We start from the raw sequence: 119286 nt of genomic DNA on the forward strand, positions 1-119286 counted from the left end.
CCAATACAAGGAAGGAGGTGGAAGTGTTGGTTATGGGAGTTACCAAGTAAATGTCTTATATATAAGATAAAAGCCAAGCAAAAGAAAAGACACCCACCGGATCAACAACACACTCTAGACAAGAGTCTTTATCTTTATTTTATCTTTTCCTTTTTTTTTCTTTCAAGATGTAGTCTTTCATCTTTCCCTGTAATTTTTGCTGGAGTTGGCTTCCAGCCACCAATGCCTCATTGGCTTGTGTTTCAAGGGGCATTCATGTAGGTCTTGCTTGGAGAATAACTCTAGCAATCATGTCTTTTGACCTGTGTTTCAGAAGACAACCATCATCATCAAGTTGCAAGCTACATCAGTCTGTGGCTGGCAAAGTTGTGGAAGCTTCATCAAAACCATTTTTGGGAGGTGCTTGGAGAATAACTCTAGCAATCTTATTTTTTGGCCCGTGTTTCAAAAGATGACCATTAACATCAAGTTGCAAGCTCCATCAATCCATGGCTGGCAGAGTTGTGGAAGCTTCATCAAATCCATCTTTGGGAGATTATGTGGTTTGATTGTATAATAGTTGTAGTGTAAACACCAAGTTGTAAACCTCATCAATGTCGGATTTCACAAGTTGTATTGACTCCAATTGGATATAGACTACAAGTAAGTAATTTGATTTTCAATCTTCTTCCTTTGCTTTGTCCATCGCGATTTTCTTTTAACCAAAAGACCTTAGAGCTACTCAGGCACGGAAGGATCCCCTTTTCATCCTGGTTAGAAGTTAGAACAGGCCATTTCTGGTCTCTTAGAATAGGCCATTTCGGTCTGGCTGGAAGTTAGAACAGGTCATTTAGTCATTTAGAACAGGTTGTTTCGTCCTGGTCGGAAGTTAGAACAGGCTGGTTCATTAGTTGGAACAGGCCGTTTCATCCTGGTTGGAAGCTAAGACAGGTCGTACCAGCCTCGTTTGAACCTGCGCAAAGGTTTTGGCACGCCTACGCTATTTGCACCACGTGCATATTCCCCTGTGTGTGAGTTGTTGCGATTTTTCTTGCCAACAGTCTCCACTGAGAGGCATAGGGTCTTCATGTTTTCCTGGCGACGGGGCTCTCACGGGTACACTGGCCAACGTCTCACCATAAGAGGGCGCCATTTCACCAGAAACTTGGGACCTTGATGGAACTATTGCTTCGAAACTGGTTTATTAAAGGTGCAAGGTGAATTGTTTGAAAGAGCATTAGCTTAAAAGATTACCCGATTTCTCTACTTGCGCAACATTCTTAGGACAAGGAGAAACTTGATGGGGGAGGCTTAGAGACGATGTCGTAGCCTGATCAATGATTGCCACTTGCTAGTCTAGTGCGAGTATCCTTGAACGTATCATTCTTGAACTCTATACCCTTTGAAACCCTTCTCGTGAAGTAATGGTGTAAATTTTGGCCATTTTCGCAGGAGGAGAATTAGGAGCAGACGATGTAACATGAACATGTTAGACACAATAAAAGGAGAGGAATAAAAGGCCAAGTTAGTTACTTACCTTCAACATTCTTCGAGAGTGGTAGCTAAGACACCATGGCTTGTGGTGCCAAACTTGGTTAGTTCGAAGGACGAGACCAAAACAGCCACTGAAGGAGTCGCAGGCCGCACTTGGACCTGTGAATAATAAGCCGATCACCACGTTGCAAACTCGACGGTGAACCATGGCTCGACATGAAAGTCTTGATACCTAAAGTGAATCAGGCCTACCAGTTTGGCATAATCAACCACATGGAATTTTTCTTAATTAAAGAATACATCCCGACTGGGAAGACCGTCCACTAATGTGAGTTCTAGAAAGCTAGGGACGGCTTGACCAAGATCAAACTGACAAATGCAGAATTATGGATTGTAGGGTTCAACGCCACACATATTATTCCCCAAGCGCTCAACGGTAATTCCATAATGGAGATCGTGAGCAATCAGAAATCGAGCCCACAATGCTCGATCAAATGAAGAGTTTGAGAAGCAGAAAAGATCATTTCCAGAAAACTATCACTCAAGTAAAAAGGAGTAAACAACTCTGGGGCACGTGCAAAAGGAAAAATACGGAAAAAGAAAAAGTATTTGTCTAGAAGCTTGGAGAGCGCCTCACTTAAGAATTTATAAATGGCTATTGAGAAATAGTTAGATGAGAGGGGTGGTCCGAGCTCAGGAAAGTAAGCATGTAGCCAGACTTGTAAGAGCCAGAAGGGACCTCCCCCTAATGATAAGTCTGATCTAACCAGCTCATTACAACCTCAGTAAAGGGAGGAAAGTACAAAGGTTGCAAGATCAACAAGCTGATCTTCAGTCAGGGTATTTGTCAAACGTAAGAAAGTCTTAGTAGCCATATAAGCCCGAGTGCTAATCAAAATGAGAATGAGATGGGATAAAAATTTCATATTGAGCATGACCGTCAGGAGGGAGGCCTTTCTATCTTTTCAACAGATCAAAGTAAGAAAGAAGATGGGTTTCAGCAGGAGGAGAGGGGGTCACCGAAGGCATTGCGTAAATCGGAACGTCGAAAGAAGCAGGGGCGGAGTTCATCTCGGCCCTCGTGGCAGACGCTCGAAAAGGGTACGAAAAGCCCTCAGCCATTTGTTCAGAACAAGGAAGAAAGAGTGAAAGAAGGATGAATGCATTGGAAAAGCTCAAGAAAGGCACTAGAACAGAAGAGATAGTCTTTTACAGTAACCTGATTTTCTTATTTAGTAATGTTTTTGAGAGTTTTTTAGTTGATTCGATTCCTAGAAAATCGGGCCGCCAAAATAGGGGGAAGGTAGGCAGGTAACATTAATGCTCACATTACCCGCCTCTGCAATTGTCAACTCAAACGTCGTTCCAGATGTTTTCAAAAGAGGATATGATATCTACAAGGAGGGAAAGGATTCCGAAGACCAATCGCATAGTATAATAAAAAAAAACTTGACCAACGGTCTAGAGAAGTGTTGCAACTTCATAAGGACTTTATGAGCATTATCCTTAGAAGTTGCAAGGGGCATTATTTATACCCTAAAATTATCGACCGACCGGTAATGAAAGACCGATTAGTTTTAAGTCACAGAGGATCAGTCAGCAAGGCAAACTCCTCACGTGGAGAAGACATGGAGGGCCAAAACGGTTGTAACCATGAAGCGCCCACGACTAACACCACCTCCAAATTGGAAGCCACTTTAGGAGGACATGATACTCAGACGGTTCTACAACCGTCAAAGATGTTGCAGTTAAGGAACACCTCATGGAGGTTCCATCCTCACAAGTATAAAAGTTAGACTCACAGAAGAGGAAGAGGTGCCATCCTCACAAGTATCATGGAGGTTCCATCCTCACAAGTATCATGGAGGTTCCATCCTCACAAGTTTAAATTATCTTTTATTTTTCACTGCATTTTTCCTTTTCATAGTGTAATCTTCTTCCCAACCATCGCGATCATCTTCTCTCTATCAAGTTCTTCTTTTGATTTCCTGTATCAGTGGTATGTCCTCTGTGTATACGAACATTGAGATTAATAGAAACTCTTGATTTCTTATTTCGTCTCTATCATTTGTTCTTTGATTTTTCTTTTCTTTGCATGTTACAATTTGGTCTTTAATTCAAAGTCCTTGGAGCAATCTTTTCTCTATTCTTGATTGTTTACTTGTGATGAAGGCCCAAGCCCATCAAGTCCACAAAGCCTGGAGCTTAGTCAGAACCAAGAACCAACCCATACATGGCCGGTCCCAACCAACTCCAAAAATCTAGCCCAAGATCAATTAAAGCCTTACTAGTGGAGAATCTCTACAATGCCTCTTGAACTTCTTAGTGATTGATGATGTGGCATTCATTTTCAAATTGTATTTGGCTAAGTTCTTCTCCTCTTGAGTCTTTCCTTGAAAATAGCATCAAAGCTCCTCAAAACAAATATCAACACATTGAAACAAGAACCAAGACTTGTACTTATTGTTTGGAACAACTAATAAGAAAATGGAGAAGAAGCTCTAGAGCTTTTACAATCGAGAAAATCATAATCCAATCTATATATATATATATATATTTTTTTTGGGTCTATCCTACTCAATGGCCCACAGGCCAACTACAAGCTCAGGGGGGAAGGCTAAGACAAGTCAACAATCTACGCTGGGTGGGGGAGGGGGAAGAGGGGTGCCTTTTGACACAATATGCAATCCAGAAGAATCGATCCCTTCACCTCCTGGGGGGCATGCGCTCAACTGGCAATGCCTCCAACCAACCGAGCTAGCAACTGTTTGGTACATTTTGATTATGGGCTTGACTTAAAGGGATTTTCTTAACTAGTGATAACTTTTTAGCCCATTACATTAGGCACTTACTAGTTACCAGTTAACAAGAATAATTGCTGCTTAGTTTAGAATCTTATTTGTCATTACTGTGAGCTAAAAGTTTTTGTTTAATTAGAATTATTAGACGATCCATATCTAATACCTCACATTTAATATAAATGGAATAAAAACTCACAATAAGAAAAAGAAGGATAGATTTTGATGGAAACATATAAGATTTACAATGTCCAACAATGACTACAAGGGGAGATGGAGAGATCCAAATTTAAATCAGACTCCTCGTCCCTTAAACACCCAGAGCATTCCTTAACATTCGCCCTAGAGGATGAGAATGCTTCACTAATTTCACTTGCAGACAAAGCATTATAACTTGCTTGCATCGATGGACGTAAAGAGAGTGACAGTGAGAGGGTGCAATCACCAGCTTCTTCATCCTCAGTGACATGATCATCTCTATCACTAGATTGATACATTAGAGACTGGAAACTGTTTTCAGTGTTCTCCATTTTGTGATTCCTTGTGAATGAAAGCTGTTGTTGATCATCTAGTCTGGAAATCTACCAAGAAAAAACATAAAATCATAAATAAAAGAAGGTGAAGAGCTTTCACTAATTACACAGTTGACAGACATGGGTGCATTGTGACTTGAGAGAGAAACCTGTGGCATATGAGTCCTGTTTATGGGTTTAAAACTCGGTTCAGAATGGGCAAAATCGGCCGATACTAATTACTGATTTGGACTAAACCAATTCTACACATATGAGTCCGACTGAACTAGGCCGAGTCAAGGTGATTCCAGCCGATTCTTTCTTACATAATTGGATCTATTAAGGGGTTTTGGGACTATTCGAATCAGAATCAATACAAACCCATCTGGGTATCTGAAACTGAGTATATAAACCTTGGACTCATTCAAGACCATCAAATGTTTAAAAAGGGCGTACCCAGTTCATGAGGCTCCTGCCACTACAGGGTATCAATTCGCTCTCCTCCAGCCGTGGCTGGAGGTCGAGGATCCAGCCCAACAAAAACAAGGGGGTCTGGTCATGTCACAGGTGCCCACCTGTGCAATGACCAAACCCTGCTTGTTTTTGCTGGGCTGGATTGCGGGAGGAGAGCCAGGTCCACAGGGTATGGGATGAGGGTCATAATATACACAGCCTTACCCTTTCTTTCACCGAGAGACTATTTCTAGACTCGAACACATGACCACTTAGTCACAATGGAGCAACCTAATCATTGTACATTCAAGACCATCGATCAAGTGTACCAGACAAAAAAAATCTTCTCAAGAACTAAAACATTTGGAAGAAAATTTTCCAAAACAGAATCTCACTGTAAAACTATAAAACAAAGGGTGGAAAAATTCTTTCCCTGCTTCTTCTCTTACATAAATTACCAAATTTAAGAAGTAAATCAAATTAAAATAAGAACAGAAGTAAGATGGAAGAAGGAATATTCCAAATCTGAATCATTGGAACACAAGTAGGATGGTTGAAATCTGTTCTTTCCCACTACAGACATGTTTTTTAAGGAAAAAAAATGTTCAAACGAAGGTGCCAAAGATTCTATAATCCAAAGGTTTTATCATTTAAACAGGTTCATTACCTCTGGATAAAATGGTAAAACCCAAATCTTTCCCTGGATTATAAGAAAGATGGAGGAAAAAGAAAAAGAACCCAGTTTGGTCAGGACCAAGAAAGTCTCATTGTTCATGAGAACTTTCCGTAATGCCATCAACAAAACCAAGACAACCCACTTCCAAACAAAAAGAAAGGTAGCAGCAGGCCAAAAGATAACGAAAGTAGGGTATAAGTAAGAAGACCAAAAAGGCAAAAAAACAAAACCACAGCACAGAGAGACTCAGAGAAAGAGAGAGGGAGAGATTGTACCTTGAAGAGCTCAGATTCTTCGATTGCGTATCCGAAAGCATTGAGGTTGTAAAGGTGATGTGGTGGTATAGAGAAGGTTGAGGAAGTAGCCTCTGCCTCCTGCTGTTGCTGTTGCTGCTGCTGCCATCTGAAACTCTCCTTTATTATTCCTCCACCTTTCTCAGCCATGTTTTGCAGATAATCATGAAAATAGTACGGGGAGGTGACCCTGTCACATATTCTTTGAGAGCATTTCATGTTTTTGGTGATGGAACTCGTCCTCTCTATTCTAGCCCTGAAAGAGATTACCAAGAAGGGTTTTAAAAACAAAAAAACGAAAAAAAAAAAAAAGGAAGAAAACTGTAAAGAAAAAGTGCAATGGGAAATCCACAATCCTTTTTTGTTCTGTTTGCTTTATGCTTACCTTTTAGGAGGGAGAGGGGTATAGATGAACTGATCAGAATCTTGAGAATCCTTCATGGGATAAGAAGAAGGAAGGAAACCCACATCATTCCTCTCATCATCATCAATACTACATCCATGATCATCAAAAGAGTGTTTCCTTTGATTGTCTGTTACATATTTTGAGTCACACAGAAAAGAACATGAAAACAAATGAGTTAGGTTTCTCAGGTGAAAAGAGCAAATGGGCCTAACTTTTGACAATCTTTGGTGTGAACCAGCTAATTGAGGGTTGGGGGTTGGTGAGTTTTCAGAAGCAACAACAGCACAAGAAGGAGGTGGTTAAAAAAACAAAACATGGGTTTTTCTTTTGTTCAGTTGTAAACCATTAACAGCTTTAGTAGAAAGAAAAATAATAAATGAGGAAGGAAAGCAACTTAGGTTAACTCTTTTCCAAAAAAGACCAATAAAGTTGTTTGTTTACTAAGTTGTTTCTGAACTTGAATAAGCACTAATTGTGGAAATTGAAATAGGAAAGTGCATTAACTATAAATAAGAAAAATAATTGAAGGATGAAGAAAATAATGAGAAAAATAAGAAAACAAGAAGAAGAGCTATCAGCTATGGAGGAGAAGGGGAAAAAAATCTCTTCTTCCAAATTATGATCAGCACATACCTTGTCTGTTCAGATCATTTTTCATGCTTCTATACATCTGATACAAAGCATCAAGAGCCCAAAATCAATATTAAAAACAAAAACAAAAACAAAAACAAAAAATCATAAAATTTGGAATTTTGACAATATATACAAGAAGAAGAAGAAGAAAACTCCACCTGAAGATGGCTTTTAACGTGTGAAATTTTAAGCCCCCGGATATCCATCATCTGAAGAACCATCTTTGGGGTAGCTTCTACAGAGAAGAAACCAGATTTAAAAAATGAGAGAGAAAGAGAGAGAGAGAGAGAACAGTTAAAAAAAAGGGGAAAAAGGGAAAGAAGGAGAAGATGGGACTCATTGGTACTTACTGTCTTGTCCTCCAAGCCTTTCAATTGCATGAACAAAACATCGATGAAGATCAGGAGTCCATCTCAGACGAGGCACCTTAGATCTTACATACTGTCTCACTGCTCCATTTCTTCCACAACTCCCCATTTTCCTCTCTCCTTCTCTAATGATTTCCGCAACTAAGAACCTTCAACCACAAACCCAAAAACTTCACTTCAAAACCCAAACAATTTTAATTTCTACAGACCCTTTTACTATTTGGTTCCCACGATAGAAACCCAGAAGTTATTTTTTTAATCTATGGGTTCTTTAGCTTTTTCTTTTTTTCTTCCAACTTTTAATGAGCTGGGTCCCCTCAATTGAACCTCAAAAACTCGAAGTTTAAGCTTCTGTGTATTCCTTCTTTCTTTTAATGAGTTTCCACCATCTGGGTCCCCTTAATAAACTCCCAATACTCCTAGCTTTATAAACTTACTTGATCAGGAGCCTCTCCTACTCTTCTTTCTGTCTGGTTTTAACTGTCTTTGGTTTTAAGGCAACACTAGCAGGGATAAGGGCAAATTGTAAATATATTTGAAAAAGCAGAGAGAGAGATTATCAGATCACGAGATAAGAATGAAGCTGAAGGAGTGGGGGAGGGTCTGTAAATTCCTTGGTTGTGGCTGATCTGCTGCTCTACTGTTGTGGCCTGCAAATAAAAAAAAATTCTCATCACGAGCTTCTGATATCCACGAAATCATTACATGTATAACCTTTGACCCTTCTGCCTCTCTCTCTCTCTCTCTCTCTCTCATACACACACTGCCAACGTCGTCATGATCACAAAACAAAAGCTCATGAAAATAAAATTTCCACTTTCGAATTTTCTTTTATTAAAAAAAGAAAGATACAGCCGTCAGCCGTGAGACGTATTTTTAGAATAGAATCTCTGCTCCGCACCCCCCCTTGATTTTGTTTTAACCCCGTAACCCTACAGCCTTACCCTAAACCCCCCCTCTCTCTCTCTCTCTCTCTGTGAATAATTGAAGAATCAGTCAAGAATGAAGACCATAGAGAACTCGTATCATGGGATTCTTGTCAAAAAGTCAACGATGGAAGCAGTTGAGGACTTGAGGTTTTTAGTTGTAATGTAATCTGGTGGTATTAGGCTGTTTAGAAGGGTTTGTTTCGTAAAGAAATTCCCTTTCCATCAATCACGTCTGATTTATATATGCGTGAGAAGAGGGGCTGCAAAGTGCAAAGACGGTGCCGACTTTTTAGTTTTGGAAATTTTTAGTCATTCTCTTGTCTCTGTTTGATGTGAAATATTTTGAAATCGCTGGAAATATCCCTGAAAACCTCTCGCTGTTTCCTTGAAGCATCGAGCCATGCAGGCGTTCTGGATATGGAGAATGAAGGAAGGGTACTATCAGTAATTAATTAACTTTGACAATAAAGCCCTAATTAATGGGGGTGAGGTGAACTCGACACATGGGTGCAGTCAAAAGGACTTAACTCACAAACGAACCTTTTTTTTAAAGTGGAATGACCGGTGGGAGAATGAAAAATTCCTCCTTTCTATTCTTCAAACAGCGGAGTAAACACGCTGTTGATGTAAGAATGTAAGATGGAATCATCGATATTAGGAAAGAAATCCTCCCCAGCACGCACCTTACTGTTGGAGGCACTCAGGGTGGGTGTCCGGATGTTCCCAGTCATCGGATGCACGCTGGAGAGGATCTGGGTCGTCCATGTTAAGCTAATGAGTATGAGGGACAAAATACTGAACCATCTTAGGTATCAAAAGGACGCCTAAATGTCAAGGAAGAAAAAGAGAGACGGTTAAGGTCTTAGGTATTGCCGTATTGGTATTGGTATTCATATCGGTATAGACTCTGGTCAGATATCAATCGATATTGATACAAATCGATCATATCAGATCAAATCCGATCATTTTGCCCCTCAAAATACCAATACCTTAATATTTTTTTTTTTTTATCAATTTACCCTCTTTTGTATTGATACTACCGCTATGATATTTATATCTAATCGATATCGGGTATCAATAATACCAATACACAGTGACTTATATGTTCCTTAGTTAACTCACATAACGAACCTACCAAGTTTCCAATATATTTGTCAAAAATATCATGAAATGGTAGTACGGAAATTTCTTCTTTCTTTCCATTACTATACCTTCCATGAAGGTTCATTTTCTTTTCAAGTTGGAAGGAATTTATATCAGGGACTCCTATAATTGAATTTTTCTCCTCTCAGGTTTCTTGTCTGATCAGGTTCGTAGGTTCCTCTCATAGGAGACTAGAAATGACAACCTCACCCCTTGCCCGAACACATTATCCGGGTGGGGTGAGACAGTCATTTCCACCCTCCTTGTGAGAGGAACCTACGAACCTGATCGGGCAGGGAACCTGAGAGGAGTTAAGTGATCTACGAAATTGCATTAGACATTAAAAAAAAGAATTGTATTAAAATAAATAAAAATTTATAAGTCCAATCGATACTTCTAGTTTATTTTTGTTAGATTATGTTTCTGAAAAACAAGGTGATTGTATTTTGCCCTTAGAAGTGGGAAAATGACCATTTCACACAGCAGCTATGAAAAGGCACAAAATTTTATGAAAGTCCACATAATTCCTAAATATCATGAAAATTTTTATTAAAATCCTATGATGCTTATTTATGATTAAGTGACGCATTGTTTGATGGATACATAGAGCTTTGAAACGTTAAATATTTCGATTTGATGTAAAGGTCTAACAAGTAATTGTGTAAGGAAGAAAGTGTAAAACATGTGGACTTTGTGGTTGTAATACGCTTTAAAAAATGGGAGATTTGGCCAATCCTTTTTTTTTTGGGGTCAGCAAAGTATGCATTAATGTGAAAGATAAGTTACAAAAATGACTGAAAAACTACTAAAAATCCTTCTCAGGAGTCTGATCTGTCACCTTCGGCATTGCCATCAGCAAAAGGTCAAAACAGTAGAGTAATTGGAAAAATCCCAATGCCCTAAAAATAAAATTATGGAAATTTATAATAAGGCTTGCCTACCGCATCAGAAGAAACAGTCTGAGCAATTAAGTTAGGAGTGCCTTGCCAAGTGCATGAGATTTTTTGTTTTGCCGCTTGATTTGCTAACGCATCTGCTGCTAAGTTTGCTTCCTGGTAACAATGGGTGATTCTCCACTGAATTGAATCAAGGAAAGGAGAAATCAACCACCAAGTCTGAAGAAAACACCAGGGTAACTTGCCGGATAGGACAGCGGTGATCATTGCTACAGAATCGCTTTCAACCCAAAGCTTAGTGATGCCTAAATCCCGAGCTTCCTTAATACCTACCAAGAAGGCCGCTATCTCTGCCATGAAGTTGGTTCCCACCCCTTGATAGGAGGCAAAACATCTAATAGGTGTGCCAGAATGGATCCTAAAAATTCCTCCAGCTCCTGTGGATCTTGGATTTCCTAATGAGGAACCATCAATGTTTAATTTCCACCACCCTGGCGGTGGCTGCTTCCACCTCACCTCTATAATATTTTTTGTTGGCGCTTTGGAGATGACAACTCTCAACTTCCTAGCCAGAATCAGGTCGTGGACTGATCTAACATTGACCCCATTAATACCAGAACAGTCCGAGACCTCTCTAAAACACCAATTTACTACTTGCGTTGGGGTTCTTAGCAAATTGTCATACCTCCTCCTATTACGCTCCAACCAAATCTGCTGGCAAATAATAATAAGGAGAGGCCCTCAGGTTTTGAATAGTGGCACCACTTTAGATTTTCATTGCCACCAAGAAAAAAGAAGTTCAATAGATGGAAAGCCACACCAATTCACATTGAAGTAGTAAAGGGCTTCCTTCCAAACCTGACACGAGAAGGCGCAGTCCAGAAAAATATGGTTTCCAGATTCACAAGCCGCACCACAGAGCTCACATCTAGAAGCAAGTGCCACTGCCCTGCGACAAACTTTGTCATCTGTAGGGAGTGCACCATGCACCAGCCGCCACCCAAACACGGAGGTGTGGGGTTGTAAACTCCAATGCCAAATCACCCAACCCCACACAGGGGGAGTCGCCTTCACCCTCAATGCTTCCCAGGCCGATGCCACTGAAAAAACCCCAGATTTTGTGTGCGCCCATACTCGACAGTCCCTCTTGTTGGATGCCGAAAATATTATTGGGCTAATCCAAATAATACCTTATCAATCCAATTGTTGGAATTGCCATATCAACTTTGCACATTATGTGTCAATAAAAATAAAAACCTTTGCACATGATGAATTTAATCTCGATTCAAGATGTTTTTCTTTGAGTAGTAGCTTGATAAAACTCTCTGTGTTTATGCTAATCAACGAAAGGAACTGAGTTTCCTGTCACGTACGCTAGCGTCTCTTGTGTCTATCTCTCTCATCCCATAATAGGGGACAAATATGTCATTTCATAGGAGGGAGGAAGAAGATAGACACAAGGCAAGGCGCTAATGTATGCTAACTACGTAACCTAGCAGCATTCTTTTCTCTAATGAAAAATACATGTTTAATCTACTATCTGTATTTTTATGTGTAAACGAGATCATAGTTTTGCTCCTAGTTTTTCTTCTGTAAAAATCATATTATAGGAGAAATTTGTCCCAATAATTTTAGCTTTAGAATAAATCGACCATTGGGAGAGAGAGTGGTCATAAATCAGCTCAATCGTTGCTTGGTTGCATGGGAGGAAGTAGAGGTGTAGACACTGCATTTTGATACATTGGGAGGATCTTCTAGCAATGATGATCAAGATCCACCAGACCAGCTCTTGTAGCGACTAAATGGATAAAATGACCATTTTACCTTTAGCCGATTATCTATCCATACATTTCCAAATAGAACCAAAACTCCTAAAATAACCATATTTAGTCATTTTAAGCATTTGCTCAAAATTTTACCCAAATCCAGCATTGTTAATGAAAATGTTCATTTTGCTCCTGATGTTTTCTTGACAAAACTGTGTGAGAGAAGGACGGTCAAAAGAAATGCTCAAAAACCAAAAAAAACACACACTACTAGTCTACGTGATTCAGTCATCTTCAGAGTTCCCGGACGAACAAGGCACAGTCCATATTTTGATGTCCTCCACAAGGCAGAGCTCTGCCTTGTCCCTTCCTTTCCCCCACCCTCTAGCATACGAAATAATTTGGCTATGTACCAGGAGCACCCCAGGCACATTTAGTGCACTCTCATTTATGATAAGGAACTCGCTACTCAATCCTCAAAGGAGCACCTCTCCACCTGCAAACGTTAGGTCAACCGTTGGATTTGAATCTAATCTATTTTAAGTACTCTCCTTTGGTTTTATCATTTATAAACGATCCCAATCCAAAGGTCCACCACTCATAACAGAGAGGGAGAGAGAGAGAGAGCGATGTTTTCTTTCTAATCTTTACTACTTATATAGGGTGGGTTTTAGTAGTTAGTATCGGTATCATTATCGGTCTCTGTCGATACTGGTCCTGATCGATCAAGTTTACCCATGTTTTCTTCAAAAAACTATATGTTATCTACATTTTAAAGAATTTAAAAAACCGTTTAAACTGTCAACCTGGACAAAATTATATTGAATGATGGCCTGATAGATAGACAAACTGGTTTGAGTTAATCAATAAGCATATAACCGGTGACCCCTAAAGGCATTTAGACGATGAGATCACCTTAATTAGGTTGTTAAATGGTCTAATTTTGATGTAAACAGTTTAAATGGTTTTTTAAATTCTTTATTCAAACAACTTGTTTGTTTTTTTATTTTATTATAGATGTCATTTAACATTGAATTGAATTGGTTATTGTCATATGTTTTCTTATAAGAAATTGTAAAGTTATAATTTTGTATATATTCTTATTTTTTATTTAAATTGATTAAACTTAACATTGAATTGAATTGAATTGATTATTGTATCTATTTTCTTATAAATTATAATAATTGTAATGTTTAATTGTTTATATATTTTAATTTTTTATTCAAAATGCTTGAATGTCTTTTAATTTTTTGTAGGATTTATTTTTTACTATAGTTATTTATTTTAATCATGAATGACTTAATTTACTATATATATATTAATTGATTTTAAACGATTTACTATTGATTTAAAAGGTTCAATTAGATTTAAATTATTGAACTAAACAATTTCAAATTTAAAACAAAATCATTTATTAAACGATTTCATAATTCCGATTGAAACGATTCTATTCGATTTCAATAAACAGTTTCTATTGGATTTTGACACAATTAAACCCAACTGGTATTCCCATAGTAGTCCATATCCGCTTTTTCTTTTTCTTTTTCTTTTTAGTTGAAAGTCAAAACCCCCCACCTTATAATGATGCAGGGATTAATCCCCCCCCCCCCCCCCCCAAAACAAACAGATGGTGGACGTATACTCGTCAAAGTCAAACTAAATATTTTGGTCAAGGGATACTGCTACATATAGCTAAGCTAGGTTTTAGGGTGGTGGTGGTGTGGTGGTGGTGGTGATTTGTGATTTGCAACAGTGATGGACAGAGGCCGGCGTGTCAGTAAACAGTAAACCTTTTGCCCAACGAAGCAGTAAACCTTTTGCCCAACGAAGCAAGCAAACGCAGTTAAATTTATAGAAAGGAGATATAAGTGGTCAGTTTGTAACAGAGACACAAATGTGACAACTCCTCCCAAGTTCCTTTTGCCTCTCTTCCCCTCGTCCCCTGGATCTCGATGGCTCTTCCAATGTCTGTGTGATGCAGTTTTATCTGTGAAGACATGACATTATTACAAAGTAAACAAAGTGGGAACATCATCATATCACAAGTCACACCTCAGACCTGAGAAACATAATTGTGGGAAAATCAACAATTTCTTTGAATATTTTAGGGGTGCCGTTATCTATACTGGAGCGTAGGCTGCGCCTAGGCACATGAGGGTGGATGCAATGATCACCTTATCCCTAGTGATAGCCCATATACCAGGGTGCAATCTGCAGTGTGGCACAAAAAACATTTTCCATATATTTTATTGATGAAAAAAAAAACTGTCCGGGATCGTGTGGCTTATGTCATCATTTCCATAAGTCTATCTCTTGTCTTCTTATTTGAAAAGACATATTTGCCCCCTTATTATGAAAAAGAGAGAGATAGACACATAAGAGTACTTGTCTAAACCACACTCCAAGATAAAAACTACTTCTCTTTATTAATAATCAAAAAATTAAAGGGAGCTTTCTTTTAACTGTCATTGTTCAACAGTGACATTTTGTAACTTTGACTGCCTTCCCAGCATTGGTTGGTTTTCTTTTTTTTTTTCTCCTTTACCAAGGGACGGGAATGGGTTTCAGGAGAATATTTTAGAACATACTAAAACCCTAGGAGGGGTTTGTGAAACCTAAGATGGTGGGTGAACTATACTCTATGGGTGTAGGAAAACTTTATCAAAAAAAAAACATTGATAAATTCCTGACTGAAAAATTAGTAAGAAAAATTATTCAAATTTAATGGGGAAAAACTTGCAAATCAGGGTGTAATAGATAATAATAAAAAATAAAAAAAAAAAGTAAATAATGTTCAATATTTCAAAAAAATAGGAGATTGCTTTATAGGAAGTACACATGCATATTCATTAGAAATACCATTAAGAAACTGCAAATTTAAAACAAAAAAAATTGGTGGAGATGACAATGTCATGGAAAAAATGAGATTTATAAACATTGGGGTTTTGGGATTTTTTATTCTCAAGGTTAGGGAGAAAGTTCATACCTACAAAGAGAGAAAAAGAATGGAAATAGAGAGAAGACCCACCTATGGCTTTAAGGTGGGAAAGAAAACCTATGTTTGGCAAGTTTCAATGACAACGACAGATTTTTAGGTTATGTTATGAAGCTAGAGAAATAAAAAAAGGGAAAAATAAAACATAATAAGATAAAAATCATGATGAGTTAATGTGTCTATCATTTCTCTAATCTTTTTTAACAAAAGAAAATAAATTTTTTAATTTTCTTGTCTTCCAAATATAACCTCGAGAATAGTAATGCTAAAGAAATGCAAAACAATTCTCATTTCACTTAAGTATAAAATGAGTTGTATTTAGTGAGACATTAAGAAGATTACGAGGGCCATAAATTCTACTGATAGTAATGAAATAGGTGTCATCTTGGACCTCACATTAATTGTGTAACAACTCTATATTCTTCAAAGGACAAAGTTTACCTCCATCCATAGAGGATGGTTCACCCACTATCCTAGTTCCTAGGGTTTTATTAGTCACTTTTATTGTATTCCAAATTACCCTCAGATACCCATTTTCGCCCTCTCCCATCCCTACGTGAATGGGATCCATGGGTGGAGGGAAACTCGGTCCTTCTTCAAATGTACCACAATTAATGAAGTGGGACTAACATTTTGTTGGCATGGCATATTAAGATATTTTGAAAGCTAATAAGATATCTTGTTATTTGTAATGGTATCTTTCCAAATTCTCTTCAATTAGTACTTCATTGTCTCTATTTTTATGTATTATGGCTAAGTCCCTCCTCATATAGCACTTTGTCAAGAGTAGATAAGAAACAAAAATATAGTCATGCCACAGGATAAGCTACCAAATATCATTTTGGAATGGTAAAGACTAAAGATGACTAGTATTCCATTTTATCAAATATGATTTCTATTCTCTCATAACATATCAAACACATATCCAGAGCCACTTCAATTCAATGTAGGCTCAATGTGATACTAATTCAAATAGCATGAGGAGGATTTCTAATTTTCACTCAAAAAAACTACCATACTTATGACTGTGACAAAAATTCCTTCCAATCTTAGTCTATGTTTGGTATAAATTCTCATAATGCATTACAGGTTTAGAATGCATTTTGGAATGATAAAAATGTGTTTAGTACATGTTCTCATATTGAATTCCGAAAATGGAGCCAAGAACCTGCCTCATTGTGGAACATGTCAAAAGCCTACTTCCACAAAAATGTTGTTAAGTATACATTCTTATTTTGAATTCCTACAATGGAGCCAAGAACATGCCTCGTTGTGGAACATGCCAAAAGCCTACTTCAACAAAAATCTTATACGGTACATTTTTTCAAAATGCATTCTAGACCGACAATACATTCGAAGAATCCATACGAAATACAACCTTGATATTTTCCCTTTCTATGGGTGAATTCCTATTGTTACCAAAAAAAAAAATTTCCTATCACTATAACTCATAATGTGCTCTCGGCTTGATTTAAGCTTTCATCCCCCTTGTTTTCCATGCAAATTTTTTTTTTATGAAAAAAAGAAATTATCATTAACCAAATAGAAAAATTATGTACATCAGTTCTAATTGCCGTATTGTATTTAGCCAATTCCTAGCAAACCTTCAATCCTTCTTGACTATGTCCACAGTTTTGAAAATTAATACCAGTTCATAAATATCATACACCAAAAAAAAAATTCTTTTTCTTTTTTGGGTAAGAAAGAAAAACTATTTCAATGCCACAATAATTGGCACCCATTTCTAAACCAAGAAATCAAGCTCTCACATCCAGACTAAACATCTATTTCTTCTCATCCTTGTTCTTTGGCCTTTTTGAATTCTTGATAAAGACCCCCACCCCCTGGTTTCCATAAAAACAAAGAAAAATAAAATAAAACCTTGGCGCAAATGGTCCTTACCAAAAAAAAATATAATAATAATAACACCAATGGTCCATGCCAATTAAGTAGAGGTACTTTTTTTCATCATTTGAAAAGTCCTTCCCCTTTTTGGTTTCAGAATTCCAGTCTCCTAATTTGAAATTTTGAACCCAATTTGCTAATCCTTAAATTGTTGGACCATAATTCAAAAATATCCTCTTAATATAAAGATTCACAAAATTGAAAAATTGCCACAATATGGCAATGGACAAACAAACACAAAATGGCATCATTATAATTTTGAGAAGCTACCTCTTATAAAATTATCTAGGTTGAAATTTAACTAATAATTTAATACTTAAAAAAAAAGGATTTAAAACTCAAATCAGATTGGTCTGACTAATTAACTTGACCTGATGATTGATTGAATTTAATTTCCTAACAACTACTCTTAGTTGATTAGCTTCAAGATTGAGAAGTTCTGGGGGATTACGCATAACAAGAAGTGTCAACTAATGTAGTTGGTAAGGACTTTGGTACCTTATGACCAGGTATTGGGATTGAATTTGGGGTTCACCTTTCTGCTTCTAATCTTCCAATCACATTTAAAAAAGGAAGAAATAATGCGCACGCCATCCGGTCGTACTCAGACACAACGGTGCGTGTAATGACCGTTGCACCCTCTTAAAAATATGAAAATGATCAAAGATGTAGTGATCATTTCACGTGCTCCTGTGTCTAGAGCAAAGGTAACGTACATTGCACGATCAGGTGGTATTCAATTTCCCTTATAAAAAAAAAAAGGTTTTGGCTTCGATTGCACAAATCAACATACGTATCAATAGAAATAAATCCTTATAAAAATATTTAAGGCAAAAGGTTTTGTGCACAGCCCTGTATGGTGCATGGCCATATCTGCAACCATTGGATGGGGTTGAAGGGCTATGAATTGTACATGATCATACCCCTCCAACGATTGAAAGAATGATTGTGTACCATGCTTGGCCGTGTACAAAAACTCCCCCTAAAAGTTAAATTTTTTAATCAAGTTTTTCATCAACCATGATGAAGACTGAATCTTTCCATTCATGGGTTCTAGCACTTAGCTGGGACTCCTAAAACAATAAAAAGGGTGGTTCAGACATTCAAATCAAGAGGCATGGATCATTTTGGCATCATAACTAGTGAGATTTCACATATGGTGAAAGAAATTTTTGGTCTAAACTTTTTACTCTATCAAGTGAGTTAATCTATGTTTGTCAAATGGTACTAAAGAAAGTGAAATTGGGTGCTATTCTTTGTGCCGCAGCGCAGACTGGGTCCAGGCACATGGAAGTGTGCATAATGACCACTCTACCCCCTGCACAGACTGCCCATGTGCCTAGACATAGCTTGCACTGCAGCATAGAGAACATACCTACACCAACACTCCCATGTGATTATCTTGATCCTCCTTAAAACTATGAGGTAGAGATGTCTTTCCACATAAGGAGGAAAGAGATAGACTCATGGGAATACTTAGACCATCCTCCCAGATAGAGATTTTTTTCCCATAAGATTTATAAGGGTTTATACATGAAAAGACACCGAGAATAGGGGAAAATTAAATACATAAAAGTGGGGACATTTTGAAAACATGGATTTGTTGGGTTGTGAGGAGGTAGTGGACCGCTTTGAAGAGGAGGTGGTGGTGGTGGTGGGGAACAATACAGAGAAAAAACAGAGGAGACAGAAAAGAAACAAAACTCAAGATTGAAGGAAAGGAATGATGATGGAAATTCCTGCAGAAGGAATGATGATGAGTGACAGATAGCAATAACACAGAGAGGAGAAAAGATCGAAAAGGATGTAAAGAGTAAGCCAACACCAACAACAACAACAACAACATCCCCTGCCTTCTCTCTCTCTTTCTCTCCCTTACATCAGCTCTTTTTCTACTGTTTACATAATTATTGTGTTGCATTTAGTGCTCTGTACAACCCTTTTTATGAATTTTTCTTTTTTAAAACTCTTTCAGAGAAATAAAAAGATCACAAATGGAGCAGAGCTAGCTTCGAGGCCGCCGGCTTACTTTGGCGTGTGCAGCTGTAATTGCAGCAAATTTGCAGAAGCAGTAGCAGCAGCAGCAGCTATGGCTGACTTGAGTCTTCAAACTTTACACAACTCCTCGAGAAGTGTGTAGATCGATCCGATCCGATCCGATCTGATTGAATTCTGAAACCCTTCTCAGAGCAAGATATATAGGAACAAACAGATAAAATATGGATGAAAGAAATGTTGGGTTTTGCAGTTTCAAGAGTTCTTTAAAATATTTTCTCTTCTTCTTTGATTGATTGACAGCACTAGAGTAAAAAGAGAGAGAAATGGGTTTGGTTTTGTGATGAGAGTAGAGAGTTGAGACAGAGACTATGTGGTGAGTCATGAGTGTAACACTGTAACTGGTCCATTTTGGATTAATTGAATTGGGATTTTTGTTTTTTTTCCAATCTGGTGAAAGAAAGTAAGTGGGAATAGTTTGGATCTGGCCAAGGACCTGGGTTTTTACATTTAGTACTTGAAAAGCCAATCTAAAGGATGAGACAGCATTTCACTATTCCCATCTGGCAAAGGAGTGAAGGACCACCTTTGAGTCCTTAGCTATCCATTCTCTTTGTTTTGCCCTTTTATGGGTTATTGGATTTTGTATATGTTTGCATGTAATTTTTCAGTCTAATGATGACTCTATTGCAATATTCCATTTGTCAAAGGACCACCTGATGTCCTTTTCTCATCCATTCCCTTTGTTTTTTAAATCCCTTTTTTATTTCACCCACAGTAAAGAATATATATTCTTGAAGAATCATGGTCATAATTACAAAAAAAAATTAAACATCAGGACACAATATAGGAAAATAAATTAAGGAAGTTCATTAATACATGGAATGACCTAATCTTCCCATAATTTCAATGTATTTGGATTAGGTGAAGTAATTTAAACTTTGGGAGAGGGTTTTTCCACGCCACGTTGTGAGAGAACCTTTCATTCTACACCAATGATGGTGCTAAAAATGGTTTCATCCATATGAGACCCACACTATTAATGGAGGTCGGAAAAATAATAACAAGAGCACATGGTACATTGACTCTATGAGAAAAAAAATTTCTTCATGTTTTATTGAGGATAGAATTGTCAACATAGAATTGTCAACTCATCTATACTAAACAATATGATTAAGTTAAAGAAATCAATCATTGTTTTGCTAGTCAACTTGATTTTGGTTTAATTGGTCTCTTAATTAAGCTTATCTAAGAGATGTTTCAAACCTATATTACCTGTCTAGATCCCAGGGCCAGAACCAAGATGTTCCCATTGTTGTGACCAGTTGGGGGGAAGAGATACAAGCTTTGAGCAAAAATGGATGAACTTATCAAAATGAAACCTTAATGGTTTCCCTGATTCCATCACCCCCCCCCCCCCCCCCCAAAAAAAAAAAAAATCGAACTTCCTAATTTTAGAAGATAATGAAGATTGATATCTTTAAAATCTGAAATAACAAATCTGATCTTCACCTAATAAAAGTCATACCTACCTAACCCTAAATAAGGAAATATTCCTTATTCTTGGGGGAGACTGAGAAAGTCAGCTAAGAAATGCGTATATCCTAAATTTCTATACATTCCTCCTCTCATTGCTCATGGTCTAGAAAGCAAATTCCACTAGTCATTCTATTAGATTGCTTGAATGACTGGACTTTGATGTTTAACATGAAATAAATGGTCTACCGATCGAATGGTGACAAATTGATGTATGATGTAATCCAAGATAAAAGATTTTATTTCGAGGATCATCATTGGCTGACAATGATGGGACCAGAAAATTATGAGAGGACCACGGAAAAGTGTCAGTAGTGAACATAGTTGTTCTTCTTTCTTTCTCTCTATCTTTTGTTTTTTTGGTGCAAGCAATATTATCTAGATGAATTTTTGCTAACATTTAGTGAATTATGGTATATAAATGAGACAGCGATGCAAGTTAACATATTACATACAACTACGTAACGTAGGATTAATATTACCCTATGAAGCAAAGGAAAAAACCTTTCGAAAATGAAAAGAAAAATTGACAGAGTAAGAAGTCCCATAATACACGTATGTGCTTGTGAGAGGATGGGAGTTTCGAGGCTTTAATAGGGGTGGAGAGTTTATGACTTTTCCAACTTCATGTGAGAGGGGACATGGCCATGCATGCGTATATGAAATCTTTGGCCTAATCCTATTATCGAAAACCATGTTTCTCAATATCCAATCTCCAACTTTCCTTAATGTTATCCACAAGCTCTTTAAGGATCACCAATGCATCTACATAGAAGACATACAATACAGCCTTAGATAACTTGCCACTTAATATGGAAAATTCCTCTGCCTCTTTGCCACAAAAAAAGTCTCTCTTTTATCTTAAATTTCAGCTTCTAATGTATGTCAACATGATTTTATACATTGAAGGTTGGGAATTTCATCCTCCCATCAGTCATGGTGTATATATCTCCTGGATGCCAAAATCATCTCAACAATGTCATTTGAAAGGAAAGAAAAGGAAATCTCCTGTGACCACTTTTTCTTGTGCCCAATCTTGGTCTAAAATAAGAACTCTAAAGAAAGTTTGATATGCTTGCTCAAAAAGAGAGAGAGGACGAATGTAACAAATAAACCTTTTTCACTCTTTTGTGAAAAGGATTTAAAGGAAGGGAGAGAAAAAAAGGGAATAATCCAAGAAATATTTGAACCTTCTCAGCTGTTTCTCTTCCTTTTCTTTTGCTAATTCACTTTTTCTTTATTCATATCCAATTGGGTTTCCTTTGATTCATACATATATGGTATATATACTCCATCAGTACCTTTTCTCATTTCCTTTTGGTTAGAGAGAAAGAGAGAGAGGGAATGTATGTGTACACGACTCATATACTGTGGGTGTTGTTCTTTCATTTCTCTTTTCCTTCTTTTCTTTTCTGGTCACGAAAAAGGTTAGTGCAAAGTATGACTAGAAACTTATCTATACGGGTTGGTTGGTGGGTGGGTGTTTGAAAAATAACGTCCAGAATGACGATTTTGCATAAGAAAAACAAAGAGAAAGAGAAGAACAAGCACAAGACAAGATTTATGTCGTTCACCCCCAATAAAAAGGCTACATCCGAATCTAGATCCTCTACTTCTGCCTGACCGTACTGTCGTGTGCGCCCCAGACACAGCAAGGCGGCGAAAATACTGCCTTACCCCTGTCCTAGCGCCTTGCTCGAGCGGGATTACGGCTGTATTTTCTACCTTGCTGTGTGTAGGGCACATGGCAATATTAGGCAAGCGGAAGTAGAGGATCCGGATCCGGTTAAATCCATACCCGAGCGATAGAACGATTCCACTACTTTTATAAAATAACAACATTATATAAAAAAACCCTAACCCAGAAAGTAAAGAACTACCCCTAGACACCCACCCGATCTGGTTCAGACTTGAACCAACATATGTCAAAATACATATCAAATCAAAGATCTCAACGACCTCTACAAGGATCACCACAACACTTTAGTGACTGAGATCAGATTTCACCAATAACAGGTGAGTGGGTTCTGTTATGTACAGCTGATGTATCCATACATCAGCTCTAAAGTTGTAAGGGTAGAAGAAATTTATGGAAGACAGAGAATCACGTAATTCTTGGACTTTCCAGTTATCTAAAGCTATCCTATGCATTATAGTAAAGATTACCTAACACCTACGTGTGGGAATTTTCTTTCAATCTTCAGCCGTAATAGATTTTCAAACACTATAAATTTGAATCTCTAAAGAGGTTCTATAGTCACACACACATCTCCAAGTTGCACCTTTTGCATGGAAAATCGCCAACCACCGACCTCGCAAACCGAGAGAGAGAAGGAAAAAGATGAAAAGTATTAGTTAGTGTAGGTACCAACACATGTAATCTCCATGATTTGTTCCTTTGTGTCCTTTTCCATTTTTTAACTTTTGACCTTTGCTGCACGAGAATAATAGAGAAAATTTAACCTATATATGTATTGTCCAAATGGAATATGAGAGAGAGAGAGAGAATGAAAGAAAAGAAGTGTTTTTTTTTGTAATCCAGGTACCCACATAATCTCTATGATTTCTTCCTTTTTGTGTCTTCTTTTTTATCTTTTGACCAAACTGCATGAGAAGATGAAGAAGAAATAAGAACTTCTCATTCTGTCTCTATCATCCTCACGTTATAACATCTCCCAATGATATATCTTATTAGCTATGACTAATTGATCATAACCCAAACCCCTCTCTCTCTCTCTCTCTATCTCTCTCTCTAAGACAAAGAACATGTAGGTCTGATTACAAGAATAATTGAGAACTAAGATGTTTAATATTACATTCTATTGCATAGAAAGAGGTGTTAAAGACAATTCATTCTCTAGCATGGGGAATTAAAAGCCTAAACCTTGACTTTCCATCCTTGACTTTGGTGAGGATTAGGTTACCTTTGAAAATATATAATTCTCACATTGGTATGTGCATGCTTTGATTGATGAACTTTTCTTTTCTTCTCTTCTTTCTCTTGTTCTCTCTCCTCTCTTGCTGTGCTCATAAGGCGGCTGATGTGGGCTTGACCAAAGAATGACATCGAATAACGACACGTGGCAAAACATCATTCCTCATACACATTACCTGTCCAGTGAAAAATATGTTTCTATAGAGCTCCATATTTCAAAACTTTAGGTGGAAATTAAACCCTCACAGGATATTTGCATTTAAGAAACTTATGGGACTTAAAATTAAACTGTTGAATTCCATATGTACAATGTTATGAAGTCTGCCCCTTCACCATGACTTAAACTGCCATATCTAAATATCTGAATGCTATGAAGTTAGGGAAATTAATTCTAAGACTATTTTTAGCATTACCTAGATTCTGAATGTAGGATGAAATATATTGCCTGGACATAGACGGCAATGATATTTACGGCACCGGTCGGTCCCCTACAGCCATTGAGGATGATGACGTCTCAACTGCCGCCAAACACATGGCCTGCTGAGACTGAGGAATCAATCTCGACAGTGGATCATTTTCAAATGGGCGGCAACGAACAACAAAATTGCGTATGAGATCAGATGGTTAAGATCCTCAACAATGGCTGTAGAGGTAGCCGAATAAGGTTCACCATCCTCAACAACTTAGCAATGTAGGAATTCTTTAGAAACTCTCTTTGGTTCACATGGAATGTAGGCATGCCCTCCAAGGAAGTTTCCAATTAGGAGTAAACCAGAAGCAAATGGTCCATTGGAAGAAAAACCTATGCTGAAATGCAACAACTTGATCCATCTTATCAGAGCTTCATATAGAAATGCAACAACTTGATCCATCTTAAAAAATTACATAAGATTAAATGTATTAAAACTATTTGCATAATTTCATAGTAATAAAGAAAACATTCATTGAACAAGAAGGAAAATTCATTATTCTATTTCTAGACCTATCAATCAGTTAGTGTTTTCATTGACTTATCTCTTTAACCCATATCTTTCACTACATTTTGAACCAAAGCTTTCCATTCTCTTATCCATTCCCTTGACTTAGCATTCATGTGCCGAAGTCATATTTTAGCCGTTCATTGCTATCCGCCATTGAAACGCATATAGCAAATTGAAGACACCCAATTCAAACTATGCATATCTACAAACCCTGTCCAATCAGGAAATGCAGTTGAAGGGTGGGAGGATAATTCACTATAATCAATATCCCTCCTCGTATGTGTTCCTCATGTCTCAGTTTTTCGGCTGCCAAGTAGGAATTGCTAAGCCCATGAATGACTTGGTCCAGCTCAACAGCCCCAATGTTCCAAGACTAAGTCCAACTACCAACACCGAAAAGTTACAAAGCACATGTAACTGAAATGCAAATTTAGTGCAGCAACAAAGTAGATTTTCTGTATACCAGTCACCAAGAGTTGGCCTTTGTTAACTGTGACTAGGATATTGGCCCAATTGGCCCAGACCATTGGGCACGGCATCAAGCCCTAGTAGGAGTTTACATGAGCCTACAATGGATGGACTGTTGTGAACAGAACTTAGCCCATTTACATATGAGGATTCATTATTGAGGCCAATACTGGCCCAAGAATTAAAGAGTGGGATGAGTTTTGGTTTTTTTACTTCTAATGGAATATTGGCCCAAACCCAACCTCATTTTTTCTGTCTATTTTAGGAGCCAATTATATACATCTGCTACCTACTTTTAACGACAAAATAGAAATCATGTAAGGTTACCCCTAGCAAAAGTATACAACTTAACCAAAAACACCGACAAAACAGGAAACCATGGGTCAAATGCATTGGGGAGATCAGATAACAGAGCATATGGCAGACCTTCTCCTCAATTTCTTGAAATTTGTGTATAATTGCTATGTTAGGCATAATGTTTCCGTGCAACTTAACTACTTGGTGGATTCATATTAACAGGAGTGAATCCCCATGACCTAAAATTCAATAGATAGATCTCGCTCCTGGACAAATACCTCAGTTAAATACATAAATAAAAGATTTAGAAAAAAAAAAAAAAACCTAAACATCCTGCTGGACAAATGATGCTTGCACCCAAACTCAAAAAGGCTCAATAACCACAAAATGTCATGACCAGTAATAGAAGTTCCCTTCAATAACCACAGAATGTCAGTACCAGTAATAGAATTTCCATTCAATAACCACAGAATGTTATTACCAGCAGTAAAACTTCCATGTTATAATCTTTTATCTAATACAAAATTTCAAAACACAATAATCCCTATAGTGAGGAACTTTTATTCTCACCACCTAAAGTATGGCTTTTGTCTGCAAAACCAACAGCTGAAATCAATAAATGATGGCAACAAATACCAATCTCCTTCAATGTACACCGCCATTCCTGGATTTCCTGTTAAGAATATAAAACCAGGGCATTAAAAAATTATATAACTGATTGGATCCACAACTAGAAATCGAAGAGTCGTTTACTTTCAAAAGAGAGTCATGGCTGAAATTACAGAGACAATTACAATCATGCTTGCATGCTTACAAGCATGTGTTTTATTTTTTTGAGTATTGTAATGAAATAATGCCACTTCTCCAAGAAAATGTAGTTACAATATGGCATAAAAATCCAGTTGAAAGCCTTTACTAAAATCATTCACCTCTGATAAGAGATTAAGGCCCCCAAGACAAAGACCTTGAACCCGGAGGATGACAATATTTGCACATTAACACATGATAAGGCTGTGACCTATATGTTACAACAGTTTACTGGTGTATCAAGTAATCAGACCGAATGCGGACCAAATGGATGGGATCACTCGTCCATAATCCATATTAAAAAACACCAAGTCTGTAGACTTAATGATAATTGACAAATCCGAACTAGAGATAGATGGGTATATCCATATTAAGTTACAGATGTACAAAACCTTTTTTTTTCTTTCTGGGGATCAATACTGATAGAAGTTTTAAAGTTTAAACAGAGACCAGCTAACTAAAGTCAAATAATAAAGAAATGCCAGCCCAATAAATACAGCTCCAGCCAGCAGACACCAAGCTAGGAATGCCCCACCTTTGGTAAGAGTCAGCTTGTTGCCTGACCATGCCTACTAAAAGGATCAGCAATTCAACATCCTTGCTTCCTTAATACATCCTTATTTAAAGCATAGAAGGACAATCACCAGTTACACGTCCAACCAATGACCAGCCCAGAGTCACCTTTCCACAAAACAAAAACTGAAGGCCCAAGAAAATCATTGTCAAAAGTGCTTCAATAATGGCCAGAACTTAGTCCAAACTGAATTGGCAAAAACAGCAAGCTCCAAGAATCAAAACAGAAAATATCCAGTTTAGGCCTGGACGACCCCAGTAGTGCCTGGTCTTGGATTCATAATCAAGGGAAGTCACCACAGCATCACAAGGTGTGAAAAATAAAGTGGAAAATTAGCAAGTCCCAGATTAGGCTATTTATAGAGATGCCCCAAAGAAGTCAACCTCTGAAAGCCAATGAGCCAAAAAACAGTGGTGCTCCATAAACTCTGTCAACAGACCTTTGGACCTCCTGAAACGGCATCAAACTCCTCTCCTCCCATATAGACAATACTAGTGCACCCCCACCATATGCCTCCAGAAGGACAATCCTCAACAGAAGAGAGTGTATATGATTAACACCTCATCAGCTCAGATGTCACCTGATGCGACCCAAGAGAAAACCAAGGGGAGGGGAAAAAATGAGAGCAAAAAAGCATCACCACCGAAGGTGCAATAAAAGAACAAGGAATTGCTGAGTCCCACTAGCAAAGTACAAAACAAACACATTGACAAGGCTCCATTTTCTCCATATCCACTGTAACATTTCATCTAGGAGTGCAACTTGGGATGGAATAGCTCAAATTCACTCGAGACCTGCCTGATTTCTTTTTGGGCTTGGCCTGGGTTTTTCAGCCTGTGGGCCATGATAGAGTTTAAAAATTCCCAGCCAAAGGTTGGGGCAGGCTGAGTTAGAATTGAGGAATCAGGCTTAGCCCTGTAAATAGGCAGAGTTTAAGTGATACCATTAGAATCCTGCCTTCATTCCCTATTAATAACCAGATACATACATTTTGGGTGCTTCACTTTTCAGGTCAGGCTGGACTGAGCTTTAGCCTGGACGAGCTGGATTTGGGTTGGGATTTTCCAACCGAGCTCAGGCTGGGTTGTGCCAAGTCTCTGGACAAAATACCTCAGGCTGCGTTGGGTTTTCAAAAATCCTTGATGTAGAGGAGATATCAGAGTATTTGAGCCGTTTCGACCAGCAAAAGTCCACCCGGAGTGGACGGAGGTACTAAGCGAGATGGGTCTAATCACCTATCAAATCGAAGATCTCGAGAATCGCTTCAAGAGTTGATGTCTGCAATTTTTGGCCATCCGGGCATGTTTTGAAGGTGAAAAGCCCGCCGAAGTTTGAAATTTGAATTTTGGCACAATATTTTGAATTTTGAATTTTAAAGCACTTTTTAATTTTGAATTGTATTTGACCTATTATATAAGGTCTCTTCAAGATTTGTAAGGTTCATTTGGAAATCAATTGAAATTTGACATTTTTGTCCTAATCCCTTACCTTGTGGATTCGAGGTCGTTTGTGCTAGAACGACATCTAGCCCACCATACTTCTACTACGTCAATCCTGCCCAGCACCCCCCCCCCCCCGCGGGAGTTGCTCCTCAAATGCCACCAGTGTTAATTTTGTCAAGCATAACTTCCTAAGAAAAATGCTTTAGTCTTAGGGGTAACCACTGATTTTTCAAATGGATTTTGAGGGAATTGATGCAGTCCATCTGTCTCGGGAAATACAAAGACTTTAGAATGTTCATAATGATAACTAGGCATCATTTTGGTCCTTACCCATTCATCAGTTTTGAGTCTAAAATTTGCAGAAACTCTACAGATTTAAGGCCCTCCTGATTGACAGTCAACCGACCCAAAAAATGTGAGGTGTTTTTAGGAGATTGCAAAGCTTGGCACAAGGAGAGTGAACACTAGGATGGAAAATTAGCAGTTTATTACAAAAAGGAAAAATCCATACCACCATAATCCTTCCATGATCTACCTCTATACCCACCCACCCACCCACCCAACACCAAAGCTAGCATGAATTTGGTTAAAGGGTGAGCAGGTGCAGAACAAGTGGAACTGCATCTCACTGCAGTACCAGGTAGCATTACCACGTGGCAGGTCAGGTGGGATTCAAATTTTAGTGACACATAGGCCAACTTCCTTTATGTGCCGAGTTTGATCCCACTCTGACTCTACCAAGTGTCATAATAAAGAAAAGAAAAACGGTGAAAAAGCATGTCTTCTAATAATCAGTTAAGAAGCATCATTTAGATAAACTAAGTATATTAGAGATGAGGATGTTGAGATGGATGTGCGGCAAAACTAGGAAGGATAAAGGAATGAACATTTTAGAGCTGATTTGGGAGTTGCACTGATACATAAATAATGTAGTCCTAGCTTTGAATACTAGGAGCCAAATAACCAGGATCTGATCTGAACAGTAGTTCGGCTAGGTCAAAATAGGTGATTTTGGTCGAATTAAGGTTAGGGTTTAGTGAGGTCTAGGGTTCAATGGTACGGTTAAGGTAAATTGATGTAGGTAAGTCTTCCAGTGAAGGTCTCGTTAAGGTTTAACAAGTCTAAGGCTGCTGAAAAGAATCGTCAGCAGGTTTGGAGCCTAGGGTTAGGGTTTTGGAAAAAGGGAGAAGTAAAATTTCTAGGGTTTGGGATTTGGTTCCAACTTACTTGCTGATTTGAAGAACAACTTGAACAGATTGTTGATGTAGAATAATCCTTGAAACCAAAACTTGAATGTAGAGCTCCAAAAGAACCACCCGGGCTTCACACTGCAAGGTGTCGATTGGATCAAACACCAATCCCACCAGCGTTGATCACACACAAGACAATCTTCAGCAGTGAAGAATAAGCTGCAGAGCAGCAGCTTGAAAACTATTTTTCAAAATTCAGAAGTAAAAAAGTGCCCCCACAAAATTGACTTTATTTATAATGGCCAAAAGCCATACTCCTATTCAACCTAGGAGACAAAGAAGCGCCCTAGCCGATTCCTATTACATAGCCGACAAAACAAAAGGTCATGCGACTAATTAAAGTGGTCACATGACTACAAAATAGCTAGTAACTAGCCTAGCCGATTCTAAGAGGCGACAAATAAATTGTCACATGACTACTAAAAACTAATTCAAATAAAAAGGGGTCATGTGACCACTTAAGTAGTCACATGACTACTACATCAAAATAAAAACTATGGAGCTAAAACAGCTAATCATGTATGCAACCCTATTACCCATACTTTAGGTCCATAAAAGTGACCTATTACACTGAAAACCCATGGGATCAAAGGCCCGATATGTATATAACCCAACCCTAGACTTATTCCTAAGCAAAGAAGCCCAGTTCAGTGATAACTCTGCATTAAAACTGAGTGAATTCTAAAAATTTAATTGCTAAGGGTAATAAAAGAATTAGGGACAAGTAATGGTTACGAATCTACTTTAAAACAAGTGATGAGAATCCATCCAACAAGATGTATTAGGAATCCACCTTTGTTGAAATCAAAATAGTGTCAATATCCACCCCTTGATCATGAATCAACATAGCACCATAAGCTCAGAGTTTCAAAATCCATATTCCTCTGATCATGTGTTAAAACATGGAAGCATTGGCATATGTATAAGATTCCTAAATAAAAATCTATATGAACTAACTCCTAGTCTCGATCTTAGATAAGAAATGAACTATCCTTATCACAACTTCTATAGATTGGTAGTGATTTGAGTACAACCTCAGGACCAACTAGTTCAAAACCTTAATCTTTGTAAACGATATTATTACCCTCTACAAGGAATGCACCTGCTTTCATTTCAAACAGTATATAGCAATTGGGAATGCCCAAGGCAAACTGATGCAGAGTTGAAGGTCTACTAAAGGAAGAATAGAGGTCATCAGGCAGTCCATGATAGCTGTTTTATGTGCCCCACGGTAGGCCCTCCTATGTTCTTTAAGTCAGCTTGTTTAGGCCCATATGTGCTACTTCACTTAAAGCACATATCAGGCCCATCTGTTTAAGCCACAACTTAAGCCCATTAAGAAGCCAGCGGCCAGCCTTGTGTGGTATATTAAGAAGCTCACCTGCAACTTTCCACCCTAGCTTCTTTCTCTTCTCTTTATTCCTACTGTCTTCCATTCTGTCAGATTCCATCAAGGTTTAATCTCCTTTACTGTGGCATTATTCTAACAGTCTTCCTCTCTTATTTTGAATCTGGCTTATTACTCTACCACACCTATATTGCCATCAAAGTTCTGCAGGTTTCTAAGCACAGGTCACAAATCCTAGGATGTATATTTTTCATCTTTTCTATCTACTCCCCACTGTTTCTGACAATCGATTGCCACTGTTACATATTGTTTTGTAGGTCTGACTTCACTGTCCACTATGTTGCAAATTTCTGGCTGCAGCGAATTAAATTGATATTCTATCCAATCCAGCCCTTGTATTGATCTCTTCTTTTAACGTTACCTTCTTCCCTGTTAATATTCTATGTGCCCTTAATTTGAGGATCATCAGACCTACAGATTTGGAGTTCTGTATATTTTTCTTTAGTTTCTAAATTCTGTTATTCCTAATTTTCTATTTTCTGATATACTTCATTACAACACATCCAATCATTGGATCGGCTTATTCTTTGGAGGGATTAACTATCCTAGCAAGAGGGTTAATCAATCCAAATCTCAGTTCCATGTGACTTGACTTCCCCTATTCTGCCATATTCTCTATTGGATTATTGTGTTTCTGTCCTATAGGAAGTTTTTTCTTTTAATCTTATCTTATTTAACCGAGAACACATCAATTTGCACTGAGCCCCTGTCCACCAGTGATCCACAAGCTTCTAACCCACTCCGTTTCCAAGAATCCTTAAATCAACTCACCGACATGGTTAGGCAACTCACCAACCAAATGGATATTGTGGAGCAAAGGCCTTATGACCAAACAGCTAAATTCACCGAACCGCCTAGAGCCAATAAGGAGACATAAGTACATTCCACCGCTAATAATAGCCAAAGACGAGGACCTCAAAGAACATTCACACCACCATATTCTTTTGAGGACCACGTTTGTGCATACTTTGATGCAGGACCGCCACACCGTCGTACCGATGATTCACTAATGGAGGCTGAGATAATAAAAATAATAAAAAAAAAAAAATCTAATGGGCTCAATCAAGAGATTGAAGGCTGAGAACCTATGGTTCAAGTCCTAAGTTCCATGTTGCCTATTATCTTCTAAGTTCTTGTTTCACCACAATCAGTCTTCTCCTATGTCTGCACACCATCATTTATGCTCTTGAAGATTTTTAGTTTAGAACCTAATTGTGGAGAGTAAATCAAGAGTCCGCAAGACTGTGGTCGGTACAGAGCATCATTGCTCTGATACCACTCTGTCACGTCCCCATCCCAGACAAGGGATACAATACATTATAAGGGGTGACTAGGACGACGCGTGTCATCCTACTAAGCTGCCAGGATCACTGACACAGTGTCCCAACTCACAGTCATAACCAATATTAAAACAATATAATATCAGAGTGCGGAAAGGAAAATATTACATTCCAAAAGATCAATAGTTTTGCGGAAGCGTATAAAATCAAATAGTTACAAGATGATCAAAACCTAGATGATAAATACTGTAATTAATCCATTTTTCATTACCATCTAATAATGATCAACAAGGGTATAATAGTAAATGTTTATACATGGGCCTACGCCCTAAAATAAACAAAAGGGGAACAAGTCCCTAGAATTCTCACGGCCCGTAGGCACAATTGTCACAAGGACACCCGTTGCCATGTTCCTCTAACACAGCTTCCGGCTCCTCCGTACCTGCATCATAATCTAAAAAAATGTGTACACGAGGGGGTTAGCTCCACTGAGCCAGTGAGGGGATGGGGATGCACAAACACACAATTCACATAGTCCAATGATGCATGCATATGTTAAATAAATTTTCCACCTAACATCACAACTAAGTCAGAGGTATATGCTACTGTGACAACTCGGGAGACACTGTGGGTCACTTAACTTATCGCCACAATGAAACCTCAATTGTCACCTGCGACCTACGCCGATCGAAGCCTCCAAGACCACTCAGTGGCAGACCCCTGATAACCAATACTACCATGACTGGCCTCTCCCACCTCCACAGAATCCGGTGTACTGATTACCCAACACCTAAACCCCTGTTGGTAAGGGTCGTAGCATAAGGGTGTAAAATCCTAGCCGCAGATATACTACATGCAAGTCCTATCGTCCCGAGAGGTAATCCGGGCGCATCAACTTTTCATCTGGTTTAGTGCCCGGTTACCAGCACGGCACGGCGCATACAGTTCAACATGACATTCAACATAATTACTTCATAAATGTATATAGTATCCGGGGTTCCGGCACCAACACCCACCGGCACCGAGACCCATCAAAGTAAAGCATCTCTAATCAACATCATAACAATCATATATAAAAGTATGCAATATGCGCAAGCATGCTTAATAATTTATAATGATAACATAATATACAATGCAATAATAATATCAAGCCCAAACAACCAAACCCACTCACATATAAGTTATGTTCCGATGTTATGAGTTGTCGCCGCAATTAAGTAACACGTCGCTAAACGAAAACTTTAAACCTAAATAAAGAGTGAAAATAGGGTTAATTAAATAAAGGGACGGATCCCCACAAGGTCTCCCATAATCACTTTAAGTACAAGGTTTCAGAAGTAGAGTGGTTGCAGGAGTGGTTTCATGCCCAATTTCTGCAACCACATGTAAATCCTAGGAAACCAGGGGCTCAGGACAGTCTCAGTCCAGTGCGGTTGCAGGAGTGGTTTCTCAGGAAATGAAACCGCACATAAATCCTAGCTTTCCAGGGGCCTTCTCAGGGAGGTAATCTCAGGGTGGTTTCTTGCAGGCATGGTATAAAATCTCGCGATATCTCGGCGATATATCGCCATATTTCGTAAATCTCGACATGTCCGAGATACGAAACACTTCCGAAACCAAAAAATACAATATCTCGTCGATATATCGTGAGATATCGACGATATATCGTGGATCTCACGATATATCGCGAGATATTGAAAAAGTGACAAATAGTGTCACACTAAAGGCCCCTTTTATACCATATTTCACAGCTCTTGGTCGATATTTCGACCGAGAGCTGCTGAAAATCTATTTTTCTCTCTTCTTCCTCAATTTTTGCTTTTCTTCCTCCCTTCCAAGCCTCATCCAAGCATTGTTGAAGCTCCTTGTCACCGGGAAGACGTCGGAAGGTCATCTAAGCTCATCATCCAAGCCTATTTTCATTATTTAAGGTAAATTCTATTTCTCTAAAACTATTTTTTTTTTAAATACTTTGTACAAATGTTGTTGGATGTTGATGATATTAATATATGTTAGACACCGGAGGCCGATCTACAGCCTCACGGTGTCAAAAAAATTTTCCCATATGTATTTTTTTTATTTTTTTTCTGGTTTTAAAAATTCATTTTCCTACAACTAAAATAGGAAATAATTAGGAGTAATATGACTTAGATGGTAATGAATTAAATATATGTTAGCCACCAATGGCCGATCTACGGCTTCACAGTGTCGGATTTATTTTTCTGCTCTTAAATAATTCTTTTAATTTTCGAAAATTAAGAAAAATATATAAAAAATTAAGAAAACAGAAATAAATAAGGAAAAATATGAGTTTTAAGTTTAAAAAATAATGAAAAAATATAAAAGTTATTTCTATATGTTTTGAGATGCATTACATGTATATTATGTTTACTAATTTTTGGTTTTGTTGTGTTAGGTCAATACTTATATTAACATTATATATAAAAAATTGGTTTTAATTATGTGAAAAATATAAGGGTTAGGGGAAAAATATTAAATAACTATACAAGTGTATTAGTAATCTAAAAGTGTCAATTGAAGTGCATCTACATTAAGTTTTTTAATTATTTGTGTTACTTACATTGCAGTAAACAAGTATCATTATGGCGGATCGTGATAGACAACGTGCGAAGGGCAAGCAAAAGGTGGGGGAAAGTACTCAACAAAGGGGGCGGAGGGAACAAAGAGAACAGAGGGAACAAGAGAGACCAGCCAGCCAGCATAGGGGTGACATTGCATGGTTACATGGTACTCCTATTGATGGGGATAAGAGAAAATCTATATGTAACTATTGTCACATGCAATTTATGGGAGGTGGGTCCAGTAGACTTAAACAACATCTGACTGGAGGATCTAAAGATGTTGTAGGTTGTCATATGGTCCCTACTGAAGTAACCAGGGAGATTGGTGATAGTTTGAGGGGAAGAAAGAAGAGGAAGGCTGACAAGCAAAAGATAAGAAAACAACTTGAGGATACAGTGAGGAGTTCGATGGGAGGAGGAAGACAATACAATGATGATGATGATGATGATGATGATGATGATGACATTGCAGTACCTGATGACATACAAACAGTAGAGGAGGCTAGGGATTTTAGGCGGACTGTTTCAAGGAGTAGAGTAAGCTTTCAAGATGATCAGCAGAGACAAAGAGTAGGGGGGTAGTGGAGGAGCTGACAGTTCTGGAGGTCCTAAAACTTTGAATCATTTTAAAAGATCACAAAGTGTGAGGGCAGCCCCAACACCTCTACCAAGATCAGATACCACCATCAACATCTCGATCCTAAATTGCATAAGAAGAAAGGAAGCAATCAACCCGTAATCAAAGGAGCATGGAAGGGGATGAAGGGATTGGTTAAAGAATCAATAGCTAAGTGGATGCTATACCATACCATCCCAAAGAACATCGCACAAGGCCCCCATTATGATACCATGATAGATACCATTGCAGGTGGCCCGAATTCAAGGGCCCCACCCCATATGAGGTAATGAATGTTTATCTACCTCAACAAAAGAGTGAGATTGATGAGTACATTAGTGAGATGAGGAATATGTGGGAGACATATGGGGTGACTATAATGGCGGATGGATGGACTGGGCCTACAAGAAAGTCCATCATCAATTTCATGGTTTATTGTGATGGGAGGACAGTGTTCCTCAAACTGTGGATGCATCCAAAGAGATAAAGGATGCAAAATATATTTCTGATTGTTAAAGGAAGTAGTGGAAAAAGATGTGGGTATTGAGAATGTTGTCCAGTTGTAACAGACAATGGAAGTAACTTCAAGTGGCGGTGAGAAGATGATGAACAATAGTAAGTACTGGCTCTTCCGGACTCCTTATGCAGCCCATTGCATTGACTTAATGCTAAAAGATATGGGAAAGTTAAAGTTGGTGAAGACTGTGGTTGAAAGTGCAAGACAAGTCACCAACTTTGTATACAACCACTCCTATGCACTCAATCTATTGAGGGAAAATGTGGGGGTGACTTGGTTAGGCCTGGCATCACAAGATTTGTCACCAACTACATTGCCCTCAAAAGCATTGAGATAAAGAAGGCCGGGCTGAGAAGCATGTTTGCTTCTGAGGAGTGGTTTGAATGGAAGGGTTCCAAGACTGCAAATGGGAGGGAAGCACAAGCAACGATGTCATCTGAGGACTTCTGGACCAAACTAAGCAAAGTGGTGAAAGTTTTAGAGCCAGTAGTTAAAGTTCTACATGTTGCTGACTCCGCTCTGAAGGGCCCAACCATGCCAGTCCTATATGCTGCAATATACTTGATGAAAGATAGTGTCTATAGTGTGGCTCCTCGCAATAGCAAACACTTCTTAGATATCATAAATGCTCGCTGGGAGAATCAACTTATGCATCCACTGCATAAGGCTGGTGAGTAAATTTGTTTTATGTTTACTAATTCATAGTATTATTATTTACTAATTACCTATGCATTTGACAATACCTCTATTCTATATGTCATATTTCAGCATACTACTTGAACCCTAAGTATCAATATAACAATAGGCTTGGGTTGGAAACTCAACTTATTGATGCTGTGAAACAAGTAGTGAAGAAGTTGGAGCCAGATGGTACACTACAAGCAATTTGCAACAATGAGGTGAGTTCATTTGGAAACTCAACTTATTGATGCTTTCAAATAAGTAGTGAAGAAGTACTTATTAATTTTCCACATGGGTGTAGATCAAGGTATTTAGGGATGCATTGGGAAGTTTTGGAACTGAGGCTGCGATACAAGGTAGAGCACATGGTGATGCTGGTAATTCTTTTAAGTTTTAAATTACATATGTATTGAAATTTGAAAGTTGAAAGTTGAAACAACATTTGACACGTCTTTTTTGTTGTAAACTTGTAATGCAGCTGAATGGTGGGTGTTGTATGGGGAATCGGCTGAAAACTTAAGAAGAATAGCAATTAAAGTCCTTGCCCAAACATGTTCTGCATCTGGTTGTGAGAGGAACTGGAGTACTTTGCACTCATCCACTCCAAGAGGCGCAACAGATTGGGGTCTCAACGTTTATCTGACATGGTGTATGTGCACTACAACTTGAGGCTGAAACTGCAACACATACGCATGGGACATGAGGGACAGAGGGGCACCATTGATCTAGCTAACATCTTTCAAGTTGACTCGGACGATGAGGACCCTATTGTGGATTGAGTGAGGGATAGAGGTGAGCCAGTGTTGGATGAGGAGGGAGGTAGGCCCGACCCCATGATAGCTTCCGAGATTGGTGCCGATGTGGACGAGTATATGGCGACGAGGGTCGATACATACAAGGGAAGCCTCACCCATACCATTCACCTTGGTGGCAATGTTGCCGATGATGAAGACTGGCCTAAGTCCTCAAATGATGATGATGGTGATGATGGTGATGCTGGTGGTGGTGATGGTGATGCTGGTGGTGGTAATGCTGGTGGTGGTGATGTTGGTGGTGGTGATGCTAGTGAAGAATTTGACGACATGCGAGAGCGTTATGTGGTAGGCCAGGAGGCCCAGGATACGGCACCTGTAGAGCCACTCCGATTCACTGGAGAGACACAGTTTGATCATGCCACACAAGATACGGACCACGGAGCACGTGCCCCCGCACCCCCACCCTCGAGAGGCCCCCTACATACATACAACAGGAAGCGTAGGGGTCGACAAACACAGTTGCAACCTGATCACATGGACATTGATAACCTATCTAGCTCTATTGGTGGTTTGAGTATGGGTAATAGGGAGGGAGGACCGACTGGACATTGGCGTGCCCCATCTTTTGACGCACATACCACTCCATTGGCATCGGATTATGGTGCATCACAACCTTACGGTGGATATGGATATGGATCATCATCATATGGGTAGTTTAGTGGGGTAGGGGACTATGACTACCAGTCCCAGTCCCAGGGACATATTGGATCATCTTTTGTAGATAACATCTTTGCATACCCTAGCGGACCTAGCTACCAACCTCACCAGCCATACATGCAGCTAATGCCATCGCCTCTTGCGCCAACGCCAACATCATATCACAGTGGATCATCTTCTTCACGGACTGGATCGATTGGTAACCCTAGTTTATATCCTAGGATAGGTTACCTACAGTATGTTGATGATTCCATTTACGTGACACTTGTGGATGACTACACTCGTTTCTTCTCCGATTCTATACCGTGGTCCACATATGTCCTTCAAACAGAGAGCAATGGACGTCGACTCCAGCGAGGCATGAGTGGGATTGATCCAGGGAAGCACAGCAACTACTATTAGCAGGTTAGCACTTGTAATTTGTAACTTAAGTTGTGATTTCATTAATCTATGTGTATTTAACTATTTATACATTAGGGTCGGCGACAGTATGTCAATCAAGGGTGCAAGCCCAAAACACCAATTTGAATTCACATTTTTACAATTTTATGGTTTAAATGTGTTTATTAAGCTTAAATAAGGTTGTCCATGAAGTTTCAGGCCTAGATATGGCCAAATACCCCCCGAGATGGACCCCCGAAATATTGCAGAAAAAATGCAATATTTCGGTCATATTTCGCAATATCTCGGATATTTCGGATATCTCGGTAGGCCCGAGATACCGATATATCGCGAGATATAATACTATGCTTGCAGGTCTGAAACCACACATAAAACCACATACCTGCAGAACCGAAAATTGAAAGGTTTCTCACCAGGGATTCCTTTCCCAAGGGGTTTAAAGGTAGGGAGGCTTCAAGAAAGCTTCCTCCTAGGTCCATTAGGGTTCTAAGACCTCATTAGGTCCATGTAATCCCAAGGATTTAAGAGGGAAAACAAAGAGAACCTAATTTAGGACATAATAGGGTAGAAACCCTAAATCTCTCAAATGGAAAGAGATTGCTTAGGCTTAGAGCTTGTAATGGAGTGAAATAACTCCACCATAGTCTAGGTTTAAAGGTTTCATCGATTCCTTGGGTTCCAAGAGAACCCTAGGTCAAGTCTCTCCCATTTTTCCAAACCTTAAAACCCAAAAATAGAAGAAGTAAAGTGGGATTTAATGGCTTACCTACCCCAAGGTAGAAGAGCTCCACGTTGAGGGCTCCAAGAAGTGGTCTTCAAGCCTCCAACCAAGATTCTCCACCCTTCTTCCTCCTTTTCTCCTTCCTTCTTTCTTCTTTCCTTCTTTCCTTCTTTCTTCTTTCTCCTTTCTCTCCTCTGTCTCTCCTCCACGATTTAGGTTAGATGGGAGAAGTAATGAAAATGAATGCTTCTCCCCACCCTTTGTCTTATTTATAGAAAATGGGTCATGGGTCCTTTAAGTTAAATTGGTCAATAGCTAAATGGATCGACTCATTGGTTTTAATTAGAAAAGAACCCACTAAGGATGGGTCCAATTGGTTGGGCAAGAAATAGAATAAAACCCATTTTTTGATCCCACATGTCAAATGGGTCAAATAGGTTGAATGGGTCGATCCAAGTTAAATGGGTCTCCCAAGTTAAATGGGTACTCTAAGTTAAATGGGTCAAGAGGGCTTAATGGGTTGACCCATTAGTTCTACTTGGGTTAGAGAAAGGAATACCCAACCTTGGGTCAAATAGAGTTAGATGGACCCTTAGGTTAAATTGCCACTTAAGCCCAATGGGCCTCTTAAGCTAATGGGCCTGCCCACTAGTTATAATTAGGAAAGAACCTAATTAAAAGATGAGCCCACATGATATGGGTATAATTGCTCTTCACACGTTTCCCCAGGGCAAGTGGGACCCACAAATACAATATTCCCAACTCAACTAAAATAGCTCGGGCTGTCCAAACCTTAGCCTGCACTTCGAGGGCATCGAGGGAAAGGGTAAATAACTAAAATTAAGGGCTAGCACTTACTATTTCCTTATCATGGTTTGTCCCCCATGACCCCGAATAGTTTCCACCAGGCAAACTTGTACTGTGGTCAATAATTTTGTAGCTGGGTTTGACCACCAGTGAGAACAGCTCACCAGCATACGTGGCAGTGATAACTACACGTCACGGGGAAGAAATAATAATTAATTATACTCCCGGGGTGCGGGTATAACACAATTGGCTAGATTAGACACCCTTAATTGCATCACTCATATAAAATGTACTTGGAGTTAGGAGAACAAAGACAAGCGTGATCCAGAGGTATTCTATGATTGGCTTTCATGTTTAGATGACTACTTTGATTGTAATGAATTGACAGAGCAAAAGAAAATGAAGCTTGCATGGACCAAGTTAGTAGGACCGGCCCGAGAATAGTGGAATCATTATGAGAGGAGATTACAAAAACAGGGAAAAACCCCTAGCACTTGGCGAGATGAAAGACGAATTGAAGGCCAAGTATCTTCCATCAACCTTCAAAGCACAACTGCATGATCAACTCAACTCTCACTACGACAAGGAACCCCATCAACAGCAGACTACATGCAACACTTGGATACACTTGTCTCACGTACCGGACTTAATGAAGAAGATGCCCAGCTGTCGCATTTTAAATTGGGACTGAGACAAGAGATCCAAAGGAAGATGAGCGTGACAGACATCTACGACCTTCAGGACTGCTTCCAGAAGGCCTTATGTGCAGAAAACAATTAAGGACTTCTATGAGGCGATTTGGTCCTCAAGTCAAGGAGAACAAGAAAAGCACTACAGTTAGTAAACTCACGGGTCGACCTGCCCCCACCCATACACCCTCTCATATTGACAATAGGGGTAAAGCCCCAATGGCAAGTGGTAACAAGATTCAATGCTTTCATTGTCAGGAGTATGGACATGTAGCCGAGTTTTGCCCTCTGAGTCAAAAGTTTAATGTTGTGCTAGAAGGGATTGATAATGATGATGAGGGTGAGGTGATGGTTCCTATTCAACTGGATGATGATGAATTACCGGTTGGTTTTGATAAGGTTGTAGAGGATAAGGACACGTATGGCATTCATGTGGTTAGCCGTATTCTGATATTGGAGACCTAGGGAGAGAATTCGCATCAACACTTCATTTTCTATACATGTATGCATACTGGAGACTTTCCCAGTCAGGCAATCGTTGATAGTGGCAGTTGAATAAATGTGGTTTTAAAATCCTTTACCAACAAGCTACGTCCAAAGAAGCACCATAGTTGTCTAGGCGACGCCTAGGCATCTAGGCGCCTTCTTGGTGTCGCCTTGACTTTGGACCCTATCCAACATCTTGGTTTGCATAGGCGCCATGACAATTATGAGAAGCACCCCCGCCGTATCGAGTTTCTTTGTTGAAAGGAAATACGATGGAGGTAAATCAGCGGTGTCAATAACCCTTGAAGATTGGCCATTATGATGAAACAATATGGTGTGATGTTATTCCCATGAAGCTAACTGATGTACTTTTGGGACAGCCCTGGGTGTATGACAATGACGTGTTGGAAGGTGGCAAGAAGAACCAATGTGTTTTCAAATTCAACAGCAAGCTTATCACATTAGATCCTCTAAATATTTCAGCGAGTGAGGACCTGCCATGATACAGGACTAGTTTTGGCACTTGTCACTAGGGAAGTGATTCCTCCACAAGAGGTTAAAATTCCCAAGCCAATTCAAGACCCGATATCAGATTTCTCTGTCCTAGTGCCCGAGGAGCTACCCGATGAACTACGAGTGATGTGCGACATCCAACATGCCATCGATTTGATGCCCAGATCTGTACTCCCGAATCTACCAGCTAACCTGATGAGGCTACAGAACATACAGAATTGAAATGGCAAGTCGATGACTTGTTGAATAAAGGGTTTATAAAAAAGAGTATGAGTTCATGTGCAGTTCCAGCCCTCCTTAGTCCTTACACCAACGAAGGACGGGATGTGGCATATGGTGTGACAGCAGGCCATAAACAAGATTACCGTCAAGTACCGCTGCCTTATTCCCAAACTTGATAAAATGCTAAACATGCTGGCCAGTGTAAACATTTTTTCCAAAATAGAACGTAAGAGTAGGTATCATCAGATATGTATCCGCCTGGGCGACAAGTGGAAGACTGCTTTCAAAACCAAAAATGGTCTGATGAATGGAAAGTTATGCCATTTGGCCTCATCAACGCACCCAGCACATTTATGTGTATGGTAAAACAAGTATTATGCCCCTTCAATGGTAAATTTTTAATTGCTTACTTTGACGACATTTTGATATACAGCCAAAGGAAGGAGGACCATTTAGACCATTTGAGGCACATGATGCACATACTTCAAGTAAAGTTATATATCAACATGCAGAAATGCTCTTTTATGCTCGCCCAAGGTTATATTCCTTGGATTTAGTACATTAATAAGCTCCTCCAAAAATCAAACAGATCTGCTGTAATCACATGTAACAGATATAGAAGCTTACAATTAACAGAATTTGGCAACTAACAAAAACTGGCATAACTTCAAATCAACAGGTCTGATAATAACCAAATTAAAGACACACAAAACACTAACAGGGAGGAACAATATACTAAAAGAAGTGTTCAAGCCAATGGCTGGATTGTCAAGAATAGGGAGTTAGTTCCCCGCAGCCAGAATAGAAAGTTAACAGAAACAGTACCAAAAACCTAAAAAGCAATGGTTGTCAGTGAGCACTCGATGAACAGAACAGCAAGGAATGATATAGAGAAGATCAATAATACACTGAAGTCATGGACTAGCAAGGGAACCAACAGATCAGTAAAAGAAACTGATCTGTCAGAATAAAAAACCTGCAGGAATTGTTACTGCAATAGAAGTGATAAACATGTCACAAAACCAAAGAATAAAGAGAGAAATTCAAAGAGCCAGTCATGATTTACCTTACTGGAAACTGATTGACAGAATAGCAAAGGAAGAGAAGAATAAGAGAAAAAGAAAGTAAAGAAAGAGGGATATGATCCGGCTTCACCACCAAACTCTTCAAGGACTCACCACTTTGGTGGCTGCTGCACCACCATGGGAGCAAAGTTTCACAAGGGAAGGCACCTTTTTTTTTCTTGTCAAAATCGTGTGGGCCATCTCTTCCTTTCTCTTTTATTTATGACAGCCCAAAGGTATTACGGAAGGAAAATAAAAGAGAAAATACTACTTAGCTTTCTTAATGGGCTAAGTAAATTATTACATAAATGGACTAACTACTTCTACTTGATATCCAAGCAACTAACTCATCAACAACTGGGACCAATAGAATCTTAAACAACACAAACATTACAAGGCTAGCGAATTCTTATGGGCTTAAATTGGTGACTTAAATAAGTGTGCCTGTCATGGGCTTAAGTGATCTAAAATGACTTGGCACATATGGGCCCAAAACAGGTTGAGAAAAAAAGACTTGAGAGGCCCATGATGGGCTGTCCGATGGCCCTTATGCTTCATTGTGTAGACCTTCAATTCTGCATCAATCACTTGAGCCCATATCAGGCCAATCTGTTCAAGTCATAAGTTAAACCCATTAAGAAGCCAATGGCCACCCTTGTGTGGGATCCGAATCCTCTACTTCCGTCATGAGAACTTCCATCCTACTTCCCTGTATTCTTAGCATGCCACGTGGCCTGACGCAAATCCTATGATTAATAAAAGCCAAATTCAAATTTTTTTGAATTTCACACATGTCTTGATTAAACCACTTTAAATCCCACCCAAACCGGTTTGTCCTGACTCGAACCCAACCCAACCCAACCCACTTCATAACCAAACTAGGGTTTTTAGCAATCAAACAAAAAATCAATGATTCGTTCTTCTCTTCTTCTTCCCTAAAACGAAAAGTAGAGCATGAGAAGCCCTAAAACGCCAGCAAGAGAAGCCCTAAAACGACAGCGGTTGCCTCACTTCCTGCAAGAGAAGCCCTAAGACTTCCAATGACAAATCGAGAATGGGGGTTTCAAGATCTGGGTCCATTAGGAAATTGCAGAGAAATTCTTCCAGACGAACCACGAAGTTTGTTGTTCGATCGTTTCGAATGAGGTTGAGCACAATTTACGAAGCATCAGTGGACGATTAATTCTAGGATTTTAATGGATAGGATCAAAATCGAGAAAATCGACATATATATTTTTAGCATGGGTCCTTTTTTCTTTGTCTATAACCCTCGTCTCTGTGGACTTATGGATCGAATCCCGAATCGAATCTAAAAGTAGAGGATCAATCGGTTCAGGAGAGTGTTTTGCTAATTTCTCCCCCAAATATGAGGATGGATTCATGGAAGAACGCCTTTTAATCTCTTAAAAGGATTAATGATCTTTCTGTTTCAAGTCAGACCCCTTTTGTAAATAATCATCAGCTAAGATCTTGAATAGAAGAAACATTTCATTTTGTACATTTTCATTTATCATCTTTTATGAAAGTTGGAATTGGAAGTTACAATTCATTTGTTCATTATCACCTCTCAGTGTTGGAATGGAGAAATCGCAACAAAAACAAAACTTGTGATATTCCTCCATTTTATCACAAACCAGCGAGCAGCTAAGGAACAAGTGAAGGCCTCTTCCTTGTCTCGTACTCCTCAGAATTTGGTTCCAAAAGCAGTGTGGAAGCTCATTTGGATGGATAGTGACGGAAGTGAGGCAACCACGGTCGTTTTAGGGCTTCTCTTGCAGGAGTTTTAGGGCTTCTCATGCATAGTTGTCAAGGCATCGCCTAGGCGGCGCTTAGGCGCCCTGGCAGTATTTTAAGGGCTAGGCAGTGCTACGCTTTCCATGAATCATGGAAGGCGGTCGCTCTAACCATATAGGCGTTGCCAAGGCGGTCAAAGCGACGCCTTGGTGCTCCATATGGTCAAGTCAACCGCCATTACTGATTCATGGTTATTTTATTTTTATTTTTTAATGTTCTTTTTTTTATTCTTTTTTCTTGCTTTTTATTGGTTTGTGTATAAAGAAGAGAAGAATGAGCCAAAATGGTTTGGGGATTTTTTGTTTGATTTGTAAAACCCCAGTTTGGTTATAAAGTGAGTTCGGTTCGAGTCAGGACAAACCGGTTTGAGTGGAGTTTAAAGTGGTTTAATCAAGACATGTGTAAAATTCAAAAAAAAATTTGAATTTGACTTTTATTAACAGTAGGATTTGCATCAGGCCACATGGTGCGTTAAGAAAACAGGGACGTAGGATGGAAGTTCTCATGACGGAAGTAGAGGATTCGGATTCCCCCTTGTGTGGTATATTTTGTTTGAAGATTCTGTGGTGAGGCTAGTTAGTTGTTGGAGGACTAGTAGTTATTTCTAATTATATAATCAAGCTACTTATCCCACTAAGACTTATGCTAAGTAGTTATTTCTCTTTTATTTTTCTTGTACTGACTTGTTGACATTATAAATAAAAGATTAGGGGATAAGGCTCCCATAATTTTGGCTCAAGAAATGTCTTCTACTTCGAAGAAACAGCTCCTATCATGAAATAGCAACAAGCAAGGTGGTGACTCCTTAAAGAGGTTGGTGGTGAAGTCTAGCTAGGTCCTGGTGGTGAAGCTAAATCATATTTTCCCTCCCTACCTTCTTTCTCTTCTTCTCTTTATTCTTACTCTCTTCCATTCTGTCAGATTTTCCAGCAAGGTATAGTCCTCTCTACCGTGGCATTGTTCTAAACTTGAGCATCATTCCCATCTTGGGAATATGTATCTTGGGCAGCCTTCCAAATCTTCGCAGCATAATCCAATAACAAGTATCCCCATGCAATAATGGGATGCATAGAGTTGATAAAAAAAGACATTCCAAATCACGGGAGCAGTCATTTGTCATTAAATTAATAAGAGATACCCCGGTATCTCTATTTAGTCATTCGAAGGTCTCTTTTATTAGTTTGAATAGCAAAGAATAGCAGAAAGGAATATATTTTGTACTGTATGTCTCGTTTATCTCTACGAGGTACCAGACGAAAGAAAACGATCTTAGAAGGGATATAATGAAATTCCTTGATTGGTTCTTGTTCTTTCCAAAGGAACGATCTATTTTATTTTACTGAGGGAGCCCACAAACAATTAGAAAAAATTCTAAACTCTAAAAAAGAGTGAGAATTGTCAGAACCCCATTTTTTCTGTGTTGGACCAGTAGTAGGAGGCTTCTTAGTTTCGCCTGTAAGGCACCCTGCTACTCATGGGAATTAATGGAGAAATAGCAAGAGCGAGACCACATCAAATATTTGCTCCCATACAATTTAATGGAGCTAACAAGGAATAAAGGAAAATCAACATGACTTCCACAGCTTGTGCCTTCAGTTCCAGTATATGCGGGGGTGAGATCAGATATGTTGGTAATGCAGGGTTCTACACAGATAAAGAGAAGGAAAAAAAAATTATAGCATACTGCACTGAGAAGAAAAAAGTATCGTGAATCCCTTTAGGCCATAAGTGTTCAAGGGCCAAGAGCAAACGGAGGAACAAGGCCCTCCGTGGTGGGAAAGACTACCACCGAGGACGGTAGATTGAGATGGGAGGCTAGAGAAAGAGAAAGGCGGAGGAAGGTTGCACTAAAGGGGAATGGTTGCAGCAGCGGTAGCTAAGGATTGGATCCCAAGGTGGATCCTCGCTCTAATACCATGATGGTTGATAGAATAACTGGCTAGTCAGTATAACAGCCCAGTCTTCTTTATTTATAATGAAATGAAACCCTAAGATGAGTACAAGTACAGAAATATCCGTATGGGCATAACTACCCTTATACAGTTATACCCATATTACAACAGATCCAAAACTCAATGAAGCATAATGTCAGAACCATTAATAAACCTAAAAAGATCTTAACTACGAGAAACCACTAATGTAATTAAAATAGTTCAAATGATCATGATTCATGAGACTAGGTGTACCATCTACCGTGTTGTAGAAATTGGAAAAGACAATGACAATGATGAGGTCCATCTTTGACATTGGGGTAACCGAAATTAGATGATTGTAGAATAAAAACAAAGGAAGCAAAGTGAAAGATAATAAAAGAAACAAGATTAAAAGGAAAAAAATAGGGAAGAAACTATAAGATGAATAGTGGCATTGAAAACCAGGAATATAATCCGGGTTCCCTCGCTAGCATGTAAGTAAATAACAGCAAAAATATGCCTATGCAGCATATTTCCGCAAATAAATCCCAAAGTAGAAATAAAGTACTACATTTGTTCTCTAACAGATACATTTCCAATAAATGTGAGTTAGAAAATAGGAAACCGCAACTTTGAGAAGTAAAGCTACCAGTCAGTGACAATTCACACAAGACTGAAAATTTTGTTTGTTCATCTCAAAAACTCTATATCTACGCTTAATATATCTAGAGTACCGATGCAGGCAACAAATGAAAAATTAAACCGCAACTGCATTGAAGTGATTCATGGAAACAATCTCAACATCCTGAATACCTTTCCATTGATCATAAACATCCAGGGAGCACTACATTTCTAAAAAAAAAACAGAATGTCTGTTTTTTTTTTGTTTTTTTTTTTTTGGGGGGGAGTGGGGGGGGGGGGAGGTTTGGCAGAACGCATTAAACACCACTAAAACCCTAGAATAACAATCCCGACCTCGTGAATCTAACATAACATCAAGGAATTCCATCAAAAAAAAAAAAATCAAAACATCATGGAATGAATACAAAAAAAATATCTTAGAAAGTATAAGGAATTGGAATACGATGACAGTGGATCGAACGAACTGACCGGTCAGGCATTGGCAACGTTGGGAATCAGTGGAATCCCTTGCTTCTGCTGCTGCTTCAATTTCTCCTGTTCTTCCCTGATTTTCTGCATCTTCAACATCCTTTCCATAACGAGCTCGTGCTCGCATTTCTCGTAGGTGTGACGCTCGTTCTCGCACTTCCATGGGAGGTAGAACTCTGCAACCCTGCATTTGTTGAGAGGTGTGAGGAGGTTGGCACATTGGTCTCTGTAGGCAAGAGGAACCCTAGCTTGAACCATCTCTTCTTGCGTCGCTATCATCTTCTTCGATGATCCTTCAACCTCCATCTCTAAGTCTCTCTACCTCTGTCGCTAACCCGTTTCCTTCAACCCTTCTACTACTTTGGTATGGTGTTCTTCCTCTGACCAATAGCAAAATACTAAAATGGCTGCTTTGATCGCTGCTCTTTTTTTTTTTCAATTCCGAATCCGTATGGACCCTTTCAAATTACCGGGTTGGTTCATCGAGGCAAATCGGTGGTCTAAAATTGTTCGACACAATAAACTCTGCTAAAGAACAGCCAACATAGGGTGAAGGGATGGGCGTTGTCTATAATAATAAAAAGTGATACTCTTGATTAATTTATACCTTTAGGGCAAGAGATTGCTATCTAGGCATGTAGCCACTGCACCAGCATCGGGTGTGCACAAACATCATCATGGATGGGATTTTCGATTTTCATAAAAGCAGAATGGTATATTCGTACAGTCCCAAGTCTGGGCAGAGGAGCATAATAACACATTAAGAAGTAATTTGGATGATAATTTTTTTATTTTATTTTATTTATATATTTTCTTAAAAATGTCAAAGTTCATTCCTTATTTTTTTTAAGAGGGGAGGGGGGAAAGATAAGACTCATTTATTAGCATGGGAAAAGCACAAGGTGTCGGACTTACAAAGATAAGACAACCAAAGAGTGGAAACAGGCCAATCAGTCTTACCCGCTACAGACCTCGCATTCTAGGTCAAGGAGTTAGCCCAACTGTTAATCTCCCTAGAAATAAAAAAAAAATACAAGTTCTAATGTAAGTCATTAGAAGTTTAATATCCTTGATAATGCACAGGATTTCAACCGGAGGGGGAGAGTCCCTATTAATATACTTAATCACCTCTTGATTATCAAATTCGACTTGTAGCGAATCAATGCATTCTGAAATATCCAACAATAAGCCACATCTAATTGCTAATGCTTCCCCTTGAAGGATTAAGGAGAATCTGGAAAATTTTTATTCTCTCCTGTTACAGCACGATGCTGTAATGCATCATGCGGCAGCTACAGAGGCCATGTGCACCATGTGAGACCCGCTGTGTCACATGGCCTCTGCAATGCCGCACGATGCATTACAACACCGTGTTGTAACAGGAGAGGATAACAATTTGAATCTGGAAGGTTCCAAAATAGCTGATAGTATAATGCCATTGGCATCACGGATCACATAACCCAGGTAAAGTTGCATATGTGTTTAGTTTGCAAGTGCGAATGGAAGGTGGTTGCCAACATATAGGAGGCTTTGGAGCTGCTTGGAAAATCGAGCTCGATGACAAAACCTTACCTTTGAGAGTGGCCTGCTCACATTGTTTATATTAGCTTTCAGAGAGCTTGATCACCGCTAATGGAGATGCTACCACACCATTGAAAATAAGCTCATTACGAGTTTTCCATAGATTCCAATAAATGAAAGAGATTATAACATCAACCTCTTGTCTTTGCTTTTTCTTCACTTCAGCCCAATTGATCAAACTTTGAATAACAAGTGATAGTTGAGGATTATCAACTGAAGGAAATAAATAGAGATTAGAACCAAACCATGTCGCTCTTGCAAATTCACAGTTGAGAAGAATATGGTCCACCGTTTTGTCCTCTATTATCACAACGAAGACACACAGTGTCCACAGGGATTCGACGCCGCCTAAGATCAGCACTAGATGCGAAAGTTCATTCAAGAAGCTAAATATGAAGGGGGAGGGGGAGGGGGAGGGGGATGGGGGGGGGGGAAGTCTCATAAAATAAGATTCATTTTGGTACTAGAAAGCTGGGACATTCTAAGAATTTAAAGGCAGTTGCTTTTTCAATGAACAATTTCGCTGCCTCTCATTTCAAGCTACCAACCACTCATCACACCCAACTTAAAAAGATGGCTTCGGATTTCTATTGGGGTGGCCAAGATGCGAATAAGAAACTCAAGTGGATCTCTTGGAAAAGGATGTGCCTTTCTAAAGAATCAGGGGGGCTTGGATTTCGAGATTCTCAACTGCATAACAAAGCTATGCTTGCTAAGGTGGCCTGGCGGCTGTGGCAGCAACCAAACACAATGTGGGGGAATTTAATGAAGCAAATCTATTTTCCCAAATGCTCCTTTCTTCAGGCAAAAGCAGGTTCAAAACCCTCTTGGGGGTGGAGAAGTATAATTGAAGGGAGAGATGTTCTTAAAGCTGGTCTTCTCTGGGTGGTGGGCAAAGGCAACCAAATACTGATTTGGGATGATAATTGGTTACCTAGTAACCTAGATTTTAAAGTGCAACATCGGAAACCTGAAGATTGCCCTCTTATTTGGGTTTCTCAACTTATTGATCCTACCAACATGGTCTGGAAAGAAGAAGAGCTTAATAAATGGTTCCATCCAGATGATATCAGAGTGATCTTAGAAGTCCAACTTCCTTTATTTCCAAAAGAGGACATTCAAATTTGGGGTGGTACTCGAAATGGGATATTCACAGTTAAATCAGCTTATCACTTTTTGTGTAATCAACAAGCTCTCAAAGACAAGCTTAAAGCCTCACCCTCCGGTACTATTATCCCTCAAGTGCCCAAGCCGGTATGGAAATTAATTTGGGGTTGTAAGAGCATTCCCAAGATTAAGACTTTTCTTTGGAAGGCCTGCGGTTTTGGCTTAGCAACAGGGGAAGGCCTCCACCATCGGCAGATTACCGTGGACCCAGCTTGTCATCGATGTAGTGAACCTATTGAATCCATCGATCACATTCTCTTTCAATGTGAGTTTGCTCGGGCAGTCTGGTTTGGCTCCCCTCTTACTATTAACTTTGGATGTGAGAATATGACCTTAGTGGAGTGGATATCTAGCTGGACCAAACTTCTCGCTAAGGATAAAGCTAATGGTCATTTAGTCATTAGTCTCTATTCCTTTCTCTGCTGGTTCATCTGGAAAGCGAGGAATAACTCCATCTTCAATCAAACAACTACCTCTCCTTCAGCAGTTTGCTCTATGGCGGTTAAGGCCTATGAGGAATTTTGGAGCTCAAAAGAGATACGACATTGCCAAACCAAGCTTCACCTCATAGCACGCCAACAAGATAAGGTGGACCCCTCCTCCTTACCCCTCTATGAAGCCGAACCGACAGCGTCTATTCATGGAGAAGGTAAGCTATCCGGTATTGGCTTTGTTGTAAGAAACTCAACTGGACTCTGCACTCTGGCGGTATCGGATCCCCTGCATTTCACTACTCCTCTTCAAGGAGAAGCTTTGGCTATTAGGTCTGGATTACTACACGCATTGGGTGATTGCATTGAGGACATCATGGTAGAGTCGGACTGCAAAGAATTGTTGGATCTTCTTTCTCGTGGCAAGGATTCCTCTCCTCCCATATACATTCTCCCCATAGTTGAGGACATCGTATACCTGTCTACTATGTTTTGTAAATGCCAGTTTGTTTATATTCCAAGGTTAAGCAATGTTGTCGCTGATACCTTGGCCAAGAAGGCGTTGTCTATTACGGGTATGACAACTTGGCCGGTTTCCTCTTCATGGTTAATCAACCTTTGCAAAGGTGATACCATGTGTAAACCCCGTCCCTCTGAATAAATGCTCAGTTACCAAAAAAAAAAAAAAAAGAATTTATTTTGGTACTATCATCCACTATTTATTTCGGTTTATTTGTTGTCGATCGAGCCATATAAGCCCCGGTTCCCGATTGGCGTTCGACCGTCCGGTCTGGCAGAGTATCCATGGGCATTGCCATAGTTCTGGAATCCGTAGGCATCGATCGAAGCTTTGTGAGCAGCAACAGAGAGGCAGAAGAGATGGAGGGAGACCCAGGAAGCCTTGAATCTTTCCTGAAGTGGGCTGCGACGCTGGGAATTTCAGACTCAACCGACCAGTTCCAATCTGAGTCTCCTTCATGTTTGGGTTCCACCCTTTTAGTTTCATATTTTCCTGACGCAGGCGGGTAAAGAGCCTCCTTTCTCTTCCCCTTTGCAACCTTACTTTTTTCCTCCATTTTTTTTCCCACTCCAGTCTTCAAAAATGAAAAAAAAAAATAAAATTAATAATTACACATCTCATGGATTTCTTCTTTTCCTTCTCTTTTCTGGGTGTTCCGCAGTAGAGGGTTAGCTGCTGCTCGTGAGCTTGGAAAAGGAGAATTGATCCTCAGAGTTCCAAAATCGGCTTTGATGACCAGGGAACGTCTATTGAAAGACCAGAAACTTGCTTCTTGTGTGAACAGATACCCCAACCTCTCCTCCACTCAGGTTTTATAATTGTTAAATGTTTTTCCTTTTCCCTCTCAGGGATTCTAAAAAATGTTCATCTATATTGCATATTTTATCTGTATTTGCTTTATTTTTATGCAGATATTGATTGTCTGTTTATTGGCTGAAATGGGTAAAGGCAAAGATTCTTGGTGGTACCCTTACTTAATGCAGCTTCCACGGACCTACGACACATTAGGGGGCTTTACTGGTTTTGAGACTCAAGCTCTGCAAGTTCTGTTTCAAGTTTTCTATTTGGAATTTTTTGTGAATTTGTTGTTATTTAGATTAAAAACTCACGAGGCCTTAATTGGAATTATAGGTGGATGATGCTACCTGGGCTACAGAAAAGGCTATATCAAAGGCCAAGCTGGACTGGAAAGAAGCTCTTCCTCTTATGAAGGATCTTGAGTTAAGGCCACAGCTTTTAACTTTTAGGTCTTGGCTTTGGGCTTCTGCAACTGTGAGACTCTTGGCCCTCCTGTAAGAGCATTCCATGTTTGTTAAATGACAGACTGACAGAGTCAAAGATATTTTTTCTCTATATATTATAGATATGTTATGCCTATTCATCAGTACAGGTCAATCATTCGTTTTGTGATTTGCTAGTTCTTTAGAAAGGTCAGATTGCCACAGTAAAAGTTGTTTTGAGTTTTTGAGAGTTAGCTAAAAACATCAGCTGCTTAGGAAAACTTAGGGTTGATTGTCTGGTTTATGGGTTACCATCCACCCATGGCAATCACTAGCTGGTGGCTAGCTAATCACCCAAAGGCTGGGGTAAGGAAACCAACACATGATCCAGAACCTCAGGTCAAGTATTACTCATATAAAGTGAAGTTTCAGCAACCTGATCAAGGAAGTTCTGATGGGGTCCAAGGTCTGGTCGAATGGCCTAGATTATGAGATGAATAGTCCAGCAAAGTTGAATGTTGATCCAACGTTGGATTTGGATATTATCAAGGGGTTACCAAATTAGTAAGTTACTAAAAACAGGATTTCAGAATTAGTAACCACAGAAAAACAGCAACTAAATCATAGAATGCAAGTGAAATCAAAATTGAAACTTAGGAAAGTTTTAGTAGCTAAGTAGGTCATGAAATAAGTGAACAGAATTAGTTACTTGCATCAAAATAGAAAGTAGAGAAGAGAACAAGGCTGCAACAGCACTCAAACTAGTCAGTGAACTGCTTACAACAAGGGAATCGATGGGTTGGATTAAAGGTTGTTTCGACTGCAAAAACCAGGTCTGAAAGTAATAAAAGCAATGTCAAATGGTTAGAAATCAGAGTAGCAGTTCAGAAGATGACTAGATAAATAAGTTGAATGCGCTAGAATTAAACAGAATCTGACCTTAGGAGAAATAAGGAGAAGATAGAGAAAGGAAGATTGATATGGACTAGGCCTCCCACCTAGAACTTGACCTGCGTCTCACCAGTCCTATTGGCATCCCACCGAAGTTGCTATTGCTTCTTGCAAGAGCATTTTGCATCACACAAAGAAATAACATGCATTGAGCTATTGTTTGTCAAAACCATGGGGTAGTATGATCCCCTACTACTTTATTTATAACCTTGCAACAATACAAAAAAAATAGCAACTCTTTATGCAAAGCCAAGAGAGTTTTCGAGAAAACAAAATATAAGGCTTCTAGACTACTACAAAATTCTTACAGGCTTCAAATCTCTCATCTTTGTGCTTATAAAATTGGCTCCTTACAATAGAGAACTCAAAAATATTAAGCACATGACCCATATAACCCATAGGAGACTTAAAATTAAGTCTAACTTGAACCAATATTGAACCTTAGGTTCGGGTTGACCCAGAAAACTAAAAACTAAACCAAACTCAAAATAGTAGTTTCTTCTTCTTCTCTTCCTGCTGGATTTCTGCATCACTATCAGACCATGTATTGTTTATGGCATGGGAAATTGTCTGCCTTGAATCAAATTTACTTTAGACAGCAGTTATTACTTACCATTTCTCTTTTTTTTTTCTTAGTTCTGATAAATTTAAGCAATGAAATTTGCCCCATGCATGAAGGTATCTTCTCGTACAATGCATATACCATGGGATAATGCTGGGTGTTTATGCCCGGTGGGTGACTTTTTCAATTATGCTGCACCCGGAGAAGAATCACTTCCCTCAGAAGTTGTGGAAAGTTGGAGACAATCCTCTTCCTTGCAAGTTTGTTCTTCTGTGAATGATGGTACAACCGAGAAGTCAGAGACTGATGTATTTGATATCCACTCTCAGAGGTTGACAGATGCTGAATACAGGGATGATGTTGCTGCATACTGTTTCTATGCGATGGAAAAATATAAGAAAGGTGAACAGGTACATGCTAACTCATTCGAGTCTCTGCTGTAAAACATGCTGAAATATAGTTGCCCTTGTCTTTTCCTGTTTTAAGTGGCTAGTTTTTATCTTCCCCCCCCCCCCCCCATCTTTGAGTGAGTAATAAAATGTTTTATCTTCTACCCAAAAAAAAGGATATTCATTTATAGTACTTATTAGTTAGGGTTGCCTGAATTGTGTCTTTTTAGTTCCTTGTGAATATTGCCTGGTGTGTGCCATGAATCTGGCCTTTCCCCCTGAAGTTTGTGTGCTTGCATTTTAATGTTCTAGACTAGTGCGGTATAAATGTCAATGCACTTTCTTAGGACATCTATCCTTACGTTGAACTAAATGATAGGATCATATTTCTGATCACTTTATGTTTGGTAGCTTTAAAGGTTAAAAATGGGGTAATTATTAACGAAGTTCTATAAAATTGGCATTTGATGGCTTTGTCATCTTAATTCTTACCGCTCCTTTAGCATCAATGAGGTATAAAGAAAGGTGAGATGAAGCTGAGTTTGACTGGCATTGCCATAGAACCAATAATGTTCCAGTGATATTCAACCATGATATGATGCATGAAATTTGGCACATATAAATACTGATCAACATTGGTAATAAAAATCATCTGTCATTGTTTAGGGCCCTGTGAAAGTGGGCTTGCACCAGGTTACAGGCTTACAGCCTCATTTATAAATGTGTAGGGTTGAGTGATATTGAACTCCGTTGTAGGATATATACCAATCACCATGACTGTGCCTTCATTTTCACCCCTTGGACAATGTTAATATTGGGATATTACTTCCAAATGCTTGTATCTTGGAATATCTGCTTCAACATGAACTAGTCCAAGTTAGGAGTGGTTGTAGAGCAGTTGTGGAATTCTACACTACTGTCACACTTTAAAGGCAGAAGGGTCTCATGTGAAGCACCAGAGTAACAAGTAATAGAATAAAAGAAAACACCAAGGGTCTCTTACTAGAGTAACTTCCTATTCAAAATTAACTCAAAAGAGATACTAAACACTTCTGGTTGTCTCTCTAATATAGAGAAGAAAGCTACATCCTCTTACTCTACTTTTACTGTTTTAGCTAATTTTCAATGAATTATTTTGCCTAATAAGTAAATGCTTGCAATATTGCATAGCCACTAGTGCAGAAGAATCCCATGAGAAAACAATTGAATTCATAGAATGTAACAAAGGGACTTCTTCATTTAGCATGGCCTTGGGAAAGGATGAAACATGATAGGCACTGGTTGGATTGCAGTAACATGTCAGTATAGATATTTTTGAACTTGCAGATTACTGACCACCACGGATGATTGTAAATGTTATTCCCCCCCCCCCCTCTTAAGACCACCTACTTAAAAGCACTATGATTCTCTTGTAAATGGTATTTATGCACCTCCTTTTCTTCAGGTTCTTTTAAGTTACGGAACATACACAAATTTGGAGCTTCTTGAGCACTATGGATTTATTTTGAATGCGAACCCAAATGACAAAGCCTTTATCCATTTGGAAGCTGATATTCACTCCTCTAGTTCATGGGCCAAGGATTCACTGTATATCCAGCAAGATGGGAAGCCATCTTTTGCCCTACTGTCTACCTTACGTTTGTGGGCTACTCCACCAAACCAGCGAAGGTCACTTGGCCACCTTGCTTATTCAGGATCCCAACTGTCAGTGGACAATGAGATCTCTATCATGAGATGGATGAGAAACAACTGCTGTGTACTTCTAGAAAATTTTCCAACTGCAGTTGAAGAAGATGTGTTGCTGCTACATCTTATCAACAAAATGCAAGATAATCCATCTCCCAAAGAGATTGAACAGATGCTATCTACTTCAGGAGATGATGTTGGTGCTTTCTTCAAAGCCTGTGGTCTGCTGAAGGAAAGTAATGAGATCCCATTGCCTAAGAAAGCTAGAAGGTCAATGGGCAGATGGAAATTGGCAGTTCAATGGAGGCTCAGGTATAAAAATATACTTGTCAACTGTGTTTCTTATTGTAATGAGGCTCTCAATTTTCTTTCTTCTCAAAATCATTCATCCAACAGAACTATGGTAACGTCATTTGGCAATAATTACATATTCTAAGGTAATATAATGAGTTAGTTGTAGCATTAAAGTAAAGTTTATATGTTGGCCATCTCTGAAGGGACCTGAAGTGGGTTCTTCAATCCCTAAATTTTGAATGTTGGAAACACTTGTTTTCTAATAGTGATTATTTGGTTTCATTTTTATGTTTTGTACCTGGAATGGTTGCATGAAAGCAGCTTGGATGCCCAGAATATTTGAATAGTGCAACATGAAAGGAGAAAATCATTTCGACAATGAAGTGGCTTTTCTCCTGCATTTGTACTGATTTAATTAGGGACCTTTTGGGAGCATGAATTATTGGGTCCATTATGAGCACCATACAAATGCATGGACTCTCAAAATGCAGCAGCTGAACACCAAAAAAATTGTGCCTACTGTGTTTTGGTGTCATCCCAAATGGTTACGGTCACTTTTTCGATGGTCTCCAAGATGCAGTTTTGCACTATTTCTATGAGTCCACTCCATTTGTGGCCACTTTTGGGGTCTGTACGGTAACATTTCTGTTCCAAAATACTGTTTTGTAGTCAGAAACAGTTTTTTGTGTTTATGTGATTTTGGAGTAATTCTGTATCAACAAATGCTGTATGGTAAAACTGGAAAAAAGTTGTTCCTGTCACTAGGTGAAAAAAAACACATGTATGGATTGCATATTAAGAGAAAATTTTCTTCTATTTTGTGGTAGTGATGGGGAAGGAAGGAGCTCACGATTGCCAAGTAAGCATGAATACGATCGTTCCTACATTCGTGTTTTCTTAGAAAACATGTATGGATTGCATATTAAGAGAAAATTTTCTTCTATTTTGTGGTAGTGATGGTGGTGGCAGTGGAGGTGGAGGTGGAGGTGGAGGTGGAGGTGGTGGTAGTGGGGGAGTTGGTGGTGGTGATAGAGGTGTGGAGATGGTGGTGGTGGTGGTGATTTGTGAAATATCAAGTCTATATTGTGCATATTTTTGCTTTCAATTTATGTGTCTGTTTCTTTGAAACGTTTTTTTTTTATGTTTCTCAAAACCATGCTGAACCATTTCTATTATCCAGTTCGTTTCAAAAAACCACAAAAAACAGATCGGACAACACATACAAATTTGTTCTATTTCTGTCCCTAGAAAAATAAAAAACATCATAAACAATTTTTTGGAAGGTTACCACAGAGACCCTTGGTGCCTCACCCTCTCCAAAAGGGTTGAAAGGAGAAAGAAGAAGTGGAAAGGAAACCAAATCAAATGGTCATGACCAAGGTTTGTAATCTTGATATCGGTTGGATTGGATCAGCCAATACGGATTGGGATCACCCAAACTCGGGTTAATATGACACTTTTGCCTCTTTTTTTTTTATATATATAAAAAATTGATTTTTTTACTTTTATACCCTTGTCCGTACAGCTGGATCTGATCGATCTTGAGATTGGACTTGTGTATCATTGCTCGTGTATCATTGCTGCAATCAACTCTTTTCTGTTAATGAATAAGATTTCCTTCACCAATGGTGATGCAACACTATTACAATGTATTATATGGATCATGTAGATCCTGGATTCTAGATGTTTGTTGGATCATGTATATGCCTCATTTTTAATTCTCTAGGTCAGTTTTGGCTCTGACAGACGACGGACTATGTGGAGACTCACTCTTGTTCTGATTTAGTCCGTGCTTAAAGATTGTAAATTTGGTTTTTCGCATGTTTGATACCTTTAGGAGATAGAAAAGAAAGAACATATTTTGATATACAGTATTTTCATGTTCATATACACATGTAGAGAAATCCTTGGGTCGACAATGTAGAGATGCTTTCCCACACTTGCACATCATAAACACATGGAACACACTAACAAATAAATTTACAATAATTATCACCATTTGTAATATATGGGAGTGTCAATGACACTTTTATCGGAATATTTAAAACTTTACACATTTTAAATACCCCTCGTTATCTTTTTCTCAAAATTTAATTTTAGTTAAATGAGATAGTTGCACTGTTTTGCCACAAATCTGTGTTTGCTCAAGTGGGGTGAGAGTTTATATGCATCTACAAGTGAACTTTTCCTATTTACAGATGTGGAGTCCACTCAATTATCATCCAAAGTCGAATCAAATTTATAGGACTCCATCAAATCTCCCATGACAGAAAACTACTTCTCTATTAATTAATACAAAAAAAGAAGTAATATAAACTAGTACTATGATTTAAAAATTAAAAATTAAAAAATAAAACATATCTCATGTGATTGAAATTAATCTTATTATGATATCATTAAATATATGTAACATGAGGTAGGAATTTTTTTTTGAAAAAAATCTAGACTGCTTAGAACCAATCGCTTAGAACCAAAACCAGCCCACCCCCCCCCCCCCCATTAGTTACTGGTCTTAGATCTCAAGTTTGAAACAAATCAGCAAATTGGTTTGGTTTTAGTCTTGAGCACTAAGGGCTAGAAAAGTTAAAGAACTAGACCAATAGCGCAGAATCAAACCAATTGATACCCTTGTCCTCCAGGGCACAAAACCCTCAACACTTGGACAATAGAGGACTATCACCATGTGGATCTCTAATAGGGATGTAAGTTTGACCCTATCAGCCCAAACTTGCCATGAGCCTGAACAGGGGGCTAGACTAGATTTTTCAACCCTAAAGGCAAGTTAAGGTTAAGATTTGCAGGCCCTGTTGAGGCCTCGAGCTAAGCCCAACATGTGCTAGGCAGTGCTTTACAATCTATTGTTTAAACCTTGCAATTTTTTTTAGCGTTTAATTATCTATTGATTAATCAAAAAAAAACTAATTTATCTATTGAACGAAAAATATTTACAATTTAAATTCAATCTAAAGTTTTTTAATCCAAAGAAAAATCTAATAAACAATAAAATATAAAACAAATCAATACTCAATAACATGTCTTATTTCTTTTAATGCATAGAAAGATGTAAATGGCGAAAAAGCAAGTTTAAGTCAAGGCCAACCATTCAACCAGGCCCTAGTAAAAATTGACAACCGACTTGGCAAAAATCAGGGTCCATAATGTCCCAATCAGAGTCCGATTCAGTTGGGTTGGACTTGGGCTGAGATATCTCAGCCCACCATAGGGCCAGGTTGGGCTTGGGTTGAGCTAGGCAAACTGGACCATGTTTCATCCCTGGTCTCTAGGCAACTTGTAAAAACCGTCCACACATGAGCTGATCCAGACACTTAAATCCAAAACACTAAAGCCCTAACGAGTAAAACCAAACCTAAACTGTTTAGAGGGACTCAAACTTCATAGAAATGTGATAAACATAAAACACCCCATCCAAACACCTTTGCAGCGTAACAAAGGGAGAAGAGCAAACACGGTTATAAAGCCACGAAAAGGAAGAAGAATTCAAAAACCGTTCTCCAAAACGTTGATGATTCGATTTAAAGACTTAAAAAGGTTTCGTTCAATGAAAAATCGGATGGCAGCTCACTGCTCTGCGTTTGGTGACTGAAAGAAACAGAGAAGGTAATGTATGTCTCATGGCCTGTCCAAAGAGGTCATTGCAGCAACGCTGCCTCCCCAAGGTAATGGAATATGAGACCGCCAGAGATGGAGGAGTTACCAAGTAAATACCTGAATAGACCATCTACATCTCTGTGCTTGCTGTTTGACGTTTACTATGGAATTTGCAGACACTTTTAATTGGTTTGCTCCATAATAGTAAGGGAAAATCTTTCCCCCGTCAAGAAATCTAGGAATTTGTATACGGTTGCAGGTAGATTTTTTCTGGTTCTGTGCCGGAAACGGATTAGAAAACTGGATAATTAACATGAGTTAAGTCGCGCGTTTCATCTACGAAAACAGAATGAGGTACAGGGAAAATAAATAAAAAAGAAGCTTTTAGGTATAGCTTTCATTCGCGTGGATTGATGGATCAGTTTCTTGGCTTGAATTCTCCGTAGAGAAACTATAAAAGCTTAGTTTCTTCAGAGTCGAGCAGTTGGGGAAAGAGTCATCACTTCCATCAGAGTCGAGTTGAGTGGCGCATTTCATCTACGAAAACAGTGTGTAAAGCCAAAAATCAAAAAAAGAAGAAAATTTGGGGTGTAGCGTTCATTGGCATAGAAGGATGGATCAGTTTCTTGGCTTGTATTCTCCGTAGAGAAACTAAAAAGCTTAGTCTCATCAGAGTCGAGCAGTTGGGGAAAGAGTCATCACTTCCATCCATTCTATACAAACTTATTTTTCAGACACAGATTTAACAGGCGAAAGAACGAGAGAAAATTCCTACATATCTGCCAGAAAAAGAAGACTACGAAGACCATAGCTTTTAGGGTTTGCAGAACCGGAGATCTATCAAATCTAGCATCGGCTCATACTCAGCACACAAACGAAGCTATTAAAACCCTAAAACATTTAAAAAACAAACCATCAGAAACAAAAACCCTAATCTGCGAAATATGAAAAGCTACAATTCAGAAGTGGAAATGGCTCAGAGAGAGAGTAGAGCGACCTTCACAGGGAGGGGTCTGACCTGCTTCGCATAGGAGTGACGTTATTTATAGAGTTCGGGTTTCGAGTGACGTTATTTAGAGTTGGGGTTTAAAAAACCCTAAATCTTAATCGGAGGGATTCCAGCCACGTGTACAGCCCAGATTCTAAGATCTTCTAGCCTTTATCAATCCCAAACTCCCGATTCCCAACCTAAAACACCGATTCAGCGGCTAGGCCAGTTGGCCTTGGCCCCTAACGTGACAAAATGTTCCTACACCATCAACAACTGCCTCGCGCAGTTATGAGCTGTGGTGCCTTTCATGCCCATGCTCAGCAGGTTTCAACTTTGAGCCTCCTGGTTGTTACCTTCCCCCTCCCCCTATCCCCCTTTAGGAATAATAATAATTTTAATAGTATATAAGCTACCTTCCCAAAAAACACTATGTTCCTACAGCCTGATCTTGCCATGTGTCATTTAAAAACCATTAAATAAGAATATTTACATTTTGTTAGTGGTCCGGAGATATTAATTTAATATGGCTTAAAATCCTCTCCAATTCCTTGATCGTCGAGTGTGAGTGCGATGCAGTTTGGGGTTCAAAGGTTGACACCCGGTAGACACGACATCCAATGTTCCAAGGTTGATTGAGTCAATTTTTTTTTTCTTCTTGAATTTGGCACCATTGAATGTCGCACTTGCCTCTCAGTCTCGAACTGCATTGCATTGCACTGTATTTTTAGGGAATTGGAGAGGATCCTTTTTAAGGGTGTCAATCAATTCGGTTTGGTTCCATGCCTTGATGGTGTGATCCGAAATCGAACTGAGAACCGAGTCGATTCTGGAAGTGGAAACTGGATCCGAACCTATTCAGTTCGATTACGATTTTAATTCAATTTTCTAATACGGGTCTAATTCGGTTCTCCAATACGGTTCTCCAAAAGAGTTCCATTCTGCTAGGCTATCAATTGTTGTCGCCTTGTTGTGTTCTCAAGTAAACTCCATTTGTATAAATTAATAAATAAAATGCTCACCAAACCTTAAAGGAACCAGAAATATTAATAAATAAATAAGAATCCCAAGTGAGTTCTCTACTTTCAAATCTTATCTTTCAGTTTACCAATCAATAAAGTCAGAGAAACACATCAAAATTATAGTTCCAAAAGGAAAGGCAACACCATTAAAAAAAATTTATAGGGTTTTGGATTTAAGTGTGGTATTCGATTCGATTTCAGTTCAAACCGATGGTTTTTGAACTAAAATCGAAACCAAACCGAACCAAATTAAATGCTCATATACCATAACCAAAATTAAACCAAATTTATACACCCTTAATCCTTAATCCAAAGCGTACCCAAAAATATATATATATTTTTTGAATAGTGATACACGTGCATATATGGACACACACGATGTGTGTCAACACAAAAGAAATACTTGATTGAATTAGACTATGAAAGTTAACACGTGGCTAATCTAGATATGTTCTATTATCCAAAAAAAAAATCTAGATATGTTCTCTTTATCCATTGGTCAAAATGAACACATCATTTGTCCACATGGCAGGATAAATGTCTTATGACATTTGTAAAAATAATAGACCCTTGTGATAAAATATCTAAAAAATAGTGTTGGAATGGTGGGGCTTAAAGTAGGGGTGTCAAATGGTTTGGTTCCTTAGTTCCAGCCATAAGGAGTCAGGACTTGAACCAAACCAATAAGTTAATCGATTTCAAACCTAAGATCTAAGAGCATTAACTAATGGGTGGGCCCATTCTAGTTCCTAAACTGTTCCAAGCAATCCGAAATTAAAAAAAAATCTCTAATACATGCTACATATATTCAATAATATTACAATAACATATTGTTATTTAAAAAATATTACAATAAGATATTAATTTTATTCACACTAGAAGGCAGCCCACTATCATTTTTTCCCCTCAAATCACAGAACTAGTTCATTTTACCTCTTAATTTGTATTCAAATAATAAGTAAGAACACTAGCACCCTCACAAGTTAGGATTATTACAAGGTATGTTCTTAAGTTAGCATTCCCAAATGAACTTTTAAATTAACAAGCAAATTTTTTTGTAAAATAGCGTACAGGACAAGTGTGTACCCGCCAGAATGAAAGACTAAAAAAATAAAGGGCTTGATCCTATCTCTTATGATCTTAACTCCTAACAATTATATAATATATAAGGTTAGGATGTGAATTTGTTCTAGTCCCAACAGTTTCTAATTGGTCTATCGATTCTGAAACTGTTAGGTGACCAATAACTTAATTAGTAGATCCAGAATCAAACTAATAATTTATCAGTATATTTAGAATTGAACCAATACGCTATCGGATGGATCGGTTTCAATCTAGTTCCAGGTTTCGGCTCAAAATTTTATCATCTGCAGTTCCCTGACCGGTGTGGTTCCCTAGTGCCTATCACAAGAGGTGGGTGGGACCCACCCGGGCAGAGTGTTCGGTCAGGTGCCCCAAGTGAGTCTCACCCCCCTCTTGTGAGAGGAGGCACTAGGGAACCACACCGGTCAGGGAACCGCAGACGATAATGATTCAGAGAGATGGATCCTCCACTTGTTGGTTGTGAACAGAATTGTAGGCAAAATGAAGAATTGGCATAGCCCATGTGGGCCCCAATCGCTTGCATTTATTTGGCGGGAATAGTGTCTTAGCGTTTATCTATTAAAGGAAAAAATACAAAGCAAAACAGGCTTGCAACGGTCAGGAAAACAAACCAAACAAGGAAAGGATAGAAACCATTTCTATCGCACACAGAACTGAAACAAAAAAATTCTTTTCCTCCATTCTAAAATGTTTTCTTTTTGAGTTTCCCTCCATCGAAGAATCTCTTCTTCCTCTCCTTGATGAACTCCTTTCTTGTCCTTAATCTTTCCCTTCTTTCCAGCCTACTTCATCGATTGTGCTTTCTCCTCTCCCCACAACTTTCACATTCTTGCTTCCTCCATTTCCATCGAAACAGAGTTTTTTGATACCAATTGTTAAACTTGTTGAAAACGAAAGCAAGATGAAGGAAAAATTAAAAACTGTAATTTAATAAGAGAACCCAGAAATCCTATCTATAAATTGTTCTCCACGCCTAGGCTAGATGAATCAAACTGCCTTTCCCTTTCCTGAATTCAGAACTTTTATCTTTCATAGCTTTTCAGATATCAATTTGCGATCCAATGGCTTCTGGGTCTGGCTTTAAACGTATTGACACCATTGCTGATAGCATGCCCATGGCCATGCGGCAATCTCGATATCATATGAAGAGATGTTTCGCAATGTATGTTCTGATATTTGATTTCTTTTGATCTCATTCTTTCTTTGTTGTACCAATTTTTATTCATGAGAAGCTCTGGTTTTCAATTCAGGTTTACCTCAAAGGGGAAGAGGTTAATGAAGCTCCACCATTTAAAGCAAGAAATCAATGCATCAATCGAAGACAAGCTAGAAAGAGCCCAGGTCTTGGAGGGCTTGCTTGGCTTCATCATCTGCTCTACTCAGGTTCTAATTAGTGCCCTCTTTTATCTTCTTTCCTTATTCCTCCAGTTTAAGAAAATCTCACTGATACATGTATTTTGTTTCTTGGATATTACAGGAGGCTGTTGTTGTTCCTCCTTATGTCGCTTTTGCTGTGAGAACAAACCCAGGATTTTGGGAATTCGTTAAGGTGAACTCTGAAGATCTTTCTGTAGATGGAATTACTCCTGCAGAGTACTTGAAGTTCAAAGAAATGATCTGTGATGAGAAATGGTATGTGTCATCTCTTTGCCTCAAAAGTTCAAAATTCACCTAGTTGATTGAGCTATGAGTTATTGGAGAGATACAGATGAAAATCAATGAACAAAACCGACTACTAGGCTAATTATTCGTCTTAGTCAGTGTAGTAGTTGTCAGTAATGGAAGTAAACCATCCCTGAAACTCATGAATTTCTTTCATATGATCAGGCATTGATCATTGATTTGGCTAGTCTTGGGAATTACTTAGATCATATGCTTCTCAATTCACAATTTTCTGTCTAGTAATTTGTATGAATGTGAATAATATAATGTGGATATGCAGGTCAACCGATGAATATGCATTTGAGGTCGACTTTAGTGCATTTGATCACTCCATTCCTCATGTGACCCTATCATCTTCAATCGGGAACGGTCTCAACTATATCTCTAAGTTCACAACTTCAAAGTTGGCAGGGGGCTCTGAGAGTGCAAAGCCTTTGCTAGAATTCTTACTTGCTCTTAATCATCAAGGAGAAGTATGGAAACAATAAAACTTGGTAAAAGAAGTGATGATGTTTCTCATGGACCAATGTCCTAAATTCATGTTCTCTTCCCTTTTTGTTTGGAACTTGCAGAATCTTATGATCAGTGAGACCCTCAACACTGTTTCCAAACTTGAGGCAGCATTGATAGTAGCTGATGTATATCTCTCTGCACTTCCAAAAGACACCCCATATGAGAAGTTTGAACAGAGGTCCCTGCTTCCCCTTTTTTTTTCCGTCGTCAGAAACTGAAAAATTTTAAAACGAAATTCGAATAATAGGTCTTGAAACCGCCTTTTCTTATTTTCAGGTTTGCTGAGTGGGGTTTTGTTAAAGGATGGGGTGATACTGCAGAAACTGTCAAAGAAACAATCAGATCACTCTCGGAGGTACTCCAAGCACCAGACCCACTGAACATGGAGAAATTATTCAGTAGGCTTCCGACGATATTCAATATCGTAATCTTCTCTATCCATGGATACTTTGGCCAAGCAGATGTCCTTGGCTTACCTGATACTGGTGGGCAGGTATAAAACAAGTCCAATAGTTAATAGAAATAGATTACATGCAACATTAATGAATGAACTGACGGTTTATGCCATTTTAAACAGGTTGTTTACATTTTGGATCAAGTAAAGGCCTTAGAGGATGAATTGCTCCTCAGAATTAAGAAGCAAGGGCTGAGTGTCAAGCCTCAAATTCTTGTGGTATGCTGAAACCATTGTGAAATGACTTCAAAATCATCACCAGTTCAGGTTGATTAAAGCATTGCTTATTTGCACAGGTTACACGACTCATACCAGATGCTAGAGGGACCAAGTGCAACCAAGAGTTGGAGCCAATATTAAACACTAAGCATTCTCACATCCTTCGAGTTCCATTTATGACAGAAAGCGGTGTCCTTCGCCAATGGGTTTCCCGTTTTGATATCTACCCCTACCTTGAGAGGTTTACTCAGGCATGTACCCCATTAAAATGCAACCCCATTCTTTTACTTCAGCATCTTTGTCTTAAACATACATAGCTATGTCAATCATATATTGCCTTTTCTGAATTCCCAGGATGCTACTGCCAAGATCCTTGATCACTTGGAAGGGAGACCAGACCTCATCATTGGAAACTACACTGATGGAAACCTGGCAGCATCTCTCATGGCAAGCAAACTTGGGATAACTCAGGTATGATAATATTGTTTACAGAGTTCAATCAACTTGTGGAGGTCAACTTTCATGTTTACTGATCTGATGGCCTCTAAATGTAGGGAACCATTGCACATGCTCTAGAGAAGACAAAATATGAAGATTCAGACATCAAATGGAAAGAACTAGAAGCGAAGTATCATTTCTCAAGCCAATTCACAGCTGACATTATCGCAATGAATTCTGCTGATTTTATAATCACAAGCACATATCAAGAAATAGCAGGAAGGTTAGACACTTTGAGTCTAAATATGTTTGTCAGATGTTCATAGAATTCAGAAGAACTCAATCAAGGTCAATCTTAAGCCTGACCTTGTTCAGAGGTCATTCTGAAATATGATTGAGTAAATATATTTTCTTGGAAAGCCACCTAGTCCTTCACTGACTTCACCAGTTTGGTTTTTTCATGAAAAGCTTGGATCACATTTTAGATGCAATTCATGATTATTAATATTACAATTTTGACTTTTTTAACTATGCAGAATAATTTCATTCACACTTCTGAATGAGTTCCAAGTTGGGTGCAGGAAACATTGCTCAAAAATTAACTTCAAGTATTTTATTTTATCTGCAGCAAGGATAGGCCGGGACAGTATGAAAGCCATGCTACATTTACACTACCAGGGCTGTGCCGAGTAGTCTCAGGCATCAATGTCTTTGACCCAAAGTTCAACATTGCTCCCCCTGGTGCTGATCAGTCTGTCTACTTCCCATACACACAGAAACAGAAGCGGATGACCTCATTTCATCCTGCCATTGAAGAACTCCTATACAATAAAGAGGATAACGATCAGCACTTGTGAGTCACTTACTATCAACTCATGTATCTTCAAACATATATCTTGATTTTAGTGGCAAACTCAGTGAATAAACGACACAACAATGTCTCAGTTCACTTCATTATCATGTGACATGAAGAAAAGTCAGGCTTCACCTTTATGTGTCTTAGGCACAAAACACATGCCAAGATCGCTTGACTTTTGAAACTTTAGTAATGCAACATTCGACTGGCTTCATTTGCTTACTGTTTGTGCATTTTGAAGAAAAATACTGGTTTGGACTATTTCTCTAAATTCTAATGTCTGAACTGAACCCTTATTTTGAGCAGTGGATATCTAGCAGACAGGCAGAAACCGATTATCTTCTCAATGGCGAGACTCGATATAGTGAAAAACATTACAGGATTAACTGAATGGTATGGGAAGAATAAGAGGCTCAGGAATCTGGTCAATCTTGTCATTGTTGCTGGCTTCTTTGATCCATCCAAATCAAATGACAGAGAAGAAATGGCTGAGATTAAAAAGATGCATGACCTGATTGAAAAGTATCAACTTAAAGGTCAGATCAGATGGATATCAGCTCAGAATGATAGAGTCCGGAATGGAGAGTTATACCGCTGCATCGCTGACTCAAAGGGAGCTTTTGTTCAGCCTGCTTTGTATGAAGCATTCGGCCTTACGGTTATTGAGGCAATGAACTGTGGGTTACCCACCTTTGCAACCAATCAGGGAGGCCCGGCCGAAATCATTGTGGATGGGGTCTCAGGATTCCATGTTGATCCCAACAATGGAGATGAATCAAGCAATAAGATTTCTGATTTCTTTGAGAAGTGCAAGGAAGATTCTGGATACTGGAACAAGATATCCACTGCAGGTCTCCAACGTATATATGAATGGTAATTAAATCATAGGTTCCTTGAGAATATGCACTTGCATAGTTTTAATTATGTTTTCCTTAACTGATATTTGCATTTTCATAATGTTTGTGTTTTGAAGCTATACATGGAAGATCTATGCAACCAAAGTGTTGAACATGGGATCCATCTATGGCTTCTGGAGGCAGTTGAACAAGGAACAAAAACAAGCTAAACAAAGATATATTCAAATGTTATACAGTCTCCAATTCAAAAGCTTGGTAATTTTTCTGTTGGAATTTTGGGTACTGAACAAAAGTAATTGAAAAGATGAACAGATCAATTTCAGTATTGCTAACTGGTTTACATTGGACATTATTACAGGCAAAGAATATAGCCATCCCAAGAGATGGAACCCAAACCCAAGAACCAGCTACAAAGCCAGAAGTTAAACCTCAACCGACACAGAACCAGCCAACACAGAACCAGCCAACACAGAGGCAGCCAACACAAAGGTACTAATGTGATAAGTAGTCTAGTTTGAAGCCTTCTAAAATGTTGAGACCCTTGCTCACTTGCTCTAGTGTTTTACAGACATGTTAAGAATCTAAACTTAAAACATTTTCTACCGATGTAGCTTCATTTATAAATTTATATCCTAAACCCTTACCATTGCATATCTTCTTGTTTCATTTGAAACCAGGCGCACCCAGTCCCGATTGCAAAGGTAAGTTCGCATCCCCTTTTACAAAGTATAAGGTCATTCAGTCTATCTTCACTGGGGTCATCACTTATACCAGTCATGTAACTTCTAGGATGTTCGGTTAATTCCTGAATCACAGTGATCTTAGGATCATTCCCTACTTCAACTCAAAAGAGCCTTATTCGCAGGGATGAAGATTCAGAGGTGAAGCAGCTTGGCTCCCCAACCCCAAGTGACAATCAAGTTCCCACCTGCCGTCAATGGTGCTTCTTGTTTCTTTCTCTTTCCTTTCTCTTCTACATCGTAAAAAAGATGTCTGGTTGGTTTATGTAATAAAAGAGTGTGAGTTGATTGGATGAAGTTCAAATAAATTCCTGGATTGTAACCTTCTCCAGAAAAAGGAAATTCATGTATATATTTTCATCTTTCCGAGTTCAATAAAATACTTATTTCTATACATACATCCAATATGGAACATCATCCAACAATACAAGTTTGAGGGAATCAGCTGGAATTGGATTTCTTTGGATTCAGGGACTGCTAATATTCTATGAGAGAGAACATGGCTCTTTCTACAAGCTGCAGGTACTAGAGAACTGCTACAACCCTTGTCTATGGTAAACCATCTGTTAACACATTAAAACTTCTAACCCACTTTCAAGTACTGATAAGCATCTTGGGTCCTAAACATGAACCAATGCTCAATCTATGCAGTGATATGGAAAGTTTCAAAATCAGAGAGAGAGAGAGAGAGAGAGAGAGAGAGAGATCCCTTTATGCTATTGTTAAACTGAATCTTGAGCCCTCTAAATGGTACAAGTGTCTAAATGTAGTGACAACAAAGTGCAATTGGCACATTTATCAGATAAGAGGTTAGGTAAGAACATGAAGCACTTTGTGTTTATGAACTCACTATAGGCCAAGTGACTCCACCAAGCTAATCTATTTCCGATGCATTTCTATATTCATTTAGAAACTCTGTTGCAGAGGTAATCACAGAGCTGTCTCTAGAGACTTTACTGACGAGATGTTTATGCCAAATTGAATCTACTGTGCCACATCCAGGCTAACCATACTGTTCATTTGTCAAGTTTTCAGCCTAATCCCAGCTTACAATGCTTGGAAAGTGGCTTTGTGAATTTAGGCAGAAAATTGCCACATAGAAAAAAGAAACTTAGGTTGTGGCTGTGTTTGGTATGCATTCTAGGTCAATTTTGCATTCTCGGACAATAAAAACAACTATTTTTATCATCTGAGAATTCGAAATCGACAGAAAATGCATACCAAACTCAGCCTAAGAATACCCAACTGACCTGCTAATGAGAAGGATGAACCAAAAACTGACCCTGAATTGAAAATAAAGCAGCACATATGAACTCTTTGTCTAGTGATTCTTGCAATGAAACAATAATTTGATAAATAATCAAAAGCCCATAAGATTTTTCCAAAAAAAAATAAAAATTCAATGTCAAGATAGAGTACAACTCTAAAGTGAAAATTTCTAGTCATTAGAAATCCATATACATAGACTTTATGTTTTGTACATTTTTATTTTCTATTTGCTCAATCAAAGGCAATTCCACAACAAGGATACATCTGAGCACTGGAATTCACAAATGATTCAAAGTTCCCCCAAAAAATCCAAAGCTCTTCAAATGTAGAACATGGTGGTCTTTATTTTGACACACAAAGGTGGGAGTTCTATAACAGGGATATCTGTAGTACTGAGTTCCTTAGTTGAGTCTCTATCTGATGAGACATGATAATGAGCTGGAGAGCTTGTTCCTTTCACCATAACAACCACAATCATAAAAGCATACATGTAACAGAGGCTGATGGATGTTAGAAATTTGGATTAATTGGTAATGCTTAGTAATGGAGATTTCTTTTTAAGTGGTTTGTTTGTATTTTTTATATATGCTTATGAATGCATATTTGGTTATTTTGTGTCCTTAAGAATGAATATTTAATTATCAATATCAATATGCCTAGGAATTGATATTTGGGTATGTTGAATTATTTATCTACCCGTGTCCCCCTTTGGATAGTTCGCCGTGTTAGAGTTTCTGTATGATATACATATTGTTTCCTCCCTTTCCTATCTTAAAAGGTTGGCCTTTTAGAGGAAGCAGTTTCTACAGGGTATTGGTATATTTAGGTAAATATTTTAGAATTTTAAACTCTTTAATAGAGCTTAGAATAGATTAGGGACCAGAACCATCCCACCCATTAACAATTGGTTCTGGATCTCTAACTGGAAACCGATTAAGTAAACAAGATGGCTATGATTTTGACCCCTTAAGGATTGGAACAAATTAGGAACTGGATCAATGACCGCAAATCTTTCCGATTTATCCCTAGGTTTTGGTGGTTGGATGGGACTCTTGGATTAGTTTCAAGAGCATTTCGGACTTCATACAATAGGGTCAAAGGGAATCTGACACCCCCAATGACTAAATTTTCCTTACCCAAGATGAAGAAAATTTTTTTTGTCTAAAATTTAAACTGAACAAGCAGGATAAGGGAGTATACCATGAAGCGTGACAAAACAATATTATATATTAGAGGACAACAAGGTCATTTCATATGAGGAAGAAAGAGGTAGACAAAAGTGCCAGCATACCTTGCCTTGGAGACTCAGAGAACCTTTTCCCAATTGAAAAATATTTGAGTTAGTTGTAATCATTTGCTCATTGCTTATAATGATTGAAATTGAAGGCTGTTTTATTTTGATTTCTATGTTAATTTCATACGATCATAAATTAAAATTATGGTGTTGAGTATGGATTTTTCACCTTATTTATGAGAAATTGAAATCAATTACAACGGAAACACTGAAATAACTGATGACCTGTTTCAATATTAAAATTGATATCAATTTCAAGTTATTGTGCATGTGTTTATAACAAGGATAAATGTGTCATTTGATATGTTTAAAAGGAAATGAAAGTAAAATCACTTTATTTTCCCACCATAAAAATTTCTTGATAAAACATCTATATGTTGACTATTTCATGAAATCAATCCGAAATTGAAATTGAAATTGAAATCGAAATCATACCAAAACAGTGCTAAAAAGGTTCCCAGTTTCTTTTGTTTTAATTCCATTTTCGTAATCCCTAGTCCCAATTGTCTATTTTACTTTCAACCGTAAGAAGTCTTAACAATTGATTCTTTCTCTACCGATTTTTTTTTTTTGATTCTTTAGAAATATTTATCTAAGAAGATTGAATGCTCTCTTACAGTGACTCAAACAGTATCTTCATTCATATAACCCTTTTCCTCAGATCCCTCCTCCCTCTTTTGCTCGTTTCATTTCAGCAACATTAAATTAGCTTCTTGAATGTAAAACTGGCTGGCCTTACCTCTTCTCACATTTCTTTCTCATATTGCTGCACATTTGACAAATTATTGAAGTATGATTATAATAGAAGGGTAAAATGATGTCACACTACTGGAAGTACATGTTCTCTCTCACACACTCTCCATGCATGGTTATAGTGCACGGTATCGAAACGGGTATCGACAACATACAAAATCAATACGATATCGATACGGTATCGGCCTGGATTGGCTGTATCGGGCAAATTTACCCCTGAATTCTCTTTAAAAAATGAATTTTTTTGACCATTTTACCCCTTGTCTGTACCGTGCTACCGATATAATATCGGTATCAGTAACTAGCAAAACCGATACATATCATCCATTTCCGATACCGATACTTAGAACCATGCCTCCATACGATCATTAACTTGGTGTGTGAGATGCCAATACACGTAGACGGCATGCTCAAGAAAACGAAAATGACGCACACTGTACATACTACCACTACTACCTGTCCTCAATGACACACTCTCTTTCCTTTGCAAATCCATTAATTTGGCATGGGAAATGGTAATACATATGGGCGGCATGTAGATCACTCCCCATAAAAGAAAAAAATGACAAAAAAAAAATCCATTTGGTGAGGAAACAAAAAGGGAATTATCACCTCCAATTCTTTCAATTCCTTTAATAAGGGGGAGTGGACCTCATCTTGGGCAGTGTTTTGGGTAGGGGTAAGAAGGTCATTTCCACCTTCGTGTGAGGAATTGGAAGAATTGGAGGGGATAACGATTCCAAAAAGGTACAACAAAATGCATTGATGGCAATTTAAATTAAGGGAGGGTTGCTACAACATCAGTGATTCAATATTCAGTTTTGTACCAATGAGGGGGAGGATTATGAATTATCCCAATAGGGGTGGACATTTAATGAGGAGAGAAGGTGTTGGGTACAAATTGTGTAATGTGACCGGACATACGATGAAATTCATATAATAACATTTTATACATCAAACCAATAATGAAAAATAAATTATTATATTTTAATGAGAAAAATGGATTCACATATTTAACAATCAGAGAGACACCACGAAGGAAGAACACTCTCCTTTTTCCTTAATGTACATCCTTTTCTTTGGGAAATTAAACTGTCACTAACATTAAGGGCAATTATTCTATTAAAAAAAAAAACTTAAGGAGCACCTACAACATGACTTATCCAGAGTTGAAAAATCGAAACTTAGGCTCTCTTTGGTATAATTTAAATTTATGTTTATTTGACTATAAATATAAATAAATATGTTTATTTGATTATAAACATAAATAAATATGTTTGTATGATTTATGACCCATAGTTTTCATTAAAATAAATCAATATAAACTTAAATTCATAAACAAATCTCACCCCACCCCACCCCACCCCCACCATAATACAATATATATATATATATATATATTCTTCACTAATAAAAAAACTATTTTTTATTATAGAATCTATTATATCTAGTAATTATCAAACACTCAACCCTAATAAAAAAAAACCAAAGGATTATTGTTTATAGCCCATTATCTATTATCATAATTTATTATTCATAAATATTTCAAAAATATTATAATAAACTACGCCAAAGAGAGCCGTTATGTTTGGTATGCCTCCATGATTCGTAATCTTGGCTCGGAACGTTCAAATTTGTCCGGATCAGACTGCTATTGGCCTAGACAGATCCTACCTAGCATTAGTGGATTGTTCCCTGGATCAGTCAACTCAATCAGATCACCTAAATCACAAGCGATATCAGTTATTACGATTCTAAAATGGTTCCTAATCTTAAGATCAGTTTGGTATTGTTCGTGATTTTTTGATTTATTTATTATTTATAGGATTTTTAATACTGACTGATACGCCGGTATGGAACTGATCCAAAAAAATCTAATTTTTGGTCATTTTTTTATCAATACAGTGATTATGACCGATCTGGGTCGATATCGGCCCTGACCGATCCCGGTTTTACCGATGCCTCAACTTAGATAGTGTCAGTTAAATAACATGTTACCAAAGAAAGAAGTTTAAGTAACGTGAAAATACATTTTTACCAAAATATTCCCACGGTGCAACTATTGGAATGGCACCGGCATTAGATGTGCGAAAAACCATCTAAACTAAGAAGTTCCTCTGCCGATCTGACAAAGCAGGGTTTTGAAACTGTTAGAAGTGTCATAGAGCAACCGATGGCAGCAAAAAGGGACCTGAAGAAACAAAACCCTAAAATTCCATTCATGGAGATCGAAGATGGATCGATCTATCATCGCCAGACCACTACACCCTCCCAACCCCCAAACAACCGTTAACAGAGAACAGTCTACCCAAATCCTTAGCTCCAACCAACAACCAGAGAATCCCTCTCATCATAACCATCAAAACCTCCTCTTTAATCAGACCAGATCAGATTGTTTTGGCCTCATGTTAGAAACAGATTCAGATCTTCTCGAGCTTCTCTGCCCCTTTGAAAACAAATATTGTATACAATTCTTTCCTCCATAATTAAAAATAAAAAGATTACCTTCAGTGATGGCTCCTTCCTTGGTGCATTAAATCTAATATGCAACCAATGCTGCTCCAGGTAAATCACGCATATTAACCCACTTCCAAAAAAAATGTTACGCCTTTGGAATCTTTCCCTATGGAACTAAAGCGTATATGATTCAGATTTTAGACATTAAAAATGGTTTACCAGCAGCAGCAACACAATTTGTAGAAAACCCCTCTTTAAATTACCACATGACTAACTCTGTCTTTCTGGGGTTCCTAGATAAGGCAATGTTCATTTCTCCTAAAACAGGGTGAAGTACCAAACCATGAGGAATTTCTTGATTTTACTTCTTTAAACTCTCATCAAATGTAGGCTTCTCAAAATGACAATTAAGAAATAAACGAACTCATGTATTGTTTTAGTACCATCACTTTTAAAGTGTATAGAAACAGAACTAAAAACCCATTAACTGAAACGAGAAATATCGGTCAAATGCATCAATCAAACTACAACCAAAACTAAACACAAGAACATAAAGTCCTCTCAAAGGATACTAGCAGTTCCTACTCCATCCGTACCTAACCAGACTTGTGGTACTGGTACCATAGGGAATGTCCATCCTTAATGTGGAGGAAACACACCTTCCGACCTTCCCCGCTATATGTTAAAGGTCTGAAATACCTACCACTTTTCACAAACACCCATACAGATACAATGATGGAGAGAGGTGAGAAAATACCTCCAACATTGGTAGATGGGATCTTCGGGGCGTTATCAACCTAACATATGTGGATCTTTCTAACCAAGGCACTCTTCATCAGATGGCAAAGCAGGACACCGACATTCTTGATGCAGTGGAACATTTAACTACCAGCAACCACCTCAGGTAAGTCTAAAAAAACTAATCCGCAACTCTGCTAATTTTCATCCTAAACCAATATTATTCCTCTCTTAAGTTATTTCCTAAAGAGTATTTGATGGGAAGAAATTGGTTGTCACAATCTGTACCCTCGAAGCCAACAAATGGCCCCAACCTTGGAGTGCACTAAAGAAAATTAAACAAAAGTCGCAAGCAATTTTTTGAACTGAAATCAAAACAAACAAATCATTTGCATCCTCCGAATAATAACACCATATTAAGAAATGTATTTTTGAACTCATGGCTGTGCTCCACGCATAGGGCATGCAGCAACAGAAAGTACTGGAGGAAGTGTGTTTCTAAAGCAAATTACATGCATCATACCTAGCAATAGAACATAACCTTCTTCACATTCTCCTTGAGGGCAGGGAGTGGTCGAACAGCAGCACCCACACCTGAAATCCGTGTGCTTCGGCCACCAGCACCACTTCCCGAACCTGCACGACCTACTGCTGCACTTGTCATGGACCCACTATCTGATGTCTCCGGTTCCATGTAGAAACGTGCTCGAAATGCAGCCAAATGTGCATAATATGCCGGTGGAACTGACGCATCACAATCACAGATGTAAACACAGGTCATCAGAAGACAAATTAATAACAAGCAAACAAAATATAGTAGAATTCCAAGAACGGTCACATAAAAGACAGTCACTCTGATGCATTTTGTTAAAGAGATAGTGTCAAAGATGCAGACAAATAGATTAACCATGACACTTGACACAAAATTGAGAAAGGGAAGCAGGAACTAACCGATGGACACCGAACGGGTGCACCTCGCATATCTGCACCAATATTGAGAGATCACATAAACACCAAAAAAAATGCAAGTCAACGATGTACAATAGATGCAATAGAAGGAATTTGGGTTAATTTCATACGTGTAGCACAGGTTGTTTGTGAGAGACTGCAGCCCATCCGCCGTGAACTCGTTCTCATCCCAAAGGACATGATAGTGAGCTGGACGGCTTGTACCCTGTGTAGAGTAAGATATTTCAGCAAACCACTCAATCCTATAGATTGATACAGCAAATGAAAACCTACATAACTCGAAGGTTAAAGATATCAATCCATTTTACCTGGATGCCAGCATGACTGCACAAGTAGAAGTCAAACTCTGTTGGATGGCAGATCTTAGAATCAACAACAGTACCTGTCACATTAAGGCCAATGACTGAAGTCTCGGTATAGAGTATCATATCAGATGGGTAGTTTTAATAGATGTATCGTATTGGAGAGACGCAAAATACACATGGAAACGGTTGAGAAACGAATGGATGTGCTTATGATACATATAAAATACAGTTTTGAAACATAAAACACCTTATTATGCAATATGTAAATATACATATCAGCTTGCTGAAAGGATGAGTTGCTTTTTGCCTAATCTAGTGATGCATAACAACAAAAAAAAGAGGTAAGAAAAAAAGAGACCTGCAACTTTACCACTTTTTTGCTTATATCTGTTTTGATTTGTGATTTGAATAATGTACGTCCCCAAAACTTGTTGAAATGGTGAAGATTAGAGTCGTTTATGTTAGGTAATTTCCTCAAACTCATCGAAGAGACCAAAAACCAAGTTTTCAAAGCATTCGGTTGCTCAGTTTTGTATCATTCATGGCTTCTGTTTCGCAGGTTTAAAGGAGGCAAATCCTACATGTATCAGACGATAGAAACTTTTTTTAAAAAAAAAAATCAGTATCGTATCAAAACGCACCGATACATATCGGTTGTATGATACCTACAGATACTTAAAATCCTGATTAAAACAGTGAAAATAGATTTTTGATGTATGAAGAAACTCGTATCAGAACAAATCAGAAGATTTTAAGGAAGCAATGCAGTAGTTCTTTTGAACATACCAGGTAAAATGTTACCACTCCTGTCAACAGAGCGGCGGTCATTATGGTTGCTAGCAAACAACCTAGTATGGTGACGCTTTTGAACCACAACGAAAGTAACAGGAGGCTGATAATTCGGCTCCAAAGAGGCACATGCCTGAAAGAACACATTCATAATTGGAGTTAAGGCGGCTTTCAGGTTCCCCAATTTATGACTAATTTAGGAACATCACTAGTTTAATAAAAGCAATCTACCTTTCGGATTGCATCCAGTTCATAGAGCAAGACCTGATAGAATTGGCCTTCACTCACCCCGTCTCTGTAAATAAAACATTAGCCAAGCCTACATTGGATAGTAACAATGAAGAATACGGGGACAATCAATACCTATAGAATATTATTCGCTGTGGTTTCTGGCCAGTTGCTCTGCGGAAAGATATTAAAAGTTCCCTGGAAGTACAAAATACAAACTAATTCAGATGTCCACTCAGAGAAACGATTGTCCACCTCCATATGCTCTTTATGCATATAGAGCAGCCACTAAATAATTACATCCACTAGAGAGTTAGTCCCATACTTTATCATGCCACCAGACACTGTTCCTCTGACAGGATCTTGCCAGACTTTATACAGATCTTGAATCAATTCCTGACGATGAGCTTGAGCGCTAACCAGACCAGCATACTTAGTGACTTCCGGCCAATCTTGAGAAGCCACGACCTAATGCAAAAAAATGTACACAAAACTATCTAATACTAATAAAATAGAACAAACAAAATCGAAAGCAGTTTCAAATAAAAGTTGAATAATGCTAAACGCTTACATGTATGAACAAATTTATCCTCAATAATAAAGAATACAATGAGAAGGTATTAATTATAAAACAAGTAAACAGTGTTTGAAATTGTCAAAAGAAAAAATTCTTACAGCTGCAATGGATGGGCTAGAGTCCTCGCCGGGATGGGGATGTGTCACATCCGCACCAAAGATAATGGTTGGCCGGTCACTGACTAGAGGTATACGTCTCGACAATGCGTCAACAAGCACTGTATTTCTTCCACCAACCTTGACATTAATCTTCAAAGCAACATTTGCCAGATATTGTTTGCTCCTCTTAGATACATGCTTATTCAAGCAACACTGGGAAACAAGTCCAAGGTCGGTCTCACAGATTCGCTTCAAATCACCTAAGAAACAACATAAAAGAGATTGCAGAAAATTAATATTTCTTTGTTGCGAAAGATACATTTAAGACTGGTCAACAGTAAAAGAGTTCCATACCATAGAGAGAACCATTATTATCAGGCAATATAACAATCAATAAATCAAGTTCCTTCTTCTGTGGCTGGATTTTGGTCATGGCATCATGATACCTAGTCTTCAAGGCTTTCTCAACCTGATCAGGTCGAGCATTGTAGGGTGGAAGAACTGGTTCAGGATTAAACACCTGAAACAGAACCAGAGACTATTGTTTAGAAAGAGATCCAAACCATAAAATGCCAACATGTATTTTTCAAATCATACCATCCCTGAAACGTGGCACATTTGTGCAAGTTCTTGACAAAATGCTCGGGCAGCACTTTCCTGTACGTAGCGCGAGAAGTTTATACATAACCAGTTGTTCACTGTTCCTCCATTAACCATTTTCTGCATTTAAAAGATGGAGAGAGAACAAGAAACTGTAAAATTAGACCATATGGCAACAATTGCAGAACAGACATTCTTCAATAGGTGAGAAAACTAATGAAAACTTGCAGATCTAAATATACCTGGTCAATATATGCATTCATTCCAATGCACAAATAGTTAAACTTGAAGTATTAAGAGGGTGGGGAGGGCAATGAACATGGAATCAAGTTTGAGTTTACAAAGATTGCATACTCAAAGCCTTAGACTAACAATTATGCAAATGAAAAGTATTCCTCAAAACTTGGGCCATATCTAATAGCTTGAATATTTAATTAACACTTGAACCCCAAAATATTAACAAAGAATTAAACCATATACCACATTAAGCATATGCATGTATGATGCAGATAATGAAATCCAGTCTCCAAAGTTGCTTGCTACTAAACAGTTCAGTAAATCATAAAAATAGAATCCTAATCCAAATCCCAAGAAATAAATATATAAAGTACAACTCTAGATGATCAGCACCACAATTCAAAGCAACAAAGGTGGTCATTTGAGGAAGGCCCTGACCAGTGGGAAGAAAATTACTCAAAACTTCCAACCTGCCTAATTAAGTTCTAACCTAGGTTGATTGACAGTTGGAAAAAACCAGGGCAGTTAGGTTCTCTTCATGTGGAGTATTTTTGCAAGTTAGAAATGCATGTGATAACATTGAAACACTTCTTTCCTCCTATTCTTACTACAAAACTGATGAGGCCATCACACTAGCTGATCATGGATTCTGACTAACAGTTAGAGAGTCTTTAAGTATGGTTTTGTGTCAACAATAGGATAGCAATGTCACTCTTGTAGGAAAACTTAGCTCCTAGGTTTCCTTCTACATCAAAAACATATCACCGAATAGGTCCAACCCACCAACGATCATATGCCAAAAAAGAACAACAAAGATGCAATTAAGATGCAAAGATCAACAACCAAATCCAATCAAATCCCTATTGGAATCTCACCTTTGGTTTCAGATCGGTATTGTACTAGGATTTCCAACCGTGGTAGTAAAGAAATGAGGGGGATGAGCTCCAACCAAGTAGCTCGACACAATCAGAACAAGATGACGAATGAATATCTTAAGGAGCCGTGGTTGTCGGAAGACCAGCACTGGAGTTGTTGGTGGAGGGGTGAAAGCAGTGCAGAAAGGGGGCTGGGGCGGAGGTTGAAGACTGAGAAAGAATAAAAGAAAGAGGGAAACTGGGACGTGTCATCCAAGAAACAGAAAGCTAAGAAACTCTTTGAATGATGGCCTGTCAGAAGGTTTTCCCCCATTGCTCTGCTAAATTCATAGGTAACTGGAGGTAGCGTTGCAGCACTACATATATATCATGCCACCAACCCCACCCATCTGATCGAAATCAGTTTCTTCTTCTCTTCTCCCCCCCCCCCCCAAACTCCCCCAATTGAAACTCGTTTCAAAAAGATAAAATTGGATTAATTGATGAAATATAAATTCATATTTGGTTAAAAAATCACATCCTTTCTCTTCTACATCCAGCATCTCCGTGCACTTCTGCACATATCCTTTGATGCAAAAATAAGAAGGATCGATGAACTAGTTGAGAACCGGCAAGTTATAAGCCACTAGATGAGGGCCTTATAGTTTGATGATGAAGATGGAGATGGATGATGGTGGTTGATGATGATGATAATTGATGGAGATAGATAATTTTGGCCGCTACAGTCCACTAGAGCCCCACCAAAGAGATCCACCTTGGACATGATTGCTGAATCCACAGCTCACTTGAGTCCACAAGCTAAATCTCACAAGAGAGTTCTTTTTCTTCAAATTCTGGTGTTCCAGAGAACATCCCATGGTTTCATTATATAGAGGGGAGGCGTTAAAAGCCCTTGGGATGCATCAACTTACATTAAATAGACTTTTGGATTTTCAACGCCTAGAAATTAAAACCAAGACATATGGAACTACAACCAAGAAAGTGACTTCAAAAACCCAAAAGACTCTTAATGACTAATAACTAATACCTAGGAGCATGAACAACCTCATAACTCCCACTTAGGAAACTGAAAAGACACATTACCTAGGAGCATGAACAACCTCATAACTCCCAGTTAGGAAACTGAAAAGACACATAGTAAGAGTAAATACTAGCCTAGGAAAATGAAAAGGCAGAATCACTGGGTTTAATTCACCCAGGCCAGCATAGGCATCGACCTACAGGCTGGGCCTTTTAGGCCTGATCCTGTTGGTCCTGCGGGCACAAATCTGGCCTTGGGGCGAGCCTGGTAGGCTAGGCCTGGCAGGCTGGCTGATTGCCATGCATCATCCTTCCTCTCTTGTTAATTGAATTCTCTCATTCTCCCAAAAAATGAATAGACATCAAGTTGAAGGAGGAAGAATACATACAAGTTTCTGCTCCTTCTCATCAAAGCTTATAGCGTGCTTGAGTCCCTTTTGAATCTCAGTTATCTTTCAAGCTTCAAGACTGCACATAGGGAAATCATTGATTTTCAGTCATATGAGACGTAGAATAAGATGCAGAGGGGTACCAGATCTCTGGGGAGTTGCAGAGATTAGGGGTGGGGTGGGCTGCAGGGGAGAGACAGGGGAGATGAGGAGATGTGGAAGAAGTGGGAGCTGGGGTTTTGTTTTTTTTTTTTCTCCAATTGTGTTTATAGAACACAGACAATTTTAATTTTGTTCCCGAGTTTCTCAAAACTTGTGTTCCAAATGCCCGGTTCATTATAAAAGAACAGACAAACGAGCTCTTTTCCTACGCTGGTCGCCTTGTTTGCATCCGCTCTGTCCTCCAAGCTTCCTACATCTATTGGAGTGGGATCTTCGGATTGCCCAAAGCCACCATCCAGGCAATGGAGCGCCTCTTCTGCTCCTTCCTCTGGAAAGGGTTTGACGTTTCTAGATTCCTCCATCCCATTAGTTGGAAGTCCATCTGCCTCCCAAAGTCTAAGGGCGGCCTGGGGATCCGGCGAATCAAAGACTCCAACACAGCTGGTATTCTTAAGCTAATCTAGAGAATCTCCCCCCATCAGGATTCCATCTGGGTTAACTGGGTCTACTCTCATCTCCTCAAATCCGACTCCATCTGGACAGCCCCTACCCCCTCTGATGCCTCCTGGATTTGGAGAAAGATCCTTGCCCTCCGAACTCTTGCCCTTCGTGGCATCTCTACCTCCATTACTCGAGGAACTCCCACCTCCCTCTAGCTTGACCCTTGGCATCCCCTTGGCATCCTCTACTGTGTTCTTGGCCCCAGGGCAATCTATTCTACTGGCCTTCCAAAAAATGCCCCCTGTCTCGTCTCATTTCCTCTGGCTCCTGGTCCCCCCCCCTCCTTTTCTCACCCCCTCCATTGTCTCGCAAATCTGGCCTGCTCTCCCTCCCCTCCCCCCTCCCCCCCAACCCCACTCTGATAGAACCATCTGGTTACCCTCCCCCAAGGGCCTATTCAGCTTTAGCTCAGCCTGGAACTTTGTCAGACCCACCTCCCCAACTGTTCCCTGGCACAACCTAGTCTGGTTCAAGGGCCATATACCCCGCCGCAGTTTCACTACCTAGAGAACCCTTCACCTTTGCCTCCCCACCCAAGCCTTCCTCATTCGCCGCCACATCCCTGCTTCCCCCGCCTGCTCCCTTTGCTGGAATGGTCTTGAAGATATTCCCCATCTCTTTTTCGACTACCCCTTCACCTCCACCATCTGGAAAAAAGCCCTCTCCTCCATCTGGCACCGCAACAGGCGACCCCTTCACTTTGACCGTGAATGGCTTTGGGTGGCTAAATCCTTCCCAGGGTCCACAAATTGTGACACCATTGGAAAGCTGGTTTTTGGAGCTGCTATTCACCACATTTGGATGGAGCGCAATCTCAGGAGATGGACTTCCAACTCTCGATCCTTCAATCTGATTTGGAAAGCCATCTCCTTTGAAGTCTCTTCCAAGCTCAGTCGTAGCCGTCTTCGTGCTGTCAGGGATACCCCTAGGAATAGGCATATTGCTGTCTTTTGGGGCCTTGACCTGCCCTCTCTTTTTTCTTCCACCTCTGCATAGGTTGGTTTTGTTCCCCCCCCCCCTCTCCCTTGTATATTCTCTCTTTCTTCTTGCCCCCTCCTGGGGTTTGGTAATATATATTTATTCACCCAAAAAAAAAACAGACAAACGAACTAGCATTACCAAACATGTCTCTGTTCTAAAACTGTTACTAAGGAAACAAAAACACAAAAATATTCCAGAAGAATGTTACGAAAAAGACCCTTAGTCTCTGACATACCAAACGCACAATAACAACTGTAACTACCAAAGGTGCAGTGCTAATTACTCCAGTTGTCCAGAAAACCTATTCAACCATAGACCAACAACAAACTCAGCCTTATCCCAACTTAATGGGGTTGGCTACATGGATCCAAACGACACAAAGTAGAGAAAACAAAGATCAACCCAAAAAGGGAGAGAAAAGAGGAAAGAGATGAGAAATGAAAAAGGAAAAAAAGACAAATGAAAGATGATAACTAAATAGCAAAATGAAAGATAGTAAGAGGCAAGAGGTAGCCCAGCACGTCGGGAGAATCTCAACTAACCAGGATCTGTGACATGGGTCCTTGCCCTCCAATAAGCTCCGTCCTATGTCATACTTGGTACAAGACCTAGAATATGCATGTCCTTCCTCACGACTTCTCCTATGGTCATTTTACGTCTGCCCCTAGCACTTTTATAGCTCCTTCAATCGGAATCATATCACTCTTCCTTACCGAATCGGAACCATTCAACGACAGACCAATATTAAAAATAAATTTCTCCAACACTTCTACAACCTAAGCAACTAAAAACCATTATATCATCAAATCTCACACAACCCTTGTAAATGTATACTTATCATTGTTATAGTTCAAAACAATAGGATTCCTAATTTTCAGGACTGTTTGAAAAACAGAAAATTTTATGGAATACCAGATCCATACTTGCCAATAAACAAAGGAACAAGCCCTATCCATTTTGCACAATTCAAGGGCCACATCCATTAACCACGGAAATAAACAAATAAAGAACCAGCTTGTAGTATAAAATTCAACTAGCACAAAAGAATTTGAAGCTCTCAAATTACAACCAGATGATACCTTATTCATCATATTCCACTGGCCAACTTCTGGAAGGCAATCTTTCTCCCTTCCTGTGTCATGGTATTTAAGCTGTAGAAGCAATAGACAGCAATCATAAGCTCATAACATGAATCACATTTATTTGAAAGCAATTTTACAAAAGAATAGAATGCAAAAACTAATAGAAGCGGCTACAAGTTAACTTACCCATGGTGCTGGGAGAATGCGTGCCTCAACTTGAGCAAGCTTCTCACTGATCTTGATCCCGAATTCTTTTGCATATGGATCCTCATGGTAAGCATTATGGTGTACCGTCTGAAGGGAATCAGATTTTGATCACTTGTTAAGCAAAAAAGACCAGACTATTACAGCGATCAATTGCGACACCAATATTGATTTGTTTCAATCTTAAAAGCGAATGGTTTACATGCCACTTCTCAGAATTAAAACCATAATGGTTCCTATTATCCACTGGGAATCATCATTCAGGACACAAATATTAATATATCAACTCTGTTCGGAAAACCAAAAATTGACTTTCATTTGTCTTCATTAAGGCTACTTTATGTTTTGAAGGGATTCTTTAACTTTTCCAGGATTTCCCATCAAATCAAACAACACAGAAAAATTAAAGTTTCTTTGTCCATCCTGACCTAAGAGAAACTGACATGGTTGTGTAGGACAGCATAGAGTAAAATAGTGATAGGTACAACTGAAACCAAGCAGTTTGACATAAGGTGTTTAGAAGCTCATGTTTAGCCGCTAATAGAGACTGAGATTGTTGTGTAGGAGAGAATCGAGTAAAATAGTGATAGATACAACCGAAACCAAGCAGTTTGACATAAGAGGTTTAGCAATTCATCTCTAGCAAGGTCTTTCTCTAGTTGCGGTCTAATGTTTTATTTCTGACTATTAGTTCTTGAACAATTCACACTGATATGAATGTAAACATGAACGTAGACATGTGACTGTTGCACTTGTTTTCAATTAACCATGCATTTACTTGTCAAATAATATATGTGTCACAAAGAAACAATGTTTCCACAATAAACAGGTCCAACAATTACAAACCCTTCACCTTCAAGCAGGAACTTGAATGTTCTCTATTTTATAGTATCTTTGACTGCAGATTATAGGATGTTAGCCACAGAGTTGATATTACAGCATTGGATACAATGTAGTACCCATCTAGTAACTAGAACTAGAGTAGACTAGAGATACATTGGCAAAAAATAGTAAATAAAAATGCTATACAACTGCCATAATAGCTTTATAATATTCAACTGATATGATGGTCAACGTAGAAAAGTTATGTCCAATAGCAAAGTTACACATACCAATTCAAGGGCACAGAAAAAACTTACAAAATTATCAAAAAGGATAATGATAAGAAAAGCAATTTTAGAAGTATTCTTTCAACACATAATTGTTATGGCATGCTGAAAGCCTGAAACTACAATTACAGCCCATAACATAATAATTACTCTCAGAAGCCATAAATAACTTCCATAACAGGTATTGGTCGGAAACCATGTTTAGTCAAAGATTCTTTCATTCATCCCAGCAGTGGTAAAAAGAAAAAAAAAAGATTAGGATCAACTGAAATTATAGGCCAAATTGAAGAAAACAGACAGCTTTTTTTATTTTAAAGAAGGCAAAAGGAAGACAATAGAGCATTGCAGCAGTGATGCACCTGCATAATATCAAGTTCTCGATCATGAGGACGCTGACAAGTCACTTTCAGCAGAGCTGTAATCTGCCTTTCATTTAATCGCTTGGAATATCTCTGGCCTTCCACAATCTTACAGACCTGCAATCATTTATAGTTGGTAACTACACAAATTGAGACAACAAATGTAAAAATCATGACAGATATGAAATGAATTGACCTCCATTGGCAGATAATTTGGCCTCTGTTGGTTCCCAACTTGCAGACAAGGCCACTGCATATGCTGAATGACAAACCCATATGTCTCCTGGAAATATTGGACAACATATTTCATTGTTCCTCTATCATCAACTGGGAAGCTGCCAAAGACAGAGAGACAGTGGGAATCACCACATTAGAAACACCATATTCATCAAAAAAACAAGATCAACAGAAAGGGAGGAGGTAACAAGGCAACACACATAATTGCAACAACAACATGAACCCTTACGTTAGCTCTCTTGTGGCCTGTGAAGTTAAACCAGATATACGGTATTTTCTACGCATATTTCCCCTATGAGTAACTTCCACTTTCACACCTCTGAGAGCTTTCTTGATCTGTTGGCAATTAGAATCAATTTATCTCAGATATAAGAAAGAACATGAAGTACACTCACATGGCACAATTTGTCAGCTGAAATACCTATGTGACACTTTCAATAAATTCAATTAGATAAACAAAATGAGGGGGAGCAGGGAAGAGTTTAGTCAAGGCAGGAAAAAGCTAGAGAGTACCAAAATAAAATACTCAAACAGTTTTACCTTGCTCGGAAGAAAAATAAGCACAACATAACAGAGGCCTTATCAAGACCCAGATAAACAGAAACTGACCTTTACACGATCAGCATCAGACAATGGTCTAGAAAGAACATCTCGGTTCAATAACTGGGTTACAAAATCAATCACAGGCAGCGGCTCAATGAAAGCAGTGGAAGACATATCTGCAACATCCCAAAGATTGAGACTTATACAAGATACACAAGCGAGATAGGGGGCAGAGACTGAATTGACTGACTAAATTGTGGTGTAACATAACTCATGAAACAGAAAAGGCCAGAAAAAAAAAAATCAGAAGCCACCAGTCTAATACATCAACAAAATACAAATGAAATTGACAAACTACTCAGAAATTGGTTCTTACTAAATATAATGGTCTTACCAATATTCAATGAGAGACCCATCTGAGTAGGGCGGATACTCTGGTAGAAACCACGCCAGCTTTCCAATCCATCGCCAAGTGGTTGCCTCCTCCCCAAATTTGGGGAATAAAATGATCGTCCCACAGGGGAGTACCTACATCCGGAAAAAAATTAATGACTATTGATTGAAATTTACTTGGCTGAATTAAAACGAGGAAATTCACAATATAACTCAAAACACCATGGGCAAAACTGTGGAAACATCATCAAAAGTACCTTGAAGTGGGTAGTTCACGCAGAACAATATCAAGGACCTGAAGAGCTTCCTGTGGTGCATCTGCCTGCCTCCCCTGCAGAAATAATCCTAAATGATGAAGGTCAGCACGAGCAGCCAACTTGATGACAACCCTGAATGGCCGCTCCCTCCTATATTAAAACAGAACATATCACAACATCAGCTATACAGGTGTAATTGAGAGCCAGCATAACATTTAAAAGAGTACAGATGCATCTTAGCAAGACCTGGGAGCACCGGTTCCATCATCCTCATCAATTAAAGTTATTGAGAACTCTTTTGAGGTAAAAGGTAATGGCCCAGCAGTATAAAGGCTCTTTCGCCCATCATAAGCAGGAAGTCTCCTTCCCAAGTGTGACTCCCTATACAATCTCACCAGTTGCTCCATCACAGCTCGGTTCACACCCCGTGAAGTAACTTCCGGTGTGATCGAAACCTAGTCAAAGTAGAAGAATACTCAACATAACCAACATGGAATTAAGAACCAAACAGCAAATGAAGGTTGAGGATGTGAACTCACATCATACTGGTGCAGCTCTTTATCTGGAAGCTCAGCAAAGAAATGGTTAGCTTTCACCATACACCTTGCTCCAGTGCTGCCCTTACCAGGGCGGAGAGGAAACCTCATAGATTTGCTGGATGCGGCAATAGGCTGAATCGCTTGTGTTGGTGGTGCCGCTTCGGGCTGTACTGAAAGCTGCTGAAACTGCTGTGCCACGTGTGCAGTACTCGGCTCAGGTGGCTGGGACGAAGAACCAGCTTGAGAATATGACTCTGATGGTTTCACAGATGGTGCAGGCTGGGGGTTCACCATGGCTTGATAATGAGCCTGGGTAGCTTGGTGCAGCTCGGGAATTGGTGGCCTAGAATGGCCACCAGAAGTAGGCCCTCCCCCACGGCCACCGGCCATACTGCCACCACCTCGGCGCCTTCCCGCAGAATCAGGGGGGGCACCCAGAGGCTGTTGAGGTGGCATTCCTCGTGGCTGGCCTCCCCGACCCTGATATTCAGGGGGGCCGCCATACTGCTGAGGTGCCATTCCACCCCTTGGCTGGGATCCACCACGTCCCTGAGGAGTATATCCAGCTCCATATCCTCCACGACCTCCTTGCTGAGGCTGTTGCTGAGATTGGGGGGGCCAACCCCTTCCCCCACCTCCCTGTTGAGCAGGAGGAGATCTTTCTGTTGGAGGCTGGGCACTGCGGCCAGCAGCAGTATCTTGGGATTCTGAACTCTCCCCACTGCTGCTAGGAAGTTCAGTCCTCCTCTTTCTCACCATGATGCTAACTGCCCAAGAGCCACAGAAATAAACGTTAAAACAGAAAAAAATTTAAATGGACACATAATTCTCAAAGTGCCTGATAAAACACACAATTGTACTACACATAAATCAGTATAACACACTCGGGAACCTTAGAAGTTAACAAAATACAATTGCCATCCATCCATCAATTAACTCATGACAAAAGCGCCTAAAATATCTACGAGATGCAGGAAGCCCACCAATCTACAATCCTAATCAAAACTCAGGCCCAGCAGAACAGCTAATTCAAATGACAAACTCTTATTCCAACTGAAGCTAATTAAAGCAATTACATGACTGGATAGCGTACAACATATTGAAGAAGCATGGAACTGGTCCTTATTTCAAGCTTTCCAAAATCAAGAAGGGGGAAGCCAGATAAGGAAAAGAAACAAATCAAGCATCACGTTAGATATATCTAAAACCAGGTAGAACATTAAATATGTCTGACACATAAAAAATTTGCAAGCAATGGCTACTTCAGGCAGACACCAAAAGCACAGAAGATAGCGACATAAGAAGCTTTAACACTTACAGGGCCATATTCATGCAAGACACGGAGGGTACATACAGAAGGAGTAACCGAAGATAAACCGTATAACATTCGACGTTAGATATAATACACCAGCAAACAAGAGGTCGGAGATGGGAAAAATAGAAATCGACTCAACATCCGAACTGTTAAAAAACAGCCTAAAATCCAGTCAAAATGTACAGAAATTTCATACAATAAGACTACAATCTAGATCAAGTTCCATCACATCACATAAATGATAAAACCCTAAGCCTGAACTCAATCTCATATTAAATCATCAGACTAAAAGAAAACACAACACAATACAACTTCCAGTAGCCTTATTCACCCAAAATCCAAATCCGAAATCCTATACATAAATAGAAGAGAGAAGAGAAATAAAAACCTCATGCATCGCCGTACTGAGACCCAAACTAATGATCCAAAACAACAATCTGAACAGCACAAAATGACTCCGAAACCCTAACAACCAATGTGCAATAACCTAAACACAACAAAACAAAAAATACTAAAAAGAGAACCAAAAATATACCTCAGAACTAGAAAAATAAAACAAACCAAAACAAAATGGGGTAACGAGATTACGAGACCAGATATCGACACCAGACGAGATTACCTAAGAACACGATACTTTCTAAAGAGTCATCTTAGATCAAGAAAAAAATAAGTTAACACAAATCAAACACCGATAATGAACTAGAGCAAACTACATTCCTGAGAACATTAAATCAGAAAACCACCATGGACAGAGCAATAAACCACAGTATTTACCTCAAAACCACTTTCGAAATACCGCTTCTAGGTTCACTGGAAGGATTTCCACTTTCCTTTGCAGGGACTGGTCTGGTCTCGAAGATGAAACGAGAAGAGAAAGAACCAAAAAACAGCACAGTACACAACAGTGCAGGCCCCTCTCCCTTCTTCGGAGTGCAAATCCCAACTGTGACCCCTCAAGACAGAGAGAGAGCTATATAAAGCGGTAACTTTCCGAAAACGACAGACTGTCTCACAAGCTTTCTCTCGCTCTCTTTGGTCAGACGTGGACGGTGACGTGGTTAAAAAAAGAATCCTTAACTAGTTAATTTGCTGATGTGGACATTTGCTAGCGTATTACAATGACGTTGCATGCCACGATGGATTCCCGCCATTTTGTAATAAGAGGATTATTAAGGGTTGGAACGAGGTCAGGGTGACATGATTGGGCACGAGCCCACGAGGCCCACGATTCATCTCGATAAGAGGAAGATAAGGCTCTGTGCACTCTTCTCGTTTTTGTGCCTTGACCAATTATTAATTACAACAGTTAAGCAGGATTTGCGGAAGCTAAATAATGGGGGTTTATCGATTTAAGTAGTTCCTTTTCAGACGAAGTTAACAACAAAAAAAGTAAATATTTTTTTTCTAGAAGTTTCTATACTGTGACAAGGAGTTGATAATTCAGTATTACCAAATTACCCTCAGATATGAATAGTTAAAGTAAAACAGTGAAACAGTGTACGTGACTTTATGTAGTGGAATAGGGTCACATCAGGGCCCACAAGTGTTGCGTGGGCTCCACTTTAGGGATGATCCATGGGTTAAAAGTCCGTAAAGAGATGATTAGGAACAAAACACTTTGGTTTCCTGCTTTTCCACTTTGGATGTTTCAGAGGTCGTTTGGTCACTAAGATGAAAGAGTATTTAGTAATGGTTTTTTTTTTTTTTTTTTTTTTTTTTGCTGGAAAATAAAAAAAAATGACTCTGTCCTTCTTGTCATCTGTGTCTTCTAAGTTTTAACGGTAGCTTTTGCTGGAATCTTTGAGGTTTCAAGCAAAATGGCTGTTTGGTCACTCTTATTGTATAATTTGGAACAAGTTTATTTTCTTTGAACTTGATTATGGTGTAGGCAAGAAGCAAGAGATGCGATTGAGGCACATATTAGAGGGCTACTTCAAGGGATCAAGGCATGTCAAAAAATGGGCTTTAGCTCAATAGAGGCTTGGTCGGATTTAGATCATTTGGTGTAGCCTTGGGAGTCTTTCAGGCAAGGTTTTAAAATTCAGATTGGAATCTAATCGGCTTGAATTGATTCAAGAATCATGAATCTAAGTTATTTTATGGTGAAAATCGATTTGGTTTAGGAATTGAGAATCAGCCCATGAATCAGTCCGATTCAAGATAGATTATACAGAAAATGACTAGGAATCGATCGATCTGATTCTGATTCAAGAAGCAACGATTAGGAGCAGTTGAAATTAAGATCAGTGTCAGTTGATTCACTGATTCAATTACCAATTTTTAAAATCATGCTTCAAAGCTCTTTCTGGATATTTATTTGGGATATCTTATTCAATAACTTTTTCTTAAATAACATTTTCAATTATTTTTTAGAATAATAAAGGATCAATGAAAAGAAATTACATCCTAATATAATTGAGTCATGGTTCATAATCTTAGATTAGATCAGTTGATATTGGCCGGATTGGATCGGTATCAGTTGTGATTGATCTTGTGATATGGCCAATCCTACTCAGTTAAGTAGGTCGCTCCATGGATTAGTAAATCCGGTTGGATCGCCAGATCCGATATGTGTGACCGACTCAAAGGGTTTTAACACCCAGATTTCCCATGTCCTTCATCTTGCACTCTTGCTAGGCTCGATCTGGCAATTTGAGAGGATAATATCTGCAAGAAAATGGGGGTTTCTTACCCTTTTTGAGTGGGGAATTTATCCAAGGAAAGATCTTTGGGACAAATTGGCTCATTTTAGAGATCAATAGGCATCTTCAACCACCTCTTCTTCCCAATAGAGTTCAAGGTTTTTCCATCTTTGTTTTTGATTGTTTTGTTTTTTCCCCCATTTTTGAGAATAAAATCTGCGAGAAAATGGGGGTTTCTTACCGATTTAGAGTGGGGAATCCATCTAAGGTAAGATCTTGGGGAGAGATTGGTTCATTTAGAGATCAAAAGGCATATTGAACCACCTCTTCTTTCCAACTGAGTCCAAGGTTTTTTCTCATCTTTGTTTTTTATTTTATTTTTTCCATTTATATACATGAATCAAGTTACAATGTGTGTAGATTTTTTTTCCATCTAATTAGCACAAGATCTTTGGATTTTTTTTTTTTTGGGAAATTTTTTCTTTTTTTTTCTTTAAATTTTTAATATTATTTTGACTGATACTGAACGATACAGGAACCGATCTAGCTATAATGGGGGGTTTTGTAACTTTGGTCTAATTTTGACCGATCCAGATTGATATCGGATCCATATCGGCCCTAACGGATTCCGGGATTAAGAACCATGAGTTGAGTCCCTAGCGTTTTTACATTCTAAATTAAAAGTTGAATGATCTAAAAATTAGTTTTAACAATCAAACCGAAATTGGCGGAATCATTCAAAATCAACTAAGGATGATTTCAAAAAACCCTGATTCTACATTTACTGATTCTCACTGAGGTCGAGTACAAGCGAGCCCACTCGATTTCAAGACTGCTGAACCAAATTAACATCGACCAATTATATGGTGACACGTGGCAATAGAAAAAGCAACACACAAATTTCTAGGGGTTGAACCATTGAAGGGCCACGCCCAGTATGGCAACAAAAGTATGAACCAACACTAGAGATTGGCCCATAGGCTCAGATCATGAGTTCCTTCGAGGCCGTCCCGGGTATTTGTCAGGATAGTATGCCATAAGAGTCAATCCTTATGATTGACCACTCTGTTCAGGTCGTCACAGCTACTGAGTTGACCTACGAAGCTTACTCAGATGCTAATCTGAGTTGACAGCCACTTCAAGTATGACTTCCACATCACCAACCACCTTAGCAAGATACATAGCTTGACCAGCAAGCAACTAAATCAGGGGGATAAATTAACCCGAGTAACAGCCTCGGTTAAGCAAACCCTAATCGAAAGAGAATATTCTCGAATGGAGAAATGCTTCCCTCATGAACCCCTAGTTGACAGATGCTCTACCCGAGACGCGCCTCCTACCAAACAAAGGACACTCCACAAAGGTCTATCGTAACAATGACCCTATATCGATCTATCATCGTAATCCTATAAATAGTAACTCACAGCCCAAGTAAAAGCCCTCTGGTTTTTTTTCTTTTTCATTCTCAGTTTAGAGAATTATTTGTTTATGAATGTCTAACTTAAAGTCCTCGTTGATTCAAACCGGCACCCCTCCTGCTTATTCTGTTCTTCTATGCAGGTCAACTGAGCTACAAAAAAGCATCAGATTGGATCTTGCCGCAACAAGTGACCATTCGAATCATGATTATGGAGACCAAATTGATACCCAATTTAAAGTTTGTAAACCTTATTTGAAAATGAGTACCAAATAGACATGTTCAATGTTTGGAAGTAGGGGTGTCAAAACCTAGCCCAAACCGATCGAAACTGAACCGAATTGAAGCCGATATGCGCTTATTGGATCATGATTACCGAAGCCAAAATAACCTGATAATAGATGGACAGCAGCCCAAAATTCATATAAAAGCACACTTTTTTCTATATTTTATTAATATATTTACATTGTAAATCGAAACCAAAACTTGTAGTAAACCGTTAAGAGAAACCAAAACCACCGAAAGCAAACCAAAATCGGTCCAAACTTACCGATTGACACCCCTATTTGGAAGACAAGAAAATAAAAGTTTTTTTTTTCCCTTTTATAAAGAGGAAAGAAATAGACACATTAAAGTCATCATTAATGTCATTGTGACTTTTGACCTATGATTTATTTGATCTTTGGATAGTACAAACATGGTTTTAGGTATTGGTTTCGTATTGTTTGTAGTGGTCAATCTGTGTTGGTATTGGCCGAAACTGATACCCATCCCTGAAACGGTACAGATGGGAGTAAAATGTAAACAAAAAAAGTATGGTATCAGTATTTTTAGGACAAAACCATCTGTATCGAACGGTATTCATTTCAATATTGATATGGTCAATACCAAACCAATACCGATACCTAAACCCATGGGCACAAAATACAATTCTTCCTCAGGTAGTAACCTAACTTTTAAGAGTTTGTTCAAGGGGGGAGCCCTCTTATCTAAGAATGGAAGATCTCCATGCATGGCATGATAAGCAATCCTAGAAAAGATCGATTGAGACCCCTACTTGATCCCACAAAGATCTCTACGTAAATGTCTAGTCCATGACAACTGAGATCTTCCAATCTACATGTGTGGGAGCAACTCAAATAAAGAAGAGTATGGTTCGATCTGAATTAAGGCACGGCCTGCCATCTATTGCTAGATTCGGAAATGACGCTAGATAAGGGCGTCACTATGCCCCCACAGCTCTGCTACGAAGAGGAAAAAGATAGACACATTAACTCATTATTAGTGTCATCATACTCTTGTCCTATAATGATTTTATTTTATTATTTTTTACTTGCCTTCCAAACATAGTTGTTATACTATTTTTTAATGACATTGAATTTAAAATGATCACTAAACTTTATAACACCTCATATATGGGTTTAGTTTTCCCACAAAAGAAGTTCCACCAAAAAAAAAAGGGAAAAAAGAAAAGAAAAGAAAAAGTCCACCTAAATGCCAGATCCACCAAATAAGAAACAACCCAATAAAGTTATCATATAAGTTGTTAGGGAAAGAGGATCATATACTTTAAAATTTCATTTTTTTTAATGAAATGATACATATGTAATTAGTTAGAACTCATAGAATCCAAATGAGCTGAGTTTACAAGTTTCTATCACACAAATTCCTGTTGTTGTCATGTCTAGCCAGCTTATGGGATAATAACATGTCCCTATTATGCATTAAACCCTTCAAAAAGTGTCTCTGAGCTTCACAATAGTATCTATGGATGAACTTTGGTCATTGGGTGATGGTGTTTGTATTTTTTACTGCACAAGTATCTTTCATTTGAGATAATAATTCATAGCACCACCTATTATAATTATATAAGATATGATCACTGTGTTTGGTATACATTTTTAGAATGCAATCTAGGTCGATTTCGTATTTTTGAATGATAAAAATAGTTGTTTTTATTGTTTGAAAATGCAAAATTAACCTAGAATACATACCAAGAATACATACCAAGCACAGCCCTAGTGTTATCAGATAAACATTTATTCTTATAATACTAAATCAGGTAAGCTACTAATGTGCTTATAGTTAAAAACCATGGTACATTTTCATTTGGTAAATGACCTTTTTTGATTATCTTTCAGTAAATTAGATCTAACCTAATGATGATACAAACCAAAACCCTTTATAGTATGGACAAGAAAAAGGCAATGCCATAGAGTTTCAACAACTTTAGAATCAGAGGAGGCATTCCATTGGAATATCCCTTATGATCTGTCTTAGTCTACATTTAGTTGGTGCGGCTTCATTGATACACCTATAGAGGAAATAGATGAACTTGTGTCGCATATGTAGTTTCCAAATCTTACACCATGGACAAGACCTATATAATTATAAATAGTCATTGGTGAGATCAAATATTTTTTTAGGGTAATTTTGAGAATTGGAAACTAACTTGGAGTAATGCTACATTCTAATTTCTACTGTGTAAAATAAAGTCACTGACACTTGATCCTGCCTTCAACTTACAAAGTTTCAAATCTTGTAATTTTCAAGGTTATGAATCCTTGGATCATTCCAGATATATTTTTCTCCTTAGTACTTACTCCCAAATGTACCATTTTTTTCAGGTATGGTCTAGTTAAGGAAAGACTTCTCCAAAACCAAAATGCATATTGTGGTCTTTGATCTTCTAGGAACAAAGGGTTAGAAAAAGTATTTTGATTTCAAATCCCTCACCCACATGGATTCCCGATAATTTGATAGCCTCCATCTTTAATGTAGACACATCATTTTGTCACCTTGGAGTTGTGCGCATCATTAATAAATAGACGTTTTAGGATAGAGTGTGGAGCTTTGTTTTAAGTCATGCAGGTTTGTGTTACATCTACTAACATTTTGAAACATTAAAAAATGATATGGAGGAAGTGACCTAGAAAATGATCAAAATATCCCTAAAAAGTTTGACTGGTCAAAAACTAGTTAAACAACCTTGGAATTGGACCAAACTTCAGAGATACGTGTGTTTCGTAATAAAAACCCTTGTATTTTAAAATGGTTTGAAATAATTTTATATGGTTATTATTTTACGCATGATTCTATTTTTGACCTAGTGAGATTAAAAAAATTTCAACTAATTTTAACCAAGTTACTTTGTAGTTTTTATCCCATCACAAATACTCGGAAAGACCTTTTCCAACGAACTGAAAAAAGATTAAGAATGCCAAGTTTGTTTTAATTTTTACATACATTTTATGAATGGAATGTTTTATAAAAGAAAAAAATGTTAGGGCATGAGGCAACCTACGACCAAGGCTACAAGTAGCCAAGACTCTACATGATAACACATCTGTTTGTTGATTTCTCTGTTTTTTTTTTTTATTAATCTCTGGGAACAAAAAAATAATACAAATCTGTTTTTTGTTGGTGGTTCATTTTTTTGTTCATGTAAATGAACTAGTTACAAAAAGTTACTGAGAAATTTAGAAATAGAAGTTTTAATTTGGAACTTCTCTATTCTAGAAAACAAAAAGGAGAAATAGGGGGGGTTGCTTTTTAATGAATACATGGTTAATTTGATGGGCAAAACAATAATTTCATGTTCAAAATAGAAACATCACCCTCAAAGCAACTTCATCCACCACCAACACCACCTGCGCTTCCTTCACCGTCACCACCTCCAGCCCATATTCTTTAAAAGTGTGACACAATGCCGTTCAGGGCTGAAAGCTTGACACATTGAACATGTTAAATTCAATGGTTAAATTTGAAATTTTCCTTCTCTCCATTATCTTCAATGAAAATCCATTATGAGAAAGACAATGACAGTGGTGAAATCAATTCCCGTACGGATCAATCTGCTCCATTTCTCTGTCCGGTCCATTTCCCCAAGTTCCTCTAATAGGAGGCAGAAATGATCATCCTATCGAACACACCGCCTGGATGGGGTCCACCACCTCTATTAGGGGGACTTGAGGAAATGAATCGGGCAAGAAATGGAGCAGATAATTTTCCTTCTCCCTCCTTGTCCCGCAACTATGCCAAATTTGGCAAACGAAAATCGAATAATCTCATTTCCCACTATTACGGTTTTGAGTTTCAGATTTGAAAAAGAAGATAGAAGAAGAGGGAATCTCTTCACCACTGCTTACACTATATATGGACTTTGGCTCCATTTGTGTAAAATTGGTATAAAAATTATAAAAATTATAAAAATTTACACATAATTAGTTATCCAAAGGAAGATTCAAATTTTCATTTTATTTTTTTTTTATCATAAATGATTTTTATTAATAATTTTTGTGAAATAGATCACAAAAGTTTTTGTTTTATTAGGACCTAAACCTAAAAGGAAAGGTAGCCATACATCAAATCTGAATCTTTAACGTTAAGTCGGATCATAACCTGACTGAATCGCCATTGGCTAGTACAACCAATCAGAACTATTAACTTATTAAGCTTGTAGTGGGACCAATTAAGATTAGGTGCTCCTACGGTGGAGCACTTCCATCCAGTCTCGTTGGCTGAACCCCACTTTTCAACGGATAAGAACGTAATTTTTGTTCTATAAAAATAACGAAAAGCTTTATCAATTCCCCCACACGCCTTCTGGTCTGATACCCATTTCTATTTGCACAATTGCACCCCAAAAAAAATTAATAATAATAATCTTCTGATATTTCTATCCAACGGTTGCGGAGCAGTCAAATCTAAGTAATGGTGGGACCCACTCTTTACATCAAATCACAAGTCATAGTTTCATACCCATTACCACTATGTGGGGTCATAGTCCATTGTCTCTTACGAAAAAAGGGCAAAACAAAAAATCATAGTCCATTATCACCTCACCCTAAATTTTTAATTAATTATTGAAAAAAATGGTAAATATAATAAATCTCCTCGAAGATTGAGCCGTCTGATCTGATGACTAGTGTCAATCACAAGTACCCTTCCTCGTCGGCTTTCCCATTCTCCTGATTTTACTCTTTTTGGGATTAAAACATTCTACTCTTTAACCTTTTTCCATATCACTCTATCGCTGCCCTTTGAAAAGCTTTTCATAGACTAACATGAATTTGGGTGGAGCTTTGCCAAGACAAACTGACCGGTGACTGACATGCCACGTGATAAATTTAAATACCTCCGGAAGTGATATATTATTGTGTTATTATAAAAAATTATTATTGTATACATATTTTTTCAATTATACATATGAAAAGGCACTATTACCTTCCTTAGAAAAAAAATGTGATTTCAAGACGGCTTCAAATTATTTGACACCTTAAAAAAAACACTCTATCTTCAAATAAAAACTCTATCATAAATTTAGCCCCAAATAGAGTTTGTGAATGGGCAAAATAGAGGTCTGAATAGGATTTTTTTTTTTTTTTGATAAAGAGGGATATTATTGAGAATTTGAAAGGGGGTGTGTACAACCAGCAGCTTCAGCTACACAAAGTTGTTGAAGCCACCGAGTGGAATATGGCCAGTCTGTCACACACACAAGCGACAAGGCCTTCCTAGCCAGAGCATTTGAAATCATGTTCATAGCCCTTGGAACAAGAGAGAAAGTAATCGAAGAGAAAGACTCCGACAGTCTCGTCACATCTGCAACCAAGTCTTCAAGCTCCCATGTCGAAGTTTTCCTTCCATTAAGAAACATGACAGCATCAGAACAGTCCGATTCCACCTGGATATTCTCATAGTTTAGCTCCAAGGCTAGCAGCAAGGCCCACCTAGTGGCCAGAATCTCCCCTTGAACCGCTGAACCAAAATGGAGAGGGATGGAACGAGCTGAAAGAAAAGACCCCGTGTGGCTTCTACCGATCACTCCCACCCCTCCCTTTACTATGTCTTTGGGCAGAGCAGCATCACAGTTTAGTTTTATCACACCCACTGGAGGGGGTTCCCAACGGAAAGTTGTAGAGGGGACATTCGGCCTGCTATAAGTGCTACCAACCAAACTTTGACCTGCAGCAGAAAACTCCATGAAAGCCTTCTCAGCTACAAGAATGACATCCGTGGGTGTCCAAACCTTTCCATTAAAAATCAGCTCATTCCTAGATCGCCATAAGTACCAGCAAAGGAAAGAAGCTTTGGAAAGAGCTTCCTTAGCTGCCCTCTTATCCTTCTTAAACCAGTAATCCCAACCTTTGATCCAATATGAGAAAAGAGGCTTATCGGCTGGAGGAGTAAACTGCAAAGCACTCTCGAACCACACACTTCTCGCGAAAATACAATCAAACAGGACATGATCTCCATACTCAGTTGCAGCACCACACCTCGCACATTTAGGATCAATTTTAACCTGATGAGAAAACAGACCTTCCACTGTTGCCAGCGCTTCATTACACACTCTCCACATGAAAGATTTTATTTTAGGAAGGGTATGAATAGCCCAGATTCGATTCCAAACTTCATCAGGAACATTTTCCCATTGCCGAACTCTAGAGGTAGAAGCTTTCAACCCTCTCTCCCTTTCTTCTTTTCTAACTAGCAGCTGGTACGCTGACTTCACACTGAAAATACCATTTTTTGTAGCTCCCCAAATATATTTATCCTCCCCAGGAAAGAGACTCAAAGGAATCTGAAGGATAGCAACAGCTTCAAAAGGGCTTACCAAAGAATGAATAAGATTGGCTCTCCATCTCCGAGTCACCGGATCAATCAGGTTTGCTACTCTCAAATAAACACACCCATTCGGTTTTTGAGAAGATAACTTAAAGTCTTGAAGAGCAGGGATCCATCTGTCCTCCCAAAAATTTATACTTGCCCCATCACCAACTTTCCAAAATAACCCTTCCAACAACACCTCACGACCCAGCAGAAGGCTTTTCCATCCCCAAGAAGGATGGCTCCCGATCCTAGCATGGAGAAAATCACAGTGTGGGAAATATATAGACTTTAAAAATCTAGCCCAGTGAGAATCCGAGGAGGACCACAGTCTCCAAGCAGCTTTAGCTAAAAGGGCACGGTTCTGAAGCTTAGTATCTTTAAACCCTAAACCCCCTATACTTTTAGGTAGGCCTGTAAACGGATCGGATTCGGCTAGGATACGGATCGGATGTAATCGGATTCGGATATTTCCTGGTCGAATACGGATACCTCTAAACTGATTCGGATGGATTCGGATGCGGATCGAATTCGAATTTTTGACCATCCGTTTACACCTCTGCCTTGTGTAACCCGAACCTTCCTCCCGCTAGTGGATACAATTCACTCTCAATCCATAGTTTTAGATCATGATTCTCTTCTCCTCATATTCTAGAACCTGTTGAATCTTCAAAAACCCTCAAGATCGTTATTTACTTAATTTTTTAAAATTAAGTATTCGGATTTGGATTTTTATCGGAGTATTCGGATTTTTTTCCAGATATCTCTAATCGAATACGGATGCCCCTAAATGGATATGGATGCGGATCGAATTCGGATTTTCGGTTATCCATTTACAGCCCTACTTTTAGGTTTACAGAGACGATGCCAAGACATCCAGTGGATACTTTGCTTTTCTTCAGAAACTCCCCAATAAAACCTGGCCGAGGATTTCTTCACTGCCTCATGAAAAGAGGAAGGAAGCTTGAAATGAGAACCTGCGAAGTTTGCCATTGGAGTCACTGCAGCCTTCAGAGGTACTTCCTTACCAGCATGAGACAAAAGTCTCCCCTTCCACCCCTGCAATTTATTAAGAGTTTTCTCCTTTATATCATTGAACATAGTGAGTCGGCAGACCAAGATATTTGGAAGGCCCATCTTCGTGCTTGACAATACAAATCCAAACAGTCCTTTAAGGCATTGACTTCCTACAAATCCACCTTCCCAAAAAGCAGACAATCGACAGCAAAAAGGAGGTGAGTAATAGGTTCACCTCTATGACGAACCCTCACCCCCTTAAAAGAACCAGCCAACTCAGCTTGTCTAATGATAGCTATAAGGGCCTGAGAACTCAAAATGAAAATTGCAGGAGAAATAGGGTCACCCTGCCTGATCCCCCTAGAAGGAGAGATAGCACCTTTGACACAACCATTCACAAGAAGATTATACGACACTGAGGAGATACAAACCATTACCAAGTGGACCCAAGAACTTCTGAAGCCCATTTTGAGAAGCATACCCTCGATAAAGCTCCACTCCAATCTATCGTAAGCTTTCCGCATGTCAAGCTTTAGAGCAAGGAGCTTATCTTTTCCTTTCTTCTGCTTCTTTATGTAATGAAACATCTCGTGGGCGATCAAGATATTGTCAGAGATGAGTCTGTTAGGAATAAAAGCTAACTGGGTAGGGGAGATAATCTGATCCAGGGCCCCATTCAATCTATCTGCAATAAGCTTAGTAATGACCTTAAAAGCAATATTACACAGGCTAATAGGTCGCAGTTGGTCCGCACTCTCCGGGGCCTTAACTTTAGACAAATATAAGTCTTATTAAGGTCTCTAGGAATCAGTCCAGTAGCAAAAAATTCCTTAACCAGAGCAGTCAAGTCCTCTTTGACAATCTCTCAATATTTCTGATAAAAAAGAGGAGGAAGTCCATCGGAACCAGGGGACTTCAAAGGGGCCATTTTAAATAGGGCAATGCGAATTTCCTCCTCACAAGGATCCGCACACAACACATTATTCAAATCATCATTAACTATTGGTTGCACCGCATCCAAGACCAAACTAAGAGCATGATTATTGATAGGCTCAGAAGCATACAAATTCTGGAAATGAGAACAAAGAGTATTACATACCTCTGCTTCAGTGGTGGACCATTCGCCCTCTTGGTTTTTAAGCTTTAAAATTATGTTATGGTGCCTTCTTTTCAAGGTAGTCACATGGGAAAAACTTGTATTCTTATCTCCACCCCTAAGCCACTCCACCCTAGATTTTTGACGCCACATCTCCTCCTCCTTCTGAAGCTCAGCCTGATGTAAACTCTACAGCTCCGACTCCTTTTCTTGAGAGTAAGAAGAGCTAGGAAGGCCTTGGACTGCTTCCAACTGAGTTCTCAGAGAATTAATATTTTCCTTAATCCTTCCAAAGACTCACCATTCCACTTTTGAAAAACCTCTCTACAATGCTTAATTTTTTTCAAGGTTTGACCAATAGCCGAGCCTGTAACCGGGATTGACCACGCTTTCAAAGCTGCATTCTTGCAATCCTCGTGAAGAGTCCACATTGACTCAAAACGGAAAGGACGTCTACCCCTAAATCTGCCGCCCTCTGTATCAACCACTATAGGGTTATGATCAGAGCCAATACCCTGTTTTATAAACACCGCTATGTTCTCAAAGGCTTGTCTCCACACCGGATTACATAAATCGTGATCCAGCCTTATTCTGATATTATCTGCACCCTGCCTCTTATTATTCCAAGTAAACATAGGCCCAACAAACCCCAAATCCATGAAGTCACAATTATGGAGAAACTCCCTAAACACCTCCCCATCATGTGTACACTTTCTTGATCCACCTTCCTTTTCATGCCAGGAAAGATATGAATTAAAATCACCATAGCAAAGCCATCTGCTCCCCTGATGATTTAGAGCTGTGATTTTGTCCCACACCCTTTTCCTTTTATGCCTAGCAGGGTCACCATACACACAAGTAAGGAAAAAAGGAGGAACATTTACCATACCCACTTCCACAGCAATGAAATTAACATAAGACTTCAGAACTAAAAGAGTGACACTGTCTTTCCACAGCAGAGCTAACCCTCCTGAAGCTCCAATCGGATCCACTGTAACAAATCTATTGAAATTCCCTTTTCTACGCACCCTTTCAATTGTGTCCACCTTGCACTTAGACTCCATAATAAATAGGATTTTAGGGTTCTCAGTCCTGAGGAGATGATACAAAGCCCGAACTGTAGAGGCACTCCCCAACCCTTGACAGTTCCAATCGCACAGCTTCATTGTCTCCCGTGGAGCTGGCCCTCTCCAGCATCCACGGGGGTAACTCCTAAAAAATAAACATCCTTAGCAGAATCAACATTCTCCATCTCATCACTGCTACTCATCCTCTTAGATGGTTGTAACCCATGGCTCTGAGTGGAAGAGGACGAAGCAGCCTTATAGGAAGGAACAAGGCTGTCAACAGGGGGTGGTTGGAAAAGAGGGTTTGAATGTGTGGTCGAGGTGGATGCACTAATAGAATTCTGATTATAAATGGTGAAACCCGAGAGGTGAGGGAGGCCATTGGCCAAAGCAGCAGCTAATTCCGGGGTTTGTTGAATTTTTGAAAAAATAAAGAACATGTGGGAAGGGTTTATAGTTTGCATGGGAATAGGGGTATTATGGGTAGGGTGAATAATATTCAAAGGTGGAATATTGAGGATAGGGGTGGTGGTAGGGTCCATAGAATAAATGGGAGCTGAATTAAGGGAGTGGAGTGAGAAAAAGAGGGATTATGGGTATCAGAAATATGGAAAGAAAGATCCACGTTATGGGATTGATGGGGATTTGCATGAGACTGATTTGGAAGGGGATGAGAAGATTGGGGTTGAATATTAGATTGCGGGAAAATAGCCTGATTCAAAGGGTTACCTTATGGATCCTTCGACCGAAAAGTAGCCGTCTGAGAATTACGGTCACTCCTCCGATCATGGCTGGGCTCAGAATAGGGTTTCTTTGGGAAGATAATCAAAGCTTCTTCAACCAATCTAGCATTAGGGCTGGGGCATCTGAGTGAAGGTGGATACACTCTTCTATCAAAATCTGGGCAAGTCACAGAAGGGTCACACTGATGAAGTTGACGGTGAAGAGCCTCTGCATCATACAATAAGTGACATCTCTGCTCATCGTGACCCAACCTACCACAGAAGTAACAATACAGTGGCAATCTCGCATATCTTAACTCCACCCACTAGTCTAGGACGCTCCTTCTCTTGATCTTCTTGGATTTCCTTAAGGGCTTTGTGATATCAATAGTGATTCGGGCCCGAAAATAGCAGATTCTATGTCCACCCCTAACACCTTTAATATTCATAACCTTTGAAGTTTCCCCTACCTTCCTGACCAGTTCAGTGACAAGGTCTTAATCGTGCAGCTCTTCTGGTAGATGGTGACATTACACCCACATATCAGTATATGAGAACGACCAATCCTTTGAAGGCTTCCATCGCTCGAGAACCATCAAATTCCCAATCACTGTTCAAGGAGTCTCATTCAAAACATTCAAAAGATCCATGGCATGGTCGAACTTGAACAGGTAATTATCCACCCGAAAGGGAGAGACTGCTATCGAGAACGAAGGTTCCAGGCATTAATCAAAGCTTCTGTAACAGCCTGCTTCCTATACCTTCTTCCCACAAGAATGAAGCCCACCAAGGTCAGAGACTCACTGTGCTCTGTCCTATCCTCAATCTTGTCATCCACAATAAAAGCATCCTCATCTTCCAAGTCCTCATCCTCCACAGAAGCATCATCACGGCTAGCCGGAACCGCCTGGGGTAACCCCAGAGAGGGGAGGGGGAGAGGAGAAGAGTTCATGAAAACACGACTTCGCCGGAAAGAAAACACTCCACAAAGGAGGAAGAAAAAAAATTTGCTCTCTGTATTGATTGAGATTTATACTAACAACCAACGCCTTCTGTTTTATTTTTTACATTAGAGGAATGAATGATACGACTAATTTAAGTGATTGGATTTTTTGAATAGGATTATCATTGCCAAGATTTTGGTTTTTCTATTGAGTGAGGTGTTACCTAGGATTATCTCCCTGTTACATGTTGCTTTTGTCAAAGGAAGACAAATTACAGATGACACTATTATTGCTTATGAGATTTTTGAGTTTCTAAAGAAAAAACAAGGGGAAAAGAGGCCGATATTAAATTAGATACATCCAAGGCATATGATCGGGTAGGGGTTTTTTTGTGAGAAATCTTTAAATATCTATAATTTAGCTCTCATTGGTGTGATATGTGTTGTGTCAAGAAATCATCAGGTGGTCCTTCGAGTGCCGTAACCTGCAAAAGGACCAGAGGGTGACAAAGGAGAACCGGTGTGGTTTCGGCCTAGGACTCTCCGATGCCAAAGTCAGACCTCCTGAGCAAACAGATGAATAATAGTATTCAAGATGAGTTTAGATGGGTAGAGTACCTTCCCTCTTATAGTGGGGTATGGCGGTGTGGAGAGTCCCGGTGTGTAGTCCTCGTAGTTGATAGAGTCCCTGGGTAGTAGGGTTCATCCTTGATTGGTTGTCTTCTTGTGAGACGTAGTATCATAATAGACTTGGTATCCTTGATGGATAGACCTATCTACATGGTAGATGAGGTTCCCGGTGTATGAGTCCGTCCAGATTACGTAACTGGTAGGCGGTGGCTTAGAGTCCTTTGTGATGGGACATGTCTTGTAGATGGTGACGGTGGTACTCTGATCTACGTCTGCCTAGTACCTGAACCTCAATCCATGTGTCTGTGTGTGCGCATAAGGGTCCGCGCCCAAGGGAGGTCCACACCCAAGGGGGGTTGGCGCCCAAGGGAGGTCCACGCCCCAAGGGGGTTGGTGCCCAAGGATGGCACACGCCCCAAGGGGGTTGGTGCCCAAGGATGGCACACTCCCCAAGGGGGTTGGCGCCCAAGGGTGGCCACGCCCGAGGGGGTTGGCTCCCAAGGGTGGCCGCACCCGAGCGGTTGGAGCCCAAGGATGGCCGCACCCAAGGGGGTTCGCGCCTGTGGGTGTCGGTGGTTGGCGCCTGCGCTTGGTCTTCTCTTGGCCCCGATATGGTCCACCTCCTTGGGCTAGGCATGTGGCAGCATCCAGTTGGTCAGTGTGAACTTGGGTTTATCAATATGATTTCTTATTTAACTTCTTCAATTTCATTTACAATTAAGTTGTAGAGTACTTGTTTATTAATATTTGAACCCTCTTAAGGAATTAGGCAGGGGTGTCTGTTAAACCCTTATTTCATGTCAATAACAATGGAAGGGTAATCTAGGTAGTTTTAGTTCCATCGGGATTTGAATATGTTTAGGAGCATCAGAATTGTTAGATGAGCCATGAAGGTTTCGCATTTGATTTTTGCAAATGATACACTACTATTTTAGGGATGCTTGCAGAATTTTTATCCTCTGTTGTCCGCTGCCCGGACAGCAGAGTGTTGTCCCCTCACATGGGCACGAAATGACGATTTAACCACCCCTCGAGCAGTGTGTTCGGGCAGGGTGATTAAATCATCATTCCGCGCCCATGTGAGGGGACAGCACTCTGCTGTCCGGGCAGTGGACAACAGAGGATAACGATTCATGCTTGCATCATAAAATCTGTCTTATATATATTTCAAGCCCTATCAGGTGAATAAATTAAATTTTCTAAGAGCATTGTGATGTTTAGTAAAGGTACTTCTACCACTTTCTGGATGTCATCTTTTGTTTAGCTAATGTCTCAGACTTTAGAATTCTTAAGGGATGTACTCTTATTGATAGGTTAGAGGTAGTTGGGGATCTTTTAAGATGGAATCAATGGAATAGGAGATTGGTTATTTCTATGTTCCTAGGTTTATTAGATAAGGCTATCCTTTGATTTCCAATTGTGCTTTGAATCAAGCTAGATAGTTCTCCCCCTGTCTCCATAGGGTGTGGTTTTCATCTAAGAGTGTTTCAAACATCTAATTAAGGAGGAAATGAGAAATTATATGACTAGGTGGGCTAGTATTGCCCTTTTTAATGCTACCTTTCACTATGTTGTGGTGAGTTGTGGATTTAATGGTCACATGCCGGCACCGAAGGCCTGGAGTATTGGAGTATCTTGCAAGGCTTGCAACAAGTGTTGGCTAAAGGATTTCAAAGAGTACAAGTTTGGGTAGGGGATGCGGAGCTGGCTTGATGAATAACATAGGGAAATTAGAAAAATTGGCCATGGGAGTTCTTTAAAGTTATAATGGAAATTCTCTTTTTGATGTCAATGATGCTGATTGTCGTTGTGTATAAAGATGAATGTTATGTTTCTGTAGCTTCGAGGGCTACAGGGCTGCTACTGAGGCCAATAGGTTCTCCACAAGAGGTGTAATTACCGATGATGTATTTAACTTTCTATAACTAATCTTTCGTTCGTTTTTTCATAAATTAAAAAAAAAATGGCCAGATTATCATTAGCATGTAGGGGATATACATAGATTTGGATGCATGCCAATGCATGGGAGGATAGTTGATTGAATTATGGGAAAAAAGGACTCTCTTTGGGAGCATGGCTATTGTGCCTAGACACAATATGGGACAAAACGATCGCTCTGTCCCCATGAAAGGTTGAAGTCCCACTCTTGTAGATGCTTCACGCACACTCATTAGCCCCCCGCATTGGCGTAGGGGCCACGCTCCCAGACAAAAAACTCTTTCCCTTGAATCACACTTTGAAATTTGATATATGGCTATCTAAAGTCATGGACTAGTTATACAACAATCAGAAATTGTCACATCATCATTCATCGTGGCACAATGAGATGAGCCTCCTAAATAAGCATATTAAGTTTGGATTGTTTATACTATGGGTGTCAAAATCAAACCGAAACCGAACCAAGCCGTTTACATTAAAACCGTTTACTAATAATTGGTTTAGTTTTGGTTTCAAAATTGAGACCGTTTAGTTAAACGGTTTACACCGAATTGAATCGTTTTAACCGAGATAAATATTAGTAATATGTAATGGTAATAATTAACCATTTGTAATAACAATAAATAATTAGTAAATATCTAATGGTACAAATAAACAATTATTTAAAGAAAACATATTAGAATTCAATTTATACATCCATTTAAATAAAAAATTAAAAGACATGTAATGGGAAGTAACAGTTTGAATAACAAAAAATTAAAATACCTTATAAAACCGTTTAACCGAAAATAAATGGTTTCGGCTTCACATGTGAAATCATTTATTAAAAGGTTCAGTTTTGGTTTTACCTAAAAAAGCTTGCATCGAACTAAACCAAACCGTTTAACAGTCTTAGTTTAGATGAGGTTTTTTTTTCCCCCCCCCCTCTCTCTTTTCTCTTTTCTTTCTTTTAGAAATTGTAATTAAATATATTACTATGGATATTAAACCTATCAAAATTTCACAATAAAATGTGCGAAATCTTTTCCAACAGAGCCATATAGAAAAGAACCTCCTTAATAGACACACTTACTTTTGCACTTTTGCCACACAGAAGAGTGATGTGACAAATCTAACCGTTGGATATCTAAAAAATAACATGAATATTGCTGTGTTAAATTTTAGTCTCAAATTCAATTATTTACCATCACATCTAATGATATACTTTCTTGTGTGTGTCTATCTATATCTTCAGTCATGTGCAACCTTTAGTCCTAGAATTTTCATATTATGGTTTTGCTACTTGCAAAACTTGGATTGATCTCAAATTTGGCATGTAAGCATGAGACCTTGGGGTCTATTTCTTCATAAAATTTCAATCTAATCTAACTTGCCACATGGCAGATCTAGAAGCCCATTAAGAAAATCCTTTCCTTTTAACATCTGTGTATAAAACTCAGGTCTATAAAAAAAAAAAAAGTAAAAAAAAAATAAAACAAAATATATATATGAAGCTCAGGTCTCACAAAAATTTATTTTTTTCAAATAATTTTGAAACAACTATAACAAATAATGGAGGAATCAATGGTATGGAATTTGACACATGTACATGTAATAATAATGTGGGGGAACTTAAGTACTAATTTTGGGGGCTTATCAATTGCCATGTGACAGTTATTATGAATAGTAGTGGGCATCGGGTCCTGCAAGGAGCATGTAGAACCCTACTACCCTAAAAAATATTAAATATGAAAGATAATAATAAACAACAATAAATAGGTTCTTTTTTTTTGGTCAAACATGCACGTCAGTTCAAATGGGTTAACCAACCTTTCAAGTAGCGGAATGCAAATAAACACACATCCCACCCACCCGATATGGTACTAAAACCCCACCGCGGGGGACAATGGATTCTACTTAATAACATACTAATAATCAAGATAATTATCTCTATGCATGTGTTTGTATTTTTGGTGCAAATAAATGGTTATTGCTGCAAGTAAATTGTAAGTTTATGAAGAGAACTACTTGCTTAGTTTGCTAGTGCTTTTCCAGTAGTTTACAGTCTCCTAAGAGGTCACATGCCAGCCCCACTCTCTTTTGTTTTTGTTAAGTTTACCATCGCCACCCTCTTCATTGTGCCACGTGGAATTATGATGTGGCAATTTTAATCATTAATGAATATATCATAGTATATGATATGGATTAAAAAAACCTCAAATTCTTATAGATGTCCATGGACACGTATATACTCTTAACACTACTTGGCACTTTTTCATAAACTTGAATTGTCAAATCTTTATTTCGTCACTTGGCAAGCTCTGTTTCAACTAAAACTTTATATGTGAGCAAGTGATCTTAGTGTCTATCAATCAACAAAATTTGGGTCCTATCTGATTTTCAACATCATAGATATGTGGGCTGCCTTGACAAGCTTTATTAAGATGGATTGTTTTGAAAAGTTTTATCCTTTAATAAATTGCCATAAGTGAAATAAAAGTAGGGAAAATGATCTCCATGTGAGTATCATGCGTCATTTGACACTCCTCTTTCTTTCCTCACATATGAGTCTCTTGTATTCGAACCATGTGAAACCTCCTCCTGTGCTCCCATCTACTTAGGATGGGAGATTTGATCCTACATCAACAACGTATCGGGTCATACAAGTTAAAATATATATATATATCTTTGTATTTTAGAGTCATTTCATCCTGTAACTTTGTTATGGAATTTTACCAACCGAGGCATGCTAGGTGAGTAGGTCTTCTACCACACATACCCACTTATGTATAGCCAAATTTCAAGTTTTATAAGTGTTGCACTTCACTAGCACTCTAAAGTGTAGTCTTTCCCTTAATAAAGGTGTTTCCATATCCTTCCACAGAATACCCTAAAGATTCAATCTCAAAGAAGAGATTTGGTCTTTTGGCATTAGAAGGGCTACATGCTAAGTGGATCCTAATTAGGGCGCACTCCATGTGCTGAATAAAAATTCATATCTCATCATTCTTATAGTCTTGATTCTATAATGAATCGATCTGTCTATTTTCTGTTGTTCTATTTCTATTTATTATTATTTTCCTGCGTATCTTGCTTGTCTTTTGAACATGATATGCTTCTTCTGCAACCTATGGTTTCTCATGGAGGAAGAAATTTAAGTATTAATAAATCATATAATTAAGACAAAGAATTAGTGGACCACTCACCACTGCATCCAATGAATGTCATAAACAGTGCATCACATTAATGGCTCCCATTTGTAACAATGGATTAATTCCCATTATTGAGGGAGTGATATTCCTTCCTTTTTTTTTAAATTATTAAAATGATTTTAAGCATGTGAAAGTACCGCTTTACCCTCTATAAAATAAAAAATGGCACACATAAATATATACCCTTGTGTGTATTCTAATTGGCCCCCGTACTGATGCAGACGCTACATTGGAACTCAAATTTTGTATGATACATCATCCTTGATTCAATTGGAATGGGCATAATCAATGAGTTAATTTGTTAGAGAATAAGGAAATTCCATGGTAGTCATTTGATTTATTTTTCTTTGGTAACATGTCCATAAGGTCTTCAAATTTTTAAATGGTTAGAATTATGATTTCAGTTCTCCGACAAAGTCTAAACAATCCAAGGGGTGCTTTAGGGAGAGGGATTTATATATTGCTCCCTTATATTGGCATCTTATACATCAAGTTAATAATAATAGTATATTTAACGACGAGAGATAAAAAGGTTCACATATATTTTTTTTATGAGAAAAAGGTTCACATATTTAATGAGGAGAAATATTGTGAAAAAAACAAAAAAACACACTAGCATTGTGTACTCTCTTCTCTCATTGCTTAATATACCCGTGGTTAATTGACTTTTGGGTAAGAGATCTCTACTTGATCGTATGGTCTCTACACAAGCGTATGGGCCAATGGGTAAGCATGCTTGAATATCTATCCAGGGGGCAGAAGCGTCATCTCATGTTGCCTTGTAAGAGGGCGTAAGAAACACCACCAAGTAGAGATTTTTTTCTTTAGATTTTTTTATATTTTTTTAAGAAAAAGGCTGGATATGCTAGCAGTATACCATAAGCTAGCTCCCTATGTATTTATGTCTCTTTTCCTTTCTTTGAGGGGTAAGAGAGTCATTTTTAATGAAAAAGAGAGAGATAAACACATAGAGTGCTAGCTTACAATATACCACTAACATAACCACCCTCTCCTTTTTTAAATATTTATAATCACAAGTTGAGTTGACCATATTACATTGTAGTGAATAGAGGCCACAGATGAGGAAAGCCTTACTTACCTGTTAGATAGGGACATTTCATTTAAGATAGATTTGGGAAGAAATTTTATAAAATGAGAATTGGGAAGAAATTTTAAAAAATGAATCGCCGCATGAGAAACTTTCATGGACCTCCCTGTGTACGTTTTCAGACCCAAAAGTTGTCTAGACGAGCACGCCTATAAAGCTACATCCAGGAAAGCCATTTGGTTCCTCCATATTGATGTGGCCATCCAATCATTGAATATTTTAGAATCTAAAGAGATTGTAAGATTTTACTTTCGATGTTAGAGAAGCAGAATTTGGAGAATCTTGCTTGGGAGTGCTTCGCTTCTACTTGTGGATATAAGCGCACAAGAAGAAGGTCACCTTTTGCTATTCAAACCGTACATATGGTAGTGGATCAGGGTATATATTGGAGCGGTAGTCATGATAAGGAATCTTGATCTCGGTCTCAGAAGAGATGCAGCATTACGAATCATTTGTAGAAGTGCCCGTGAACTATTTGTGTCAAGGAATTGGTTCGATAAAATACTTAAGATAAGTGTTGTAGGCTAAAAGCATTTCTCTTTTGCATGTTTATGAAGTTTAAAAAAATTCAAATATCTCCGAGATAGATATGAAAGAAGGAATTTCTCGAATGACCCATGAAGAAAAATCCTAGAACAAAATGAGAGGTAGCTAACCGATTTCTAGAAGGGACATAATTGATCGCATTGTCTTGATAGTTACGCCACCTGCGAAATTTAAAGAACCTAAAAGTATTGTATTTTCTAGTACATCTTTTTGGATTGGATTAGTCTTTTTGGTTAGTATCCTTAATTCTGTCATCTATTGAACCTATTTGGTATTTCCTGGATAAAAAAATGAAGTGACCCCTCCCTGATTCGTTGGGGGTAGTGAGACACATAAAATTGGAGGAAGGGATCAAATTTTTTAAATGAAAAAAGAATGAAAAAATTATGACAAAGTTTATAGCCTAATTCTTGGATCTTTAGCCTCTCAATTACACTGCTCGTACTTGACTCAAGTACATCTAACAGGGGAGGCAGAAATGACTATCCTACCCCTGCCCGAGGTGGGGTCCACCTCCTTCTATTAGATGTACTTGACGGTCAAGTACGGGCAGTGTAATTGAGAGGATAAAAATTCCTAATTCTTGGGTTTTATGTCTTTGATTTTGCACAAAAAACCCAGGAAGCTTGAGGTGATGGTCCCCACCTTTTGGATTCTGATTTTTATCCCCGAAACTCTTAGAATATTGGTTGAAGAGCTACTCAAACATTTTGTGTTTTGGGACCAACTGATAATTCTGGGTCAAAATTTGTTTTCTTGTAACTATGCATGGAAATTGGTCTCGATTCCAATAGGAAAGTGGTTGATTTACATGCATATAAGTTGAAATAATATACACTGATAAACATTTAAGCAAGAAAACTTTTTGTCGCATAGATACAATATTCCTCTTGTTATGGATGTGATTATGTTCTAGTTTTATTGATTAAGATGCAAATCTGTGCAACTTGCAGTCTTGGCCCATAGGTAGATTGTTGTGAATACTAATTTGTTGTTGACGAATTAACTTGAGTCGTTTTCAGCACTAAGCATAAAAGCTATAGTGAGTTGCAGCTTTAGCCCATAGACCGATTAATATGTATACATATTAAGTTAAATCATTCATGGGTAGAATAAACAATTATAGTAATAATAATAAATCCCACTAACAACGTAAGAGACATTCAAACCTTTTGAATAAAAAATTAAGACATATAAACAACGATAATCATACAATTATTAAAAGAAAACATGTAACAATAACCAATTCAATTCAATGTTAAGTTTACATCTATTTCAATAAAAAATTAAAAGAAAAAGAATCTATTGGCATAAAAAATTCAAAAAAACCTAATAAACCATTTAAAATCGAAACCGTTTGATTTGACCCAAAATCTTGCATTGAATTTAATTAAGCCGCTTAAATCATTCTTAGCTGAATGGAAGTAGAAAGCTCTCCTTGCCCTAGGTGTATGGATCTAGATATGGTGCTTTGTGAGCATGGACCCATAACACTCACGACATCTTTTTTTTTTTTTTTTTGGTAAACGGGAAATTTATTGATGAGAGGGGTGAGTACAACCAAAGTGGCATCAATCACACAAAGGTCCTGAAGCCACCGAATGGAGTTTGGCCAATCATGTACCCAATAGATGGCGCCTTCCTTGCTAGAGCATCCGAGACACAGTTCATAGCCCTAGGAACAAAAGAGAAGATAACGAGAGGAAAAGAAGTCCTTAGCGTAGTCACGTCCACTACTAAGTCCTCCACTTCCCACCCTGGGACTTTGACCCCTCAACAAAAAGAATAGCATCCAAGCTATCCGATTCCACCACAAGATTATCATATCCCACCTCTAAAGCCAAAAGTAGAGCATCACGATCGCCAACAGCTTCTCCCTGGATGATCGAACCAAGAACAATAGGGATGGAACGAGCCTTAACCAAAGCACAGTAATGGTCTCTAAAAATAATTCCCATCCTCCCCTACTTGTCTCAGTGAAAGCCGCATCACGTTTGCTTTAACCGAGCCCATTGGCGGGGAGTCCAAAAGAACATCGATGAGAACTATCGTTCCCCAAGCCAACCGAAGAGGAGTTTGAAGCACCCTCAAAATCGGACAAGCATTAGAAAACTCCACAAAGCTTTGTCACCATTTGAAGCACATCCGATGGATCCCAAGTCTTGCCATTAAACACCGCTCATTTGGCACGCCAAAGGTACCAACAAATGAAAGAAGCTCTAGAGATAGCTTCTCGAGCCATCTTTTATCTTGCTTGAACCAAACATTCCACTATAAATCCAATCCACCAAGCTCGGCCTTTCGAGAGGAGAGAATTGAAGAGGACTACCGAACCAAACATTTCGAGCAAAGGGGCAATCGAAGAGAATATGGTCACCATTTTCAGCTGAAAACCACATTTAGAACAGCTTGGATCGATGTTCACATGACGAGCCCGAAGCCCCGCTCCAAAGAGCCAAAGCTTCATTACAAGAGCGCCACAAAGAAGCTTTGATTTTAGGAAGGGATTGAATAGACCAGATTCTATTCCAAACTACATCGGGATATGATCCCATTTATGGCTTCTAGACGTGGAAGCCTTCGCAGCAAGGTTCTCCTCCTCCTTCCTAGCAAGCATTTTATAAGCCGACTTGATGAAAATCGACCATCTCTAGAAGCTCCCCAAAATCTCTTGTCTTCTCCACCAAAGTAACTCAAAGAAATTTTAGACACGCAGCCTAGATCCGAAGGGTGCAACACACTTGTAATAACTCAAGGTTCCATCTCCTATTTGAATGGTCGATAAGATCCGCCACATACAATAAATTGCAATCCTCCGGTTTTTGAAATTGAAGCTTGCCACTTGGTAAGGTTGGAACCCACCTATCTTCCCAAATTTTTATTTTGGAACCGTCCCCAACTCTCCATATCGGACCTTCTAGGAGAACCTCACGGCCTACAAGAAGACTCCTCCAACCCCAAGAAGGGCGATTTCCTTCTTTAGCTTCCAGTAAAGTCACAACGAGGAAAGTAAATAGATTTCAAAAACTTCGCCCAATGGCTGTCCGGAGAAGACCACAACCTCCAAGCGCTTTTGCAAGCAAAGCACGATTAAGCTTAGAATCCTTGAAGCCCAAACCACCTCTCGATTTAAGTCTACACAACCTTTGCCAGACATCCAATGAATTCGCCGCTTCTCATCGTAGTCACCCCAAAATAATCTAGCGAAGCCTTTTCACCGAGTCATGAAAGGACGAAGGAAGCTTGAAGTGAGAACTGCATAGTTTGCCATAGGAGCTTCGCTTTAAGTAGCACTTCTTTTCCAACATGAGACAATAACTTCCTTTCCACCTTGGAGTTTACTAAGAGTCATTTCCTTGATATCATCAAAGACCTCTTTTTGGTTACCCCAAAGTGTGTAGGTAATCCCAAATACTTTGATGGTCCATCGCCATGCTTCACCTTAAGAATTCTAGCAAACCATCTCTTTATTCTTTCATGAGTATTTGGACTAAACATAAGGCTGGATTTATGAAAATTAATGGCTTGACCTGTAGCACTACAAGAGAGATCCAAGCATCCTTTAGAGAGTTAACCTCCCGTAAATCAACTTTAGCAAAAAGTAAAATCGTCACAAACAAGAGGTGGGTGATGGGTTCGCCTCTATGACGAACTTTCACCCCTTTGAGATTACCCTCCATTTCAGCCTTCTTAATAATAGTGTAAGAGCTTGAGAACAGAGAATAAAAATGGAAGGCGAGATTGGATCCCCACGGTGGATTCCCTAGATGGGGAAATAGCCCCTTAATACACCCATTAACAAGAAGACTATAAGAAACTGAAGTGATACAAGTCATAACAAGTTGCACCCAATTTCTACTGAAACCCAACTTAAGAAGCATACCTTCAATGAAACTCCATTCCAACTGTCATAGGCCTTCCTCATGTCTAATTTTAGAGCCAGGTATTTCTCTTTCCCTTTTTCTCGCTTCTTAATGTAGTGAAATAACTCATGCGCCACCATAATATTATCGAGATTAACCTGCCAGAACAAAAGCGATCGGAGGGCGAAATCAATCGTCCAAGACCCCACTCAAGCGGTCAGCAATAACCTTGGTGATGACTTTGAAGGCGATGTTGCACAAGCTAATAGGCCGGAATTGGTCCGCACTCTCGGGAGCTTTTACCTTAGGAATGAGGCAAATAAAAGTCTTATTTAACTCCTTAGGGATATGACTGTAATAAAGAACTCCTCAACTAGAGCCACCAAATCATCTTTTACTACCTCCCAATATTTTTGGAAATAAAGGGGGTAGTCCATCTCGGCCCAGGGGACTTCGGGCCATTCTAAAAAGTGCATCATGAACTTCCTTACCGCTTAGGGACCAAACACAAGCATATTATTTATATCATCACCCACTATAGGTTGCACAACATCCAAGACCGAATTCAAAGCAAGTATTATTTATAGGCTCGAAGCGTCATGACTCTTGAAAGTAAGTACATAAAATACTAGTAACTTAGTAGGAGAGGTAGACCACTCACCCGTAGATGTTTTAAGCTTTAAAATTTTATTTCGATGTCTCCTCCTCGAGTGGTAACATGGAAAAAGAGGAGTTCCTATCCCCACCTTTGAGCCAATCCGCCTGGATTTTCGCGCCACATTTCCTCTTCCCTCTCTAATTGAGTGTCAAGCAATTTTTGAAGCTCGGTTTCTTTCTCTTGAGAGTATAAGGAGCTCGGAAACCCTGAACATGAGCCAATTCAGTTTTCAAAGCCTTAATGCTCTCGTGAATATTCCCAAAACCTCCACATTCCACTTTCTAAACATCTCCCGACAATGAGCAATCTTCAACAAATCCGCTTAGAGGCTTGTCCCGACAGAATAGACCAAGCTTTTTGCGCCACATTTTTACAATCCTCATGCATGGTCCACATGGACTCAAATCGAAAGGCCTTTTCCCCTAGTCCTTCCTCCTTAATTGTCCACCATAATAGGGCAGTGGCGAGAGATAGCAGGCTTAATAAACAAAAGATATCCTCAAAGGATTGTCTCCAAGCCGCATTGCAAAGGGCTCGGTCGAGCCTTATTCTAATATTAGCATCCCTCTTTCTTTTATTATTCCATGTAAAAATGGAACCATTAAATCCTAGGTCGAAGAATTCACTGTGAAGAAAGTCCTGAAGATCTCACCATCGTGGGAGGCACCCCTAGAACCCCCTCTTTCTCATGCCAAGAAAGATAGGAATTAAAATCCCCAAAACATAACCACCGGCTTCTATGATGGTTTAAAGCCGTAATTTTATCCCACACTCGCTCTCCTTCTATGACGGATCGGGTCTCCATAGACAGGTGAGGTAGAAAGGAGGGGCATGTGGACAATTTACCTCCACATCAATAAAGTTTGTATCACCACAATAACCGACAAGTTCACATTTTCCTTCCACGAGCGCCAAACCTCCGAAGCCCCTACAGGTCCATCGTAATGTAGTTCGAAAATTACCCCTTCTTCTAACTTTATCAATAACAGCTTCCTTGCTTTTTGTCTCCATGATAAAGAGAATTTCGGATTCTCACCTTGAGGAGATTATTCGAGCACGAATTGTCGAGGGTCTCCCACCCTTGACAATTCCAGCCAATGAGCCTCATTGTCTCCCGTGTTGGAGCCCTCTCCAGCCTCCACGGGGTAGACATTAAAAAGAATCATCTTGGCCATTTCCAATACTCTTGACCCACCTTTCATCGCTTCTCAACCTCTTGGATGGTTGAACACGGTCCTCCACAATCGGGTGAGGTGTAATGGGTTGCCTTGGATCAATTAACTGGGTTTTATTTGGAATGGAAATCTCATTCGCCGGGTTTGGGATAAGGTGGGTGGTTGGGGTTTGAGAATTTGGTGCTTGATTGGAAAGAGAAAATCCCGAGAGATGGGGGAGGATAGTCGACACAAGAAGAGACATTTTCGGGGTCCGAGGAAGATGAGAAAGGATAGAAAAATAGGATTATTATGAGAATCGAGGCGTGCATGGGAGAAGGGATAACGGTTTGGAGGGGTGGGATATTTAAAATGGAAGAAAAGGTGGGATCCACCTCAAAATTGGAAGGTTGATTATTCGGATCGTTTGAAAATTATTAGAGAGGGAAACTTGCCCATTATTAAAGGGAGAGAAGGGATGAGATTGGCTTGGATTGAGGCGTGAAATGGGGATTGAGGATAAGGCCTTACTTCCCGATTTTGAGGAGAATTACCCGATTCTCGATCCCTACCACCGCCGTCCGAGACGGATGACCCGTCGGCGATGAGCACCGGAGAAACCATCACCTTTGGAAGAATAATAACAACCTTCTTCAATAAGGCGGCGTCAGTGTAGGGCACCTTAGATATGGCGGGAATTGTTTCTTCAAGAATTCCGGACAGGGGAAGTTCGATCACATCCATGCAAGAACCTATGATTCTCTTCACCTCGAACGCCACCCCGCACCTCAGTTCATCGTGACCAATCCTACCACGAAATAGCAGAATAAAGGCAACCTTTCATATCTTAAATCCACCATGTGATCAACCCCACTTCTTCTCTTAATCTTCGAAATTTCTTCAAAGGTTTAGTGATATCCATTCTAATGCGAGCACGAAAATAGGATAACTTTTGTCCTCCTCTAACTCCACTAATGAAGAGCAATCCGGACACCTCTCCCACCTTACGGACCAACTTTGCAACCAAGCCATGATCGTGCGCTTTGGAATATCATGTAGTTGAACCCATATCTCCGTGTAGTCGAAAGTCCAATTCTTTGACGCCTTCCATCGCTCCGAACTATTAGATTCCCGCAACCCGACGTGGTGTTTCATTAAGGACATTAGTCGGATCCATAGGGTGTTCAAACTTGAACAAATAGGTATCCACACGCAGTGGTGAAACAATAAGCTGGAGCGGAAGTGTTCCAGGCATTGATCAAAGCCTCGAACCGCTTGCTTTGTGATCGCTTCCCGCTAGAATACGCCCAACTAAAGTGAGAGATTCACGTGTTC

General features: G+C 39.0%; 5 protein-coding genes and 2 non-coding genes across 14 annotated transcripts; 2 read left to right on the forward strand and 5 right to left on the reverse strand.

The window, feature by feature from the left end:
- Positions 1 to 4470: 4470 nt before the first annotated feature.
- On the reverse strand, positions 4471 to 7779 carry LOC122664971 (myb family transcription factor MOF1-like). The gene is made up of 7 exons (XM_043861017.1): positions 7595 to 7779; positions 7403 to 7479; positions 7245 to 7281; positions 6591 to 6738; positions 6188 to 6461; positions 4631 to 4852; positions 4471 to 4570 (listed from the first exon to the last, which is right to left on the reverse strand). Exons 1-7 carry the CDS (start codon positions 7719 to 7721, stop codon positions 4514 to 4516), a joined length of 942 nt encoding a protein of 313 aa, XP_043716952.1. The 5' UTR covers positions 7722 to 7779; the 3' UTR covers positions 4471 to 4513.
- An 18116-nt stretch (positions 7780 to 25895) lies between these two features.
- Positions 25896 to 48178, reverse strand: LOC122663770 (NADH dehydrogenase [ubiquinone] 1 beta subcomplex subunit 7-like). Of its 5 annotated transcripts, none has more exons than XM_043859413.1 (2): positions 47782 to 48177; positions 25896 to 26130 (listed from the first exon to the last, which is right to left on the reverse strand). In XM_043859413.1, exon 1 carries the CDS (start codon positions 48111 to 48113, stop codon positions 47811 to 47813), a length of 303 nt encoding a protein of 100 aa, XP_043715348.1. In that variant the 5' UTR covers positions 48114 to 48177; the 3' UTR covers positions 25896 to 26130; positions 47782 to 47810. The 5 variants fall into 5 exon arrangements, with proteins under 5 accessions (XP_043715348.1, XP_043715347.1, XP_043715351.1 ...); XM_043859412.1 differs by having other exon boundaries at positions 47808 to 48176; XM_043859416.1 differs by lacking the exon at positions 25896 to 26130 and adding an exon at positions 26685 to 26833 and having other exon boundaries at positions 47808 to 48178.
- Positions 48179 to 51832: 3654 nt separating this feature from the next.
- LOC122665076 (protein SET DOMAIN GROUP 40) lies at positions 51833 to 56782 on the forward strand. The gene is made up of 6 exons (XM_043861136.1): positions 51833 to 52011; positions 52168 to 52315; positions 52418 to 52549; positions 52638 to 52778; positions 54356 to 54649; positions 56073 to 56782. The coding sequence occupies exons 1-6, from the start codon at positions 51866 to 51868 to the stop codon at positions 56748 to 56750; spliced, it is 1539 nt and encodes a 512-aa protein (XP_043717071.1). The 5' UTR covers positions 51833 to 51865; the 3' UTR covers positions 56751 to 56782.
- A 3848-nt stretch (positions 56783 to 60630) lies between these two features.
- On the reverse strand, positions 60631 to 60726 carry LOC122666401. Its single transcript, XR_006333593.1, has one exon. It is a non-coding gene; the product is annotated as a small nucleolar RNA Z103 (small nucleolar RNA).
- A 104-nt stretch (positions 60727 to 60830) lies between these two features.
- LOC122666402 lies at positions 60831 to 60925 on the reverse strand. The gene has a single exon (XR_006333594.1). It is a non-coding gene; the product is annotated as a small nucleolar RNA Z103 (small nucleolar RNA).
- Positions 60926 to 64048: 3123 nt separating this feature from the next.
- Positions 64049 to 69459, forward strand: LOC122666254 (sucrose synthase 7-like). 3 transcript variants are annotated; one of them, XM_043862417.1, is made up of 16 exons: positions 64050 to 64493; positions 64582 to 64714; positions 64809 to 64963; positions 65274 to 65466; positions 65566 to 65684; positions 65783 to 65999; positions 66084 to 66179; positions 66257 to 66430; positions 66534 to 66650; positions 66734 to 66900; positions 67246 to 67470; positions 67780 to 68346; positions 68447 to 68585; positions 68689 to 68819; positions 69008 to 69031; positions 69196 to 69459. In XM_043862417.1, exons 1-16 carry the CDS (start codon positions 64393 to 64395, stop codon positions 69338 to 69340), a joined length of 2703 nt encoding a protein of 900 aa, XP_043718352.1. In that variant the 5' UTR covers positions 64050 to 64392; the 3' UTR covers positions 69341 to 69459. The 3 variants fall into 3 exon arrangements, with proteins under 3 accessions (XP_043718353.1, XP_043718352.1, XP_043718354.1); XM_043862419.1 differs by having other exon boundaries at positions 64051 to 64493; positions 69120 to 69391; XM_043862418.1 differs by lacking the exon at positions 69008 to 69031 and having other exon boundaries at positions 64049 to 64493.
- Positions 69460 to 75960: 6501 nt separating this feature from the next.
- On the reverse strand, positions 75961 to 90299 carry LOC122664285 (protein argonaute 1-like). 2 transcript variants are annotated; one of them, XM_043860038.1, is made up of 22 exons: positions 90123 to 90299; positions 88036 to 88803; positions 87743 to 87951; positions 87497 to 87646; positions 87241 to 87374; positions 86913 to 87022; positions 86533 to 86639; positions 86263 to 86401; positions 86067 to 86183; positions 84581 to 84688; positions 84392 to 84463; positions 79145 to 79267; positions 78902 to 79067; positions 78548 to 78807; positions 78198 to 78340; positions 78008 to 78070; positions 77876 to 77939; positions 77642 to 77777; positions 76859 to 76932; positions 76661 to 76755; positions 76533 to 76564; positions 75961 to 76325 (listed from the first exon to the last, which is right to left on the reverse strand). In XM_043860038.1, exons 2-22 carry the CDS (start codon positions 88792 to 88794, stop codon positions 76105 to 76107), a joined length of 3282 nt encoding a protein of 1093 aa, XP_043715973.1. In that variant the 5' UTR covers positions 88795 to 88803; positions 90123 to 90299; the 3' UTR covers positions 75961 to 76104. The 2 variants fall into 2 exon arrangements, with proteins under 2 accessions (XP_043715973.1, XP_043715975.1); XM_043860040.1 differs by lacking the exon at positions 90123 to 90299 and adding an exon at positions 90027 to 90039 and having other exon boundaries at positions 88036 to 88798.
- Positions 90300 to 119286: the final 28987 nt, after the last annotated feature.

Source organism: Telopea speciosissima, chromosome 6, assembly GCF_018873765.1.
Source record: "Telopea speciosissima isolate NSW1024214 ecotype Mountain lineage chromosome 6, Tspe_v1, whole genome shotgun sequence".
Taxonomy (NCBI): domain Eukaryota; kingdom Viridiplantae; phylum Streptophyta; class Magnoliopsida; order Proteales; family Proteaceae; genus Telopea; species Telopea speciosissima.

Excerpts from the sequence above, each read along its gene's own strand:
- LOC122664971 (XM_043861017.1), bottom strand. The coding sequence starts at position 7,721 with ATGGGGAGTTGTGGAAGAAATGGAGCAGTGAGACAGTATGTAAGATCT. Across the intron at positions 7,480-7,594 it reads AAGGCTTGGAGGACAAGACA|AAGCTACCCCAAAGATGGTT; the intron begins GTAAGTACCAAT and ends TCTTCTCTGTAG. Across the intron at positions 7,282-7,402 it reads ACGTTAAAAGCCATCTTCAG|ATGTATAGAAGCATGAAAAA; the intron begins GTGGAGTTTTCT and ends GCTTTGTATCAG.
- LOC122663770 (XM_043859413.1), bottom strand. The coding sequence starts at position 48,113 with ATGGAGGTTGAAGGATCATCGAAGAAGATGATAGCGACGCAAGAAGAG.
- LOC122665076 (XM_043861136.1), top strand. The coding sequence starts at position 51,866 with ATGGAGGGAGACCCAGGAAGCCTTGAATCTTTCCTGAAGTGGGCTGCG. Across the intron at positions 52,012-52,167 it reads TATTTTCCTGACGCAGGCGG|TAGAGGGTTAGCTGCTGCTC; the intron begins GTAAAGAGCCTC and ends GGTGTTCCGCAG. Across the intron at positions 52,779-54,355 it reads GGCTTTGGGCTTCTGCAACT|GTATCTTCTCGTACAATGCA; the intron begins GTGAGACTCTTG and ends CCATGCATGAAG.
- LOC122666254 (XM_043862417.1), top strand. The coding sequence starts at position 64,393 with ATGGCTTCTGGGTCTGGCTTTAAACGTATTGACACCATTGCTGATAGC. Across the intron at positions 68,347-68,446 it reads CTCCAACGTATATATGAATG|CTATACATGGAAGATCTATG; the intron begins GTAATTAAATCA and ends TGTGTTTTGAAG. Across the intron at positions 68,586-68,688 it reads GTCTCCAATTCAAAAGCTTG|GCAAAGAATATAGCCATCCC; the intron begins GTAATTTTTCTG and ends ACATTATTACAG.
- LOC122664285 (XM_043860038.1), bottom strand. The coding sequence starts at position 88,794 with ATGGTGAGAAAGAGGAGGACTGAACTTCCTAGCAGCAGTGGGGAGAGT. Across the intron at positions 79,068-79,144 it reads TGTGCCACGTTTCAGGGATG|GTGTTTAATCCTGAACCAGT; the intron begins GTATGATTTGAA and ends GTTCTGTTTCAG. Across the intron at positions 76,565-76,660 it reads ACAAACAACCTGTGCTACAC|ATATGCGAGGTGCACCCGTT; the intron begins GTATGAAATTAA and ends ATATTGGTGCAG.